Here is a 120,808-nt window from a genome sequence, read left to right as displayed (position 1 = left end):
CTATAGTAAACGAAGGAAATTAACAACATTGAAAATTAAGTATGCAACAGACTCACAACTGCCACTGTCAGAAACCAGCGCTCCAATATAATGCTCCGATACAGACATATGAAGCTACCGACACACACCATCAGACACAGCCACCACCACGGAAATAGGAGTGCACTGCAAGGTAGTAACAGACGAATTATTATCTGCAGCAACAGACTAATAAATGTAATTATGTAGCATAAAGTGCATGAACGTTAGAATATCAATGTTTTAAAATAAAAATGTGAGAATAATACTTATCTTTCTGGGAGCAGCAAATGTAGGCTTTGTTGACGTTTGCGGGTCTTTAAATATGTTCTGTTGGTGCGATGAAGATTCTTCAACTGTCAGTTTCTGCATAGTTGTTTCTGTGCTGCTATTGGTAGTAAAAAAGGAAGTTATAGCATGATATGAACCCTCCTGTCTTGTGATAAAATTTGTACATATTACTACAGAACAGTCAATTTATTTTATTTGGTACTGTGCATTGTCTGGTCTTTCCCACTAGATGGCAGGCTTTAGCTTCATTTATGATGCTGTACCATGGGCGAAACATTCATTTCACGCAAAAATATTTTCAACCCAGGAGATCAATGCATGCTATTAAAATGGCAGACAGAGTGATTTGCGTTTTATATAAGCAATATACAATACTATGATATTTAAAACACACTATCATATGCCATTTTGACAATGCAGGTTTCAGTCAAAGGATACTGTTTTACCTATATTATCTGTGTCTGTAAGTGTGTGTAGGCATATTATTGTGTAAAATAGGAAAAGCAAGTGTAAAAAGAACCCTCTGAATCACATGTATATAAATAGATTAAAATTTTCACTATGTGAACTGGACTAAAGATATGTTTGTATACATACACCGATTAGCCATAACATTATGACCACTGACAGGTGAAGTGAATAACACTGCAATCCCTTGTTCCTGTCTTTTTTTTTCGGGTTCAAAATAGTTTAGAAAGAGACCTGGATTGGTGTGGGGTCTGTGAATAGTTAAATGAGTCAGTATGTATATGTGACAGATTGCAATACAGGTGTGTGGGGTCAATTACAGAGGCTGTGGAGACAATACAGGGGCTATGAGAAAATATTTCATGGGAATGGGGTAGGAATATGGGACTGAAGAAAAAGTGCAAGGTATCTGAGAGCTAGCTGGGGATTTTACAGGGAACTGGCTATACGACAGGAACAACATATGTGACAGGATGCTGGGGCAAGGGATATGATAGGTGGCAAGAAATCTGACAAAATGGGAATATGACATGAGGAAGATGTAATAGTGAGGTATAAAACAGGGCGGAGATGTAATGGTGGGGGTTAAATTGAGACAAGGTAGAGGGGTAGTTTAATGAAACAAAGGAGAGAGAGAGACAAAAAGGAGAGGAATAATAAAAAAAACAGACAAAGGGAGTAGTAAAGAAAGCTTAATGAAAAAAAAAAGAAATGAAGAAAAAGTAAATTTGGAAGGGCTATAAGAGAAGTAATGGAGAGGGTTAATCAAAAAGATATGGGGAGACATTAAAGAGGGGATTACTAAATATAGGGAAAGGAGTAACAAATGGGGAACAGATTTGAACATTCAAAACCAAGGACAAAATAGCTGAGTTGGACAATTTATCTGTTATTCCAACTGGGCTATTTTGGCTTATTTTGCAATTCTCTTGCACGTCCCTTCACCTTCTTACCAATTCTTTGTTTGGTGAATAGACCGTATACTATTTATGTTGCCAAGTATGTGACTGTTAATATTTGCTAAAAATAAATAAATTTATAGTTTTATTAATTTATTGATTTATTTAATACGTTTATTTATTTATAATTTTTTAGGTATGCTGCAGAAAGCAAAGAAAGAAGCGCTTGTTGGTGGCACCCATGGCTAGCTCTATTTATGTTTTTGGCACCAAGCACCTCATTACATTATATCGTATACAGAGAACCCTTGTATGTTACTTTGTCTTGTCCTATTCCGTTCTTCGGTAGGCGTTGCAGTATGATTTTATCCTTTTAATTATATTATAATTGATATTATCCCCTTAAAATGATTATGCAGCAATACTTCACTGCCTGCATTGGTTCTCATGAACTTGTTTTCCCAGACTAACTCCTAAGTGTGCTGCAGTAGAACTGTAATCTATATTTTTTCACAAACATGCTCATCATAAATATTTATTGTTACAAATTGCTATAACTGTAGGAGAAGCATTAGACATTAGTCTTTTAAAGTACCCTCTTACATAATGTCAAAATCAATTGTATCTCAGTTTTTTATTAACTGTAAATGACCTCATAGCTGCTTAAAGGGATATCACACTCAGCACGAAAGTAGGGCTGAGAGAGGGAGGTGGGAGAGAGAAAGACCTCCACACAGGCCCGGAATGTCATGGTCCGGGCCTGCATGAGTGCTGCCGACACTGGGGAGCTACAGTTCATTGAAGGAACCATGAATGCCAACACGTACTGTGACATACTGAAGCAGAGCATGATCCCCTTCTTTCGGAGACTGGGCCGCAGGCATGGGCGTAGGAACCCCTAAAAATCGGGTTTCCCCCATCAGATCCCCACTTTCTCCCCATCTCTCACACTATCTACCCCCTCTCCCCCCTCTCATACTTTCTTACTATCTACCCCCTCCCTACCCTCCCTTCTCACACTATCTACCCCCTCCCTACCCTCCCTTCTCACACTATCTACCCTCTCCCTACCCCCCTTCTCACTAGCTACCCTCTCCTTATCGCCCCCTTCTCACTAGCTACCCTCTCCCTACGGCTCCCTTCTCACTAGCTGCCCTCTCCCTACCCCCATCTCACCAGCTACCTTCTCCCTACCCCCCCTTCTCACTAGCTACCCTCTCCCTACCCCCCTTCTCACTAGCTACCCTCTCCCTACCCCTCTTCTCACTAGCTACCCTCTCTCTACCCCCCTTCTCACTGTATACCCCAGGGGTGTCCAAGTTTTTTCTGCAGTGGGCCACTTCATCAGAATTGTATACGTGCGCGGGCCGCACTCATTTTTCACTGTGAGAAAATATGGCCTTTAATAAAATATGCAGATTAAAATAAAGTAAATGACACAAAACCTTTACTTTTCCTCTCACTGATTTCTGGGCCTAGAAAGTTTTGTGACTACAAATTCAGGACTCAGGATAATTAAAAATGAAATAGTTCTATTTATTCTAGGGATGCACCAAAATGAAAATTCTGGACCAAAACATTCACGGTTCACTTAGCCAAAACCAAAAATGACCCCCCACCTTTAAAAATAATAATAAAAACTCACATTTTTTATAAAAGTAGGTAACACACCACAATTGGACAAAAAAAATTAGCAATATGACTTGGCATGATATGAGTGTGATTGCTAACAGCAATCACACTCCTATCATACCCATGCAGCCAGTACATGCTGGTACAGGGTGGCTGTAAGTGATGTGCAGACCCCATATTGCTGGCAGCATCAAGGGGGGCAGCTAGCTAGGTTTCAGCATGTACTGGCTGACTTGGCATGATAGGAGTGTGATTGCTAACAGCAATCACAGTCCCATCATGCCTAGGTTCCAGCACTTACACATCCATGCTATCACACACACACACTCATTCATTCATATACTCATTCATATTCCCTCAATCACGCATACTAATTCGAAGACCCTCCCCACCCCCTTACCTGCACTGCAGCTCCTCGATGCCGCTCATAGACTTCAGCAGGGGGCGCGGCCTCTCTCTGCGTTCTCTGGTACTGCACAGAGGAAGCAGGATGTGATGTCACGTGAACTCTGCTGGGTTCTGCTTCCTCTGTGCAGTACAGAAGACCCTCCCACAGGTAAGTAGCAGGGCTCTTGTTGTAGCAGGGCTCGAGGTGCGGACCGCGTAAGATCGGTTGCCCTGGCTGCCGATCTTACGCGGACCGCACCTCGAGGTCTCGCGGGCCGCATTTGCGGCATTTCTATTGAGGGGGGTTCCTACGGCCCTGGGGGGATTTCTTCATTATCGGTCCCCCCCGCATGAGTTACTGGGGGGGATCTGTCCCCCCCGTTTCCTACGCCCATGGCCGCAGGGCAGTATTCTGACATGATAATGACCCCAAACACAACTCCAAGACGACAACTGCCTTGCTAAAGAAGCCGAGGGTAAAGGAGATGGACTGGACAAGCATGTCTCCAGACCTAAACCCTATTGAGTATCTGTGGGGCATCCTCAAACGGAAGGTGGGGGAGCACAAGGTCTCTAATATCCACCAGCTCCGTGATGTCGTCATGAAGGAGTGGACGAAGACTCCAATGGCAACCTGTGAAGCTCTGGTGAACTCCATGCCCAAGAGAGTTAAGACAGTGCTGGAAAATAATGGTGGCCACACAAAATATGGACATTTTGGGCCCAATTTGGACATTTCCACTTAGTGTGCTCACCTTTGTTGCCAAGGTTTAGACATTAATGGGTGTGTGTTGAGTTATTTTGATGGGAAAACCAAATTTACACTATTATACATGTTGTACATTCACTACTGTACATTGTAGCAGAGTGTCATTTCCTCAGTGTTGTCACATGAAAAGATATAAAATAAGATTTACGGAACTGTGAAGAGTGTACTCACTTTTGTGAGATACTGTATGTGTATGTGTGTATATATACAGTACAGTTTATTATCAAAATGTACAGGCTTTCATCTATTTGCAATGAACAAATCAAACAAAAGCAATTAAAATAGCTCAAAACAATGAATGACGCAAATGGTTTCGTCAAATTCAACTGAAAATGCAACTGTGCAACAATGGAGGTTGAATAATTTTGATTGCCACTGTATGTATGTATATGTATTAATATATATATTAATAGAATGCTGTGATCTTTTAATACGTTCTAGGAATGCAGGGAACAGCATCCTTGTGTGTAGACCTCAAAAACATTCCCACCTCCCACTTGTACATCTCTCAGTAGGACACTCACTCCCGCAGAGGAAATGCACAATTCTAAACAATTAATGGAGGCTCGTGTATGGTCTGATAAACAATGCAAGTGGAATTCAGGAAGTGGGCTACAACTGCCAACAGGGGTAGACAGTATGATCAAAATGCAGTATTTTTTCTTATGTATAGGAAATGCGAGAAAATATGTGAAGTGGCGATGCCTTTGGTGGAGGTCAAAGTAGGACAATATAGAACTCAATATCTTAAAATAGAACATGAAAACAGATTGTGGCAGAATGCCTCACAGCCTTGCTCCAACATCACCGAAGAGCATATCAGTGTGTTAACTCTTTGTTCCCCCCAGCTGTTCCCCCTTACACCAAGATTATCAGCCTCTCTTAGACTCTTAACAGGTCCCGGTGAGAGAGCACTCCAAATAACCACCGAATAAAGGTTAAGCCCGGCTGGTTGGCCACTCTCCCTGTACTAGACAGCGGCAGGTAGGTGGATATTGGTTGCTCACAGGTAGGCGTTGCCCTGAGTGGTCATCAGAAACCAGCCTTCAGAACACCATGTAGAACAGAGAAGTAGCTCTCGCTCCCATTGGTCGCTACTCCTGCCAGCCTGTATGTCCTTACATGGTGCGGCTTGTCTGCACTTCTCTCATTGGCTGGTGAGTTTAAGGGATTAGCGTCCATCTGCTTGTGATTGGTCAGCAGGCCCTCTGGCGCCAGAATCAAACTAGTTGAAGAGCCCAGTAAAGGGATCAAAGAACTATTCCTCTCATGTCCCATTGTTCTTCTGTTTTACTTTCTGTTCAGAGATGTGATAACAATATGCATAAATGTGGTAACCTCTGTAAAATAAAGTGTTCTTCTGGCTGTTCATGAACTTTTTATGACATCAACGCGGGGATCCACGATAGCTTGTCTCCTGATTGAATAAGGAGCATTCTGCAGGCTGTCCATACATACAACAACCTGCTACACAGATAATAATAACAAAAGCAATATATGCATTTTGGTACTGCATTGAATTCTAGAGCAATTTTTTTCCAGCTAATGCTTCTCTGAGTCACACCAATGTAACCCACATGTATGTCTTTAAAGGACTGAATGTGATTGGGAGTACTGATAGGAGTATTAATGAGCCTATCATGTATCATGTATTGGGACTGAAGTGGTGGTGGTCGCCATTCTGCTTGAAGTAGGTAGTATGATTCCTTAACACCTCCATGACTTGATGTTTTTCTATCCTAGTAAATAAAGTTTTTTTAAAAAAATATGTGTTTAATTGTGATTATCCTTTTTTATATTTAAGTGTACGCACAATGTAAATTTAGTTTTTTTAAGGCAACATATTCTTTTTTAAACTTTATTTTTTAGTGACACGTAAGAGTACACGGTGGCATAAAAAAAGTGTACGTACCATAAATGCTTGAAACTGTCCTATGTCACCATTAATTTAAGAACATTGTGCCAGTGTATTCAGTTACATAAGTTGGTACACAAACAGGAAACCAAAAAGGACATGAATTATAAGAAAAGAGAAACCTTCTCCAGCCCAGGCCAGCCACCCCAGAGTCCACCCCACAGGCAAATCTCAGCTTTATATAAAGTCCAGACCTTTATATAAAGTCCACGTGAATCCTTAATTTAAGCAGACATTTCTCCATCTATGCTATTGAACACTTTTTTCCACATCCTTGCAAGTTGTGTTACCAAAAATATGAATATGGTACATCTGAGTAACATCTTCTGGTAACATATCCAAAAGAGACACCTCTGTAGCAAAGGGCAGAGGAAAGCCCAGTAAATCCAACACCAGGTAAGGGCCATGTGCGCTAAATGTGCCATGGTACTCAGTTGACCACGATTCCTCTAGCAAAGACCAGACATTGAAGGGAAGATACTCTGTAATCTAGTTTGCACCAAGTACCATCAAAACATATTTTTCAGATTTAATTCCAGGGGATTAACAAGTCTGGATAGCACTTGCTCTTCAAAGAAGGTCCTCTCAAATTTGAGTCTGGTACATTTCCAGTGCAGTCTTCCCTTCTTCTGACCCTTGCTTGAGTCTGCGTGAGACACCCTCCCACCACATGTGCATGACAAGGGAGGAGCACAATACCATTCTGATCTCATGGCATATGTGTGGTGCCAGTTTGGTGAGCGAACCAAAAGGGACATAGGAGTCGTGATCAGGGTGTGGATTTAAAGGTTCAGATGCCCTGTGCAGGCAAATCCCATGGCAAACCCCATGGTGCACCCTCCCCTATTATCACCCTTTGTCATCTACTTCATTGTTTTCCTCCCTCATGTGGTTCAGGTATAGATCAAATAAGAACATGGAAACACAGCACTGCAGGTGAACAGCAACTGACAAATCATATCTAAACTCAGATTGCAGCTACAGGACCTGCCTAGCACCCAGAATGGGCACATAGGACTTTCCATTTTTGTCCCAAAACAGCTTGTCTGTGCCATCTCTGCCCCAAACAGCCTGCATGTGCAATATTTGTCCACAAAGCCTGCCTGTGCTGTATTTTCCCCACTTACACATCCATGCTAACACACACTTACACTGTCAGGCCCCTAGCCATCTATGCCGCCACCACATGGGTCCCTTACCTTGTACCAGGCCCTCCAGACCCTTGGTTCGCCGCCAGAACGTCGTGCTAGGCCACGCTAGGCTGCATCCCCAGACTTGTGAGAGTCATGCGGCCCATTTTCAAGGCAGTTGGCTTCAGTGCAGGTAATCCCCCAGGGTACAGGGATGTCCGCCCAAGGACCTGCGTACCCCCGCAGACATGGTAGAATAGCCCCCCTAGAGTCCAGACTGTTTCCTCATAAACACATGCTCTCCTGGAGCATTTAGAGGGTGATAAATCCTGGCTCCGCAAGAGCCTACAAATAACGCAAAAAAGTTCCTTGACGAGGATAGCCCCTAGGCTAGGGTAGGGAAGGAACAAATGCTGTGGATGGAGGAGGGAGAGGCAAATATAACATGAAAATAGAGCCGGGTTGGCAGCGATGTATTCTGGCTTAGGCTGACTAGGACTATGGAGGGAGGGCCAGGGGGGCCCGAATGCCGCAAAACTGGAAAGCACATGACCTTTTTGAATGCCACCATGGACATCTATAAATCCTGCAATGTTTTTTTCTGTAGGAAAGGGAAGACAGCTGGACCAATGTATGGTATGGATGTAACAAAATTGCAAAATGAGAAACTCTTTTGTCATATTAACATTTTCAACAGCAATCTTAGCGCCTCCAATAATGGTACGAATCAGGTTCTACATGGCACATTCAAAAGGTTTTAGTGTTTTTTAATTGCAATTCGAATGACATTGTTGAAGACATTTTTAGTGTCTAAATAAAACAGTTTATTGAAAAACAAAATTAAATTAATTTATTACTATTCAGGAGATTACGTTTCCCCCCCCCCAGCTTTTTGTATCGTAATACAAATCATTTCTTCTAAAATTACCTATGGCCTTATGTACAAGAACTGTGGAGCATATATGTTCCTACACTCTATTTCCATATTATGCAAACTGCTGATATCTAATGGCAGTTAATGGCGTCATACCTCATCTAATAGATATCAAAGTGCACTTTCTTTGGTTTGCACTATACATGACCTGATCATTTATGGATCAAGTAAATAATGGCAATAATAAATAATAACTTACAGCCACCCAGTTGTTACTAATCACAACCCCCAAGATGCTCGGCTATCAATTAGTTATAAAAGTATCACGGGAGGTACATCTTTACAGAGGCTAGAAGTCATTTTTTGTCTATGGCTTGGTTAAAAGCTGCAGTGACAAATGCTGTATCAGATTTATTTTCCACTTTGGGAAGGTCACTAAAACCTTTCAATCAGAACAAAGTTTTAAAATGACTCAGACTAAGAAAAATGTACTTATTTATTGCAACATCACTTTCCATTTTTCTAACTTCACTTGGATGTTGGCAATACTACTTAATGATTGCTTTAAAAACTAAGCACTGGAAAATATTGTGAAAAGTTCTGATTTACTGGTTATTTTGGCTTTTAGCACAAGTTCTTGTGTTTGCTCCATCCTCTACGGTTTTTATGCCAAAAAGGACTGGGATGGGTAAAAAATGCAACAAATAAACATGCAGCACTCCATAACCCATACATATTACATTAAAATGAATTTGCATGGGTTCTATAAAAACAATATATAACAATTTTACAAACCCAGTATCCACAATACTAAGGCTCAAAGCCATACATATAAAAAGCTGGAAAACGAATACTTTTATGACTACATCTTACCATAGGTTTGCGGGAAATCTACTCACGCATTAAATTACCTAAAAAGTAATCTTTTTTTTTTAGTAACATATTTAAAGAATACACAGTAACAGTGAGAAAGTCCCATAAAAAAGAGAAAGAATTTTAAGAAAATTTGAACGTTTGCACCTCTTGCTTCTGTATGTATTTTGAAGGGTCACCTAATGGTGTATCTCCTGTGGTTAAGCCTGCGCAGGTCTTGCTTAATGGATAGTTAAGTCAATGGGATTAGTCAACCTCCATCCCATTAACTATAAATTATGCACAGCCAACTCAGGCTTTATTGCAGCAGAACCTAGTTTGTAAAAGTGTAGCTGAAATTAGCGGCAGCACAATTACGGAAGAAAGAAAAAAATATTAAAGTAGCATATCTTGCTAAAGAGACCGGGAGGCTCGTACTGGACTCTTTTCACATCTCAGCGTAAATGCAAGGTCCTCTTCCTGTCCATTCTAGTTTGTCCTAAAATGTTCTGGTATTGTCCATTTTGTATGTTGTCAATTTAAATGTTGTTTTAGTTTCCACGTCACTTTGGAAACTGTGCTACGGAATCTGCTGATACTTTATAATAAAAGGTAATATAATGGACTTAACCCTTCATAATCCATAGTGGCTGAAATGTTTGAACTTCCTGAAAACACCTGGTTTAGCGAATATAGCAATAGGAACTAAACCTACTCTCTGCACCAAGTGGCTCCATGCTAATGTCCTTGTATAAGGAGCCAAGTGAGGTCTCTATGAAAAAGTTTTTTTAATCTAAAAGAAGCGGTATGATATCATGGCATATGACCCACAATAGGGTGCCCCTGCAATCTAGAAGGCTGTGATAACAATATCATTTCTAAAGGTCAGATATTTCACATCGGAGTGGGCATTGTCTGTAGGTGCTACGTGACTAGCCCTACAATTAAGAACAAAAGCTGCACTCTTAAAACAGATGCAAAGTCAAACACCACATTCTTCAGCACTGTAGCCATTAAAGAGACTGTTACACTAAGACAAAACAAAATGACTCCCTTTAATACATTAAGGGATTATACTCCACAAGATCCGCCATTTTCTTTTCTCTGAAGATTAAATGATGTGATGACAAACTTTTAAAAGATTGTTCTAGTTTCTATGGTAACAACCTATCAATGCCAGCTTTTGCATCACATGACAATTAAGCGTTCCTTGCAAAAAAAAATCTAAACAAAGCAACAGCTTATGTGAATAAAAACATATTTTGGGCATTCAACGAAGCAAACAATGATGTCTATAATCCGTTTAGACACAGAAGTGTTAAATCCAAAAGCTAGAACAGCACCTTTAAAGTATTTATGCACAAATCTGTTGCAAAAATAATGGTATTTTATAGCTACGTGGGTGATCATACGCAATGTAGTGAACCGACAACAAAGATGGATAAAGATGTCAGGTTAGAATCATCAGCTAGTCATAATTTTTTACTATAAATGGGATGTTACACCAGCTAAAGTTAACTTTGAGTGTAAACATCCTTTTAATTGAACTAGTCTATAGCCTTTTTATAACATCACTTAATTTCTAATTTTTTTTTCTATAATTTTTATTTTTTTATTTCACAGTTCAGGTACATGCATATTATATCATTGCAAAGAAATATATATATATATTCATAAAAACTCAAGAATCACAAGATTGAGCAAGTTATGGGGAAACCTTATGAAGCCTTCCATTAGATTTATCCTTATTTCAGCGTATGAAACTTCCAATGCAATGCAACATAGTAGTATCCACAGTTTTATGCCAATGGTGGAAGCTGAAGCATTACTATACACATTTGGGTAGGTTTTATACAGTCCAACAAACTGGAGCATTGCTATGTTATAACTTCAGTCTTGCTTCTGAAGTTATCTCACATTACATTTCACTTACTGTATAGTTATAGTATAATACTCTACACCATTGAGGAACCTCTGGGGGGGTTTGTGAATAATACTCATGATTTACTGCAGGGATTGCTTTTCAAGTTCCATGGACTGGCACAGAAGTACACCAGCTACTTGCCAGTCAATAAACCTGCCCCACCGTTTTAAAACAGGCAGCATCACAGTATAGTGACCCACCACAAAATCTATAGGATATAATGGTCATTCTCTAAAGCTGTATTTGAACTAGATATTCTAGAAGCCTCCATCAGCTACCCAGTGTCCACAGTTGGCAGATTTGTATTTGTGATGTAGCACAATAAAGGCTGGATGGCCATAACTACCTTAGGCAGTTTGACAGGAACAAGTGGGATAGCCAACAGCTGTCAAATTGTCCTGAATTGGCCAGTATAGTCCCCAAAAAATGGCATTTGTACCAACTGGAGCTGTCCTGGCAAGTGGAACAGAGATGGCCTGTTCTGTAGCTGAAATGCCATATGATGTCACAATGCTACCAATGTGTTGTGGGCAGAGCAAGAAAAAATGGATTAGCCATGTGTAACAATTACTATAAACACCACATTAAAACATAATAAAGACATTTTAGACTGTATAACATGTACATTTTAATGACATGGTGGAAAACTGCTGTTTTCCCTTAACTATAACAAAATTTCCAATAACATAAACATGAAATATTTACATCCCCTTATAAACTTTGCTTTTCACAAAATAGCTTAACTAATTGGTTCCCCGCTATTACAAATCCCACAGCAATAATCACCTGTAGTACATATTGCATAAATTAAAAAAGTACCATTTTATTATGTGAAAAGGATATATTCTGTACAATATCATTGCTGAGCCAAGACAAACATATGCATGCATTTTGGTCTCACAATGTTTGCTGGAAAATTCTATAGATCAAATCCAATGACCATGATTCATTCGCAGATTTCATGCCCACATCTAGGAGTTAATTGAACATTGCTTCATCACAAACGTAATTGGTGCAATAGAAACCTAAAGACAGGGCCCCCCTGCCACATCTCACTCCATGCTCCTCCCACCGCCTTGCCCCATACTCTAGATAAAGGCTACCTGGCCCCCATTCCCAGAAAAGGCTATCTGGGTTCCAAAGCCCGCAAGGGCCCAGACACAGATAGCAGGCCATGACAATTCAGTCCTGGGTGACAGGCCACAGGGGCCCATTCCCATGTAGTGGGTCCATGACAGATAAAGGTGGCCAGTTGCACCTGCTAGCCCACTACCCATAAATGAGCACTGGTTGTACCCCCTCTGATGGTGGCCCTGAACTCATCAGCCAGTGGAATGTTTGTTTCTATAACATTAGAATTAAAGGCTGCATGGGATATGTATCTTATGTTTATTGTCTATTAGGACAATTACATTTCTGCCAGTTAAAAACATTAAATAACACATCTTGTTATTCAAATATTGCTATTTAAATAAGAAATAATATAAACATCAAGTAACAAATGCACACTACTAATATCCTTCTTAGAAATGTTGCCTTCAAAATATTTGCAGATACATTGGCTTCCCCGGGCCACTGAAAAAATAATGCCAATGCCAAGCCGTTTGGGAGAATGGAAGAATGCCATCATCATAGTACAATATTAATTCAAAACAGGCACAGAAATGTTATTGTATTGTTATCTCCTAAACTAGATAAAATAAAGGCTGGTCCTATGGTCTTTATTTATAATTTTGTAGGTATAAAAAAGTGAATGAATAATGACCACTATCTCATTAACCACTGCATTTAGTAGATTTAGAAAAAAAATATTTGTAGTAGGACATCAACTAATCAGCACTACGGTCTGCTTCAAGACTGGCACACATTTTATGGAAATCCCTTAGCCCAAGTTTGTAGATATAACAGTTGAAGGGCATCACTGCACTTCTGAGAACACGATGACGGACCATGGTGTACATTAGTTATGTCACAATGTCATGCATTATGCAGTAAACTAAGGCGTGCACAATTCTGAGATATGACAAAGATATATGATGGGACACGCACAAGTCACGACTATGTAATACAGCTGCTAACACAATGTGAGGGGGAGAGTTCTATGGGGCAACAACAATAGAGTAGTGTCATAGGCCACAGTAGGAAAATAAGACAGCACATTAGGAAGCTCTGAAATCATTACATGCAACAACCTCAACAGATCAGGTCCTAATAATAATAATAAAATATTTTAAAATAAAATGTTATATATATATTTGGTATGAACCTTGTACTAGTCCATGTAGTAGCTGGAAGTGGGGGAAGTGTCAAACTCTGGAGTTGAGTGGGACAGGTGTGATTAGAGATGGAAAAGGAAGTAGAAAAAAAGCATGGACTAAGCAAAATGATCATACATGGGAACTGTAAAATAATTGATTATCTCATGAACGGGCAAATTCTTAGGAACACTTTGTCTGGAGGGCACTCCTAACTCTTCTCTGTATTAGTAGAATCTGAGTATACCAGCTGGTGTGTTCTCAATGTCGTATCTTAGTTTAATTTGCAAGGGCAGTCCCAACAACCCGGTCATATGTTCTGGCTTTCCTGACAAATGTATTGTTAATGCTTGAGCACCGTTAAAGGTATAGAACAGTAACAGATGGGGTGTTCTAAGGATGGGATACTTGGGGAAATCACTGGCGGTGATACATGATGTTAACATTGTTACGTTACGCACATACCCATGTCTCAGTGTGGAATACTGTAAGGTTACTAAGTAGGCAGTGGCAATTATTAAATGTCTCAAAATAAAGACCACAAAATTCAGGCTAATTTTGAACTGAAAAAAGTATGAAGCAAAATTTAAGAACATTATGTGCCAAGGTTGATTGCTTGACATTATTAGTTGTGTTTTTTTCCTGCCCTTGGAAATAATTGTTTAACTAGTTATATAATTGTGTTATCAAATCAAAAAGAAGTGTCTCGGTGTCTGGGACCTAGATAACAATAAATAATAACAACCAGATGAGGAAAATAACTGACACAAAAAAAACATATTGGAAACCAATGCACAAAGGCGATTACCTACATTCATACTAGGCTGGGGTGGCAAATACATTAAATCTCAATGAAACTCCCAAGATTCTCAGCCAATTAAAAGAGAAATCACTAAAGATCAGGGCAACTGTAATTGAATAACAGCTGGGCATTTCTTGTCAGCTACCTCTGACTTATTGTAAGCGCACAGTAGATGGTAAATCAAAAAGCTATGGCTTTGCAACAAAACTTCACTGTTATTGTTTGGAATTGTTATGGAATTGAAATTGAAATAAATATGTATTAAAAAAAACTATACATTTTTCAAAAAGTAAAAATGGTCAAATATCATCAATGTACAGATATCTAAAAACTAAATACACTAAAAAATGAGTGTTGATTTAGTTGTCTGTTTACCCTGTGCCTACAATATTTACTGTTACTCACATGTGTGAGTAACAGTAAATGGATACATTATCTTCCAGGGCCCTCTCTACTAATGTATCAGTACCATACAATGTATGTATTGTAAGAAGGACTGCAGACATTGTTGGCAATATAAAAAATAAACCATTATAATAAATAATGTAAGGGAGAGGTCAGCGAAATGCATATATATATATATATATATATATATATATATATATACACACACACATATACACACACAGTTAGCTTTCGAAATATTTGGACTCTGACACAAGTTTTGTTATTTTGTAATAATGAATATGTAGCCCTCTCTTTTTCAAGGGACCAAAAGTAATTGGACAATTTACTCAAAAGCTGTTTCATGGACAGGTGTGAGCTATTCCTTCATTATTTCTTCAATAATTAATCAATTAAGCAGGTAAAAGGCCTGTAGATTTGAGACATGGCATTCACATTTGGAAGCTGTTGCTGTGAACCCACATGAGGTCAAAGAAGCTCTCAATAAAGAAACAGGGCATCCTTAGGCTGCAAATAAAGAAAAAAAAATCCATCAGAGAGATACCAGGAACATTAGGATAGGCCAAATCAACAGTTTGGTGCATTCTGAGAAAAAATACGCACTGGTGAGCACTGAAACACAAAAAGGCCTTTGAAGACAACAACGGTGGATAATCGTAGGATCCTTTCCATGGTAAAGAAAAACCCCTTCACAATATCCAGCCACGTGAAGAACACTCTCCTGGAGGTCATTATCCTATCATACCAGACCATACCAGACTACCATAAAAAGAAGACTTCACAAGAGCAAATAGAGAGGGTTCACCACAAGATGCAAACCATTCATACACCTGAAGACTAGAAAGGCCAGATTAGACTTTGCCAAAAAAAAACATCTAAAAATCAGGCCAGTTCTGGAACAGCATTCTTTGAAACTTGGATCAACCTCTATCCGATGGGAAGTAAAAAGTACAGAGAAGGCTCGAAACTGCTCATGGTCTGAAGCATACCACATCATCTGTAGAACATGGTGGAGGCAGTGTGATGGCATGCATGGCTTCAAATGGCACTGGGGCTCTAGTGTTTGTTGGTGATGTGACAGAAGACAGAAGAAGCCGGATGAATTCTGAAGTGTATAGGGATATATTGTCCGCTCAGATTCAGCCTAATTCCAGGAAGTTTGTTGGATAAGGCAAAGAAGTGGAATATTTTGCAATGGTCAAGTCAATCACCTGATCTCAACCCCATTGAGTATACATTTCACTTACTAAAGACAAAACTAAAGACAGAAAGACCCACAAACAAACAACAACTGAAGGCAGCTACAGTAAAGGCCTGGCAAAGGATCACAAGGAAGGAAACCCAACATTTGGTGATGTCCATGTCTTCCAGTCTTCAAGGAGTCATTGCCTGCAAAGGATTCTCGACAAATAATTAAAAATGAACATTTTATTTATAATTGTGTTGATTTGCCAAATTATATTTGAGCCCCTGAAATAAGGGTCTGTGTATAAAAATGGTTGCAATTCCTAAATGTTTCGTACAATGTATGGCATACAGAGACAAAATTATGAAAATTGTGTCAGTGTCCAAATATTTTCAGACCTATCTGTATATATTTATATAGGGACAAGAGGCAGGACATATAACTCAAGACCATATAAAAGTATTTTAACAATTACTTTATAGTTGCAGAACATTAATGCCACAAATAGGTAGTTTTACTAATCTGCTGAATCGAAGTGATTGCTTAAAATGTATTTTTGGTAGCCTCTAAATATCTCACTGGCCTGCAGGACCATATTTCCCCCCTTTTATTTTTCTTGAGAAAGTATTTCCTGCGCAACACTGAAAGGGTTAAAATCATGTTGGTCGATTTATTCAAGTAAACAAAATAGGTATGGACATCTTAGTGATATGGGCTCTACCCTAAGGACACATGGTTGTCCCAAAAGCTGTAAACATCATAGCATGCATCGTGCATATACACCTACTGGTTCACTTTCATTTAGTAAGTATCTAAAGGTATGAGCAACGGACAACCATCTGCTGAACGAATGGTTAATAGAGAAAGGCTGTGGTCATTATCATTTCCTATTTCCATGGACCAACCTGTGACATTTGAACAGTTACAAAGGGCTAGCCCCTAGCGAGTGTCTGCTGGAAGATAGGCTGTCCCTGTGCAATGGATAGTTGAGATGATATACCAGAACTCCCCACATTAACAATGTATTATGTAAGGCAAACCTGGCTTCTATTGTAGCAGTTCACCGGGGTTGGCCATTAATAACACAGTGGTATCAGGGAAATAAAATGTTCAGCTTTCCTGTAAACTCCTGGTGAGTACTCTCAACAGCTGCTTTTTCTGTTCGGTTCTCTCACGTTCAGGCAAACACTTGGTACCAAATTAGCGTCCCCATCTTAAGGTCTTACCTCTGTAAGTGTGAGACCCATTTTGCTATAGGCCCTACACTTCCCCAATCACCCACGAGCTGATTTTCCAGATATTTTACGAATAAGTTAATGGTTGTACAAAAAAACTGTACTACGGTTTAAACTACTTCAGCCACTCCTGAGTTGGGTCCTGCATTTACGTCATCGTTCCTGATGCAGGCACATTGATTTTTCTTTTTTTTAAATTATTTTTTGTGTGTATGTATCTCTTTCTCCCTAGATCTAAGGATATAGATACACAGATTAGTTAGTTAGACAGAGATAACCACACACACACATATATATATATATATCTATATATCATTCTGTTAATTAAAAAAGCAAAATAAGAAACTTGGAACAGTAAAGATTTCTGTTCTTGACATCCATATGCAAAATGCCAATGTTCTGTGAACAGAACACAGTGCTTAAAAGGTGCATTTATGCTCTTTTTTTTCAATGAATACAAAACTATACAAAGCTAGAAAGCTTAAAGATTTCTTTTTACAACATAAAGTCCCACAGAGCAGGCTCTACCTAGCATGATGACATACCATTGTCACTGCTACTGCATGGACAAGCTGCACAAAAAATGATAATAATTGGTTTCCCATAAAAAAATATTAAGGAAGGGTAAGTGCTGGTTTCAGATCACATATTTTCACCAATGTGACTGGAACAGACAAAGGTTACGGAATTTAAGAAAAATGGAGGTTCACCAAACTTGATAATGTCTAAAAACAAAGAAGGTTGGGCAGACTACATGGGCCGAATGGTTCTCATCTGCCTTCACTTTCTACGTTTCTATATTTTAACACCATCAGAGTCTTGAAGAGCCCACTCGTGCACTTTTTACTTGGTTCCAAACGTGCACTGTTTGTGCCAAGTCTTTGTTTCATACAACTGGAGCATCTGGTGTTCTTTGATGTCAGCTGATTGTCCATTTAGTACCTGTGGGACTGATGGTACTGTGAGCTCTGTTGAGTTGTTGTGGAATAGCCCATGGTATTCTGAGGCTGAGAAGTTCCCTGAACATTGCTTTGGTAACCCAGACGAGAAGTAGAGTGCTTAAAGAAACAGAAAAAAATACATATTAGAGGTTTACAGTTTTCAGAGCTTCTGATACTCTTTCACGTATACATATTGCATATGTGTTAGTATAGATCAAGGTACACAGATCCAAAATTATTCTACTATTGGCTCTATCCTGAAAGAAAAAAAAAGGTTCTGCAAACACTCTGCTTAAACTGGTTGAAATTAGCCTATAGTTGGAGCATACAACACAGACGGTATACAGATAAAGATGCGCATCTTCTTTCAGATCCGACCGATGTGTTATGCAATATGGATGAATCCAGCAAGCTATAAAAAATGTATTTCCCATGTCACTGCAATTATGTTACATTGGCAATTGCGTTTTCCTTTAAAATACATTCATACTATTCCTGTGTCAATTATAATCGTGCATAAATACAGATATAACACTGGAGAATATTACTAATACAATATACATGGAATAGCCCACTGGTTTCATGAAATAAGCATAATATGTTAAACTGACAGTAGCTAGTTTTACCAGGTTCAGTACATTACTATATACTGCAGACTTTACTACTAATTGCTTCATGCTTCATCACAACCCTCTCATTTGGTATTGAACAGCCAGGTCAGCAGATTAAGCTGCATTTTATTCATTTAGACAGGCTTGCTGCGTACTGCAGAACATATTCTCATGGGATGTCAGCAAAGTACCTTTTCCAATCAACCTATCGTCATAAATTTTATTCATGATAATTATGATCATCAATGTATATATTACTCAATTTATTTCTCAGCTTAAAGCCAATGTACTTTTACGATCATTAATTCATTAATTAAACAACAACAACAATATGATAAACAATACAATACGTTTCCAATGACAATTTGGAAAGAAATTGAAGTGTATGCATGATCATTCATCCACTGTGTCATACAATAGCTGGTTAAAATGTAGGAATACATATAGCTGTAGTGGCTTTGACCTTAACAGTGTTACACCCTGCAATCCAATTTGAATCTCAAGTTACATCTGTACAATTACAAGGAACATGATAAGGTTACTTTATTCTGCTGCAAGCATGTATGCAGGAAGGTTTACTGTTACGTGGAAGGATATTAAAAATGAAAAGGGGAGTTAAAGTATTCATGTACAAGGACAATATGCGTGATTTACTAGACATCTTCTAGTACACTATGATTTACTTAGTGTCTTCCTTTTCTTTTTAGATTTTAACACAGGTTCACAGTTTAGATTACATATGTGCCTAGGTATAAAAAAAAAAATCACTTGGATTTTTTTTTTTAAACGTGGTGAGAAAATAGGGAATTATGGGTACTACTGTAGCAAAGACATGTATCATATTTCTTCTAAAGAACTATTGTTTCAACTTGTATTTAGTACTTTTCCATTAAAGATAATGGTGTGTACTAGCAATAATAATAACAATAAAAAGAAAATGAGATGGCGTGTGATGCTAAATTGGTGTTCTTGTATAATAAAAAAGGAGGGCTGTTAATTGCAGCCAATAGAGAGTGAGGCTTTATATATGGGATGAACAGAGGGAATGCCTCAATTTATTTCCTCTGACAAAGCTGTAGTGAGCATTGTATGCTCATTTTGGTGTACCTTATCTATATATAAGACCTCTAAGTCTTAGCAACATAAAAAAAAAAACTCAGTTTGCAGACCACCAAATGAGGTATTAGGTACTGAGTTTCTGCTCAATAGACATTTGGAGGAGAACCCACATCTTGCCCAAAAAGAAAATACTAACCCCCCCCACGTGTACAATCATCGGTTCTAGTGACTTTTTGCAATTGTTTCTTGATCCAGCTTGTTTTTTGGCCTTGTCTCCTGCTTCACTGATTTGGCATGAAGATATTAGATCTGGTTTTGATCTGGCTCGCATCTTCACTTGCCCTTCTGTGTTGTGATTTGGTGATTTGTTACTTTTTCGCTCACCTTACGCTAGTCTCCTCTGGCATTGCCTGCCTGTCTCAGAACCAAGGTGTCCACCTACCTACCAGTTACTGTACATTCGCTTACCCTCTCTCCCCTCACCTTGCTTTAACCCCTTACGGGCCAGGCTGTTTTTTATTTTTTGTACCCTTTGTGACCAAGGATGTTTTAACACTTTTGCTGTGCTCGTATTTAGTTGTAATTTTCTTTTCTTCCATTTAGAGTACCCATACAAATTATATACATTGTTTTAGGTGAAGGGATTTCTTCAGGTACTATTTTTTTGGTCATATCATCTAATTTCATATATATAAAAAAATAAAATATGATGAAAAATTTACCCCCCCCTCACTTTTTCTCACTGTTATTTGAAAAACTGCTAAAGAGATTCCACTATTTGTCCTGAGTTTAGAAATACCCAATGTCTTTGTTTTTAGTTTTTTTTGCTTTTTTTCTGCAATTTATAGGACAATAAGTGCAAGTAATATTTTGCTATTTCAAACCCATTTTTTCCAAATCTGGTCATTCTGCCCCATGTGCTATTTTGAGTATCTTAAGCCGGCCAATGCAATTTACCCAATCAAACCATATATCTTTGGAAACTAGACACCCCAAAGTGCTAATATTTGAACCATTTCCATGCTCTATTCTACTACCACCCTTTGTCAAACTTTTTGGTAGTAATTTATTTTGTGGTTTTTTTATCACACAAATTGGTATGGATGTACAGCTCCTGGTATATGTCACTGTCACACAACATCCCAATATGTGTTCAGCAACATCTCTCAAGTACAGTGATACCCCATGCATGAGTTTGTCAGGTTATTTGGGAGGTAAAATGACACTTGTGGTAACTGCGCATTTGAACTTTGACATCTGGTCCTACTGCCTCATGTCCTAATTGGGCCACCTTTGAAGCTGGTTAATTCAATTTGTCCCTTCAAACCACATATTTTTGAAAACTAGACACCACAAGTTATTTCAAATGCTGGTATTTTAACCCTTTCCATGCATGAGATTCTACAAGCAGCCTTTGCCAAAGTTTGTGGTAGCAATTCTGTTTTTATTTGTCTCACACAAATCACACTTCAGGTATGAATTTATAGCTCCTGATATACGTCACTATCAAACAGCACCCCAATATATGTTCAGCAACATCTCCCGAGTACAATGATAACACCCATGCATAGGTTTGTCGGGTTGTTTGGAAGGTAAAACACCACATTTGGGAAGTGAACATTTTTTAACTTGGAGCTTTGACATATGGTCCTTCTGCCACCATGTCATTCTTTGAAGCTGGTCACTTCAATTTACCCCATCAAATCATATATGACTAGACAACCCAGGATATTTCAAACGACTGTATTTTAACCCTTTCCAGCACTAATTTTACCACCAGCCTTTGTCAAAATTTGTGGTGCTATTTTTTGTGTGTGTGTTTTTTTTCGCCACACACATTGTGGTTTATGTCAAACAACACCCTAATGTTTGTTCAGCAACATCTCAAGTACAGCGATACCACCCATGCATGGGTTTGTCTGGTTGTTTGAGGGCTTAATCTTAAAAATAATTTCACAAAAATCTGTAACATGTAGTAGTCACTTACATGGTGTTGTTGAGTTCATTCAAAACATACAAAATATAAATTCTTACATTATTGGCAGGTAACTAATTGTGCGATCTAAGAAAATATAAGCACCTGATAATCAGAATTCATGAGGGAAGGTCCACCCGAATTATTGGCTGAAGGCCCCATGCGTGGTTTTTTGTTCGGAGGTCCCGGGTTATGTCCGGAGTCTTGGCTGTGTTGCAGTGTTGTTCCAGTAGCTCCACCGGTTCCACTTGTGCCATTAGTCTGGCTGCTGTTCTGCTGTTGGACTTGCTGGTTTGTCGTCTGCTGTTGCTGGTTAGCTGCTTGCTGTTGATGCTGATTCTGTGCCTGTTGATTCTAAAAAATAAAATAAATATATTTCTAGCATATTGTATTACCATGTAACTTATGTATTTGAATTTGAAGTTCATAAGTGTTTTGCAGAATAGCAGATACATGGTCTGAAGCGTGAATTATATTTTCACGAAGATGAAAACGAAGAGCTACAAACATTAAGATATCCCCTTCAAATCTTCCTATCTTAAAATGCCCCAGTGGGACATGTTGATTCTCATATAGCAATGGCTGTCATGTGAAAAAGAAAGTTCAGTCATGTCCGCAAAACAAAATGCCCGCAAACCTCAATAAACTTAAGAAATGTTGTAAAGAAGAGTTGGCCAGAATTCCTCCACAACAATATGGGAGACTGATAAATTCTTACAGAAAACTACTGATTCAAGTTATTGCTTCTAATGGCGGTTCTACAAGCTATTTAATCATAAGGTGTACTTAGTTTTTCACACATGGCTTCTCCATTTTGGCTTTACTTTTGTTGAATAAATCAAGACACCTTTTAGAACTGCTGAGGAACCGATGATTGTTATGTCTGGATATGTAAAACCATAGAATTCAAAGAGGGTGCACTTTTTTTTAAACAACTGTATACTTCCTGCTTATGTCTCCTGGTTTTAATACAGTGTGAAAATGAAGGAAAGGAATTTAGTCATGCACTGGATAGACATTATGTTACATAAAACAAGGGCATGACATTTTACAGCAGGCAGGAAAATGGTCAGGCTATACGTATTAATTGCTCTTACATGGTTATCAAATTCAATGCTTCTGGACTGCGTCCTGTATTTTGATAATGCTGACAAATGTGAACAGTGATCAAATAATTTACATTTCCTTGGTTACTTAATTAATGTAACTTTTACAGTCATCATTTATTTTTCCTATAATAATGGCTAGTGCTACTTACAGTTGTACAACCAGTGGCTGAATAATGCAGCCCATGCTATTTAGGAGGGTAATTTTCCCAGAGAACAAAATACTAGGCAATAGAGTAAAAGGCTTTAAAGAAAACATGGTATCCTCCCACAGCAACATTATTTTATGGAGGGCAAGTTAAATGACCTTAAGGCAATTGAATGTCGAGCGTGTGCACAAATAAAACTTTTATGTAGAGTGTAAGTGCATTGAGTTTAAACTGTGTAAAAGATTCTAATACATTTTCTAACCTCAATTAAGAAATGGACCATATATAATTATTGGTATAGGCAATAGTCAAAGATATGTAATCATTGTTCATAAATAAATGATTATTAAGATATATTAATATGTTTCAATAATAGGCTTCAAGGTTTCCTTGACCTTAAATATAGAATGAAGGATTTGCTGAACAGGCATTCTATAGATAGGATAGTAGCTTGCTAATGCATGGTATAGTTGTAACTCTAAAAGGGCATTACAATACACGTACAGTGACCACCTAAAATAGGGTTTCGACGTGTAAAGATCTTAGTGAGCATGTTTACCCAATTAGGTGAAGACCAATACACTGACATCACTATCCAATCCACATATAAGCTAGGCTTTTGTAAGACATGGAGAGGCATGGGTCGAGAGAAGATGTATTTGCCATCCACGGACTCTTCACGTCCCAACACTCCCTCCCTCCATCAGGAATGCATAGGACAGATGTCATGAACTAAATTCCTCTTGAAGGTTTTGTAAGACTTGTTTCGTATTTTTGTTACCTACTTTTTATATTCGTCTATTTTTGTTCGCATTAAACGTTTCACCTTTGTTTGCATCTAAGTGACTCTGCCTATTTTTGACGCACATACATATTTATGTGTTGTTCCTGATACGAAGTTTGTGTTTGGCCCTATATATTTTCTTACAAACTGAACATCTTCTTTATAGGAGTAGGAGTAGACAGATCTGAAAAAAAGTGAAGATGTAACTACGCCCCCCCCTAAACACCTAGACAGCAAGGAGAGGGACAACAGTTCTTGCAGCAGTAGCAAGAAGAGCCACACCTTGGTCATATGTCACAAAGGTTACATCTTCCATTTATGCTTTTTGTAGTTTTGCATATGTGATTTTTTTCTTAGATAAGGCAAACATGAATTCTAGTTCCCTGCACGGCTCGTATCATTTTTAAAGTCCAATAAAACCAACGGACTACTTGGTTACTACACACAATACAAAATGCATTATTAATCTACTGTTATATGTACATTTCTGATTTGAAAAAGGAAGATTAACCTTGAGATGAGCATATTGTTACATTGTAATCTGCACTACAAGTCCTTTTGTGTCAGAGATGGATGCTTACCCTGTGCTAATCTTTAACAGAATGACCTTGAGTCAGAGAAATCTCCCACTTCCTAGATATATTTAACTTTATAGCTATGAAAATTAAATGTATGAACTTAATGGAGTGGGTTAAAAGCCCAAAGTTCACTCAGCTTCAAACAGTAGCACAAGATATGAGACATTCTCATAATCTATCCAACCGATTGTCTTCCTTTTGACATTAAGTTGTACTGTCTGTGCTAAATACTGCAAATGCTACCAGTTCTGCCATGTACTTGTATCTGAGAGATGTGTTAAGAGAAGAGATCCCAAGGCCGCCTTTCTAGATAGGTAATTGTAGAATATTAGACTGGATCTCTTTTCTAGCATTTTAAAGCAGATCATTTAAGTTTGAGATGTTTTAAGTAGGGAAGAGCGCAGGTGGAGCTAAAAATTCCAAATCAGTACAACATTTCTGTAATACTGTTATTTTAGCTGCTACTATCCCCTCTAACCAGGGTATCTCAAATGATGCCTAAGTATGCCATCCTGTTTTAATCACTCACCATTGGTGATGAAAATGACATTTAGAAGCCTAGTCTAAAATGTAAGCAGCTTAAAACTAAATACTTGTTTTAAAGCCTCTTCCATTTCTGATGAAAGTTCCAATGCCAGACCTTGGGATTTAGTAACATTAATATTATGGTGTGATACTAAATCAGGACAGACTTAAGGAATCTGCAGTAAAGCATATCAAGTGCCTTTTCTGATGTCTAAACAGAAGCACTAGTGATGCCATCTTCTATGATTGTACATACGTATCATGCTAGAAATGTATTTGTATTGCGTGAGGGCTCTTTCCTCAAGATAAATTCTAACTGATTGTTCTGCCTGGTGATACTTTTTCCAATGTATTAAGCATATTTTCCAGAAATAGAAGCTGATTAGACATTGGTGCATAGATAATTACTCTATTTATTTAGAGAATTGGGATTTGTATTAGCAGTTTGCAAAGTAGTACATTTCAGTGGTATACCAAATGTTTTACCCTAAAAAGGAGCAGATGGTATTGGATAAAGCAGCAGTGTGTAGGCCACATTGTTCGAAACAAGGAGGAGGCCTTGGCTTTGTAGATATAATTAGAAGTCTACTGTACAATAGATGTGAAAAAGGAAAAATAACACAGAAATCAAAATGAACCATATAACCAGATTCATTTATGTATCCACAACAAGAGGTATTTTTATTTTGGGAATGATCTCTTCTTCAATCTGCTATCTTCATCCGCATCTCCATGGACATAACCCGACGGGAACTTCCTCCAAAATGGTGGCGATTGTGGTGATGCCCTCTCCCTGATCCTTCAAATGGGGGACAGGACATCACTGCATCACTGCGTTGCTTGCAGTGACATCCTCTCCCCCATTGAAGGATCAGGAAGATGACATCATCGCAAGCGCTGCCATTTTGGCGGCCATTCACGCTGGATTATGTCCACGCAGATGCGGACAAAGATAGAACATAGCAGATAGCTTTTGAAGATAGAAAAAAGAAGAGAGAAGATACAAGATAGAAAATATAAGATGAAGAAGATGCGGAAGTGGTGCTCCTCTGGGGAAAAATAATCTCCATAAGAACGGGACCTTCAGTGAAGACACTACACAGTCAGTGCCTTTATGGGACTTATTAGCTGTCCATGAGTGGTGATCTGGCCTTTGCACCCCTGACGGGCTTTGTTTAAAGGCTGTCTAGTATAGCAGACATTTATTCCAAGGGGTCCAAGTGGATGCTTTATAAATGGACAGATAATAATTAGACTGGACTATCCAGACATCCATCCTTGGTCTTCATGCTTTCATCCAACTTTTCACCTGCAATCTGTATTACTGTATTTGTTTGAATATAAGACAAGGTTTTTATATTCATATATTAGAGGTCACCTTATCATAAGACCTCAAATACTTCTGGCGGAGCTTCTGTGACGGTGCGCAAGTCTGACATGACCTTCGGGTGCTCCACCATAGAAGCCCCATCAGAAGTACCATGCAGCAGCGGAGGTCATGTCATGCTGGCATAGAAGCCCCGGCAGAAGTGCCAGGCAGTAACGGAGGTTGTCTGCGCACATCGTGCAGACGTTCACCAGCTGCCAGAGAGGAGGATACCCTGCAGCGCTTCAGGGGACCTGGATCCTCCTCTCTGGCAGCCAGTGAACGTCTGCACGATGTGCGCAGACAACCTCCGTTACTGCCTGGCACTTCTGCCGGGGCTTCTATGCCAGCATGACATGACCTTCCGGTGCTCATTCATAGAAGCCCCGGTGGAGATGCCAGGTAGCAGCATCGCGCGGACGTTCACCCGCTGCCCCCACTTGACACCAAGGAGTCTGAAGCATGAGGGACAAGCCTGGGGATGCATTGGTATGTCTGGCATATATGGGGGTATAAGACATATCAGGGAGGCAGAATGGCACATAGGGGGTATAAGGCATACCTGGGGAGCAGAGTGGCATATCAGGGAGGCAGAGTGGCATATAGGGAAGTATAAAGCATATCTGGGGGGCAGAGTAGCAAGCCTTTGGGTCAGATGTGCATAACTGGGGACAGGTTGGCAAATATAAGGAAATAAAAACAAGAAATGCATTTTTTCAATCATAGCTTTTATTAAATATGAAAAAAATAGTTTACATGAATTAATATTTACTAGTAAAACTTTTTTCCTATAGGGTAGTCTTATATTCAGGCGTTTTCTAAATTAATATTCAAATTTTGTGGGGTCATCTTATAATCGAGCAAATACGGTAATTTCAATGATCTCCCTCTCTTACAGGTATAATTATGTCATTGCATCTGATCCACCCCTGAACCCTTCATCTCCTGCTGTAACCCCTTGTTTATACCTGGTATGTCTCTATCCTGCCTGTCTCCATCCTCTTTGCTGATTTCAAAGGGTTAACTTTGGTGCCCTAGCTAAATGTCTGCTAACTTAAACCTACTTATAACAGAGCATGTTCTTATTCAATCGTCAGCTAGGCCACAGAGCATACTGCTTATATTGCTGTTATATTGTTTGATATTCTGTATAGCATAAGATGACAAAGATGTGGCCCATGCAGAGGCGTATATAGGGTATGGCCGCAATGGCACGTGCCATGGGCGCCATCTCAAGGGGGGCATTATTTTTTTTTATTTTTTTGATGCGGAGGAGAGGGGCGCCTAGCAACCGCTCAGCGCCCCTCGTTCTCCCCCGCATCAAAAAAAGAAGACAGCGTTTAAAAGCCGCTCGCTGGTGCCCGCTGCTTCACTGCTGGGCGCCGAAATATGACGTCATATTACGGCGCTCAGCAGTGAAGCAGCGGGCACCAGCGAGCGGTGCAGGAAGACAGCAGCATCGTGCTCCCGTCGCTGGACTTCAAGGTGAGAGAGGGGGGGGGGGTTTAGAAAGTGATAAAGGAGGGAGGGGGTTAGAAAGTGATAAGGGAGGGAGGGAGGGGGTTAGAAAGTTATAAGGGAGGGAGGGAGGGGGTTAGAAAGTGATAAGGGAGGGAGGGGGTTAGAAAGTGATAAGGGAGGGAGGGAGGGGGTTAGAAAGTGATAAGGGAGGGAGGGAGGGGGTTAGAAAGTGATAAGGGAGGGAGGGGGTTAGAAAGTGATAAGGGAGAGAGGGAGGGGATTAAAAAGTGATAGGGGAGGGAGAGGGGGGTAGAAAGTGATAAGGAAGGAAGGGAGGGAGGGAGGGGGTTGAAAAGTGATAGGGGAGGGAGAGGGGTAGATATAAGTAAAGAATGTGCATTAATGTGTGGATGCATTGAGTGAATGAGAGAGAGCATGAGTTAATGTGTGGATGAGTTGTCTGAATGAGGGAGAGCATGAGTTAATATGTGAATGTATTGTCTGAATGAGGGAGAGCATGAGTTAATGTGTGGATGAATTGTCTGAATGAGGGAGATCATGAGTTAATGTGTTGATGTGTGGATGAATTGTCTGAATGAGGGAGAGCATGAGTTAATGTGTGGATGAATTGTCTGAATGAGGGAGAGCATGAGTTAATGTGTGGATGCATTGAGAGCATATATATATATATATATATATATATATATGGGAAGCAGGGGCTAGTAAATGGGTTTTAGATATTTGGACAGGGGCGCAATTTCAGTGCTTGCCATAGGCGCTATTTTCAGTAGATACGCCTCTGGGCCCATGAAAGGTAAATTACGTACTGGTGAAATATTGATCTAAATTCTTGGCTTCATACCTTGTCCGCTTTTTCCTCTGGCTCATCTTCATTCAGAAACTCTCGTTTTGGATATGGTATCTGGCACCCTGCAAAAACACTGAGAAAAAACAATTAGTAAACATAAAAGGTTGCACGATTAACATATATTATCTTTAACTAAGTAAACCTACCAACAAAAATGCATTTTGATGGTAATTATCAGAGCTTAAAATAACTGCCTAAATATTGTCAACATTTTTTCGCACACCATACAGGCATTTTTGAATATTGGTAATAAAATAATTCTGTTACTTGTTATGAAACCCATTACAGTCTTGGACATTTTGGGCATACATCTAAACCAGTTTCAGCTAAAAAGCTTTAAGAAGGTATATTTCATGCTTTCCTGATTATTTTTAGGTGACGATATGCTATACTGTATGGTTCTTTAATCTTATATTACATTATCAAAACATTAATTTAAGAGGATTGCTTAAGAAATTCTAAAGTGCTAAATTATTGTGGACTGTCTGACTTTAATTATGTAAGACGGCTGGGAGCTGTGCAAGAGCTCACATAAACAAAGTTAACGCACATTGAACATAATTTGCAAGCAAAGTGGTCTTATGAATTGTGTGTGACACCCACAACCACATAGGCTAAAATAAATGCTTATGTATGCCGCTTGCATTTTTGTAAAATGAAACCTCTGACAAAAAAAATCCTTGCTAAAACTGTTTTTTTTTTTAAGTTAAAAAATATGCAATGGTTTTACATTGTCAACTTTGTATGCCACAAATACAGATACTTGTAAAGCTGTTTTTAGTGCATACATTTTATGTTAGCATTTAAATTACATTATTTGTGTCCATGCATGGTATACAAAAATAATGAGCTGATTCGGTTAAGTGTCAACATTTTCAGCTGCATGCTGCTTTCAATGACATTTTAAATAATTCTATACATCACAACCAATGTTCCATCTAATTTTTCTTAGTTTGCGTGCGCACAAAATTTCTCTTGTGCAAAAATTTTCACAGAGCAAAAATTTCGTGCGCACAATATCCGCGCCACATAAAGTTTAAAAAAAAATATTATTTTTTTCTTTTTTTGGGAAAAACTGTTGTGCGCACAATTTTTGGACGTGTGCGCTCTCTAAAAAAGCTATGTGCGCGCGCACAAGCTTAGAGGGAACACTGATTATCAATTTGCCTGTGATTCACTCATGCACAGGGCCATCTAAACAGCATTGTAAGCCCTAGGTAAAGCAATTCATTGGGGGCCCTGCCCCCCAAAACATGATGTGAGGCGAGGGTTAATAAACAGAAGTATATATGTGTGTACATGTAAGGGAGAGCAAGTGAGGGCTACCTGCTTAAAGCCGGCGAGCAAGGATATGATGTCATGCAGTGCATGCCAACACACCCATACACTGCCCTTACACACATATGCTCTACCCATATACACTGCCCTTACAACCACCTGCCCATATACACATACAATAGTACAAGAAAAAGTAGCGTATATTTTTTATTTAAAGTGCACTGCTTATAAATAACCCCAAGGAAAGGTGGTCGATGTGATGTGTAATAGGAGCTATACATATTTTAAAGGTGTAATAGGTCAGAATTATAGAGCTGATTTGTAATAGCATTGCAGAATCTGCTTGTGATCTGTAAATGTAACATACTGTTACATACTGCCAAATCTCAAGACCACACTGCACTGAAAATGGGTGCTGTCTATTTATTGAGTTCACATTTCAATATACACCAACAAATAAATAATTCAACATCATTCATGTTAATTATGAGAGATAAGGATACAGTTAAAGTAGATGAAATGATTAATTTTATGGAAAATAAACTGTGCTTCTCACAATATATGTACAACACCTATAATATATGATTAAAGTAGTATGGATTAATGTTAACTTAAAATATAATACTAATTGGGGCTAAATCATAAATACATTGAATATGCTGTAACAGAGTAAACTTTGGGCATTAAAACAGAGTTCCTGTAACGGCTTAACATGTGAACTAAAACTACTGTTCCTTACTGAATACAATTTAAAAAAAAAAAAAAAGACACTGGCATGGTGCCCTGTTATTTTATTCTGTACCAGTACTCCAACGCTTTTCCCTTACGCATGAATTGTGCACACACAAAATGGTTCAATGTCACTCGCAATGTCAATGACATTGTGCTGTGAATTCCAAGCCAAATGACGTGGCAGCAAAGCTGTCAGGCGCTGTGAGAAGCGGCAACATGCAGGAATACAGGATACAGAGTCAGTTATGAGGCTACATACTTAACAAATACTATTCAACTTATACTTACTTGTAGAACACATATTACTGTGAGAACTAATAAATGATCCTTCTATAATGCTTAAAGAAGTGGAGGTACATAAGGATTCAGAACACAATATGCAAGAAAACTAAAATGTGAAAAATGTAAAAATACATACTCTGATGTTGGCAACGGATCCTCTTGAAAATAGAGATCTTGTAGCGCCTGTTCTGAGGTTATTCTTTTTGTTGGGTCCATAGTAAGAAGTTTCTGAAGCTGCCAAAAATAAAAGTAGAAAATATCCTCTACAATGTTCTCTATGTTGGAATTCTAAAATTGATAGAATGGCATGAACATAGAATAGTCTACTGAAGTAACCATTTTTATACAAAACTAGGATAGGTCACATAGGACATAAAGAGGAAACTCTCATAGAGCACAACTTTGTTCTATTGCTACTGCTTTTAGAAAGTTTTTTAAGAGAGTACCTAGGTACATAAAAGGTGCTGTACCACATATATTACATAACAATCTGACCTCCTACTACCACTCGCAGTCCCTTTTAAACTAATAGACCTTCAAGCAAACGCACCTTTTTGATGTAAGAAACGAGCAGGCAGTTGGTTACAGAACAGTGCAGAGACAGCAAATTAAGAGGCATTGAAAAGTTTTAACCAAGAAACTACAGAAAAATGGTGCATTATTTTAAAACAGGACTACGTTTATTTGACATGTATACATGAGTAGTACATAATCAATGTAAATAAACAAAGGGGAACAAAAGGAGAAAAACTTCTAGGTGGAACAGCACCTTCAAATCCGAAGCTGTCCACCGCCACTCTCGTTTGTTTGCGTCCTGCGTGTATGTGTATGAATGTAGGGTATTATGAAGATTTATATATGCCTCATTACTGTTTAAGGATATTAATGTAGTTTATTTGAAGTGGACCTGAGTAGCTCATTTTATTCCTTAATTATAATGGGTTTGTATCAGTAAGAGTTGTAACTCTAGTTTACTAACGAATTGTTGTGTATATTCTTCATATACTGTGTATGTTTTTTTATATGTGTTTTATATATTTGAAAAATCCAATAAATTATATTAAAAAAAAAAAAAAAAAAAAGCTGTCCGATTAAAGAAGCGATCTCTGATCCTGATAATCAATAACTGCTCTAAGTGTCCCTGTTAATGTTAGAACTATGAATTATTGTACTCCTATTAATGACTACAGCAGTATTACTTTGCAATAATATGACTTTTTAGTTGTGCACTCTTTTCAACAGAGTATCAGTCAATAGTAACATACGGTCATTAATGTATTAGAAATATTCTATTATGCGATGACTGTGATATTTTGTTACAGTGTTCTGAGAATAAACATTATTTCTGGGTACATAGCAGGAAAAAGATATCCAGTGAAGACATTTTTCCTATAACTGATTTGATACATATAAGCTACCGTAGTATATTTCTAAGCAACAAAATACATGTTGTAATTGTAAGTGCTTCAAGGTGCTGAGACAGCAATGCCCCTTAATATATATTGATATTTCATCATAAGACACCATAGTTTGAATAACCATAACATAAGTGATAAAATAGCTTATATATATATATACCCCCCACATATATATATATGTGTGTGTGTGGGGGGGGTCATTTATGTGAATTATATTGGTTGTTTTGCTTCAGAGCAGTTTGTTCTGTGCCTTTAAGGTATGCTTCATTTAGTGAAGTGCCTAAAACACTATAATGGAGGCTTTGTAAACCAAAAAGGTAATCACTTCAATCCATATATTGTACTATTATGTATTTATGTATTTTACTCTAAGCACATTTCCCTAATATAAACAACAATATTAATATGGAATCTTTAGTCACATAAGATGGAATCTTATTAAGTCCAGAAGTCCCATGTATCTCTGCATTGTCTTCTATGTTCGCCCAATGAGAGTTTGACTAAAGACTCAATGTTCTTATGGACCAATACTGCTACAGGTATTATACATCTTTATCCATAGAAATAAATGAATAAACTTACCAGAAGGAAAACTTTGCTGTCGGGCTTCACTTTGTGCTTCTCCATGTACTTTATCAGACTGCTGTTAGCATACCTAGGAGACAATGAACAGGTATTTTGATGGATATGTTTTATTTATTAGCAGCACCTGTATGCTACTTAGCATCTTAATTCCTCTAGAAGCAGTAAGTGTCTACTTAGTTTTTCACACAAGGTTTCTCCATTTTGACTTTATTTCTGTTGAATAAATCATGACACGGTTCAATATGTCATGTGTTGTTCGTCTGAGGTTGTATTTACCTATCTTTTAATCCTCTTAAGGAACATTTGATTGTTATGTCTAACCATATAATTCAAAGAGGGTGTACTTTCTTTTTCATAAGACAGTATGTTCTGGAATCCAATACACTGCATAATGTTACTTCCCTCTTTAAGAAGTCAGCTAGCAATTATGTACTATACTGCCATTCCTTCATAACCAACACCTCAAACTCAACAGATCATCCTCCATTGAAATATTGTTTATGACACTCACAGGCAGCAGAGAGCCGGTGGGAATACTATGCATGCTTACCAACCACTAGTACTATGTCTTAAGAGAAAATGCGAACATCCTCTGACTGGTCACAACTGCAGGAAATAGATTAATGTAAGTAAACCTTTTCCTACAAGCAGACACTCTTTTATGCTTAGCCATTCCTAGCGATAGTTATTATTTATTGATTTATATAGCGTCCATATTCTACAGTGCCGATATAACAAGTAGCGTATCACATAACAATGTTGATTTCCAGAAATAAAATGGATAAAGAAAATAAGGTACACCATGTTTTTGACCAAAGCTCCATATTTTTAGGGGACCTGTAGGTAATAAATAGCATCCATTCCTGTCTTTACCAGTTTCAGTTTTTTCAGCCCTTTAATGGTTTTGATATTTTGCAGGAGATTGGTGGATAACAAATTGCAGAGGGAATTAGGATATAAATCTTGCTTTAAACACACAAGAATGCATTGACTACACTAGAAGCAAGAGGTGAGGGAGTACTTTAGAGTTAACATAATTGGAACATAAACATGATAGCTCTGGAGACCTTGAGGTTCCTCAGACAGAATTAGTTGCCAAGGACCCTGTCATACAACAATTCTTCTATTAACCCATGCACAGCATCTTACGTTGTTCTCCTGAAGTCTTTTTGCAGTGTAGGATATTCTGGCATCTTTCGGATATCTTCCCAGTCCTTATCTAAAATAAAAAAGGAAAATTATTAGAAATGAATACTACAGACTGACTCAAAAATGAAAATAACTGAATAAAGGCAAAAATAAAAAATAGTTTTACCATTCATGTTTGCCTGGATGTCCTGCACAAGAAGTGCCCAAGTCAGGGATTAAGGAAGGTGTCCTCAAGGATGGCATGGGGAATAAAGGAATGATATGGTAGCCCTGGCACTGTCATGGGTACTAGGAATTTAAATGCATAGTAAGGATGCATAATTACACTATCAGAGAGCGCTTTGACCACTTAAGGGTCATTGTTATTTTACAAAGTTTTCCAAAAACAACCAGAGCAATATTCTCGTTTTTATGTCTTTAAGACTTCCCACTAACTCATTTAGCGTACTCCCACAAATGAAATATATTTTTATCAGGACAAGTAAGCCTTTCGTTTGGAAAAAAAAAAAAAAATTATACAATTAAGAAAAAAAAATCATGGTTTCACCCATAAAACCTATACATAGCCAGTGCAAGTAAAAATAAAAAAAGACAAAATGTATTGAGGTATTTGTCCTGATTTTGCCTGACATTTTCCTCTATTTTGGTTGTTACAAGGCTAAACATGAATGACGCACATCACTGCTCCCAAACTAGATTTTTATTAAAATGTGATACACTGGGAAATTGGTTCCACTATGCAGCTAGAAAAAGCAGAAATGATAAACAAAAGTATATATTTTTTGACAATTACAACAGATAGAATTTTACTAGATGCATTTTAACACTTGTTATGTAACCATTATAGTGCTAATATGTTCCAAACATTGCAGTAAAGTTTATTTCCCAGGGTATGTGAGGCAGAGAATAAACTAATGATTTGTATTCAGCAACACCACCCCAGGTACAGCAATATGCATAGGTAGGGCATGTTTTTTTGAAATTGCAGTTTTGTAAGCAACAAGTTTAGGCCACTGATAGTAATAAGGCAGAAATAATAATATAATAAACAATATAATAAAAATACTAATTTTGTATTAATTTTTTTGAGTATTTTTTTAACCAGCAAGTTCCTGTTTTAATGATCAGATCACTCCTATTGGTCAGGAGTGATCAGATCATCATCAGCCCACTCTTTATTATAGTAGAGCCTTAACTGACTGACCTGAAGTTAAGCCTCAATGTAGGAGAGATCAGAGGCTCGGAGGGCTGTGCCCCTGCGATCACCACAATAGCGGCAGCATGGGAGCATTTTTTTTAGAAAGACGTACCAGGTACGTCATTGGTCCTCTGGGGACATTTTCTGATGACGAACCTGATACGTCTTCTGCCGTGAAAGGGTTAATCATCTGAAGCTGGTTAGTGGACCTGGCAGGGTCTCTTTTCTGGTGGTACAAAATCTGAATATGACGTTTAACTTAAATATAAACAGCTATATACATGAGGTAATATATATTAATACATAGATTATTTATTTATCGGCATCATATCTACAGGGCTGTACAATACCAGCTGCTCTTTAATGACTTGTTCATCAATGAAATGATGTGCAAAAGACAAAAGGTCAGCTACTTATACTTGAAGAACGGAATGTTCACTTTAAGCAGTGAAAAGGGTGTTTTTATTAATAGCAATAACAATAAATATACAGGGATATAATTGTTTATAAGGATAGTATTAGTTATAGCCTGATGATTAAATGAGAAAGCAGATTACCATTTTGGAGTCAAAAAGTATTTTTTTTAAATGTTGAGGCACAGTTGGAAATCGCTTGAATGTTTTGTGTGTGTGGGGGGGTTACTGCATCACATAAGAATTCGACTTACAAAAACAAATGTCAAGGAGGACCCTGCTCACACAAGCTTACAGTTTAGAAGTCACTCCAGTATTGTTTTAGAAAAGTTTGGTAAACGTCATTGCTATGTTGTTGGAGGATGCCTTTGCACAATCAAAGGAAGAATTATTGTTTTTCCCATACAATTACAAGTACTGTATTCAGATCCAACTAATATTATTTGTAACTCTGGGTATGAGTAAGCAAAATACGCATTCTTTATACACTGTGCCATGCAATAGGTAAAAACCAGCTACCTGCAGGAAATCCCATTACACTGAATATGCGATCCAGCTGGTCATGGTGAAACGGGTTGCTTGTTTTAATATCTTCTTGGCGACAATGAAAGATGGGTTCAGATGTCAACAGTTCAGCAAAAATGCAGCCAATCGCCCAAATATCTGTTGAGCAAAAAAGATGAATCATGTAGCATTTGGAAGAGTATATGGATTCTCTCTCCAACACTGCTAAACAATGAGAGGGAAAGCAGCAACCATAACCAAAAAAAAGTTTAGTTTAGGGACACAAGCAATTACATACTGTATATTATATGTTACCAACTAAAAAAAAATAAGGTGGACAAATGTTAAAAAGGTGACACATGAGTAGTTAACCGCAATTTCTAGCTTTTAATTATAAGACCCTCTTCTTTTTTACAAAGGGAAAAAGTATTAAAAAGTCGTTTACAGCTATTATCTGATTAGTACTTGTTATTGTCTCCTTCCATCCTATAATGTGATGTAATTATGTATATTATTTGTTGTCTGGCTATCGCTACCGTTTTTCTTTTCCAAAAACACATTCAACTGTTAAATGAATATCATGAAAAATAGAAAATCAAATATGAGTTAATCTGAGAATAGGATGCAACCTCAGTCATCGACCCAGGCTCCAAAGATCCTTAGCTAGGACTCTGTCCCATGTCATAATGGAAAATAAATGTTCAGAATTTTCACAAGACTCCTGGAATGGACAATTTGGGTCAGACAAGAACTGCACCCTGGGCTTATCACATCCTTTATATGCAATGATTTAAAATGACAAACACATGAGTGGGTTTCTGCAGTCACTAAACGATAGGAAGGAAATGCACTTTGGCACCTGAATGTGAGCCATGCATTCCAAGAATGATATCTTACATTGGTAGAAATATTTATGAACTGTTAACCAAACAGAGACGTGTGTATAAATAAACATAACCTTGAGGTGCACTACATCTCAACAAGTTGCAAATACTACTTTTTGAAGACAATGCACTTTTAGTTCAACTGGCAACCAGTGTATTTTACTAGCAGGCCAATACAATTTAACCTAAAACCCACATTTTTGGTTTTATAATATGCAACAATTTTCCACATCAGCATTAATTTCAACAACAAAGGAGTTCTCTTTTTGTAAAAATGGTCAATGGCTTTTTGTATACGTCTCCATGTGAGTCAAAGTAGGTCCCTGGGCTACATCCAAAATAAACGAATAAACATAATTTCCAATGGCAATTAAGAAATGCTTACTAAACCTATTACAATACACACTGAACTATACTGTATGTTTTGTGTTTCATTGTATTTTAGAAATATATTTTACAAGGTATTGCCTGTGCTTGCATTTTAACTTACAAAGCACGAAAGTGTTTCAGAGTCGATCAGCAAATAAATAAACACAAATATAACTAGATAAATGATGGAAGGATTGTTTTTAGACATGTTTATCCCCTTCAGGACCGGGATTTTGATACTAACGTGTCGCTAAAGGACCGGAGCCGTTTTTGTGTTTTTGCCATGTCTTTCTTCAACTGTAATTTCTCTCTTATTAATTGGTGCACCCACACAAATCATATATTGTTTTTTTTAGGACAAGTAGGGCTTTCATTTGAAACCATATTAAGCTGGGTAGTACATTGTTTTGTTTGAAATAAACTGGAAAAAGTGGTGAAAAAATGAAAAAAACGCATTTTTTTACAGTTTTGTATACATACAAATTGTACACACATTGAACCAATGGGAAAAAATTATCCCAAATATATTCATTGAGTTGTCCTGATTTGGAAACCACCCAACATGGCCAGGATTTTCATCTATTTTGACCAGTATAGGGCAAATATTGCAAGGCATGCATCGTGTTTTTGAAATGTAATTTTTTGCAAATTTGGCATGGTAGTCTAATAACTGCAATAGTTGTCACAGATACTGATTATCCCCCCAAAATTATATGTTTATGAAAAGTAGATAAGTCAAGGTGTACAACTAGGGTCATTTTGACACTTTTCAAACAGGGATTTTATCGCCAGTTGCTGCCAAATTTTGAGGTATTTTTATATTTTTTTGGTTTTTTTTGCATATGTTGCAATGTTGCTTTAGATTTTATATTATATTTTGTATAGAATTTGTGCAACTGCAGAAAAAAACACCAAATTGTGTTCACCAACATCCCCCGGTTCCAACAAGGCCTCACATGCATGGTTCATGCATTTTTTGAGGAAGCTATGAGGGCAAAACTGGAACATGCGCATTTTCGTTTTCACATTTGGAATTTTCAGAAATTGGTTTCCTGGGCCCATATCCCATTTGGGACATTTTGGAAGCCCCCCGCTGTAAATTACCCCATAAAAGTATATATTTATGAACAGTAGACAAGTCAAGGTGTTCAACTAGGGTAGTTTTGACAGTTTTCAGCTAGCCATTTCTTCACTCGTTTCTGCCAAACTTCACAGGGAAATTATTTTATTGCGTTTTTAACGCATACATTTCAATGTTGCACTGAATTTCTTGCACACCATAAGTGCAACAGTGGAAGAAAACACCACATTTTGTTCACCAAGATCCCCTGATTCCAACAAGACCTCACATGCATGGTTCATGCATTTTTTGAGGAAGCTATGAGGGCAAAACTGGAACATGTGCATTTACATTTTTTTAAATATTTTTTTTATCAGATTGCTTGTAAGTGACAGGTTTAGGCCGCTGACATCAATCAGGGAGACCGATCAATAATCAGCGACTTAAAATGTCACCGACAAGTGATCAGGTAATAATTATGATTATTTCATTTATTAATAATTTGTGTTTTTTCATAATTACCCTAGATGACCCCTCTCTCTTTGTAGAGCAGGGTCATCCGTGGGCTGCCATAATGATCCGATCACTCCTATTGGCCAGGAGCGATCTGATCAGCCCAGCATTTGACCTGGAAGCACCCTGGACTTTCAGGTCAGTGCTGGTATTTTTTTTATTATTATTTTTATTATTTTTTTATTATTTTTTTATTTATTATTTTATTAGTATTTTTTTAAAAAAAATTATTATTTTTTTTTTAACTCTTTCAATGCTGATGCTCCATTGAAGCACAGCATTGATTGATATTTAGTCCCCACAAGCTTGTGGGGACTAATTAACCCCTGCAATGCTGCGATGGGGGTCATAAACAATCGCAGCATTGAAGGGGTTAATTGAGGAAGAGGGGGGGTAGGGGTTAACTATGGGGGGTGGGGGTGGGGGGGCTGGTCTCCACACTAATGTGGAGACCAAAGAGCCCTGTCTCCCTGTCCCTGAAGCTGCCTCTGGCAGCTGGGACACAATCTCCAGTGGACTGGAGATTGTGGGAGAGGAGTCTCTCTGATCAGCCCTACAGGGCTGATCAGAGGACTTCTGGGGGTTCGTTTTTGCTGCTGGAGGTCTGCCTGGGCTTCCAGGCAGACCACCAGTAGCAGAACCCCCTAAAAAACGGGAATTAACCCCTTCAATGCCGCGATCGCGGCATTGAATGCAGCGATCGCGGCATTGAAGGGGTTAACGCTGCACTGATGCTCTCATGGAGCGATCAGGCAGCAGGGGGGTGTTGGATCAGGCCCCCACACTTGTGTGGGGACCCATTCAACACCCCCACCCCTTCCCTGAAGCTGCCTGTGGCAGCTGAAACAGCGATTGCAGATTTTTCTGCAATCGCTGTTTCTGCCTAGAGAATCACTCCGTGGGAGTGATCGTAGGCTTGGGGGAGGGCTTAGACAGGCTGTGCTGTCTGCCCAGGACTCCTGGGCAGACGGCAGCAGCAGCGCCCCCGCGATCACCGCGATTGTGGTGATGTGGGGGCGTTTTTTGGAGGAGACGTACCTGGTACGTCCCGGTCTACCGGTGACTGTTAACCAGGAAGTACCAGGTACGTCCCGGTACGGAAGGGGTTATATTGGCATAAGTGCATTTTTTGCTGGATATAGTCAATAATAATTAACTTTAATTGCTTCTGATTACAGTTGGAACAACTAATTGAAACACGCTGGCGTTCTAAATATAGTTAATAAAGCAGAGATAAACTGTTGTTGATGTAGGTTCAGAATAAAATAGTAACTAACCTTTTAATGGTTATGAAGCATTGTAATCACATATGTATTAAGCAAGCTGCACCTGATTAAACTCCACATTCCTCTGATAAAAGTTAAACACGTGTTCATCACTCAGGAATGACATTGTCTGGCCAAAACCCCTTTTCATAGCACTTAGGACTCTTTGAACTGTCACATGCAAGAATGTCCACCACCAGTAAGTGGTACAGCTGCTATCTAGCACTGGGCTAGTTCTTCTGTGTTGTGTTAATAGCGAATGGTACAAGATAATTGTGCTACTAATGCCTAAACATACTTTTGATGATGCCTTCAATGGCAGGAATGTGGAATATCTGTTTTTGGATCACATTAATTCTGCACTGTCTCATTAATACTAAGGACCATTCAAGAGAAAAAGCATAATCCAGTTAACCATCCTTTTGGGGTAAATATATTTGTAATACCTTTCATTATGGTTGTAACGACTCTGAAAACAAAAGGTAATACAAGGAAGCATTTTCTGATGATTTTGTCTACTCTAACAGGCCACATACAAGTGCCAAGTGCTGGCGATTTCACACATGGTGCCTAAAATAGAAATGTCCATTTAAAAAACAAAATAACTAGATTATCCCTTTAACCAGTAATCCACATAAAAATGCATACTCCAGGACTGTACTAAATGCAACTCTAACCCACATTGTTTATGTGTCCCTTGTTAAAAAGGCCATCTGGTCACCTCAATGAAAATGATATAGAAAGATGTGATGCTACTTTGCACGACCACTTGCCACCAGGAAAAACATATAACAATGTGTTAGGAATGCGAGGAATACAGTATTGCCAAAAGGGAAACAGCTGTGCAATGCTCAATAATGGGCTATCGCTAAAGCTTTTGTGTCTTATGGCTATCAAACCAAACAATCATCAGATAAAACTACGTTCCACTACACACACACCACCTGCTCTGATAAAAACAAGTTAATCCATGCTTGGCACTAAATGCTGCTGGTTTTCAAGTTAACGGCGCGCATAATTTTCCTGATGCTCAATGTGATATTTCCTGTTGTTCCCAATCATTCACACTACTAAATAACACTATATTGGCTTATCATGATAAACTGCTTTACCCATGATCAATAAGAAGGATTAAATCAGTAGCAGCAATACCAATATTAACCCTTTCAGTGATGGGACACATTTTTCCCCTGGAAGGCATAGTCTATTGCAGGGGTGTCCAACCTGAGGCCCTCCAGCTGCTGTAGGACTACATCTCCAATACTCCTCAGCCAGCCCCTTAGCTGAAAGAGCATTATGGGAGATGTAGTCCTGCAGCAGCCAGAGGGCCGCAGGTTGGACACCCCTGGTCTATTGTAAGAGGTTTGTTAGTGTTACATTTAGGTGACAGCCTTATTGACAGTTTACAATTTAACTGGGGAAATCTACATTTACGACAAGTTAAGCTATTCATAGGTATTCATTTTTGTCACATTATTTCCCCATAAGTTTGAAACCAAATAGTAAAAGTAACTAAAACTAAACCACTAAATCACAGAAAACAGTTTTTTAAGCAATCTCTAAAGACAGATTATGTAGGAGATACGTAGCCAGCCTCCTGAGCCCACTTCACCTGCTACATACCTCCTACACAGTTGGCTTTCAAGTGGTTGAAGGCGCTGTTCCTCCTACCCTCATGAAAATAACACGTTTGTAACCAAATGTAACAGCAGAAATATTTTCCATATCCTTCCCTGAGATAATTTTTTAATCATGGAAATCATTCAGAAAAATAATCACTTATAGGTTGTTACCTAAGAGCAGGGGAAGACTGGCACCATCTGACCCATGGGCCAGGTACAGCCAAGTGACCCCATTTCCCTAATGTCCCCCGTAAATAACATATGCACAGGCACACATAATAACACAAACATTTTCACACTCATGCTAACACATACAGTTATGTGAAGAAGAACGATGTGTGTTAACACAATGCCACAATGTTGCTGCACATCAATCTGGAAAGGGTTATAGGACCATTTCCAAACAAGTTAAGGTCCATCATTCTACAGTGAGAGAGATTATTCAAAAGTGGAAAATATTTAAGACAGTTGCCAATCGTTCCAGCAAATTAACATCAAGGTCAGACCATGCAATGCTCAGAGAAATTGCAAAAAGCCCAAGAGTTACATCTCAGACAGTTCATGACAGTACAATTAGAAAGAGACTGAACAAGTATCATTTGATTGTAAGGGTTGCCAAGAGAAAGCCTCTTCTCTCGAAAAAAAGGGCAGCGTGAATTAACCTTGCAGTCATTGAGTCAACCATTAACTCCTCTTTATACCAAGAGTCAAATGTGAGGCCATCTGTAAAACAGCTAAAGCTTGGCTGAAATTGGGACACGCAAAAGGACAATGATCCCAAGGACACCAGCAAATCTTCAACAGAATGGCTGAATCAAGGTGTTGCTGCTGCCCAGTCAAAGTTCAGACTTCAACCCAATTGAAATGCTGTGGCGGGACCTTTAGAGAGATGTGCATAAACAAACACCCACAAACCTCAATGAACTGAAGCAATATTGTAAAGAAGAAAAAATTCCTCCACAATGATGTGAGAGACTGATTTAGACATACAGAAAATGATTACTTATTGCAGCTAAACATAGTTCTACAAGCTATTGAATCATAAGGTGTACTTAGTTTTTCGAATATGGTTTCTCCATTTTGGCTTTATTGTTGTTGAATAAATCATGACACTGTGTAATATGTCATGAGCTATTGTTCACCCTAAATTGCATTTACCTAATTTTTTGATAATCTGGAAACAATTTTTTAATGTTTCCACTAAAAAATCAATGAGAGGCTTGGAGAGAAAGAAGTCAAAGTGTACACTTACCTATGGCCTTAGTATAATGTCTTGCTCCAAGCAACAATTCTGGTGCTCTGTACCAGAATGTGACTACCACTGGGTCCAAATCTGCTAGTGGCTTCAGCGGGGAGTTGAAGAGTCTGGCAAAACCCATATCAGCTAAAGAAAAGAACACACAGAAAAAAGGAAAATAACACATAATATCAGAAGTCATTTTAGAGGACGATGCCTTTCTTCTACTGGATTTATGCATAACTTGTGCCTTGTTATAAATGTGTATCATATCCTATTGTACACCATTATAGCTATTTTACACATGATATACCATTCATGAAAATATTATTTGATCATAGTTACTGCTCACAAGATTATCTAGTAAATGTTTTAGATGCTGTACATATTGGAATCACTGATCCAATACCTAAACAAATTGCACTATTTTAGGTTCTGAAAGAGACAAGAACATTTTAAAGTGACTCTGTCACCTAAATTAACTAGATATTATTCAGTAGAGCATAAATTATACCCACTGAATATTTTAAACACACCATGTAGTGGTTTTTAGGATATCTGTGATAAATAATATCACTTATATGTCCAGTTTCTACTTCCTAGAGGAAGATACAGTATATCCGAGCATGCGTCTGTTTCTTGACTGGTGCAGAAAACAGGAAAAATTTTAAAAAAACTCTGGACACCTTTTCCATTTTCATGGCGTATTAAAGAAAATACACACAGTATTTATTCTTTAACCAGATTGCTGCCATTCATTATCAACTGATGGCTTTCAGCGGTTCTACCACTAATGAATTTACAACTGGACATTATCCATTAGATAACAAATAATTATTACAGGGAAAAAAATAGTTATTTCTAAGTAGGTTGTACTTAATTCTGGGTAAAAATGAAACATTTAGTTACAGTGATATAATCAGTCATGCAATAGTGCTTTAGGTATAATTCTGAGATGTTCCAAGGCTGCAAAGGCAGAGCTTTAGAGTTAAATAATTTACTAATTTCACACTACCATGTAAACAGCTAACTCTGTAAATAGCCCCTTTCTCTTTCCAAAAATCTTCATGCTGTGGTAATATCCATTTCAGATGTGTAAACATGCATTGCAATTGTTTAGTGAATGTTTTCACCAAGAAAAGACCTCTGAGGTCCTGAAAGCATTAGTAACCCTAAGGTCTGATGATTCCATCTGAAGAAAAGATCTTTGATGTCCAAAAATGGTATGCAGTTCTATATCTTTCTCTATGTTGCCCAATAAAAGCAGATAATGATTAAATGGATATAAATTGCTTTTAGTTATAAATGCCAATAATATTTTTGAATGATTATTGTAAATACCTAAGTACCTCATATACATAGAAGCAATATTCATTCATTTCCCATGTGTCCCAGAACAATATAACAGTAAACGTAAATAAACATCCATCCCATTTAAGCTACCTATCTTAGTGCTTCAATTGAAAATGTTAAGATTCCACTAATTATATGGTACTAGGGATACTAGGCTACGATTTAATCTCAAATCGTGTGTATTATGGAGAGTTTTTTTGGTTTTTTTTTTTACCTATCTTGACTCTTCCTCTCTCATGGCCTTCCCCCATTACCAGGATGTTTGCTGGTTTCTGCAAAACATAAAATTAACTTTAATTAAACTTCTTTATATCCCTTGTTTACATTGTCTTTGTTTTGGAACTAGATGGTAGTATTTACATTAGGTTTACAACATATTTTAGTAACTTTTTAATTCCTTTATTTAGCAGGAAATGCACCGGAGGCAGAGAAATACAATATGTCAATGATACCTCTCTTCATCATAGACATTACATTAAATTACCAGAATAGTAGTGATGGAACACACACAGGTGACAACGACAGGTGTATTGGATATGTTATAATGGAACTTTATATCCATCAAAATACCACATATTGGAAGTGGTCTAACAGTATGTTTACTGGTAACCTATAGCTCCTACCCAGTGGATCCATCAGTGACATTATCAAATACAAAATATTTCATTCCTGGAAATCTTCAGATTGGTAAGCACAAACACAGGTAGTATATGTATGGTATAGTCAATTAAGCCCTCTTTATTATAAAATTATCGGAGCAAAGTTTTTTACGACTTGGGCACCTTGTATACCACCATAATTCTGTTTGTCTGGCGCAACTTGCAGTATTCCTTTGCCTTCACCCTTCCTCATTCCCCATTTCCCTTCCCGTATTATAATAAATTTAGTATGAACAACACTAAGAAAAAGGGAAAGAAACACATCTGTGTTTTACCCAAAATATTAGAGTGTTCAGTGAGGCCTGATCATAAAAAACTTAAACTCACAAAGTGGATGGTAAGTCATAAATGTCATATACCATAAATTGGTGATTAGTGTTCTAGGCTAATTAGGCCTTCAAGAGTTGACCCCAGCTGATTCACCAAAGCTCCATTCAGCAGCACATTTGTAACCTGCCACAGGGTTTCCCAGAGTTGGCTATGGAACTTTTTGAATGTAAAAGGAGATAATGAGATGGAATTTCTCTCAAATATATTAGAATAAATAAATAAGGATACATATTGGGCCTTAATGAAATCAAATTATATTGCCATATGCACACTGTTCATAGTTCCTAGTGGTGGGGTGCATATCTTTGTGTCCTCGTGCACCTAGGAGGACCTGTGCATCCAATGTCCATGTATTTTACCAGCAGATGACCTGTAATGTATGTTATAATGATTTTGTCATACATGTGTGCCATTGTTAATGTCATTATTTTCTTTGTACACATACTTCTGAAAGAATCAAGTTGACCCTGTGAACTGATGAGCCGCTGATGAACCCTGATGCCCCAACACAGTTAGCGTGAGTGCAAAATATTACCTGTATCCAAATTAATATTATTGGTATACAAGACATTAAGGCTCTTACAACTGCATATTGACATTACTAGTAGGAAAAACATCACAAGAGGAATAAGACACAAAAGTGCAAAAACAATTATGATTATTAATGTTATCAGTATTTGCATTTATAGCTATTATGGAATAGCTGTTTCTAATTAAAACACAGGATGCTTTCTCTTGCTTGAAAAATCAGTCAAGAATAGAGAGCAAAACTTCAATACCTAGGCCGCACGGGGTGGGTTGTCATGGGAACCAAAGCAGCTATTCTCATGAATGAGTTATCATTAAAAACATGTCAGGCAGCTGCAAAATGGGGGGAAAAAACTTTCATTTCCAAATTCACTATAACCTCGTGGAGAATAATCGCAGGGTAGGCTGTGCAGTGCGTTCAAGGCCTCCTAGAGCAGCCAGTCGCGCCATTTCAACAGTATGAGAAACAAGTCAATAAATAAAAAACAATATCTGAAGTACTAATCATTTTAACCCCTAAGGGACAGGAACTTTTTTGCTATTTAAGCAGTATTTAATCTTTGTTCACCCATGAGTCCCCTTTTCCATGTTTAGTGTAGCCACACAAATGATATATTGCCTTTTCAAGGACAGAATGGGCTTTCTCTTTATACCACTTTTATTTGTGTATAGTCTTTCACTTAGGATGAATTAAATGTAAAAATACAGCAACGTTATGTCCCACAAAATCAATGAATACAGTATGAGTAGAATATATATCCACTTGGATAGGTTTTTTATTTTATAAGGGAGCAACATGTTCTCTTATATACTACATTATCCTTTATTATTTTTGAACTGTGTATTGGGGGCAAAATAATTGATTTATTTTTTAAAGAAATTGTTTTAAGGCATATATGTAGAGGGAGGTGCACAAGGTTTTTGGACACTTTCATTTTTTCAATGTTGTTTATTATTATTATTATTATTATTATATTTTTAAACTCTTTTTGTTTTACTGGAGATCCCTCAGGGATTTCTCTTGGAACTGGGTGATACCCCTTATGTTGTGTATGGTGACATCACTGGAGTCTGTTTAATTATTATTTTTTAATTTTATTTTATATTTTAATATTTTGTAACCATTTTGTAAAATAGTTAGATTTTTTAATTATTTTTGAAGAGGGAGAGTTTTCCCTCTTTCACTTTGATCCCCACTTCCGCTAATCACAGATTGGTCAGCAGTGTGATCAGCCTGCATGGAGAACTCATCAGAGGTTTTAGGGGCGCCTGGACAGACCATCTGGGAACCTTTATATATATATATTTGGGAACATTTTATATTGCTTCTAGTGGTGTCAGGACTGTTGTTGTTAATATTCCACCACCAATTACATTGTGCAATGTCGATAAACACTTACCTTAGCAGTTTTGTATGCAGAAGTACCACAGCTGACTAGCCTCTGGGTACAATGGGTTAATCTCATAGACATATGGCCTCCTTAAAAAAGTTGTTTTAGTGTGCCCCTTATTGCTAGTTTTACGTTAAAATATTGCTCTGTGTTTTATTTTTATACTTTCGATTGGAGGCAAATTACAAAATAAGACATGACAATATTTTTTTATCATCATATAATCATTTTTTATTTACAGAGTGCTTCAATACAAAGTGGATCTTATGTTTCAATGTGAATAATCCTGTTTAACATTACAAACAATACCTACAACGTATGTTTGAATATTGTGTTAAATATGTGTTCGGCATTCCACTGTGTTAATATGCTACCTTGCCGTTTCTAAAAAATAGTTTTTAAAAATATATATATTTTATACTAACTTTGGACCCTTTAAGTGGTTAGAGATATCTATCTATCTTTTGTAGTAGTGCTTTAGCCAAGGTACATACAACTGAGCATCAACTGGGGACCTGGTTAAAATATGTGACATTTGCACAGGCACTCGTGTTACCTACTTAACGGGTATTGGTTTACTTCCCAATATTGTAGCCCAAGAGAAGCCCCTCAGATGCTTACCAGGCTTTTTTAGGACTATAGAACAAGAAGTCATAGCAATGTGATTTGTGCCTTCTATTTTAGCTCCTCATTTTACCCTTATTCGTTAAGTGCATTGGTACAATAAAAATCCTTTAGAGGTACATTGAAATAAATTCCAATAGCACATGAAACTCAAGTTCTCTCCTGACAAGCAAGTATTTGAGTGTTTGGAAACAATGATGTACAAAGCCTACATTTTAGAAGAATACATTTTACCTTCAAGTTTTAAGGATATATATATGACACAATGTACACACATTGGATACAGAATTAAAATTAAAGTGCACTTCCTTGTAATCATTCTTTTAGCCATAGTATTATTATTTAAACAATGAAATTGTATCTTTGTTATGAGTTGTTTAGTACAAACCAAATCCCTTACATAGAGCATCAAAGTATGAGAATAGTTTGAAGGGAACAGTCTTCAAACTTCATTCCCGTGGGAACAAATCTCTACAGGCTTCTTGTCTTCCTTAGTTAATTTTTCATTGTTATACCTCACAGACAGATGACTGCACTGTGATATCATGCTACAACTAGCCTAAACTAAGTTATATTTTTATGCATTCAATTATGCCCTCTTCCGTGGAAACACTATGGTATTATATTTTTAGCGAAAAGGCAAAAACAGCCACATATAATGGAAATCTCTGGACCCAGAAAGACACTGTTTTGAATATAATATACAAACATGTATCCTAACAAAATGTCTAGGTCCTCTGGCAAAAAAACAGCCCCAAAACATTAAAGAGCCATCATGAAATTTAATCCTGGGCATGAGGTACTTTTTCATATGGCTACCTCACTGTGTGCGCCAGACCCAACTCTTGTGGTTATTGGCAAAAAGCTCTATTTTGGTTTCATCTGACCATAGAACGCGATCCCATTTGAAGACCCATGAATGTCTGGCAAACTGAGGAAAGTTGAGTTTGTATTTGGTTGAGAGTAGAGGCTTTTTTTTCTTGAAAACCTTTCAAGTAACTGTAGGTGACATCAGAATGTAGTTGTGGAGACATTCTGACCCCAAGATGCAACCAACTTTTTCAATTCTACAGCTGTGATCCTTTGAGACTTTTTGGCCACTTTAACCATCCTCTTCACAGTGTGTTGAGACAATATAGAGACAAGGCTTCTTCCAGGTTGATTCATAACATTTTCAGTTGACTGGAACTTCTTAATTATTGCCCTAATGGTAGAAATGGGCATTTTCAATGCTTTTGCTATTTTCTTATAGCCACTTTTTATTTTGTGAAGCTCAACAACCTTTTGCACATTTCAGCTATATTCCTTGGTCGTACCCATTGTGATGAATTACTAAGGGAATTTAACCTGTGTTACTTACTATTTATACCCCTTTGAAACAGGAAGTCATAGTTAAACAATTTCCTGTTCCTAGTCACCCAGGTATACTAAAAAATATAAAATATCAATGGGAATGTATTTCAAATATATTTTCTCATATGAATTCATAGGAGTGCCAATAATTGTGCCACACATATATTTCACATGATTCTTTGCTCATATTTACCAAGAGAGCCAATATTAGTGAAGGGCACTCTGTATATATGTCATGTGAAAAAGAAAGTACGCCCTCTTTGAATTGTATGGTTTTACATATCAGGACACAACAACAATCGATTATCAGCAAGTGTGACCACCTCTAAAAAAACAGACATTTCAGCAGTTTGCTGATCGGGAGCATCCAGGTGTGTGTTAACACAATGCCAAGGAGGAAAGACATCCGCAGTGATCCTAGAGAAGCAATTGTTGTTGCCCATCAATCTGGAAAGGGTAATAAGGCCATTCCAAACAATTTAAAGTCCATTATTCTACAGTAAGAAAGATTATTCAAAAGTCGAAAACATCCGACGTGCCAATCTTCAAAGGAGTAGAAGTCCCAGCAAATGGTCAGACCATGCAATGCTCAGAGAAATTGCAAAAAAAAAAACAGGAGTTACATCTCATACTCTACAGGATCAAGTTAGCATGTCAAATGTTAAAATTCATGACAGTATAATTAGAAAAAAAAATGAATAAGTATGGTTTGTTTGGAAGGGTTGCCAAGAGAAAGCTTCTTCTTTCTAAAAAGAAAATGGCAGTACAGCTAGGTTTGCAAAGTTGCATCTAAACAAACCACAGGACTTCTGGAACAATGTTCTTTTGGACAGACGAGACTAAAGTGTATATGTTTGGCCATAATGCACAGTGCCAGATTTGGCAAAACCAAAACACAGCATATCAGCACAAACACCGCATACCAACTGAAAAACACGGTGGTGGAAAGGTGATGAGTTTAGGCTTGTTTTGCAGCCACAAGAACTGGGAACCTTGCAGTCATTGAGTCAAACATGAACTCTTCAGTACCAAAGTATTTTAGAGTCAAACGTTAGGCCAACACTCAACTTACTTAAGCAACATTGTAAAGAAGAGTGGGCCAAAAATCTTCCACAACAATGTGAGAGACAGTAAACCATTTGTAAAGTTATTGCTGCTAATGGTTCTACAAGCTACTAAATCATGAGATGCACCTATTCACACATAGCTTCTCCATTTTAGTTTTATTTTATGTTGAATAAATAATAACACGATGTAATATGTCATGTGTTGTTGTTCATCTTAGGTTGCATTAACCTAATTTTTAGACCTGCTTAGGAAAAGATGATTGTTATTATGTCCTGTGCACATTGTCCAACATCATACATTAACAGTCATTCTAACACCATACACTTACACATACATACACACAATCTCTCCCTTTCCCATTAGTTAGACACCTCGCATTACTCTCCTACCCTCTTAACTTGCGCATAGCTCTGTCTTCAGTGCAGGTCACAATCTTCAAGATGACATGCCCTACTGTGGGGTGAAGTATCATGCATTACATGTCGGGTGTCTGGGTGTCATGCACCCACCTTAACCCACACATGGTCTAGCTAGCCTCAGCAAGTTAACCCAACTGCCAACTCAGCTCAACTTTATGTAAAGCTATGTCTTAATATCATTAAATATAGTGACCACAGAGAGGATTACATACTAGATGGTGTCATTATGAAAAATAATAAGTGATTTCTCTTCCTGGACAGCTTGCTTCAAGATCAAAAAACAGTACACTGGCAATGAAAACCTCTCTGCTTTATATCACACCGGTAAAGGGGATGTAAGTGATTTGGAAAAAAAAAGTTTTCTATTTCAAGCAGGTTTGAAGCATGTACACATGTGACAGTTCACAGTCAGACTTGTTTGTTTTGTAGAATGTCCAGACACAGAATGTCTTTGACTCCCTGGAATCTCAAAATCTCCTTTGCTGACACTGGCATTGTCGACTGTCTAGCAGCTATGGATTTACTGGAAACATGTTTCCCTCTTTGGCCATTGGAAATGATGGAATTTATGCATCAGTTAAAAGAAATGGTTTGGGTTAAGCAAATATAAAGACAATTCTTGTTTTTGTGATATTGCATAAAAAGTGAGTGTTTGCACAAATTATATTACTCCGTATCTCCTTTCAGCTCTGCAGAACCTCAAGGAAAAAAGTAAATTTCTCACCATGAAAACAACTTTGGTAAATCATATTAATCACACCATACGCCTGTCTTAAGGATATTCCTTATTAATGATTTGCACTCACGTTTCCATCATCTGTGGCTCATAGTTGATGATCCTAGTATGCCACTGACCTCCACTTTCCCGATTTGTTATTGCTAATGTAGAAACAGGATTTAACAAAACAGCCACTTTGCCCAAAAGGAAACTGTGCTTTACAACATCATAACAGCCACAAAGACAATAAAACTGTTTTTATATAGGCATCTGTTCCATAGTTGATTAGTGTTGCCAGTTACTGATTATCCAAATACGTGCCACTAAACCCTTTATATACTACTGGGATATTTAATACCAACAAAGTATATTAACAGTGCAATAGCTCAAAAATAATATAGCATCTAGGAAACTGTGGAGGGGAACAAGATCATTCTGTGCAGATGTTTTAATGATTCAACCTTTCCTTCCTAGGATACAAGCTCAGGTGATGGAAAATAAAACATGTTTACTCAGTAGTACTGTTATAAATCAATCAGCCAATCCTGATCTGCTCTGTATTAGAACAATAAAAAAGTAAACATATTGTGTCCCATTATGACAATAGGTTAAATCAATACAGTACAACTCATTTATGTAGCTAGCAACATTCCCTCTAATTGAGTTATCCCAGATGTCAGTTGTCAGCACAACTGTGTTGTCTATTGAGACAAGTCCTAAATTCAAGCACCCTACCTATCCTTCCTATTTTTGATCCAAAAGGCTGCAAAAAAGCAAAATTTTGCTATTTTTCCAGATTTTGCCAGGGGAAAAATCTTTGATTTCAAAAGGTGATCAGAATATTGTATCTTCTGTAGGTTCTGCTTTTCTAAATAAAAAATACCCAGACCCCTTTTGAAGGCATCCATTGTATTTGATAGCACCACGTCCTTTGGCAGTGAATTCCATATCTTATTGCCCTTACTGTAAATAATTGCTTCCTTTGTTGTGTATGAAATCTTTGCTTTTCTAGCCTCAGAGGATGACCTCTTGTTCTTTGTACATTTCTGTTAATAAACAGGTCACTGGAGAGCTCTTAATATTGTCCCTGCACTTATTTACACAATGCAGAAATTTGGGTTCTGAGAAGAGGTTATGATCAGCTCATACATCTCCATGAAATGACCTGTCTCAATATATTAGCTAATAAGACAGTCTTGAGTCAGCTTGAGCTTAACTGAAATGCCTGGCTCAGCTTCACTTTTTATGTCTCTTTGCAAGCCAGCTAAAACACTTTTAAGGTTTTTTGGCGATTGTCCACATTTGTTTTGAAGGGTGGGCTGCCCCTCTTGCAGACACTCACGGCTCGTACTGCACAACTCCACCTCTACTATATATATATGTTTCATTATATATATATATATATATATATATATATATATATATATATATAAAATAATTATTATATTTCTGGGTGAAGGCATTTATTTTCATATAATAAAAGTTTTTTGTAACTTTCTTACAACAAAGATCAATATATTTTGCATATAATAAAAATAATAGGGTACTGTATATTCAATAACTACCTTATTAACTATAATATACTGGATAGGCGAAAAATATATCACAAATCCCTTGGTAACAATCTTGACATATGCTGCAAAGGAAAAACCGAGACAAAAATATACCCTTTATCTCAGTTAATGAACCTGACCAGTATATCTCTGTTTCTATTTCTCATTTTGCATCAAAGTCTATGCTATTTAATTACTTGCGACATATTTTTCTCCATATTTAAATCCAGCCCAATATGTTTGCCAAACATTTTTTTTTAATTTTCAAATACAGTGAAATAAGAATTTGATCCCCTATCAGTCAGCAAGATGTCTGGCTCTCAGGTGTCTTTTATACAGGGAACAAGCTGAGATTAGGAGCACTCTCTTAAAAGTAGTATTCCTAATCTCAGTTTGCTACTTGTATAAAAGACACCTGTCCACAGAAGCAATCAATCAAATTCCAAATTCTCTACCATGGCCAAGACAAAAGAGCTGTCCAAGGATGTCAGGGACAAGATCAGTTCTGCTAAGGGGACAGGAAAACTTCACCGCATCAAAGGGACGATGGATTGGGTCATGTAGCATCAATTCTTGGTCGAGAACGTCCTTCCCTCAGCCAGGACATTGAAAATGGGTCGTGGGTGGTCGTGAAGTGATGTTTTGCAAAGGGGTCAAATACTTATTTCACTTACTTTCAACTTATTTGAAATGTGTTATTCTGGATTTTTTGTTGTTATTCTGTCTCTCACTAGCATTAAAATTATAGACTGATCATGTCTTTGTCAGTGGGGAAGCATACAAAATCAGCAGGGGATCAAATATTTTTTTCCTTCACTGTACATACTGGGTACATGGGTTTCCTCTGAATGACCAAAAAATATTCATATTTTATTGTACTGCAATATACTGTACAGTATTCTGTTGTTTGGTTTTAATGTTGCAAGGTATATATTCTGATCTCTAGCTAGATATTTCATATTTCATCTCTAGCTGTATTAGAAGTTATTTTACTAAAAGTAGCAAAAAATGTATTGGCACTCATCATTAGCCATGGTGTCACGCACCCGACTCATCTATTTGCCACATTGTTTAGATTATGCATTCACACTCCAGTAGTGCAGAGATTTACTATATTCTGAGACGTTTTGCACTTCTAAGGGATTATCTACACATTTTTCAAAGTTGCTCATCAGCATTGAAGATGTTAACTACATACATATTCCAGTTTTGACTCCAGAGGATAACCACACATGCTCTTGAAGTTTTGCACTTTAGCATCAGAGGTTAACTACACATAGGAACAGACTGAAAAGGCAGAGGTTAGTATTTAGATGTGCTGAAAACCTTAGTTACTTTTTTGCTTTTTCATGATCTGTTATATTGCGTCTGTCAGTAAGGAGGCAGCTATACTTCTATGCATGCTGGAGGCCAGTCTCCGTAACCAACCAGCAACCAGATTGATTTTTTATATAAAATTTTAGTCAAATACTGGCCACTTGGCAACCATATGAAAAGGTATGAGGCATGTAAGGTTTTTCTACAAGTTTAGCTCACATTTAATATCTGCCTTGTACTATACCTAAAATCTTATGGTTCCCCACCCAAAATAATTTTCCTTTAAAACCCGAAGATTATTTTGACTTTTTGCAAGCATCACAACATGCCTTTAACAGAAAATATTTGTGAATTCTGATTATGTGGCAGTGAGCATTCTTAGTTCTTTGGAGAAATCAGGGAAACTACACTGGCGCCAAAGAGTGTTTTTGAGGACTTTCACTTGGAGAATTGTAGTCTAATAAATGAGCTCTACAGTGCTTCTACTTCTGAAAATAGAAACTTATTTTGAACTAGTTTTATTTTTAAAGTCTATTCCTCTTCGACAACAATGCCAGGAAAGCTGTTAGCATTGATATATACAAATGACCTACAGAAAACCTTCAGATGAAATTAGCATTGCATACCAGGTCTCGATGAAGCACCCAGTTTGCGTGCAGATAATGGATTCCATCCAGGATCTGATAGAGCAGTGATTTGACCATTGATCTTGGCAGCTGCATGGGCTTTTTATTTGCTTTTGAGGCACGATGAAACTTGATAATATGCTAGAACAGAGGAGGAAAAAAGAGCATTAACCTGGTTTGAATCATAAGATGGCAAATACAGATAACACCTGAGCCACAGCAAGGTGCAAGTAAAATCAGGACGATCAACTAGGTCCAAGGCACCATGAAACAGTCCAGTAACACCATGACTGGTTTTCATTACCAAGCAGACGAATGGAGCCAAAATTTTGCCCATGTACCTTTTAATATCAAAGTCGTACATATTATACAAAATATAAAGAGATTAAGTTGTTCAAAAGTGTATCCATGATCTGTGTCACAGCAAAACATTTCGGTTTCATTGTGACTTTAAAGAGAGAACAAGTGTTTGGTAGATTTGTGCATTGGGTTCGTACATTTGAATTACATTTTAACAAAATCTGCCAATTCTGTTAATTTGTACGAATGTCCAAATCAGATCAGGGATAACAGATTTTAAGATTCAGCTTTTGGGGATGCTAATATTCCCCCCTTAAAAGTACAAATCACGTCAAACAATACGACATAAAAACGAGGCTTCCACACTAAATGTATTTGGAAGGACCATGGGTCAGGTTTAACAGTCCCTTGTTGGATCCAGACTCCTGCAGAAAGATCATGCTGGATATGCGGTGAAACGTTGCTGAAGGAAATTGAAATGGATGTGCTCTCACAGCAGATGTTTCCTTAGATTCATAGACAGTGCTGTCAATAAATTGACTTGCCAGTCACTATGACAGCTGTGTAGCGCTCTCTGATGCTGTGTGACAGGTTGTGTTCTCCATATGGAATAATGAGACTAATTTCTAAATATAAATCTTAAGGTCATTCTCTGATTTTCCAGCAGAGGGACTGTCATATCAGAAATAATAGTGCAGCAGGCTAAGCACATATTCTCCATGCAGTTTTAAGCATTTGTGAGCTGGATAACTCTGCTTGTATTATATGTATTGTTTCATTAATAATTAGAATCGAAATTCTATGATATTCAACACAAAGAACAAATACCGTATATAGTGACCACAATACCGATACTTACATGAAATGAACCTTAGAATTAAAAAGTAATATTATTCATATATAATTAATAATTTTACTGACATTATTATTATCTTTTATTTATATAGCGCCAACAATTTACGCAGCACTTAATACAATACATATATTCAAGGGGTATGACCAGACTGGAATTGACAGACTAAGACAACCCGATACATTAGGTGGAGAGAGCCCTGCTCGCAAGCCGACATAATTTCCTTAGCACTAAAGGTCAGATCAGGAACAGCTCAACGATTTTGGCCCTTGATTTACAGTTTAATCACTCTAAGACATGCACTATACAGAGCCATTCCAGACCAGCCAAAGCTCAACAGGTTGATTTTTCATATTGCATAGTGGTGTTGTGAGCTAAGGTGTTTTGGGTCATCACAACTCACCTACAAACTCAGTTTAGTGAAAATAATTATTTAGTGTATCCATAGAGAGCACAGACCACATCTTAGAAACAGGGGATCCTTACCCACAAGTCATGTTCAGCATAATCAAACAGCAACCAAACTTTTCTATCGCTGTGAGACAGGAACACTTTCTGTAACGCAATTACATTTGGATGCTTCAATTCACGCAAGAGCTGAAAAAACCACAAAGAATGTTATGTTATATATAACAGCTGTAAACAATGATAAGAACAAATTGAAGGACACACTGAAACCATGAATGATACACATTAAAATTAACATCATTTTATGTTTACCTGGTTAATTCTCCCTCAAACAGGCATTTACTTTAATAAGATAATGAAGAAATAGTAAAGGCAGAGCATTATTCTCTATTACAAATCAACATGCTCTAGAAAACATGTTTTATACTTTTATCACTTGCGTCAGTTACAGATATGTCATCAAGAATGAGATGAAGAGAATACATAGGTTTTTTTAGCCACTATCCTTTTGATGAAAGCAGCTGCAGCTTTTTCCGACGTGCACAAAGGATGAAACAAAAACAAAGAGTATCATTATCACAAAACAAAAAGGTAGCAACAGGATTCTTTTTGATCTCTATGAAAACAATTGTTCCAAGGGTACTTAAAGGGTACCACTCGATTTCACACAGATAACCAATGTCCTCTATAGAGCTTGTTATTAAGAGTAATGGACACATTAATAGAGCGTAATTAGTGTATGTATATACATATATATATATATATACATATATATATATATATATATATATATATATATACACATATATATATATATATATATATATATATATATATATATATATATATAAAAATACTGCTATACACTGCTACTGATCACCAAGATAAGTGTAGGGATTTACTCTATACTACGAATAAATGCATAATTAAACAAAGCCCTCTTATGCATAGGAAAGCACTCTCCATTTAATCAACCCTAGTATATTTTCAGTTAAATTATATTTGTCATTATGAATAAGAAATGCTCTTAATTTTAGACAAGTTTGTGCCATTTACCACATCTATGAATTCAAATGCTTAAGCTGCAGGGCCCTACAGTGAACGGTTATTAAACTTGGAGTTTACAGATTCAAAATGTCCACTCTTCAATTATCTTTGCATTACGAAGGGCTTCTGCAAGCAGCAATGTGTTGACACTGTAAAATGTACAGTTGTATTTCAGCCCCACAAAAAAGGATGCATTTTAATGTAAACTGTATATGCATTCTTCAAAATCAAACAACATACAATAGCACTCACCTAAGAAAGAAGCTGCAGCTGCCCTACTCTTTTATGGTCAGATGATCTTTGCCGCTGTCTGGCTGCTTGAGGCAGCCATCGAGAGTCAGGAAAGAATTCCCATTGAACTCAATGGGAGCGCTTTCTACACAGGGGTCTGAACAACCACAGCATACGTTGAGCCATCACTGAAGCTTAACCGGCGTCATAATAACTCACAGATTTCCTACACACAAGGGGCCACTCGGCTATCATATGGACTAAAGAGCATAGGATGGCTGGAGTGTTCCTTTAAAGTAATGCAATCTCATCGCGGATTTAATCAGCTCATCCTTTCTTGCAGGACAAGCTTATTGCCCTTTTATTTCAAAACTTTGTTCTGCTATACAACCGTGGCAATATTGTTTTACACTATTACTTTAAAATCATTCTGGCAACCACAACTGTACCACATTAGGAAGTAGTTGATGCCTGAAACATCTTCATAAGGGACAGAGACCTTGGCAGCTGCATGGCTGGCTCTCTTCTCTACTTACATTGTTTGGGCATTGTGTGCTACCACTGGAGCTTATATGCTCTGCTTTTGGCATACTATAAGCATGCTGGCAGCCAGTACTTAGAACCATTTATTTTGCTACTAGACAAATGGGCAACAATCCCCACAGAAACACGCTGAAATCTTGTGGAAAGCCCTACCAGAAGAGTGAAAGCTGTTATAGCAGCAAAGGGGGGGGCAACTCCATATTAATGTCTATATATTTAAAATGCATAAAAGTCCCTGTTGGTGTAATGGCCAGGTGTCCCAATACTTTTGTCCATATAGTGTATGTTCTCTAAGACATCTTATCTACTACTTGTTTTTAGAACTGTGTTCTACTTTTGGGAATGAAAAAAAATGCATATCCTAGCAGACTATGCTCTTGTGAGTGACGCAAATTAGTTTTATTTAATACTCCACTGTCATCTCTTTTATCCCTCCTGAACCCTCTTGCAAGTCAGAAAATTTTACACATTTTGAGATAAGTTCTATTTAATTTTACATAAACGCTAAGTGCGAAGTCCAGAGATGTTTCTGAGCTTTTCACAGGGGAAAGAGGGGTAATCTCAAATCACTAATTACATAAGGCACATAAACACAATACTTATCTGATCGGGAAACAAATATGCATAGAGGATCTCTTTTTTTCTCCAATAGATTTTTCTAAGCAGCTTTGTAGAATATTTGGCAACACGTGTGCTATGATTATATAACTGAACAGCTGGGCATTTAAAAAAACATAATGTCCAGTCATGCAGAAGTATTCAATAGGTAAAGTGAATGTACAAAGCATTCTATGTCAGTGTATTTGTAATGGCATCTGCTTGCTGCCCAGGTCCTGTAATCACAGAATGTACGTTTCAAAAACATGTTTACCCACATCTATGAGACGTGCGGTAGACGAGTAAGTTCAAAAAAAATAAATTAAAAAAAGCATATTCCTTAATAAGTGAAATCTGAAGACTAACCATAACAAAATATTATCTTGGAGTCTCTTCAGTGGCTAGATCTTACTGACCTCATACCAAGTGAGCAGGGTATTTTGGAGGTAGGCTAGAAAACCTTAGCTTAGAGGCAAGTTAAACAAGAAGACCAAGCATTATGGCTGCGTAAAAGTGTATTCAGAAGTGATCCCAACACTAACACTCATTAAGAGACATGCATGGAGAGTATTAGAGGACTGCATTGGGAGGCGGGTCCCGCGGGAAATTGCGGGCGGTCTTACTGGGGTTGGGGGCGGGAGCGGGTGCTCAGGCACTGTACCCGCAGGTCCCGGTAATCCTGCGCAGTCCCGCAAGGCTGGCTTCTCGTTGCTCCCTTACAGTGTCTCCTCTCTTGCTCCGCCCAGGAACAAAACGGAGTCATGTGATGTGACGTCACTTCCCGTGACTCCGCCTTGTTCCTGGGTGCAGCAAGAGAAGAGACGCTGTGAGGGAGCAACTCGAGGGCAGCCTTTAGGGTTTGCGTAGGAAAACTGCAGTTCAAGTAAGGAGGTGGGCTTGATTGTGGCGGGAGCGGGCGGGATTGGCCATAAAGGCAATGAATCCTTTATCTGACTTCCTCAAAAATTAGTTGCTTTTAGTTTATGGTCGGCAATGGATAATCATACATAAAACATTAAAATCTTTTGTCCAGGAATTTTGCCATTTGTTTCACTAAAAAGGTTTCTGTGTTCATATAGGTTCCCAGATATGATTGTACTTCTTTGGTCTTCCAGGTACATGTTTTCATGATGTATCTGATACCTCATTGGTCACAAAGCTGAATTGAGTACTCTGTTGGGTCACTAGAGCTCACTGCACAAAGTAGAGGTTACACTCACTGCATTAACTACCCCTCCCACTCTTTAAATCGGTCACTTATTTGTTCAAGGTTTACCAATACCTCATAAATTTGGACACCTAAAATGTTATCTACTGAACTGCAAAATATGTTGGGAGTAGAAACAAACAAAAATCCCTAAAATAAATAAACAGTGACCTACAAATAAAGATTCAATGAATATATGTAAATAATGCTGTCATAAATTATTTTGGAAAGTACAAAAATGCACTTATACAGCTATAATTAAAGATATGACTTCCAAATCCCACTCCCTTTATTCTGCAGTTACTCCTGCCAATGGTACAATTATACTGCCATGATAATGAATGGTTTATACAGCAGTGACTAGCCCAAGAAAACATGGGAAAGATGCAAAATATGACCGTAAATTCCTTTTATTCTATATATAGGTCAATTCCGGAGACTCAGTGGCTAGTGGCATTTTAATAAATCACTTTATCAAATAACAAACATCAGTGTCAACAGATATCCTCCATAATTATGTTCTGCAACAATCATTAGATACACAAATAATAAGATATTACAGAGTCAACATGTAGAAATATACATAAAATTACAGAACTCACACACAAACATGAGTCTACATGTCTTGTGCACCGATGATTCAATACAAAAGCAAGGAACATGCCTGAAAATCGTTACCACCAATTAAAAGAAAAAAATAGTGTCAATGTCTTCTGTCAATATTCTGTGTAATGGGACATTTACTTCAGAGCAGAATGTTTAATTTTCATTTAAGGGAATCATTTTAACAAAAATAACTGTTCTTAAACCATGGATGCGTGAAGGTAGGTGTCACTGATACACCTTAACCGAGGCGCCCACCGGGATCACGTAACCTCAGTATTACAGCTCTGTAACACAAAAGCTACGGAAAAGCTGTCCTAACAGAACGCTCGTTATAGACTTACTAATTAAAACTGCAATAAAAAAAGTAAACTTTGCTCCTCTTTCACACATATTTTGTATTATAATTGTTGATTCAAGCCACACATGTGTTTATGTGGAAAGTAATTTATCGGACGCATTGTAGATGTTAATCGGCTGATGCCCAGTGTTGCTAGCCAACCAAGCCAATATAATAAAATTATATTATAGCAAGACAGCCCTCGTCTGTATAGCAACAGAAAGTGGCTATATATATCCATACACATACAGTATCTATACATAATTTTGTGTTTTAATAATTTAAGTGCTAATCTCCTCAAGTGATAAAAGAGTTAATCCCACAGCCAATATTCTCAGAGGTCTTCTAAAGGTTTCATATTATAATGATTTATAACGCATCAGGATCAGCTCCGATTCGAAGACTTAATAGACAACCTTTTAAGCATCTCAGAACAAGTATCCTTTAAAGAAAATGTTGTTCTGTCATTTTTTTGGTAGCATATTTTTGCATGTATGTGCTGTTGGCAGCCCTTGCTGAAAGCACTGCATTTCTTGCTTTCTCAGTCTGCTGAACAGATTAGCAGTTCTCTTGTCTATTTTTAGATTTTCATCACTTTGCCTTTTTACCCATCTCCCCTTAGGCTATTAATTTTCCCTTGATTCTTTGTGGCTAATGCACAATGACTGCAATATCCCTACAGTATGTGGCAAATGCAGCAGCTACATCCACAAGAGAGAACATTCTGTTATTTCAATGACAATAGAACACTTAAAAATACAAATATTTCGCCCCCGCACGTATTACAGGGCTTGCCATCTGTTGCGTGTTCTGGCATGGGTGCATAGCTCGCGGCAGAAGCAATGGATAGAGGTGGAGAGTGGCCTTCTGGGCATACCTGCTGGGTCGTTGCCCTGGCTCGCTATGGGTATGGCCAGGAATCGGGCGTCGGCTCATCCTTTCATTAAGGCTACGCTACAGACCTGGCATTCGCTGCTACGGGGTACTACATTGTCTACTATACCTTCTCCACTCACCCCAGTGAAGGATAATCCTGATTTCCTCCCAGGTTTGGGTGCTGACCTTTTCCTTGTTGCTTCTGCTGGGGAGGGGGGGGGGGGCTGGGGATTCACGCCTTCTTAACTACAGATAGCCTTAGGCCATTGGAGAGCCTGGTGGCTTGTGGTACCCTCAAGCTGATCAATCGATTCCGATACGCTCAGCTGGGCAATTTCTTGCGATCTTTGGGGCGACGGCACCATGTCCTAAGAGACCACACCGCGTTCGAGACACTATGCGCCTCCACCTCACCCCTGGCCCATGGTATTTCCCAGATCTACAACCTGCTGTTGTCCATCTTGAGCCCAGTCCCCCCCGACTTTTATGAGTCAATGGGAGTTGTCGTTGCAGGACGTCCTCACGGAGAAGGTATGTGTTCTTACCCATCGTTGCTCTCTGAGCAATAGGGATCAGGAAATGTCGTATAAGCTGCTGGCTCTTTGGTATCAGCCCCTGGCAATGGCGACGGGTTATAACCCTGCTATTGCAGACGCATGTTGGAGGTGTGGAGTCTCTCCTGGCTCCTTACTACACCTGTGGTGGCATTGCCCGCGAATTGCCCTGTATTGGAAAGCCATCCATGAGCGGGTAGGGGCCCTCACGGACAAGCCAATCCCATTTACACTGGAATTTTTTCTTCTCCAACATATGCCTTTTCCGAATTCATGGTATAAGTCTTCTGTTGTGCGTTACCTGGTCACTTGCATTGCATTGGGGTGATCCGGGTCCTTCATTGGGGGAGTGGGTCTGGAAGGTGGAACGAAAGCGGATTCTGGGGGAACTAGTACACTTGGCCACTGACGCGGTAGACCGACATCACAGAACCAGGTTCCACTGGCTGGAGTCTCCCGATCTGAACCCTTGTCGGAGCAGAGTGGGCGGTGATTTCGAGGCTTTCCCCTGCTTGCCCAGCGTTCCCCCCTCTCTCTTTCTTCTTCTCTCCCTCCCCCCTTTTTTTCTTCCCCTCATGCGACCCGTCAATCCCCCCACTTTTTTCCCGATCCCTCCCTCCCCCTCTCCATCTTGATCATGATTTTGAGACACATATTTGCTATACAAAAGTATTGAATAAATAAATTATTTCACAGATAAACAAAAATGTGACCAATTAAAGCCAAAGCCATGCCATTTTACATATACCGTATTGGCTCGGATATAGGCCGCCCCCGTATATAGGCCGCACCCTAAAAGTTTGGTGCTTTTTTAAAGAAAAAGTTTTTTTCTTTAAAAAAGCACCAAAAAAAACATGCTGCCACTCTGCCCCCCCCCCCGAGATATGCTGCCACTGTCCGCACGATGCGCTTAGACAACCTCCCGTGCCGGCAACACCCCCCCCCCGTGGGAAGTGCTGGCAGGGGAGGCTGTCTGAGCATATCGGGGAGAAGGATGCAGGTCCCCTGCACCGCTGCGGGGGATCTGTATCCTAACCCCGCTGCCTGCCCGGCGCCCGGGATTGCATGTCCCGGGCGTCGGGCGCTAGACACCGAATATAGGCCGCACCCCCACTTTAAAGACTTAAAGTGGGGGAAAAAAGTGCGGCCTATATTCGAGCCAATACGGTATATATAATGTGTGTGTGTAAAATGTGCAATAAAACAGACCCCTTGGCATAACACACCTGGGCATTTAGTGGATGGTTTATTCAAATTAGCAGACCAAGCAAGCAGTATCTTGTAAATATTATAAATCTTCAACCTAATGGCTAACCATAGCTATAATTTCATTTATTTTGGTCATCTGAAAAAAAAAATTCTACTATTTACAAATATGACTTATCTTCACGTGTGCTCACCTTTGTCTTATGTACTCAACCTCTAGTATTATGGCCTTGAACGAATCAATAAGTCATGAACTTACTACGCATCATAAGCTAAATGCAGAATCATTAATGGGTTTTAAGAGGTTTTCATTTTATTTTTAGAAATATAAGTGACCATGGTTATAAAACACATCAATGACCATGTAGTAGAGAGGAGAGGATGGAAGCTTTGGAAAAGGGCTGTAGACAGAAACGGAACTGGCTACAGAAAGGGATTAAAAGGGCATCCACTGGGGCAACACATTGTGGGAGTTATGTTGCTCCAAGTGGCAATATAGGCGATTCAGGAGGGACCGAGGATCTTCAAAAGACAATGCTTGTAACATCAACACGCAAAAAATATCATTCGCAAATATGCCCTGTATATATCAGTGGTAGATCTTTGTTGCAGATCATTATTACTGACAAGACACTGATAAAACATTCACTATGTGAGTCAATCACATCATCTCAGTATTACCGTATTTGCTCGATTATAAGACGAGGTTTTTTCAGAGCAAATGCTCTGAAAAATACCCCTTGTCTTGTAATCGGGGTCGTCTTCTAATCAGACCTCAAACAGAGGTCTGACTATGAGACTAAAATCCAGATTCCCTGCAGCGCTGCAGGGAATCTGGATCCTTCGGTCTGGTAACCTCAGCTGCTACCGGGCGTCTAGCAGCGAGCGGCGTGAAAGCGCGGGCAGCAGCGTACCTTTATCTGCATAATGTGCTCTCAGCATGGGGGACGCCTCCTCCGCGCCGCGATAACCGGCCCACTGCCGGGGAGCAGAGCCGGTTGAGGGAAATCATTGATCTTGGCACGGCACTCCAGAAGCAAGACCACGTGGGACCTGGGCGGCACTGTGCCGTCCCAAAGTCAAAGGCGGATCCGGTAGATTTACCGATTTAATTCTCTGGAGGAGGCGGGGCCTAGCGGGGTCACAGCGCGTCATGCCGTAATGCCGTGGGAGCCGCAGTATACTAAGCGCCTGCTGAGCCATCGCGGTGAGTGAAGTGCTTTAGTTACTTGAGTGCGTGTCTTGGTTTGGAAGTGTGTCTGAGTGGGTATATCAGTGTCTGGGTATGTGTGTCACAGTGGGTATGTAAGTGTCTTGGTATGTAAGTGGGTAAATTAGTGTCTGGGTGTGTAAGTGTCCCCCTATATGCCACTCTGCCTCTAGAAATGCCTTATACCCCCTATATGCCAATCTGTCCCATGATATGCCTTTTAACCCCCCAGAGTGGCATATAGGGGGTTAAAAGGCATATCATGGGCAGAGTGGCATATAGGAGGGTAAAAAGCATATCAGGGAGGCAGAGTGGCATATAGGGGGTATAAGGCATTTCTGGGGGCAGATGTGCATAACTGGGGGGCAGATTGGCAAATTAAAGGACATGAAACAAAAAATATTTTTCTCAATAGCTTTTATTAAATATGAAAAAATAGTTTACATGAATTAATATTTACTAGTAAAACTTTTTTTCCCATAGGGTCGTCTTATAATCAGGCTTTTTATTTTTTTCCTAAATTAATATTCAGATTTTGGGGGGTCGTCTTATAATCAGGGTCGTCTTATAATCGAGCAAATACGGTACTTATTTGTTGCTATAGAAACCATAATTTAATTTCGATAATGTTATAATTTCCCAGAGACTTAGGAACAGCAGCAACTCAGCCACGAAATGGAAGACCACATATAAAGTCACAGAGGGTCAAGTTCTGAGGCGCATGATGAGTAAAAGTCACCAATGCTCTGCTGTTTTTATAGCTGAAGAGTTCCAAACATCCACTGGCATTGATTTCAGCAGAAAAACTGCGGCTGGAGCTTCATGAAATGGGTTTGTTTTTGCATGATTGAACAGCTGCATGCAAGCCTCACATCACAAAGTACAACGCCAAGCATCATATTGAGTGGCCTAAAGCACTAGACTCTTAAGCAGTGGAAACATGTTCTGTGGAGTGAGGAATCATGTTTCTCTGTTTGGCAGTCTAGGTTTGGCTGATGCCAAGAAAATGTTACCTGCCTGACTGCATTGTACCAACTGTAAAGTTTGGTGGAGAAGGGGTAATGGTATGGGGCTGTTTTCCAAGGGTTTGGCGAGGCCTCTTGCTTCAGCATACCAAGACAATTCTATGTGTCCAGCTTTGTGGGAGGACCTTTTCTATTCCAACATGACTGTGCCCCTAAAAATCCTTATTTATGCAGGTATTATTTATTATAAAAGTGTCCTTAGGGGTACTATAGCACTCACATACTGCAGAAAATGTGAGATGTAGGACAGCTGCAACAACACAAAGATTTACCACAAACACCAAAAAACAAAGCAAAAATTAAAATTAGGAAGGTGTGATGTGTCCAAATTTAAAAATGCACTTAAAACTGACTAACACACATATGTATACTTAATATTTTATCCTTAGTGGGCTTCAGTGGATAGACTTTCAGACCATTTAGCATGTAAAGGAAATGCGCAACAAATATATAGAGTAATATGTTTTATACAGGTGATAGATGTGAGAGTATTATAATCTGACACACTTCTTCCAGAGTACAAGCCTGGAAGAAGCTTGGATACAGTGCACCTTCCTAATTTTTGTTTTTTTTCATGACTTATTATAGCATATTAAAGGTTTAACCAAATGGTTAATCTTTTCTCCCCCCACAGATGTAGTTTTAGACCTGCTAACGGAACAGATGATTGTTATTGTGCCCTGAAATGTAAAATCATAGAGGGTGTACTTTCTTTTTCACACAACTGTACTGCATTTATCCAGGACTTTTAGTGACACTAACAGGTGTGTGGTATAACACACTTGCTGTAGCTAAGTGTTTCCACACAATAAAGTAACGGTGTGCAGGAATCAGTGGTATGCAGCAATCTAATTTGTTCTAGGAAATGTAACAGCTGCATAGCAGCAGCACACGGCCATGTGTATCTGTTCATGCTGTTTTCCTGATAGTTGCCAGGCTGCTGTCATTTTTTGGCTTCAGCTATCCATCTCTGACAGATGCCTTGTTCTTTTGTTATTTGGTTTTCCATAACAGTACTGCTGATTATCTTTCTTTATCAGAAGACAATGATCATACAAGTCAAATCAACAGTACATGTTCTATTTAGGATGACCATCACCCCTTAAACAGTTTTTGGAGCCTTTCTGATAAGCCACTAATGCAAGCTATTCTTTAATTGTGGGTTTACACTAATAGTATCTTGTCAGGTATCATCAGGTATCATCCCATAGGTCATAATTACATAGCACCATGACAAGATGCAGTCAATGTCATATATGAAACAATTTACAGGACCCACTGCCCGAGCCTGGGGCAGCACATTCAGAGCGGAACAGCCACTGGGCCACTTCACTAGGAGTCAATTGCCCTAATGGTGGTTGGCCTCACTAGTGCTCCATAGCTTGGCCAGCTGGGGTGATCAAATATATCCACTGAAACCAGCCACGTTATACTGGGGAGGCCTGCATAGACCTTTGTACTAGCTCCCCACCACCACCTAATGATGGTGCACCAGAATAGGACCTTATACCCCAAAGCTCTCCATGAAGAAAAGGGGAAGAAGAAGACGAAACAGACCCTTTCACCTTGGTAGGCTTGTGGGGCAGCTGGGGTGCTGTTCTAAGTCCTTGTTCATATTTTCAGTGATTAAGGGGGGAGTGGTAGATAATTATCTATAAGGTTTTAATATACAGAACAATCCTCAAACACCAAAAAATGTTAACCATTTAACATGCACTAACATACACAATGAAAATGATCCGCTTTCTATTCATTCCCACTTACTGCAATCTCTCTGCAGGCCGACATGGATATTCCTGTACCTTCAATTTGCTTTAGTGCATACTCTTTTTCATCCTTGCTGCAAAGACAAAAAAATTACTTATTAATATTTCGTGACAAGTTAGGTTCCACTATGGTGTATGATATTTCATCCTGTAGTTTCCCTCACCATGCCTCCATTTGCCCTGAGAAATATATTGGCTTCAATCTTTTTTGTAGGAGATTTTGGTTTTGTTGGCTGATAAACATTTAAAGTTGAAAAAAAATAGAAAATATGAATTAGGGTATAAAAACATGTATCTATTAAAACTCATATGAGAATAACTTCAAGCAGTATGCAGTATGGACAATTTCACATAGCATTACTGAGCTAAAGAAAATGAGTCTATGTATGTCTATAGGGGCAGTCTAAATATGGCTTGAAACCAAATTCTTGTGCCCATTACCCAAGCATTACATACATTTTAAGTGACATTTTAGTTGCTCATTTTGCCAGCCAAAGTGTTTGCAAACGTACAATTCTGCATTCTATTGTGCAATGGATTCTGGGTACACACAAACACTCCATGACCTGTATGCACATTGATTTACAGATTTCTTGGGAACGTGGCTGGCACAATGTATAGACATTACTCTGTACTTAATGGAACACTGAAATAACATGCTTGGATGGTGCTGCTCTTTAATGAATGTATTTGAAGTAACAAATCTCTGCAACAAAAGTACTGTATAAAATTAGAATGTCCCACTTAAATCACATTGTAACATATGGAGCGAGATAAACATATGGTATATCAAGTATTGAATAATAACTACATGTATTTATTACCAGGTACAGCTAGAATACGTTATGGAAATCATTTCTGTCAAGACGGTGACCATACATGAGAAGTAACGCTAGACTATCTGGTTCACCAAACATTAAAATACATTTTACTGCTAGAAAGTTAAAAATGTACAGATGGCTGTATTTTAACTGACATCTATAAATACAGAACAGGATATGAGTCAATGATATTTACAGTAGTGCTTACCCAAATACTTTGTTACATGAATCAACATGAACACATATTAATAACTCAGAGATCCCGTGGTTTGGTGTAGACTGTGATGCAGCTTCACCTGCATTTTATGTCTGTCAAACCTAATAGGTAATCAACAACAAAAGAAAAAATACTAAAGGCAAAAAGATAAATGCATGGCCTACAGGATGTCTGCTCCTAGGCAGATCTCCAAGCCTTCTCCACAAGGCCAGTGGCCTCAGAGGTTTATGGCTGGCTATGTGGTCACGTAACTTAAACTTGTTTGCAATGCTGCACTCTAGTAAGTGGCTTGAGGAAGAGGGGGAGTATCTATTTAATGATGGAATACAAAATTAATTTAGAATCATAGGACTACAAGCTCATATGATGTTGATCTATCTTTTATGGTCTAGGAAAGGGAAACATTCAAGGCAACATTCAAGTTTCTCCAGTTTGGTAGCTCATGCCTAGCTGAAGAGACCCCGTTTCTGCTCCTCAACTACAACTCAATCATAACAGACAGAGCATGATGGATGCTGTAGTGAAACAACAGAAATTCACAAATAATGTTTCATCAACGTTGGCATATAACAGAAGTAAGAAAATAGAGCTTTTATTTGTACTATGTAAGTATTATGTTTATGCCAATGGTGCAAATCCACTAATAACACAAAGTAGGCGTTTCAAGCCAATGTGTGATATAATGCTGCTTTAATACTTTATTTTTATGGACATATTTCTATATGTATTGTCTCTGAGTCTCTTTAAATATTAATTCTTTAATGGCCCATCATGAAGATTCTATGTAGTGACTCATCAAATACATCAACTGAATTGCTATTTTAAAAACTTTTAAAGATACACTTAATTGAGTCACCTGAATTCAAGAAAGAGTATTATTGAACACAGATTGGGAGTCATATACTGTATGTATATATATATATATATATATATATATATATATATATATATATATATATATATATATATATATATATATATATATATAGTGAGGCTGTAAACCCCAGGGAGATGATTAGCATAGCATTTGGGTACAGGTGCAATGCAGATCATACATATAGGTCCCTGGGGTGGAGCAATTGGAGAGCAGGGTGGGCCAATGCTCCGTTCCCTCATTTAGTGGAAAATCCATGCCGGCTTTTCCAAGAGGTTAGAGGTCTGCAGGATCCTGTCCGGGATTACTATGGGACTAGGCACAGATGCTGGGCATTAAAAACCCCTGGAGTTGGATGAGCAGAGAGACTGTTGGGGGAAGAGGAAGTTTCATTCCATTCTATGGCAAGGAGCCAACTCCACACTTGGTGACACTGAGATTCTGCCTCTTTACCATAAACCCAGACACTAAAGGTCAAAGAGGGTCAAAGAATTCCCTGGAATGGTTTTTTCAGAAGGTGACCTATATTTAGATTTCAAATAGAAATACTTATAAACGTAATTATAATAAATATATTACAGCACTACAGGACGACACAAAATGTAATAAGTTGTAGTGAGAATATAAGAATAAAGTATTTGGCAAATGATACACTGAAACAGAACTTGCAAAAAGCTTGATTTTTGAGAAACAACACACATATATACAGCAAATATTATTTTTTTCCACCAGACACCAGCTGTGTTCACAATAAAACAATCTATCATACGCAGGTGCATCTCTCAGCCAAAACAAACATATTAGTTAGTAAAAAAGGAATAAACTGCACACAACTGCCTGTCAGGTGATATGCTGCAACTGCCGGGAAGAAAAACCTGTGCCAGAAATATTTTTTTACATGTTTGAATAATAATAATTTGATAGCCTGGAAGTTCATTTCAGGAAGAAAACAGATGTTTTGTTACTGAATGGGAACCAGTCCTATAAATCTTCCAGTCATCTCCTTATTTCATTTTTTTTAATCAGAAAAAATGATTTCATCCTATTTTAATATACTACATAAGCTCACATTTTCTGCCCGAAGCTATTTCTCCTGCAGTATGGACAGAACATTATCATCACGGTTCAAAATGGAGAGATAGCTGAATGGGCAACACTAAAACTTCAGTAGGTCATGCAATATTAATACATCTTATATGGATGAATGTACTATTTACAGCCTGTACAAGGACATGTGAACTAGATTGAAATGAATTATTCAGGAAGCTGCAGAAGCAAGCCTTTACCAAGAAGACAATCTACCTAATTAGGGAGACAAATATAGTAGCATGTCCGTCAGTGTGGGGCCTGCTGCATTGTACCCATATAGAAGGAAACCAGTTCTCTGACATCCTTGTGCGCATTTCAGTAAACTAAGTTTGCTTACATCATAAGCGCTAATAATATCCGCACGGTGTAAAAGAAGAAACACTAGCAAGAGAAAACGATGGACTAGGTCCACTAACAATGAAACTTCCAGCACAAACGTAACATGGAAATACATTGTATGTTTAACACCTTCAACGCGCCAGAACCAAGGATCAATGTGTGTTTTCGCCTTCTTCATTGTGCTTGCATTTTAAGCAACCACCGAATCCAAATATTTACTAGAATAATACAGCATGTCCTGTGAAATATATCATTCATTCTAAATCACTACTTATTTTGTGGTCGCATTAGAATGTTTATTAGAGCCATTTTTGAAATAAAAAATGTGTACTTTTTATTTAATCCCCAAATCTAGATATAGATATAGATATATATATATATATATATATATATATATATATACATACATACACACACATACATTCAGGTGTTTCAATCTGACCCAATGAAATCAAGCACCTAGCCATACAGTCTTCATTTACAAACATTTGTGAAAAAATGGATTGTTCTGAAGAGCTCTGTGAATTCTGGCACAGTATTGTGATAGGACGCCACCTTTGCAATAAGTCAGTTCATGAAATTTCACCTGCTTGAAAAATGGATGGTAGAGAAAAATAACCAACTAACTAGCAAATAAGCTTAGACACCAATGCCAGTTTTTCTTGCTATATCACTCATACACTAAGTGATATTCCATACATTATATTTAAGACAGGTCCTAAAAAAAAAAAAAGAGCAAAGCACTAACCTTTGCAAATGTTCCACAACAGCGCATGTACTACCGACTAAAAATAGCAGTGTAATTTGAATCAACCTCCATGCGACAGGCAACCATGAAATGATCTGCAGTTAGGCTTTAAAAAACTGACAAAGCACATTGTGCCTTTGAACAGGAAAGTGTGATTATGCCGATAGCACTGGGTAGTAGATATGAATGCATTTTAAACAATAGGAAAGGGACCTGCAAAGCTAACACTGAATTACAGTTACAAATTTCTAAAACTGTTTCGGTCGTATGTTGATTTTCATATAGCTTTTATTTTTGTAAATGTATTTCCATTCAATCAACTCCACATCTCTGATGTCAAATAACCAAAAATGGGCATTTGGCTCAGTGGCCTGGCTTTACTAAAACAATTTATGTTCATTTGCACCAGATGTCAAGGGTTAACAAGGCATCTTGCATGAAGAAGAAAGTTCATCCTAAATGTTTTCTGGAGTCCTAGCCAGACCACATCATAAAATCAGTGGGACAGGAAGAGCACCCAAGCAGAAGATCTTCAACAGATACCAGATGTCCTATCCTGGGTGTTATGATTTGAGAAATATGGTTACGTTTCCATAGTAGAATCATAACATGAAGATGTTCCATTAAATAATAGTTTAAAGGGGAAAGCTATGCTAAAATGTGCTTTGCTATCCCCTCCATCCTGCTGACTACATCAGTGCTGTAGCGGCTGCTTTAGCAAATATTGCTCATTCTTCTAATTTAGAATAGGTTTTTTAGTTTACAGTTGAAATGTAATCACCGTGATTATGTCAAAGTAGGCAAATTAGACAATGGGAACTGTGTAAATGCGGGATTAACGTGGGTGTGAAATAGTTAATAGAAAGGGGACTTGCATTGTAAGTGACTCAGTAAATTGCTGGAGGAAGTGGGTGGGTCTACATGAACCAGCATCAGGTCTTATAAACAGAAGACGGAACACCCAGAGATAATGGATGTGGGTGAGGCGTGGAGGAAGAGCCGACACAGCCCTAAGTTAATGTTCGCCAAAATCCAAGCATGAGAGTGCCTGTTCAAGTCCCTGGCAAACCAGGAAAGTGGGTCACGGCTATAACTGGAAATTAAAAAAAATACAAATACATTCATAGTGACTCATGTTTGGCACACATTAGTCAGCTTCACCAGCCTTTCGCTTCAAATAAAATTAAAGTTACAGTAAACATTTTTTTATTTTAGAATGAGAAGACTGCCTATATAGTTTTAAAGAAAACTCTGCCGGTAACATGCAAGTACATGTTGTTCTGGTACACAAAACAGTGAGAAACAAAAATATGAACTGACCTCAAACATATGATTCTTTGTTCAAATAAACATACTAGTCCATAAAACTTGAAAATGGGTATTCCGATAAATATTTTAACACTTAAGAGAACACTCCACTGAACGTATATAGCCATGGCAAAGTAAACAAAGGAAAAAGTATGTAGCTTTTGCATAAACTCTGGCTTCAGAGCTGCAGAATACTGTCTTCTCTGTGGCCCACATTGGGTTGCTTAAAGTCCATCAACTGAATGATTTTAATAGGAGCACTTTCTGCGCAACAGATCAGCTAGTTGGCATTTGAATCCCCCCAAAGCGCTTGTTACCATGGTTAGCCATATTCAGCTGCTTGCTCCATGGATGTACCACTACCTGAAGGCAGCAGTCAGAACTTAGTTTTACTTTCTTTCACGTATTTAGATAAGCTGCTGATGAGTCCATGATCGATGTGCTGAATTATCTTTAGTTCAGAAGGAAGCAAGTTTGTATGAGTAGTATGGTGTATATTGCTCTCTCATAGTGCTGCATTGTTCTGTATATACAAGTTATGAAGTTCTTATTAACAGAAGCAATGTTACATCATTATGTTTTCACAAACACTAGAAATGTAATGCAGCATAAAAAAACCCTAATTTCTAGTACCATTGAATGAGTAATCACATATCCCAATAATTAATTAATGTAAAGTTAATTCATTTTTTTGCTGGGAACACTTGATTCTCAACAGACACAAAAGCAGGATGTTTTCAATTCCTGAAAACACAGCACTTCATAAAAGTTATTCCGACCACTCAATAAATCCTCTAAAGCACTGAACAATCAAGAATATCCTGCTACGGCAAAGCAATCTTTTTCACTACAACGCATCATACACCTCACAAGTTCACTGCTTTCCTCTTTGACATACAATAAAACACCACATGGCTCTCAACACATACTTCAGTGCTCCTTGGTATACCATTGCTCGTCTCTCTAAAAATATATTTAAGATCATTTCACATTTTTCCCCTCTTGGATCTTAGAGCTATTTTCTCCTTGTGTATCAGTTCTCAGCAGAACTTCAGATTGTAAACCCCAACAAATACTACTCTCTCATACGCTTTTAATAAACCACAGAGTACCCATTACACATCTCTGTGGAATCCTTGATACATCATGACTACATCATAATAATATGTTGGTCGAGACAAGGCAGTTTGTTAGGTCATGTTTGCCCAGTTCCTTGCAGGTGTAGACAACAAAGTTTCTATCCTTTAGGCACTGAGGTCTGTATTAGATAGAACAATTATTTATTTTCTCATTTGTTTAATATGTCCCAAATAAAAAAAAAAAACACCCGCTATTAGTGTTTGACAGATGAAACATGACATCACTGACACATGTAACGGAAGGGATATAAAGTCTATACTCTAGTGTTAACTAGTTGTTAACTTAGTCTCATGGAGACAAGGATAGTAACTTAAGTCAAACCACATTCCTTGACAGCAATGAATGCAATGAATTAAGCTTTTAGAAATGTGAATATGAAAAAACAAATGCATCATCATGAGAGCAGAAAATATATAATGCTGGTTTTGCGCTTTATAAAGAGATTCATTTTTTGATGTATACGTTTTAAAAAGCAAATGTATACATCTCGAGATTTTAGGCAACAAAAATAATTTAAATAAATGAGATGCCTATAGCTATGACGATGGGGCCGTCATGAATCGGACCATCAGAGGCGAGGTGGTACTGTAGCACTGTAATGACTGTGGGGTTTATTAGCTAAGGCTGTTGTTTGCTGGATGGTTGCAGTGTCAACTCACAAACCGTATTATGCATTATGACCTCATGAAGCTTCTCTAGTGATTTAAAAAATAGTCATATAAATAGTCGGTATGTGTCTTGTGATGAACTATCTGAAAATTAAATATGGAGTAGAGGACTGCATTGGGAGGACTGCATTTTTTGAAACTTGCGGGCGGTCTTGCTGGTGCTGTGGACGGGAGCGGGCGGTCAGACACTATACCTGCGGGTCCCGGTAATCTTGCGCAGTCCCGCAAGGCTGCCTTCGCGCTGCCCCCTCACAGCGTCTCTTCTCTCTTCTTCCGCCCAGGAACACAAAACAGTCACGTGATGTGACATCACTTCCCATGACTCCGCTCTGTTCCTGGGCGGAGCAAGAGAAGAGACACTGTGAGGGAGCAACACGAAGTCCCATTGCGGGACTGTCCCGGGCTCAGCGCCCCTCACTCTCCTCCACAAGGCCTCTGTATTGGTCAGGGTCCTGGCAATTCATGCTGAGCGCCGGAATATAACATCATAGAGAGAGCAGGGGTAATATAAATATATCTCGGCAGCGGAACTCATATTAAAGAATGAAAACTAACTGCCAGTTCAGCTGTTATTTCAATCACAGTCTTTGCTTCAAAGAGATAAGTACCCAGATTGCACACAGGACTTGCCCAGATTGCATTCGCAGAATTTACCCAGAACCCAGATTGTACACACAGTGGTCTCCTCTTAGAGTCTCAGGAATTCTCTCAGTCTGGCTCACATGCAGGGCCGGCCTTAGGGGTGTGCGACATGGCGACAGGGTGCCATGGCGACAGGGTGCCATGGCAACAGGGGTGCTTGCCCGGGACTTAAATTAAAACATCTTTTTTTTCGTTTTTTTTTTACTTTATTTAACATGGAAGATGTTAAATAAAGTTAAAACAACAAAAAAACAATGTTTTAATTTAAGTCCCGGGCAGGCACCCCTGTTGCCATGGCGCCCTGTCGCACACCCCTAAGGCAGAGGTGGTAGATAGTGAGGAGGGGCAGAGGGGGGAAGATAGTGATAAAGGGGGAGAGGGGATAGATAGTGAGAAAGGGGAGTTTTGTGAAAAGATTTTTTTCCTTTCTTTTTTTGGGATGGGGGGCCGCCAGAGGAGTAGTCCGCACAGGGAGCCAGAACACCTAAGGCCAGCTCTGCTCACATGCACCCTTTATTCATTCCACGCTTCCTTGCCCTTAGACATACTTGCTCTAACATGCACTCTTAAAACATAAACACAGTCTCTCTCCTTTCTCATTATCTCTCTCATGTCTCTTTACCTCAGCTCTATCTATCTTTTTATCTCTCCACCTCCCTTCTCGTTATTGCTCCCCTTTTTCTTTATTCTACCTTCTCATTATCTCACCTCCTCTCTTTTTTATCTCCCGACCCTTTCTCTTTACCTCATTATTTTTCCCTATTTCTCCCCTTTCTGTTTATCTCCTATTTTTCTCTCTCTAATCTCTTCCTTTTATCTTTATCGCTCATCCCTTTTCTTTATCTTTCCTCCTTTATCTGTCCCCTTTCTCATTATCGCTCCTCCTTCTCCGACACCCTTCTCAATAGCTCTCCTCCACTTTTTCTTATCTTTCTGTATATTTTTCTTTGTTCTCCTTAGCTTACTACCTTTTCTCCTTTTCTCTCCTTGTTGTTCTCTCTCCCATCTCTTTATCTCTCCATTTTTTCCTCTTTGTCTTTATCTCTCTACCTCACCTTTTTCACGTTATCTCCACTTTCTGTATATCTTCCCTCTTTATATCTCCTCTTTTTTCTTTAATGCCCCCCTTTTCTTCAATCCACCATTACCATTATCTTTCCTCTTTTTCTTTATCTCATATCTCCTCTCTCTCTCTCCCTTTTCTTGTTACCTTCCCCACTACTCACTATTTCTCTTTCTCCTTTCTGTATCTCTCCCCTGTGTCCTCATCACTTCTCCCTCTCATTATCTCTCCCCTTTCTCACAATCTCTCCTCCTATTTATCTCTCCACTTTTTCCCAATCTCACATTTGAGCGCAAGGTGTATTTGTACAGGCCACTGTCTCCCTGCGCATGGTTCAGTACTGACGTCATATCCTGGCGTTTGGCATTAATAGCCAGCATGTTTTAGGAGTGAGCAGGGAGAGAGGTCTGTATAAACACATCATGTGCTCCCTTTATCTCAGGTCGGTTAGTGGGATATCTATGATCTCCCCAACCATCCCCTCAACTGAAACACTGCTGCAGGAAAAATCAGTCACATTTTCAGCACTACTGACCTTGTTTCTCTTGAAATCATTAATTTAAAAGTTGGATTTAAAGGGATACTCACTCCAGCTATTATGTGCACTTCCTTTTTATAGCATACGACAGCTTCATTACATTTTCATGGTCACTTGCAAATACATAGTGGGGGTCAGCAGAATCCCCCCCCATGTACATTTGCCCCTTCCTCCGCCCAGCTATTCTGTGTGCAGGAAGACATCTCCTTGCATGTTATATATTTATTGTCAGTTTGTTGGATTCTGTTCAGACACCTGTGGACATCAGTGGTAAGAAATGTGGGACCAAAGAGGAAGAGGGCAGCTAAGTATTAAAGTACCCACACTTATTCTTCTTGAATGGAAGTGTCAAGGACATTAAACTGTCCCTTTAAGTGAAAACAAAATAAGTAAATTAATTAATACAAATAATAATTCTTGTTATTAGTGCTGCAGCTTTAAGAGAATGAAACCCATCAAAAGAAGAAGTAATATGTTTCTAGAGAAGCAAATGGAGAGGAGGAGGATGGAGGAGGAGGAGGATGATGATGAGGGATGGAGATGGAGGAGGAGGATGAGGGATGGAGATGGAGGAGGAGGATGAGGGATGGAGATGGAGGAGGAGGAGGATGAGAGGAGGAGGAGGGTGAAGGATGGAGGAGGAGGGACCACAAGGCTGTCCTACCCCAACATAAACATTTGTAGCGCACTCTCACCCCCTCCCCCATCACAACTTCAGCATCTCGGGCGTGTGCAGAGGAGGAGGGAGCTACAGATACACAGTAACAACACACACAACTAGCACACCATCCCCATCAGTAACCTGCAGTCTTGACAGCATCAGTAGCCTCCGACCAGGACAGGTCCTTAGTCACACACTTTGCATGTAACACACCGCAACTGCGCTCTCCTGACTGGTACACAAAGAGCACTGCGATGCTGCACAATGTCAGATGACATGAAGAGTGTAGCGGTGAACACGTGTGTGTGTGTGTGTGTATGTGTGTAGCGAGAGAGATGTTGCTGCATGTACACAGCACAGGTCACCCTACGTGTATCTATAGTACACACATGTTTACACACGGTGGTGGCAATGCCTGCAGGTCAAGTTGCAAGTGATGCACACACAGGTATGCAAAGTGACCCGACGTACACAATCACACACACACACACCTCTCTTACCCATCTTTCCTCTTTGCTTTGTAAACATGCCCATAGGTTCCTCGACCCACTTTGCAACCTTCATATTCAAAGAGGTCCTCCACTCTCTCCCGCTCGGCTGACAGCTTGCTCTTAAACTCGTAATCCATGCTCCTGGGGCCGGAGTTTGTTTAACCCATCAAGACCCCGCTTCCTGCCGCTGCCAGCGGTCGTTACATGGAATAAGCGGCAGGCTCTCCCTCCACCATTTCCTTGTTTTCCTCCTTCTTCTTCTTCGCACATAGACGCAAGCCATGTACATTAGCGGCACAGCGCCCTCTATCGGCACTTTCAGTTTCACGGCAGCGCCGGCTGGCATTAACGTGTTCAGTGCTGGACACAAATTTGTCTTCCTGGGGTAAAGCAATACAATGCTGTATACAGTTATGTAGCTTAGCACTGCCCCAAAAACTAGTATTATATCATGTTTCAATAAACGTCCTTTATCTGCCATTGTTGCCAGTCTTGTAATATTTTGAATGAATAATAAAGTCTGTTCCTCCATAGACTTTCATTACTCTGAGGTCAGGCTGGATGATTGAAACAGAGCCATTCTATTGTTTACCACGGGCAGAAGGATAAGAGGTCAGGACGCCTGTCTAGTAGATCAGGCTGATATACAAATAGCTAATATATCCTTTGAATACATGTATTGTAAATAGCGCTGTGTAAAATGTTGATGCTATTTCAATAAAAAATAATAATAAATAAATAATATGAGGCTGCCTGAAAACATTACGTTGTGCAAAATCTACAACTTAACAATAACAGCAAGTAGTTTTTTTAGCTGATACTATTAATTAAAAAAAATGTTGGATTTCCCTTTTACATGCTGCCGAGTATTGCTACTTAAAATGTATCTGCTTTATTTGAGTTGGAATTACAGCCCTGCGCGGGACTGTTTTCTTAATCCTGCTCCCACTGAATTTATGACCATTACCACCTGCTCCCGCAACATATGTGTCCAATCCCGGGGCTCCCGCAAACATCATTCACAAACATTAATTCACTCATTCACAGATACTCATTCATTCCCTCATTCACAGATACTAATCATTCACATATATACTCATTCATTCCCTCAATCACGAATACTCGTTTATACAAACTCCCCCACCCCCTTACCTGAACTGCAGATTTCCTGCACACTCCCACAAGGCTGCCTTTGCGTTGCTCGCATACAGCTTCTCTTCTCTTGTCCCGTCCAGGGGAAGCAGGAACAGGGCAGAGTCATATGACGTGACGTAAATTCACGTGACTCCGCTGGGTTCCTGGGCGAAGGCAGCCTTGCAGAAGTGCGCAGGATTACTGGGACTAGCAGGTACATTGTCTGACCGCCCTCTCCCGCCGCAACACCCGAAAAACTGCCCGCACCTGCAGGTTTTTTGATCCCAATGCAGTCCTCTAGTTGAAATTATAGCCTGTAATGCAGATTCAAAGATAATAATACTAAAATGTAACAATTTAGCAAACAAGAATTGAATCACAATTTATTGACAGTAGTTAATTACAGCCGAGTATGTCTGCCGGTTTCAAGATAAAGACTTGTCCTCTATCCCCAAGGCAGCAATTTTCAATAGTAATAGGTGCTGCAGGCAGCAAATGGAAGGGGCTTGATGGTGGTCCTATATACAACCACCTCTATAAAAGGATGAAGGGTGGCAGTTTTAGAAAACAGTGGCTGGGGGAGAGGCCATCCTGTAGCGTTGATCCAAGCTGACTGTCCTCAGAAGCCGTAGGCACAGCACAGATGGTTTCCTGACAATATCTCAATTTGCGATTTTGTTATGTTGAATGACTTTCGTGTTGTTTAACAACTTTCATGTTACAGAGATTTGTCTGCTTGGGCGCCACTACGTGTCAGTAGCGGAAATAACAATGGCTGGCCCAAGACGTTGTGCTACCTGGGACCAAGAATAAAATGCTGCCACATCACCCAAAAAAATCCCACTAAAAACATTTCCGAACCCCGAGAACCCAACCACTCCAACCTATTATGTTACAGTACATTGATTTTTCCCAAACTGGTGCTCGGTAATTTACCAAGTGTTACTTACTGCTCGATGATAATCCTTTGCAGAGTTAATGCAGATGGTTTGATAAGTGGTAGCCCTAAATGTAGCAACCCTGGATTTCCTGCGAGCCTCGGAAATCTTAAAAACTCCAAGATTGTCACATTACATTGTTAATTTAATTGGGTTCTGTACATTTTTATTATGGATATGCTAAATAATGGTATTTTCTGAATTATACTGTACATTTTTGTATATATGTTACACATTTTAGACTGCAACTGCTAAAAAATAATGCTACTTTGAAAACTACTTAGCAGTTCAAGATGGTGTGCAGACTATTAGCACAAGTTAAGAATGTGCACTATGTACTAAGTTTGTAGTTAGTTAATATGAATTTTTCAACCTGTAAAACTTGGACCTCATGTGGATGTACTACAGTATATATGAAAAATTTACATTAACTATTGTAAGTAGCTGAACCTCTCCCTTTTTTTTTCTCTTTTTCTGTATTCCTATCTTAAAAGTTATACTTATATGTTATTTGAAAAACCTTTCAATAAAAATTAATTGGAAAAAATAAATAGAAAAAAAAAAACAAAAAACCAAGCCTAAAAGCAAATAATGCAAGTTATTGTTTAATCTTATCATTCAGGAAGAAAGCCATCATAATAACTGTATGAATCATGAAATAATTACTGCACACACTACATAAAACAATGATAGTCCATTGTTTTATGATGCCATGACTAAAGAGTTACCAATTACAGGTCAGCTGTAAACCATAATCTCAACTTGCATTTGCAGTTTTTCCCGTTACAAGGTGGATAACAATATAATATGTCACAACACACTTTAGGGATTTCGGACCTCTCAGGGTTTGCATCTTGGAACAAGGTCATGTATTTATTATTATTGTTAGCAGTAAAATAATAAAGGCAGTGCTATTTATTTATTTATTTATTTACAGGGTAACCTTTTTCAGGGATATAAATGGAAAGAAGAAATGTTGCCTGAAAAAAATATCTTGTATGTGTCTTGCACCATAGAACGGCCAAATAGATGCTGGACAATATTAGGACGAAACCTAGGAACCAGATCAACTGTATCCACTGGAACTGTTACAAGTTTATGATCAATCCATAGTCTTAAAGGAAATACAGAACCCTAAACAGGTGCTTTTGCAACAGATCTTGAGTCAAGCCAATTATTGGATAGTGCATATTAACTTCTTGGTTGAGAAGAGCTGACAGACTTACTACAACTTTGGTGAACACTCTTGGATGACCTGAAGTGTCAAAACGCAAGGCCTGAAACTGAGGATGGCTTAATGATTTCCCATTTGCAGAGAAATCATCTGGTATTCCCTATGGCTGTAATGGACACGCGAGGTATGTATCTTTGAAGTCCACCAATTCTGATATAACCACTGTGTTTAAAGATCACCACTGTGGTAAGGTTGGGCCCGGATGTTTTATTAAAATGACTGTTTTAAAACGAGTGACATTTATTTTCACCACTAGGCAGTGATTGGAGTAGAAACCCTCCGTCACCTGAGGTGGACAAACTTCTTCTGAAAACGTTTTTCCCTGCCATTAAGTAACCACGTCTACTGGATATTTCCTATTCTGCTGGATTTTGAAAACCTTTTGTGACTAAGAAGACTGGGGTGGGTGACCCACACATCTTCAGTAGTGGTTTGCCATTATCTAAGTGTGCTCCAATCCAAATGTAGAAATACATGTATGCACTTTGAATAAACATGAGGCTTAAGTACTGTATTGCAGCCAAAGCACATCAAGGCAACATAAGAGAGGTGATTCCTAACTAAAATACAGTGTTACTTAACTAAGACAATGGTTGGGCTTTCAAAGCATGTATCTGCAAAGAGAAAGAGGTTCTTCTTCAACCTAAATGTCAGTACACCTTTTTTCTAAAACAAAAAAATATTTTGTGAGCTATAAAATAGGTTGGTGGCTGCTAAAATAGAATAAAATCACAGACCAGCTACATGTTCTTGGATGCCACTACAGCCTTCCAAGCTTTCTGCTAGAAGGCCTGTCTGTCTACAGTTGTCAAGCCAGTATTTCTGGAATTAAGAAAAACTCCTTGCCATCTTAATATAATCAATATATTGTGAATGAGCTCTCTGTTGTCTTCATCATGTTACAGTGCCTCAAGATGACCAATCCAGTTGACATATATGCATTTGCACCTCACAGCTAAAAAGCACCTAAACCTGTACAATCTATAGGATCCTTATGAGCAAATGTTACAGATGGCTACTGCTAAATAAATGTTAGGAGATGATTTCCGAAACGTCTCAAGTTTTTGTTTTAGTGCAAAAAAAAAAGTCTCTAAATATCTATGGACGCCTCTCTGGAAATTTTCACTCTTGTCCCTTCAATGTCGGAAACGCAGTTTGAACTGGAAAGCATTTCCCTTTCCTTAAACGAAGGGTTAGATTTTTTCCCATTTATCCTGAATATCAGCCACCTGCTTAACTGCTTTGACCAGATTACGCATGCTATCCACTGTAAATCTGGTTCCACTTCAGCATCTGAAAATGTCCGATATAATTCTCTTACACATCATAACAACTGATCTCTGATATCACAAGATGTTTTAAGCTAGACTGTTGGCGCAACACCAAATCCTTAGCCTTGCTCAAAGCATACAATACACTTACGGTAACATTTGTTCACAAGAAAGACATTGCAGGTCTTTATTTATGGTCAGTGTTGTGTAGTATTTTTCATATTAGTCTCATCTCTCTGTATCTCTTTATAAGATTGTAAGTGCACAAGAGCAGGACCCTCTTTTCCTTTTATATGTCCTAACGTTTGTAAATGGTGTATTGGTGTGTTGGTGTCTTTTTCACTCTCCCCACTTGTAATAGATCTATGGAATCTGTCAGCTCTATATAAATAAATGTAATGTCTGTAGAGTAGCAGACATCCTGTAACTTATAGAAACACTAAATAAATAACTCCCAGAACTATACATCACAGTAGTGATTTCGTCTACACACGAGCAAGTTACATTCTGACACAAAAATGGTGAGAAAAATCCTCCACCTGCACTACATATACACGACAAAATGCTTCCCATTCATAAATAAAAGAAACCAGTATAATCTGCCTTGTATCCATAATCAGTACAGCAAACATTCTTCCTGGAAACTACCAGTTCCACTCCTTTCAATCACTTGTTGCTCATGATATCATATGCTTGATGCTTAGAAATTGCACCCATGACTCTTAAAACAGATCTGTGTGATACTTGGGGCCCTGGCTATGCGGACTGCTACAAGGGGCTTTGACGGAAGCCATCACTATCACCTTTCATTGATGCTGATAAGTCAAGTATGTCCAAAGGCTTCCCTGCCTCCTCCAGCCAGGACTTCTAACACATATAATGTATCCTTCTTCCTTCAAGACACTTAAAAACATCTAAACATAGAATTCAATATAAGAATGATTCTGCCCATCAGGTCTGCCCATGTTTTCCCGCAGTAAAACCCCAAACCGTTTTGTGGTACTGTTTTTTGTTCTTATTCAAACCTCATGCATGTTTAAATTCACCCAGTGCATCATCCTCTACCTCTTTCTACGAAACATTGTTGCACTCCCCCAGTGAAGTAACATTCCCTTACATCTAAGCATCTGTTGCTCCAGTTTTAGTCTACTGCCTCTCGTTCTTTCATTTCTTCTCCTTTGAATTATGCTCCCGTTTTGCAGTCAGTTGAATCCCTTCCTGCATTTAGAACCTTGTCAATCTACACCTACTAGTTAGGACAGAGCATGAAAAAAGATTGGATTCCTGTAGATGGAGGGAACCATGGGTGGATCCGGTTGGGGTGCAATGGGGCATCCTGGGTATGTATTTTAGTGTCTGTCTGTCTGGGTATGTATGTTGGTAAATGTATATGTGCATGTATATGTGTCTGGGAGTGTCAGTGTGTCACTGCCTAGGTATGTCTGTCAGTGTGTGCCTGCCTGAGTATGCATGTGCGTGTGTTTGGGTGTGTGTGTGTCTGCTTTGGTATTAGTGTGTCTGGGTATGTTAGTGTGTGTCTGCCTGAGTATGTTAGAATGGGTGTCTGGGTATGTTAGTAAGTGAATATGTGTCTTTGGGTATGTTAGAATGGGTGTCTGGGTATGTTAGCATGTATATCTGGGCATGTTAGAGTATAAACATGTGCCTTTGGGTATGTTAGTAAAACTGTGTCTAGGTGTGTTAGTACATGTGTAGGTGGGTATTTTAGAGTGTGAACATGTGTCTGTCTAGATACCTTAGTGTGTGTGTGTATGTGGGTATTTAGTGTGTGAAAATGTGTCTATGTCTGGGTATGTTAGTATGTGCGTCTGAGTATGTTTGTGAGTGTGTGTATGTGGGGGTGAACATGTGTCTGGTGATCTTAGTATGTGAACATGTGTCTTTGGGTATGTTAGTATTTGTGTGACTGGTTGTGTTATTGTTGAGTACTGGGTATGTTTGTGTGGGTGTCTGGGGGTGTATGTTAGTGTCAAGTGTCTATCTGTTTTGGTGCTGAGTGCCTAGTTGTGTTGGTGCGAGTGTCTGGGTGCGTGCGTTAGTGCGAGTGTCTGGGTGTGTGTTTGTGTGAGTGCCCCTCCCTGGGTCAGGTCTAACCAGGGTGGCTGCCGCATTGATGCTAAGAATGTTTAGTCACTAGTTGCTGCAGGGAGCAGGGCACAAGATTAACAGAAAGACCAGTAGAAACAAATCTATAAAGATGCATAAAATCTAATAATAAAACACAGAACTCTTCAGAGTTATGAGTCACTCAACTTAACATTTCTACATTTCCTGAAGACACTTTAGTGTTCTTTCCTTAAAGACTTTTGATGGAGTTAATGATTATTGCTATATGACTATTACATTAAGTCATATAGTTTTTAAGTTTTATCAGACACTATACTTAAAGTGCCAGGGCTGATTTTGATCTGGTCCTGGACTTGGCCTACTCGCTGCCTAGCTTCACCCACTACAGTCCAATTTTCTCATACCACAACCAAAATTACAATCTACCCATTTATTTACCCAGCCAGAAACTGTATTTTTGGTTTTTTTTTACCAACAACATAAAACTGATTATGATTGGGCAGGGATTTGTTCTCCATAAAAAAGTTATTCATATATGAATCCTTTTGCGTTTTGCTTAAATGTGTGTTTTCCATTCTGGCTTGTAGTTACATGCTGCTCACAAGAAGAAATATACCTAACTGTAACCAAAAGGGTTCTGAACTTACTAATTGTGTAAATTAAATACAATAGGTTGCCCCCGATGTTAAACAGGTAACAAGAAATGCAGTATGAAGAGATAAACATGACAATGTTGATGGAAACCAATCATGGATTCATGGATATAGTAGAACCGTGTTAGAGATACAATCCAGTTTGTTAAATAGAAATCAGGATGGGTTTTCTTTGACACTTTCAAGACATACGTAATACCACCATGTCACAAAACGACTTACAAGACTCACCAGATGTAGGAAGGTAAATTCATCACATATTTAGTATATGTTTTAGAAATCCATTGTAACCCTTTTAAATGGGTAAACTAGTAAACTACCATTTATTTATAAAGCATTGGGCAGTCCATCTGGCACACCGGGCAAATGCCAGATTGGTGGCTGACATACCTGGGAACTCTCCGGGTTTGACCCGCACTCATGTCATTAGTGCCAGGGCCGCCTCATTATCCCCAGTCCGGCCCCGCATAAGGGTCTGTTCCCTGACTTGGCCCTAAACGGTTATTTGCTACTTTAGACCCAATCTTTGTTTTTTCTTTAATGTGTTGATAGACTGTGCTAATGGGTCCTAACATCAACCTTATGCAGGCATGTTACCAGACATACTTTGCATGTGTGCATAGAGCTTCCCCCTATTCCTTAGCTCCATCGTCTCCCACGCGTTAAGGAAACTGCCTCGGGAACGCTTTAATTAACAGCTTCATTGTGTTCTTTCGGACTGAAAGTTGTGTTCGGTTTAATGTGCACTGAGAAGCTGAGCTCCCTACAGAGCTAATGTAGCACATTGACATGTACAGGTTCACTATTGATAAATCACAGCTAATGCATGCCACCCTCCCCTTATTTTCCCTTTGTCGCAGTTTTAATGTTCCTTTTTACTACGTGTTATTGTGTTTTTTATTAACCCACACTGATTTTACAGACCATTTATGAGGAAATAATGCTTTAAAATGCAGAGTATGATACAGATAGCCCAGTGCAAGTTGCATGAATCTGCAAGGATTTTGGTGCTGGACAGCACACTTTTTGGGAACCAGTTAAACTGGAGTAGATTTTTGCCTGGCCTCAGATATTAATCCCTTCCAGATCATAAAATCACCCTAAAGTAATGCAATCCTTAATTAGCAGATAGCCGCTTTTCACCCAAGTATTGAATATATATTCTCTGCCAAAAGAACAACGCTGTATTTGTATTTGGCAGAATGATATTTAATTTATGCATTCCCCAAAAAGTAACCCCCTCCTCCACATTTCTACAAAGTATTATATATCACCAGCATAATTGCAGGCTTTATTTCATGCTTTCAAATCCTAAATCTACACACCCCATGATTTAGTCTACTACCACCTAAGGGAAGATACATAAGCATAACCTTATCACCATCAGGCTGACATTAGTATTAACCCACTATCTTCTCTACTCATACTCATATATATACAAAAAAGGACAAAAACACTAAAAAGGGGGTCAACGACAAAGCAGTTTGGAAAATACTTTTTTTGTTTATTATTGTTGTAGCTTAGCCCATCTGGTGGGTGTCAGAGCCTGTCCTGGTGTGTGTGTCTGGGTGTCAGTGTGACATGACCTGTCCTGGTGTACGTGTGTCTGTCTGTCAGTGTGTGCGTGTGTTTGGGTGTCGGTCTGCGTGTGTCTGTCAGTGTGTGCGTGTGTTTGGGTGTCGGTGTGGCAGAACCTGTCCTGGTGTGTGTGTTTGGGTGTCGGTGTGGCAGAGCCTGTCCTGGTGTGTGTGTGTTTGGGTGTCGATGTGGCAGAGCCTGTCCTGGTATGTGAGTTTGGCTGTTGGTGTGGCAGAGCCTGTCCTGGTGTTTGTGTTTGGGTGTCAGTGTGACAGAGCCTGTCCTGGTATGTGAGTTTGGCCGTCGGTGTGGCAGAGCCTGTCCTGGTGTGTGTGTTTGGCTGTCAGTGTGGCAGAGCCTGTCCTGGTATGTGTGTTTGGGTGTCAGTGTGACAGAGCCTGTCCTGGTATGTGAGTTTGGCCGTCGGTGTGGCAGAGCCTGTCCTGGTGTGTGTGTTTGGGTGTCGATGTGGCAGAGCCTGTCCTGGTGTGTGTTTGGGTGTCGGTGTGGCAGAGCCTGTCCTGGTGTGTGTGTGTGTTTGGGTGTGGCAGAGCCTGTCCTGGTGTGTGTCTTTGGCTGTCGGTGTGGCAGAGCCTGTCCTGGCGTGTGTGTTTGGGTGTCAGTGTGGCAGAGCCGGTCCTGGTGTGTGTGTTTGGGTGTCGGTGTGGAAGAGCCTGTCCTGGTGTGTGTGTCTGGGTGTCACTGTGACAGGACCTGTCCTGGTGTGCGTGTGTCTGTCTGTCAGTGTGTGCTTTTGTTTGGATGTTGGTGTGGCAGAGCCTGTCCTGGCGTGTGTGTTTGGGTGTCGGTGTGGCAGAGCCTGTCCTGGTGTGTGTGTGTTTGGCTGTTGGTGTGGCAGAGCCTGTCCTGGTGTTTGTGTTTGGCTGTCAGTGTGGCAGAGCCTGTCCTGGTGTGTGTGTTTGGGTGTCGGTGAGGCAGAGCCTGTCCTGGTGTGTGTGTTTGGCTGTCAGTGTGGCAGAGCCTGTCCTGGTGGGTGTGTTTGGGTGTCAGTGTGGCAGAGCCTGTCCTGGTATGTGAGTTTTGCTGTTGGTGTGTGTGTCTGGGTGTCAGTGTGACAGGACCTGTCCTGGTGTGCGTGTGTCTGTCTGTCAGTGTGTGCGTGTGTTTGGGTGTCGGACTGCGTGTGTCTGTCAGTGTGTGCGTGTGTTTGGGTGTCGGTGTGGCAGAGCCTGTCCTGGTGTGTGTGTTTGGGTGTCAGTGTGGCAGAGCCTGTCCTGGTGTGTGTGTTTGGGTGTCGGTGTGGCAGAGCCTGTCCTGGTGTGTATTTGATCATCTGTTTCCTGGCACTTTACTTTCTGTAGGTATAAATTGAACTATAGTCACTATGAATGACAAAAGTTTCTAGGCCCCGAAATCAGTTAGCAGAAAAGTGAAGGTTTTGTGTTATTTAATCTTTTTCAATCTGCATATTTTATTAAAAAGGATTAGTCGTGTTAAATTGTGGCTTCAGGCGTCCCGTGTACCGATGAACTCCCAATCACATTACATCAACATGTGTTAGAAAATCAGGAAAAGATGGGCATGGGTGGTGGGCTGATTCGGTGGCACAATGGGCCACTTGACTAGACTTGCCCCCCAGGCCGTAGGCACCCAGCCCCTCCCCTGGTGCCTATCACCTTGAATTTCAATTCTTTCTTTTTCTGGATTTGTTATCATGAATCCTACCTTTTTAACTTCCCAAAATGTACTGACTTACCAAATAACAACAAAGTACTGGCCTGAATCTTCAGGTTTTTAGAAGATGACCTGAGAACTTCATGGATAAGTGGCTGCCTTGCTAAAATGGACTTCAATAATAGCAAAAGCAAAAGCTACTTCTCAATAATTGAGCACTAGGTCTCTGGTAGATCTGCAATTTTACTCAGGCTCTATATTTTATTGTTCAGAACACTAAAAAAAAAGTAATGACAGTAAGGAATGTATAAGTGTTAAAATCAAAAAAGAAAAAAAAATGGGAGCAACAATCTTAAGTGTTTATGTGCAATAATCTTTGGGATGGTTCATAAAAAAAGTTCCTCCCTTTTTTAAAGTAGTATTTCCAGTTCTCTCATAATTCTTTTTAAAACGTGTGTTTTAGAAACAAGATCATAAAATGAATATATATATGTGTAGGATTTCAGTAAAAGAAAAATGGTATGCACAGAATAAAATCTAAGCTTTTTCAAGTTAAAACATTTTATCTACACCAGGGCTTTTTTGAGTATATGACTCGCCCTTTTGGAAAAAAGCCCAAGTACAATTACTATAATGTCATTAACTATGCTGCATAGCTGGGAATATATTTTAATAGTGGGATAAGCAGAGTTTAACATTATTTTCATCCTCTCTTGTATATATCTAATTACATCATCATGTAATTCAATTATATTTGCCACTGAACAATGAATGTGTAGGAAAATACTTTGACTAAAAATGAAAAGAAATTAATAAAATACAGCCTCAACTAGCAGGACTATGAAGGAAGCGGAAACCTCAGAGAAATGACAAAGATAAAGTTTAAGCTTCTGTCCGGTGAGTGCTAAACTTTATCACTTTCATTATGGTTAACATCTGTTAACATCTATTTTATTAATGTAAAGAGTGCAAGGGATAAATTTATAAGGCAGAGTAGTCTAACTTTGTTGCAACTCAGTCAGCTGAGTATATAAATATAATATAAATAAAGAACTCACTCTACATGGATGACCTTACCATCTTCTATGCAGATCACCAGTAGGTGAGAGCACTTGTCTGATTTCGGATCTCGTATTTCTCACAGTTGACCGTTGTACATCTGGACATCTCCCGACCCTGTGCCTTTCACCATCGCTGCAGACTTCATAAAAATCCTAGGGGTCTGGTTAGCTGGAGATGGCATGGCCCTGAAAAGCTGGGAAGGGAGACAGAACAAGGTCAAACCAAAAATTGCACTATGGAAACTCAGAGACCTTTTCATTGAGAGGAAAGTTCTGTTTCTGTGCAATGAGATTCTTCCCATGCTGCAGCCTTTGGCCCGGGCCATTTTCACCTTCATCTTGGGGTCAAACATTGAGAGAATAAACCACATGTACAAGAACCCTTCCGAGGGTGGCAAAGGAGTGCCCGATTTATCAACTTTGCTGAGAACCTCCTTTCTGTGCATAGAACTCTGACACTGCTAAAGGTTATGTGAGAAACGTTTTTGCTTGCTCCCTCTCCAGAGGAGCCTGAAATGGGACAAGTGGGAGAACTATGTCCCTTACAACTGGTACACACCTTGGTATTACCTAGATGCTATCAAGTTTGTGAGAGAACACTAACTGGAGGGAGTTAATTCGGACTTGTGGTCCCATAGGGTGAGCTATGAGCTCATCAGGGCCAAGGACATAATAAACAGATTCCAGAGCTCCCTGGTGTCACAGTAGTGACATTTTGGACTAAAGTGGCATTTACCAGACTGACCAATAGATGTAAGGACAAGGCATGGATGGCCATTAACAGAGGCGTCCCCCAAAGGACATCAATGCATTCTTAGGAACTGTGTAGACGTTTGTTCTGGCCATGTCTTTTTAAACACGTTCTAGGAACCCTGGAAAATTCTCTCCGATTCTCTGTGGAGAGGAAGTTTCTCTTCTACCAATCGAGCTGATGTCCATGCAAAAATACAGGCATAGTTCAATGTTCTATAACATAATGAACATTTAGAATATTGATTAAGACTTTTCATAGTCTTATATAGTGGAAATATATAAATATAAACAGATGAAAAACTAGAACAAAAATTACTAAATGTAAATCAAGAAACTTAATGCTCAACAAAGAACATACACTTACCTATTCCAGCTCTCTGTATAATAGGAAAACATGACATAACTAGTACATATGTTTACAATATAGTCAATATATTTTAATAAAAAATTATGCATTTCATCTAGCACACATAATTGTAAAAACAGCATAAAATAACATAATAATAAAAACCTAAACTATAAATAGTGTGAATCTCTAATAAGCATGTTCATTGCTTGCAGCTCCGTTTTATTGCAGAACATATTGGCAGTTAATAAATTAAGTGATTGTGAGCTCAGCACGTTACTGAAGATTCTGTATCTACTAAACAAAACCATTCAAATCTCTGATTATATTGCAGTATATAGGAAGTGTGATGTACTCAGATGTTGTGCAATGTCAGAGTACATTTTCTAAATTAGAAAAAAAAATCTACAATAACTTAGCATAGCAAAGAGTCTGGTTACATTTTAAATTACATTATTGAGTCATTAATAAGACAAGATATTTGGGGTTGATGGGGCATGTCAGGTTTTTTAAGGTGTGTGCTTATGAAATCACACTCTTTTGCAAGTTGGTGTTGGAATGCACCCAAACTCTTCATACTGGCAATTAATCTAGTCTGCTTATCAAACACTTTCATACATGCGTTTGTATTTAACCTACAATGAAAACTGATGGTTCGGATATGGCTTATGGTTTACAGCTTTGCCACCTGTTCCTCTTGCTTCAAATAGTATTTCCCAAAATATACACATTTACCACCTGCTGGCACAGATCAACACAATGAGCAAGTTTACAATCAGGCACTGTGATTTCTAGGGTCCAGTAAATCAGGTGTAGTGTTCTTGAAGGTGTTCAGAATTAAGGATGTCCAAGGAACCAATATCTTCATTACAGTATGCAGAGTTATTGTGTTTTAGACATGGGGTAGCTATCCCTATTTCTATCTCCATCCAGAAAAAGTGAGATAAAACTACTATAGTCTATTCCAAACAGAAGTGCATTACTAACAGCTCTGGGCAGTCACCGGGAATTTCTAGCAAATGGCTAATAAATTCCCACCGTTAACTGAGGATAGATTAATTTGAGCAAATTTCAAGTGCAGGTAATGGATGCCAGCAAGGGATGTTTTTCAGAGAAAGAGACTTAAATATTGTCCAATCACTGTGAGGAAAATATCCAAGAGAAAAGGTGGTATGAGGAAAAGGAGAGGAAACTCCTCTTGAGTTCAACTAAACCTCACATTTTCTGGGTGTGACGTCTAAGTCTGCCTGCCAAATGTATACTTGTTTCTTTTTGATTTGTATACTTTTTGAGTTGGTGTTTGTTTATTTTTTTTACTACTGTTAAGACTGCTGAACAAGTAAACTGTTATCAGGATCCTGCTCGGTTAACCTGTTGAAATGAAGGTATGCATTATCACTGTACCAAAAATATAACACCTTTTATAAAAAAGGTAGTAGTTGTAGGACAATCAGGGCAAATAGCAGAAAATTTCAAAATGGCAGTGGGGTCTGGTGGATTTAACTAATATTGCTTAGTAATGGCCTATACCTTTATAATTGCATCTTGACCTCTAATAAGTAGCCTGAAGTTGATTCTTGTTGCCTTCCTCAACATATTATGAGTCAATCATGGTAATACAGTCTTTTAACATAGTTGTACATCTTATTTCTGAGGTGCAGTCAATCATTAATTTACATCTTTAGCAGATGGTTTTGTAAATTTAATATTAGCCCAGGAGATCCAATACATTTTTGGATACTAATATCATTTTAATTATGGGGGCAAAAGAGGTAATTGCCAAAGGGCAATTGGCAGCAAGCACCCGCTTGAAAATATCTGACACCACCCAACATGCTGCTTGCTGGCTGTGTGTGTCACAGATAGTTCTGTGAAAATCTTTACCCCTTCCTAATTTCTTCTATATTTGCTTATTTGTCACATTTAAATGTTTAAGGTCATCCAGCTTATTTTAATATAAGACAAGGACAATGTGAGTAAACACAAAATGTAGTTTTATGATCACTTCACTTATTGCCGGTAAATAGTTGATAAAAACCTATATCACTCGCAAGAAAACGTAATTGCCCCCCCAATCGAATAACTGATTGTGCCACCCTTGGTGTTTACGATAACTGGAAATTGGTATTTTGCATTGCTTGGCAGAATTGTTTTAATTCAGCCACATTGGAGGGTTTTTGAGCATGAACTGCCTTTTTAAGGTCATGTCACAGCATCTCAATCTGTCAGGACTTTGACCAGGCCACTCCAAACCCTTCGTGGTTTTTATTTTTGTTTTATTTTAAAGCAGCCCACAACCATCACATGACCACCACCATGTTTGATTGTTCTTATAATGCTCTTATTTTTAAATGATGTGTTAGCTTTACGCCAGATATAACATGACTTCCAAAAAGTCCCAATTTTGACTCCTCGAGTCAAAGAATATTATCCCAAAACCCTTGGGGGTCATGAAGATATTTCTTTTGGGAAATGTGAGACAAACCTTTACGTTCTTTTTGGCCAGCAGTGGAGATTCAATACCAAATAAGGCCCAGTGTATAGACAAATTACATATAAGACCTCATTTGTGTGTAGTAAGTGTAAAATGTTTGCCAAAAGTGATTTATGAGGGTCCATGACCAAAAACAGCATGACAGCTTGAAGTTAAGGATGGTAAATTTGAACTTCTAGTTAGTTTTATTTGGAATCTCAAATTTGGGGAAGCGTATGCCCTGTGCAATATATTAAGAAACATCTCACTATAGGATCTGGAGGCAAGTAATTTAAATGCTGTCTTAGTGGCCTCAATTATTTTTTGACCTTGATATTTGGGAGATCTATATTTTCCAAGAAGTCAGAACCTTATAAGAAATTCCAGGTTCAAAACCAGGCAGATGAAGACGTATATTGTGGCCATTATAACCGTGTGGATTCTGTGCAGAATAGTAAAATTGTCTAAAGGACAAAGCCTCTATGAAAGCAGTGAAAGCACCTTGGCAACAAAACTTGAGATTTACAGATTATGTAAAAGATGGATGGACCGCTAATTGGTCATTGCGTAGGAATTCATTCAGCAGTCTCCCTCCATTAGCACAAAGGCTTCCCATTCTGAAACATTGGATTGCCCAGAAGAGGCATAAATCTTGAAAAATGTGTTCGTAGGCCAAAAGGTTTTTCACTAGTCTCCAAGATTTTCATGTGGGATATGTTAAAAGAGAACTATTGCTCCAACTTGGGCCATGAAAATTGTGGAAGATCCAGGATACAGTCCAATGCCACTCTATAGTAGTGATGTCCAGTTCATGAATGAATTGTTCTTTTGAACAGATTCTTTTCAATGAACCAGATGAATCAGTTCAGTAGACTGAACGATTTATTTGTAACTGCTCAGTCTGTGAATCATTGACTGCACTGGTAATATGATCCTAGAGTGAGTCATCTGCACAGCACACAGACTCAGAGATCAGGTTACAGTTCAAAGAACCGTTCAGCAATGGTTAACTGAGTCATTCATTCAGAGCATATTCAAGTCATCAGTATACAGTAAACAATGTGTTTCTTTATATTTTTTTCTTTTCAGAATAATAGGAAGTGTGCTTACGGGATAAAGCAATTAAGAAATGTAATGTAAAGAACAGGCTTTTCTAGACAATGTATAATGGGACCATTTCTAAAAGGGTATTCCTATCTCTATTTCCATGGGTATTCCCTTTGCAAAAAAAAATCTAGATCTCAAATCCTCAGATCCCTCAAGGTTTTTGTGGATCTTGGGGAGATTGGGAACACTAGGGTGTTCCACAAAACATTTATTGTATCTCTATCTGTTTCTGTTATAATGCCTTTAGAGAAGGCAAAATTAAAAGAAAATCTTAAAATTATTGAATACTTTTGAAGGATTATATACAACACATCCTCCCTTATCTGCTTTGCGTTTGACAATATTTTGATTGTCTTGTTCAAAGGTTAAATTCATGGTGTTGTACTAATTGTTTCTTTTACGCCTCTCCTCCAAGAGTAAAAGTTCCTGTTCTACAATGTTTTAAATAAATTAACACTCTCTGTTCTAGATTGAACTGGGTAAAAATTATACTTTTTTTAAATAAATATTTGGACCTAGAAGCAACTAATTCACTTTAACAGAATGGGCGATGGTCTAATCAAACCCCGAAATCAATACAACAGTCCTTAAACAGCATGGAATTCTGATTCATAACACTTTTTATGTAAAGTATGAGCGCAAGATTATTGCTCAGAAGAGTTCAGCTCTTTGAAAAGGGAGATGTGTGAGCTAGCTAAAATGAATTCTCTTCTGTGCGTGTCTGGGTTGATGAGTTATTAAAAGCAGTCACAGCGAAATACTGGCTCTGGTTACCCTGCACAAGGGCTGTGTCGCCACCCCGTACTTGGTTATAACTTCTTTTTCACCTGGCAATTCTACCCAACATGTACACAGTAGAAAACCTTGTTGCAGTCCACAGCAAAGATAAAAACCAGTTTCAAGCTACAGCTACAAATCTGTGTAACTACTCCCCACTTAAAAAATATTTGTGCACACTCAAGTTTACAAATATTGCCAATGGTCATTCTTTTGTTAGTCTTTTATTCTTTCTATAAATGATCTGCTCATAGAAAGAAGCTCTTCTGCTGTCCAGATGAAGGGGCAGATCAAGATCAGATAAAGGGTCCCTTTCAGCGCTGCAGAATCGGCCAGCGCTTTATAAATAAATGTAATGTAATGTACAGAACAAGTCATTGGCTGCTCAGTAGGATTACTACATTTCCAGGCAGGTAGTGTTGGAGCCATGGGCAGTCTCCTGAGAAACTACTCAGACTTTTTCCTGTTGTATGGGGCCTTGAGTGGGCACCTCTTCATTCTGTTGCAAATGGAAGTGAGCTCCCGTGGGCTGGCTGTACTCTCCTCCACTCCACTATCAGAGGTCTTTCTCGTTCTCACACAGTAGGCCTTATGAAGCGTCTTCACTCACGATGGTGTGCACTGGTGATTATCAGATGCCGTTTTATGGGGAAGTACTGATTCATGGCTGAGAAGCATGTTGGAGATAACTCCAAGGAAACCTCCTCAACATCTAAGCTCTTGGCATGAAGCCCTGAGTGATTCCAAGTCCCAGATCTGCTCTTCTCCTGTTCCAGATAAGCAAAGATGTTGGCAGTGATTTTATTTTTGAATTGATTAAGTGCCAAGCTCCAGAATACTTTTGAACTGTTTAGGGACCCAATTCCTGCTTCTCCAGCCAGTGTCCATAAACTGTATCTCAGCTCTTCTGCCTCTAACCATGAGGGTCCATTTTATGAAGCCTTCTCGTCAGATGAAGAAGGTGTACTCAGACAAGAGACAAACACCCTTTCACAGCTGCCTAGGATTAGTGCTGCTGTGGACAAAACCGCTTCTCTGATCCCATGGACAGGAAGGATGAAGGGGCAGTGAGGAAAGCGTTTAAATCCACTGTGGCTGGATTAATCTTGCAAAAATGTTGTCTTTTATGGACTTTCTTTGGGATGCAGCTATTGAGTCCATTCATATTGCGGCCAGAAATATGGTCGGCTTATTCTGCTTCAAGAATAGACTGTATGGAATTCCTTTCCTCTGTGAGGATGTATTTGTAAAAGCCTTGAAGATTGATTGGACAGTAAGTCAGGTCTGGGAGTCCATCACTATGGATCGTTGGGTATTAGACATTTTGATGGCAGTCTGGAAGACCTGGCTAATATTTAACAAGGAAATATTGATTCCATCAGGGAACAGGCCTGTTGTGGTAAAAGGAGCTTTCCATTGGGACTTCTGGCAGCCCTTATGTTCACATTGGCCAGAAAGCTATCTCTGCACTATGATAGCCGTTCACATCCAGTGTTCCCTAAATATTTAGATGGACTACTTGAGCAGACATCAGATTCGTCTAGAGGAAAGGAGTCTGCATCTATAGGTCCAGGAACCTGTCTTTCTATGCACCACTGAACCTATAGGGCCTGAAGCTCAAGTTGTTTTTTTTTTCTTCACCCTATCCTGGGAAGAAAAACCCCTAGCTCTGGATGCCCTCACTCTGAATTGGTTTGTCCGACCAGGATACATCTTTCCTCAATTCCTGCTTCTTTCCAGAGTAATCAGGGAAATCAGAATGGATCTGGCAGATGTCATTCTCATTGCCCCAGATTGGCCGAGAAGAGTGTGGTATGCAGATCTGATACAGATGTCAATTTGTTTACCTCTTCGACTTCCAGTCCACCCAAGTAGAAAGCTAGCTACAAGGAAGAGATATGCATTGGCCAGACTTAGACCTCCAGCTCAGAACCATGTAACTCCTTGGGATTTCACTCTGGTTTTCATGCATCTGACTATGCCTTCATTCGAGCCAGTTGAATCTTCCTTCCCTTTCTTCCTTACATTAAAGTTGCATTATGCCAGGTGAGTTTGTGAACTACAAGCCCTGTTTCCTTGTCCTCCTTTTCTGCACATTTTGGATGATAGTGTAGTACTGTGCTTATCTCCGGAATTTCTCCCCGACAGGGTTTCCTTTTTCCATGCTACTCGAGCTTTATGCTCAGCACCCAAGAATGCCAAGGAGACAAACCTGTATTCCCTAGAGGTCAAGAGAGGACTTCTGATTTATCTGACCTATCTATCTACACTAACCTATTTGTTTCATTTACTGGTCCATGTAAGGGACTAAAGGTGTCTGAGATCCATCAGCAGGTGGTTAATTAATACAACTCGGGAAGCCCACACTGCAGAAGATTCACCCTGTCAATTCTCCTTTTAGTGAATAACGCTCACTGACATCCATAAATACAGATCCAAGCTCATATCTGTAAAGTACGGTATATTTTTCTGTAGCTGCAGCTTCCTGGTTGGGAGATCCTGAAGGAGTAAGTCTGCAGACAGCCCCGCAGCTTCCACTCTTGCCGACTGTGCCATGTGACTACAGAAGGAGCTTCTTACTAGCTATCCCTGTCACATGACCGGAAATATTAAGATGTGTCATCAGTGGTCATACTCTAGAAATGGGCTCTGTCCTTCTTTCTGTAAATACTCAAGCTGCGGGAGAGTACCAATGTATTTAGTGGACCCCAGTCTGGGCCTCCATACCACCCAGCACAACTAAACGCAAACTCCATCCCCAACCTTCCTCTTGGCTATTCCTACACCTTAATGTTGGAGATAGGTGTATCTGGCCTATACATACTATAACATCCCTCTGGTGTCCTGGAGATTGAATTGCTCGGTAACTGATATGTAGTAAGCCTGGGCATCATGGCAGGTTATTGCACCATAGTCATGTACTTTAACTGTTTTGGTTCCAAGGTTTTTTTTTAGTACCTATGTTTTGCCATTTTTTTTTACCGTGTGTTGGTGCAGTTTCTTGTTTTCTAGGAAAGATAGGGTTTTCATTTGAGACCGTAGACAAAAAGACACACAAAAAATAGTGCTAGTGTGTAAAAACATTTTTTTGGAATTTTGCTTAGAATTTCTTCTACACAGTAGGTGCTACTGATCAAGTTGTTTGGACGCACCATCCCACACATAATACCATATATTTTTTTAATGTATTTTTAATACTCAGGTTAAGAGGGTAGGAAACAGGGTGGACGATTACCTGTAGTGCTAGGGCAATGGCATGTCAGGGCTTCTTTTTATTTTTTACTTTTTACCATTGTGGGGAGAGGGAGAAATGTTGCGTTGCAATCAGCCAGCGGGGGGGGGAATCTCTCCTACACAGAGCTTATGTGTACCAGGGCTCGCATTGTTACACACAATTGTTTAGCAGGAAACCATCAGTGCTGGCTTCTAGCGACAGGGGCGAGTCCAGGCATCAACAGACAGTCTGATCTCCCATGCAAAGGCAGGGAGATGTCCTAAAGATAACCTTGTGACAGCTTTTGTGGACGCACCTGTATGTCTATAGGGTAACGAAGGGGATAGAAGGTTGATCAATACTAGCAAAATACCATGGTCTCTTTTCAAGTGGTTCTTTTACAAATGCATGGAGGCATTCTGCAGGAACTCCATAGCGGACCCAAACTGGCCATCTGGCACACTATGTACTAGTGGCAGAGTGGGTGCTGCAGCATGCGGCCGACGACAGGAAATGCCATCCACATGCTATGTGAGCGTGAAAACGTAACACGTAGCCGCACATATGTCAATAACGTGCTGGGACCGCCTCTATATCTCCATTCCTGCCCGGCTCCATAATCTCCTCCTCCCAGTTTAAAGCACATTATTAATACACATTATTAATAATCTTGCGCTATATTTGTCTAGTATCTTAATGCTGTAACCGTACCGAGCAAATATCTGGCTTGCTTCTGAAAACCTTCCTCCTTGCAAAACTAACATTTTCACCAACTGCAAAATGACTCGTTACATTTATGCCACAAATTGAACAGCACAGTAACAGGGGAAAGCAAATTTACCAGTAACCTTAAAACTGACAATACTATAAAGTAATATTAAAACACACTGGAAGAAAAGGGCCTTGGTTTTCATCTCCAGAGGATATGTATTTATTTTTTTGTCCTCAGAATTCAGGGCACTTACAAAAGGAATAATTTAGTATCTATCCTATTTAAATGTTATTATGGATACTTGACAGACATATTTTTATATTCAGTTGGCGTAGCGTTAGCTTCTCACAAAAAAACGATGTTAAGAATCCTGGTTCACGTGAGCCAAGACTTCGTAACGGGAGAAGGGAACCAATCGGGCGGGAGGGGGCGCAAATAGGCGGGCAGAGACTGTCCAATCGTTTTCAAGACCTCACGTGCGCATGGAACGATTGTGCACTAGAAACGTGACAGGGGGGTTGCAGGGTAAGGGTTGGGGCAGTGAGCATGAAGCCACGCCCCTGTTCTTGCGTTAGCCTGTCTTATAAGCTCGTTGGAAGAATGACGGGCTACATGAGGAGGCGACCCTTCTACCGCGACGGTTACAAGCCAATCCCGTACGGGTTACGTCACCGCTTCTGACGCACCGCATATAAAATGCATGTCTGAGCGCACATTCCTCGCTCTACACAGTATGGCCGGCGATATTAGCTAGCGCTCGCTCAATCTCGTTCTCTGTAACAAGGGAAACGATAAAACGGGAAAACATAAAATAGACTGTACCGGAGAAACTCGTTATCCATCAAATACACGAGGACACCCAAAATTCGTCATTCTGCATAATTTTCCGAAAAATCTTTAAAATTTCTATCCAAAGCGACGGAAATTATTTAAGAAATATTTCCGAGTAGTTAATTTAACAGTTTTTTAAAAAGAAAGTTCTGACCGCCGTGGGAGGAGTAGATTTCTATTTTTTTCCTTTTAAATTTTTTTTGGTTATATAGCTATATATATATAATTTTTTCTGCGTTGTCGGTGAGTGTCCCGCGACCCCGGGAGAAAAGGTAATGGAGAGCTCCGCGCACTTCTTTGAGGGCACCGAGAAGCTGTTGGAGGTCTGGTTCAGCCAACAGGACGAGAGCAAAGGTTCCGGGGATCTCCGAGACATCCCAAGGTGAGAAATTAGGGGCGCCATGGCCGGCGTGTGGGCGGTGGGGAGAGGCGAGAATGAATGGGGGGCCGAGCGGGGGAAAAAAAGTAGATGCGTAGTCATGATTAAGGGACATCAGGGAGCTATGTTAAGAGCTGTACATAGAAATATCGATTCGTTATATCTGTGAACAGCCGGTTAAGGTGGAAAGGGGGTATTTTTTGTGGGAACCGTTGAAATGGGGAGGCTCAAGGTCACGCCTTGCTGCGGATTGTGCTGCTCCCCTTATGGCATGGGGTGTCACTTTAAAGCCATGTGGCTGGGACATGGCGCACACACATCACGCTTAGGCTGGTAAAGGGATGTGTTCAGTAAAGGCCCCTGTAGTCTGCGTGAGGGGGTACGGCTCCTCTGACCGCACGCATTGCTTAGACAGCGGGTTGGGCAGGGCGGACATGCTTGCAGTACCTTTGGCAGCCCGTATGCAGCTGTCTCTGGAGGGGGAGGGGAAGGCAGTTGCCGAGCGCTGACACCCCCTCCTTGGCGGACTCCATGGAGCAGGCTTGGGAGACGGGTCTGTCCGCTTCAGCCCTTCTATGCGTTTCACGTTCTCTGTAGTAGAGTTTTAACGCCCTAACATGCAGTCTCATCCACATCTGCATAGAAAGCTATAACGTCATATAAGCTCTCGAGACATCAGCTCTTCCGATAGATTCTCTATTTCCTTCGGGATTGTTGGTGATTCTCGTCCCTTCCCTGTCATTTTATCGGAATGTATAGTAATTCTCTGTCAACATGCTCTATTAAAGCCGATTGACTTTCCAACAAATCGTGTCTCACGAGGTCCTGAAAAGCTTATTTGCTTTGTGTGTTTCTTTTACACACGCATTTCAATATATCTTTTTTTTTTTGGCAAGCTTTAGCGTCGTGTGATTATATGCTTAAGGCTTTGTTGCCCAAAAATCATTAAGGCGCTCTACTTGCTGGTGTATATCAAATCAAATGATTGCTTTAAAGTAATGCCAGTCATTGTGCGTACAGTACAGATGGCATCAATGAGAGAAAATGCATTAAAATAGTAGTTTGCCATGATCACGCATGGTTTAACGTTTATTTCTATGAACTTAAACATATAACAGGAGATGACGCTATCAGGTGTGAATTGTGATGTGTCCTAAATGTATGTAGAGGGTGGGGCTCACCGCAGTGAATTTGCATGCTCACTCCATGCTTGGTTTGCACACGTTGCCAGATGGCCTCTCAGATTACCCTTATAAGGGGGAGTCCGTTCTTTCCGGATTCTAGAAAGGCTTTTGGATCCTTATCCATTATACTAACCAGGACAACCGATTCCATAGCTTTTGCGTTTCATTCAAATAAATGGGAGGCTTCTGCCCTTTACCCAGTTTGATTTGCGCTTTAAAACCAATATATTCATTATCAATCTGGTAACACTTAAGAAACATCAACATGATAAAGCATCCATGTTTAAGAAAGTGCATCTGTGTACCAGGAGCCTTAGATCTTGCTGCGACGTACATGGGGGTTTCTCCATTTGCTCATATCACAAAGGGATATTTTTTTTTTCCTGTGTCGCAGTGCTCCTGGCGGCAGTCATGAGGATATACTGTCTCTGCAGTAACTACAACATGGCTGGCTGATTTTCCATCCTCTACCTGTGAGATTTTTTTTATGTAGTTTAGATGATCTGTACAAGAGAAGTATTAACTTGTACATTGTAACCATAAGTGCGTAGCGAGGAACTGACATAAGTAAATAGTTACTTCACAGGGCTTTCCTTTTCTACTTAGTGTTTCGCTACCAGTGCTTTCAATCAGCGCAGGCTCACTGGCTCCCTTTAATCTAAGGAATGCGCTTCCTTCAAAACCTTTGCAGGGTTTGCTTAACCCTTTACATTGGGGAGGAGTATTTACTTCCCTGAAAACTCAAGTCTCATTCAGAATATCTGAAAAGTAGAAACTAAATCCATTTCCTCAAGAGTTGAACAACTTGTGCTGATAGCCTTGCCCTTTATAATGCTTGGCGCTGGCTGCATAGTGATGTTAGGCAGATTAATTGTTTACATAATTCGCACGTACCACCTTTACTAAGTAAATGGGTTCATGGTGTGCCAAGCACCGACATCTTGGACTGCACTGTAAATGTACAAAAGCTGGCTTTCCCAAGGAAAACGGTAAAGGTTTTAAATGTGAGTTGTCTCGGTAAGCAAATACGGTAAGTGTTCACATCCTTGTTCTACCACATGATTCCCTGCTTATGATTTGGAAGATTGCCGTGCATACGCCATGAAGCGATTCATTTAAATGTAGGTTGGTGAATGAAGGCTAAGAACGTTAACACGTACTGCTATCTGTGCCGCTCTTCACATCAAGGCGCGAGTGCATATGAACAAAGAGGAATGTTTGATACGCATTTTCTGTGGGGTGCGATATAAGCACCTCATGCTTGTCTGTGGTTCAGGATTGATAAAAAATATGCCACAGATGCTAGCTAGATTTTTAACGAAGGCTAGGTTGTGTAGACAAATGGAATCTTTATGGCAAAATGCCTGTAACTGTCTCTTTAACGTCACAGGAATAAACTTTAATGTAATGCGTTAAAACAAAGTATATTCTATAGGCAGTAAACCTCTGGAAATAGTTTAATATTGGAACAGAAGTCTCCAGATTTGGGTAGCAATGCTTATTTCCTGAGTAAATGTTTGATCTCCTCTAATGCAGACATATATTCTGCCCCTTTGGGACCTATCGGTTAAGCAAAGCATTTCATTTTAAAACACAGCCAGGCTGCTCCCCAACAACCCTGCTCTACTTTGCATTCAGCTGTCGTTTCTGTCTGTAGCTGTCATTTGAAAACCTTTCGTAAGACTCAGTTCTTTATCATTAACTCTTGTGGATGTTTTCTGTTCTATTGCAGGTTTGAGTGGGACAAACTTTTGGAGAATGTGCATTGTTTGATCATCAGCGTAACAAAAACTGACAAGCAGGAAGCTTATGTACTCAGGTAAGATTCCATGTTTGTGTTAAAGCTAAAATAATGCTGATCTTAATTAGAAACTTCTGACACTGTGTGCAATAATCTGCAAGTGCTGATTAATAGTTATTTTCCCCTGTGACCTTCACTTCGCCCAGGCCACTCTATGGATTTGTCAAAATGATTCTGTTCTTGCCACAAAGCTGTTAAAGCCTAGATCATACGGTTAAATATTCTAACCCTCTTAGTTTACTCATAGTGTAAACCGCTGACTAGCTTGGTGCACTTTTGAATGGTAGAGTGCAAATTTAAATGTAATACATTTTAGCAAAGTCGCTGTTTCAAATTTAGATGCTAGAACTACACGGTAGAGTGTCTCCCATGCGCTATAATTAAATCCCGGGCCGGATTAGTAATGTGGAGCGTGTAACAATGGCATCGTATGATAGGAACAGCTTGTTTTCTTCACTATGTTGATGGATTTCTTTGTGTGTTTAATTCTGTGTAATCGCAGAGAGATCCTAGAAAAGGGCTTTATATGTTTAACTGCTACATGGTTATTAAGTAGCCCAGCAGGCTTCTGCTAAAATGTTTCTGAGGAAAACCACCCAGGGGCTAAGACTCCATTCTTATAAGGATTTCCCACTGCCTGGCGATGGGCTGGCATGGTACATGCTAACTCTTCAGCACATCTTCAGATAAGATGTTTGGGGGCATTTCTTTCTTTCTACGCAATGTATGAACGGGAGCAATCAATCATTTCATGCATTTTAGGATTGGAGAGGGCTTCCAGTATAAAGTTCCCTTTTTAAAGAGGGTTTTTTTTTTCCTTTGCGAGATATTAAGGATTTTAACTTTTAGGTTTTCTCATAGGCTATGTTAATAGTAGCATTTATATGCAGTGCCATTGACGCTTGTATTCTTTCCTTCTCCAACAGTGAGAGTAGCATGTTTGTCTCCAAGAGACGTTTCATTTTGAAGACATGCGGCACCACCCTCTTACTGCAAGCACTGGTTCCCCTGTTAGAGCTCGCTAGGGAGTACTGTGGGTTTGATGACATTCAAGTAAGTAATCTTTTAGCGTTGATACATTTCTCCAGATTTATTTTTTTCATTGACTTTCTTTCACTCTTAATCTGTATTTTTGTACCTTATCGCTGAAGCAAATAGTGTGTGCGTCAGTGATTTGTCTTTCCACATAGAAATGCCCTTGATTTACTTTCTTGTAGGCAGCACTGCCTGTCAGAAGACATACATTGTCTGCAGCTTTTGCACAGGCGTCTGGATCCACAATTGAGCAGGGTGGGTTATGTGCCCCGTCCCGGTGAAAGGAGCAAAGTTACACAGCTCTGCATTGTGGTTCCTTTATAAAAGCTTGGCACATGGAGACATCACTGTTGTAATTGTCATGACGCCATTAAAATATACATAAATATTCCTGGAAATTGCCTTGTCTGATATCCTGATAACCCTGATATCCTGGTAACACTAAGTGTAGCAATTAAAGTTAGTGATGTATGTCTTGGTTACTCGGTTAAAAAGAAAATGTTCTTTACTTTGATTAAGTGGAAATTATATATATATATATTTTTTTTTTTTTTTTACCCAAGTAAAAGAGTTTACTCCTTGGAAACTATTCAGTTTTGCTGAAACTTGGCTTATACAACCTGTTTTTCCTGTTTTTTTTTGTTCAGAACTTTTTTTATTCACGAAAAAATTTCATGAAACCAGACCATCAGGAATACCCACACAGAAATTTCCAGGAAGAAGTAGAGTTCCTAAATGAAATTTTCCCAAGTAAGTAATTTTTCTAAATAGCATGGCTTGTAGTTTTTTAATGTTATTTGTCTTTAGGGATTGCGATCCCTGTGCTATACTGGATGGAGAGAACCATGAAATGCGAAGTTTGAATTATTAAAAAGTAACTTTTGTAAGTACAGAATTGTCTCAGTGCATTTAACTATGCACTGTTACACTTTCTCTCCAAACATTACTTGATTTCCTGCATGCTGGAAGAGCCAAAAGTACAATTGATTTACTGTCGTCTCTTTACAGATGGAGCAGCTTATTGCATGGGACGTATGAATTCTGATTGCTGGTGAGTCTTACTGCAGATTTTGTGCATAAGTATATCTGCTTTTCAAGGGAATTTAATGTATAAGTCTTCTTGATTAAAAAAAAAACTGTGAAAGCTGACTGCACGCGGTTATTTACTGATTCTCATGATTACCTAATTTGAGTATCAATTGTTTGATCAAGTTAAAACGGTACAACACAGTCCATATGATAGAAAGTGGGATTAGCTGCAGCTGTTTCACAAACTCTTCTTTTATAGGTACCTATACACTCTGGATGTTCCAGAGGGGTTTTTAATCAATCAACCAGATCAGACACTGGAAATTCTGATGAGTGAGCTTAACCCAGAAGTAATGGACCAGTTCTACATGAAAGACGGTGTTACTGCAAATGATGTCACTCGTGTAAGTTGAATTGCGTCTTAAGGCTTAAATACGCAGAAAGCAAGTGTTGAGACTGCAAAATTGTCAAACTGACTTGTTTTTCGGCTTTTCTTTCAGATGAGTGGAATTTGTGACCTGATACCAGGTTCTGTCATTGATGCTACACTGTTCAGTCCTTGTGGCTATTCAATGAATGGGATGAAATCAGATGTAAGTTAAGCTTCCTAATGAACCTCTATAGAAAGTCCTTGGTCCCCTTTTATGTTTGCATTACAAGGCTTACAAGTCTTTTCTGTCCATCCTGCAGGGCAATTAATTAATTGGGCCTGTTCTGTAGTACAAATTGCTTAAATGATCTCACCTTCAGTGTGCAGTCATGGTGAAAATCATAAAACCCAACACGTAAATCTATGCATGCCTAGATCAGCACTGCTCAGTGTTTTTCACTGCATGGAAAAGCTCAGTTTAAGTGGAGAATAAAAGCCTTGAACACAGCCAGACTACAAATCAGTGCCGTTTTAAACTCTTGGTTTGTCTAACGCATGGCCTTTATTCTCCTTATCGAGCTGTTCCATGGGGTAAAAATCTTAATCTCTTTTGAATCTTATGGAAAGACCAGCATCTTATGCTTACTATAAGGTACTGTCCGTAGTGTTGCAGTGTTTCATTTACCACTTATGTTTCCTGACAAGTCTTGATGATGGAAGAAAGCTTTAGTCATAGAACTGTTTGACGTCCCTGTAAAACTCGATTGTTTTTTTCCCGCCTATTTCTCAGGGAACTTACTGGACTATCCACATCACTCCAGAGCCAGAGTTCTCATATGTTAGTTTTGAAACTAACGTATCTCAGACAAGTTATGATGATCTGATCAGTAAAGTTGTGGAAGTTTTCAAGCCAAGGAAGTTTGTGACAACCCTCTTTGTTAATCAGGTACGGTTTTTACTTTATCCATGTGCTTGCAGCATTTAAGATCTTATAGTGCTGTTAGTGTTAATTATCAAAGTATCCATCCAATTTATCCCTTTTTTTTATTCCAGAGCTCCAAATGTCGTGCAGCTTTCAGCTGTGCTCAGAAGATTGATCGCTTCAGACGTCTTGACCGCCAGTTCGCCCAGTTCAATGATTACAATTTTGTTTTCACCAGTTTTGCCAAGATTGAGTCGCAGCAGAGTTGATTAGGAGAGATGAAGAAAAAGAAGCGCAAAAAGAAATCAGATAAAAGAGGTGGTGGGTGCTTTCTAGCTAATGATACAAGGGGCCATGCTTTCACCATCCATCACCTAGTAGTTTCAAGAAGCCCTAAATATAATCCTAGAATGAGTTTGAATTGTATCCACTATTATATTGAGGAGTTAGGTTACTTGCATGAATGCTGTCTCCTTTGTGTAGGTATTCTATGCCACTCTTGCTGTGAAGTTGAAGTGCATGTAGATAACGTAAATACATACTGTACAAATTTCTTCAACTGTAAAAATGCACATTGTTGTACATGCAACCGAAGTTTTTTACATGTGTCACCAAAAATTCCCCACAGACAAGGTTTCCGCCCTCATTAGTTTTATTAGAGCCACAATAGATAGCATGTTTGGTTTTCATACATGGACCATCTTTTTCATCTTATGGGAACATGCGTGGTTTCTTTTCACAGTTGGACAGTTTTTAATCCTTCGGGGGGGGGGGGCCTGTGGATTGTTTGGCAAGCTTAGTCGCACAACTTTAGTACTTCATGGGATATGTGCGTGAGGACTTCTGATTTATTCAATACTACATCTAGCACTGATATTTCTGAGCTCCTAATTTATTAACAAATGCTTACAGCTTGCCCTGTTTGAATATTCCCCTTTACTTAGCTTAATGCTTGGGATGGGGGGGGGCATATGACAGATGACAAAACCCATGCAGTCAAAGAATAAAAGCTGTTATTTAGAGAATATTCTATGCCTATCCTGCAACAAACTTTTCACAGTGGCCACCATTTCTGATTGTGTGTAAACAATATGGTCCAGTTCTTGCCTCACTCAATTCCAGCAGAATCAATGCCTATTTTATCATGTTACTAGCAGGGAAGCACTGACTGTGTGATTACTATGCTGTTTGACAGTATCGTGGGCCTCATCTGCTCTCCCTTGTGAACTGTTGCACTGGTGATTTATTTCACTATGAATGAATATGTATCGTATAGTTGGGAAGTCTGCACTGGAATCATCCCTTCCTAGAGCAGAGTTAGTCGAGTAATTGTACAGGCTTTATGGAGTTTTCAGCTTTGTTACATTTGGAGCTCTGAAATAACTTGTAAGTTGCCATCCTGAATGGTGTTGATTTTCTGTATCCTTTCTGGATATATTTCCAAAATGTTCCTTTATATATATATATATATATATAAAGGAACACTTTGAAGTGTTAAAGAGAAAATCTGCTTGATTTAAATATCAAGGGGTTTGAAGCATGTGGTAAGCATGTTAATTGGATGTTTCAGTCTTGAAGCATGCAGTTAATAAAATTTGCTTCTGTATGGCAACAAGCACCTGTCCGGTTTCTGTTGCTATATTTTAGGACCAAGTATTTAGTATTAAATGCCCTTAGACTAAATTATCAAGCCCCTCAAAACTAAAATTATCCCTGGTATATTTAATGCCAAAGCTAGCCAGTGAAATATTTAATATATCCACAGATATAGTGCTAAAAAATTTGAATAGAGCAGATTGTGCCACTAGGTTACCTTGGTCAGGGGAAGAGGGAGAATTTTTGGTGTCTCTCAAATCTTTGATCAATCAAAATGTACTGAAAATATCTGTACCACAGGCCTAGCGCTTCAATAAAAAATGGTTAATTATCAAGCTGTTTGTCCTTTTTGAATGTCCACCTCATAAGAATCACCTACATAGCTCACTATAGAAGGATCTCGCTGCGGAAGGATGACAGAACTACATGTCCATGTACTGTGCGGGTAGCTTTACAGAACGTTACTGGTGCTCTTGGTACCTGCACCTGTGAGCCCAAGGATGTTACGGCCTCGTAGTCTTAGAACGCTCGTCAGTCTTCCATTGAAAGAAGTGAAGTCGACCAACCGCAAAGTTAAAAAAAAAAAAACTGTGCAGGGAGCTTGATGTCTGGCAAGGGAAGGAAGCTAATGAAGTGCAGAACTTTCTAGGGGAAAAGGGTCTACAGGTATACCGGAGGGATTTTTAAGCAGAGAAATGACTGAACTAAGTGGGGATCCTTCCTGATAAGGTCTCCATTCTCGGCAGCTTAGTACAACATAAATAAGTTAACAGGGAGGCATAATGCAGATGCTTTCGAACCAGAACATGAGATACCAAATTAGGTTGGAAGAGTTCAATTTTAACAAAAAACTGGTTTTTGTCAGATTGGAATCACAGAAATTGGCTACACTAATGTAAATAGCTGTTTCCCTTGCGATTTATGTAGCTATTTCCACAGCATTTATGTATGGTTCCTCTGGTTGAACCGTTATTTTCAAATTACTGAGATTTTTCTAAATCCATAAGGATATGATTTAATTCCTGATTATCTCACCCCTCGCTTACATGTTGGTAGCAGGATGGGCAAGTGTTGTGATGACTTGATTCTCCATTCCTTGCTAATGCTAGGTAACTATTGTCTCCATAGCTTGGAAGAAACAAGATTAGAGAGAATCGTCCCTATTAAGTCGATGCTGCAGTCGATGTTTCTTGTGCCACAATTCTTGTATGAGCAGCAGCACCAGCATTCAGGCTTCTTGGAGGCTGACTGTAGAGCTGGTTTATGGTGACATTATAGGATATAATTCCTAGTATACAATACTATCTTGGTCTGTGAGCCTAATTTTGATTGTAGATTAATAGATTGTTTACCTAGTGGTTTGAGGAATTAGACTTAGTGTTCGATTTCTAAGCGCTCAGATAGAATTTGCATGTCATTGTGACATTACATTGTAATATGCTAGTGAAGGAGGTAGTTATTGCCCCGTGTGTGTGCCCTGCTAGCGAAGGGCCATACTCCCAGCTGCTGCATGTCCTATCCTGATGCTCACCACTGAAGCTACGCCCAATGCTCTTTTACGTCTGGACCAGAACACAGAGCAAAGTAGGCATTGTGAGCGGGGGGGAAAGCATTAGTAAACTTGAGTGTTTTTGGACTGAAGGAATGGGTCCCCAAGGGTGTGATTTCAGCTCAGAGTGAGGGGCCCTTAAGGTGGAGTCTGGGATGGCAGCTCTTTCAATGCCTCTGACTCACCCCAGACAGTCAAGGCTAAAGGGAAGGGTGCCCAATGTGCCCTCAAAGGGGTCATCCCATAAAATGCCTTGTGAGCCCTTGTGGCTCTCCATGAGGTGTCTGGGATGAAGTTATCCAACTGAAATGTCATCAGTGGTAGTTAATATATTTACTGTGGTGAAGGGATACATTCTTTTAGGGGGAAGGGGCAGAGATAAAAATCACCTTTAGTGGTGTGGATGCAGGGGTCTGGAATGTCAGCACCCTGCCTTTGAGGACCGCTCCATGTACCTATAGACATTCATCCTATTGAGGACAATTCAGCTCATTTACCCTGTGAACTCATTCTTTGCTGCTTCTGGAAGTTGAAGGGCAAAACATTAGCCAGACCAATACAGTGTTCTTCTCTTGTAAGTTTTAGAGTAAACATCCGTGTTTATAATGAATTCATACTTGGTAAAACATTTCTATTTAAGACCTATTTTGTGTCAAACTCTTAAAATGCTTTCAATGAGCATTTATGCTGACGGTAATAGTTTAAATTATCATTTACAGGGATAGTAAATAGGTTTATATTTTCCAGATTGTATTTATGTATTTAAGAGTACATGTTCTGTATATTGTATTTTTTTATTGCTGCCTTATTAAATATATATTTAATAAGAATTCTAGTTTTGTGAAGTTATGTGAAAACCACAAATTATTTTTTTTTTAGACTTTAAAAGTTATGTTTATTATCACAAATAGTAAAAAAAAAAAAAATATATCTGGCAATGTAACCACAAGGAAGGGGCTTGTTCATGACAGAGAGTGGCTAATGGAGGACTATCATCATGGGGAAAAAACATTTTTTTCTAATGTTTTTTCCCCCTTTGAAATAAACTCCCCTCCTGTTTTTTTGTTAAATCCCTTTAAGTTATTAAAAGTCTTGTATGGTACCAAACCATTTTATCTGTCTCTTTATTTGGGCAACATGTATTTGTTTTTTTTATTCTATTGTTTAAAACTGGGTACAGTTGAAATCATCTATTTAAGAAGGCCTTCTTGCAGTAATCCAGTCTTGAATTCAGTGATATAGATTATTTTGACTCCATCCTGTTTATTTTTACTGTGTTCTTGACTAAATGGTGGCCTTCATCCCATCCTTAGACTAAATAAGTAGATAAAATATATTTTCTTGTGTTACATTATTTTGCTCAAACCACCAGACGAGACTTTATTCAGGGCTCCGCTCTGGAGAGATGGACAACTCACAGCAGGGTCCATCTTCAAAGCAGATTTGTTACATTTCTAAATCTTAATGTTACGGTATTATATACACTACATAAACCCATGTACTTTTGGTTAAAATGCAGTGTCTAAGGACTACATGAAGGACTACATGAAGGACTAATGTAAGAAAGTAACATGCACTTCTTCTGTACCACCAAAGACAAAAGATGCATCTTAGTTGTGCGGTTCTGGAGAGGAAGCCGCAATTAGAGTGCACTTTTCTCTGAGATGTTCTGGGCGAATCTGAATTATACTAATATGTATTTTTGTCTTTATCCAATCACTACAGTCTTCCTCTCCAGACTGATGAATTGATGTCTGTTGCCCTGGCTGTTGATAACGAAATTCCCTGGGAAGAGCAATGTATTTTGGCCCAGTGCGGCAGGTCCAGGAGGGGCAGCAGTTTACTTGATGCGTTTGCATCCATTACACATTACAGGTGTATGAAATCAAGTACATAGACAGCCATCTCCGAAGACAGACATTAGCATGTTACCTTTTACTTTTAGTCAGTATTAAGTTCTTCCCTGCTAGATCTGCCCGGTCCAGTATTAGTGCTATTATTGTGAAGTGGAAGCATCTAGAACATGGGGTCCCAAGTTTTTTCTGCAGAGGGTCACTTCATCAGAAATGTATGTGTGCGTGGCATTTTAGCTTTATAATGCATATTAATACAGGGTTAATTTGGCAATAATGAAAAAAGCAGTGGAAAAGTTTTTTGATCAACTTTTATATGTCATTCTATCAATAGTAAATTACTAAAACAGTAAAGCAAAGCCAGTGCACACACCATTTAAAACAAGTGTAGCCAAATAAAACTGCACAAGGCTGGAGCACACTGTGGGTACAAGATGGATTTAAGCTGGTTGATGCTGGAGGCAGGTCTGTATTAAGAGCATCATGGGCCTGGATCTGAGGATTTTGGTGGCCATTTTATGAAAATAAATAAAATAGAATCTTAACTCCTCGGCATCCATGTGTACTGGATAAAGATGACATCAGCGCTCTTATGTGATGGGACTGGGAGTAATCAGTACACTAAAAAAGTCATCATATGCGGGACGCCTGAAGCCACAATTTAGTGCCACTAATCATTTTTAATAATGTATGCAGAAACTGTAAATAACACAAAACCCTTACTTTTCCTTTCACTGATTTGTGGGCCAAGAAAGTTTTGTCCTCTGAAGTGACTACAAACTCAGCATGGTGTTTTATCTCTGGATAAGTAAAAATTAATAGTAGTATTTATTTCTACAGTAAGAAAAGTGCCAGGAAACAGACAACCAAATACACACAGGACAGGATTTGCCACACCAACCCCCAAACACATGCACCAGGACAGGATCTGCCACACCGACCCCCAAACACACACCAGGACAGGCTCGGCCACACGGACCCCCAAACACACACACCAAGACAGGCTCTGCCACACCGACCCCCAAACACACACACCAGGACAGGCTCTGCCTCACCGACACCCAAACACACACCAGGACAGGCTCTGCCACACCGGCACCCAGACATACACAGCAAGACAAGATCTGCCACACCGACACCCAAACACACACACCAGGACAGGATCTGCCACACTGACACCTAAACACACACACCAGGATAGGCTCTTCCACACCGACACCCAAACACACACAGGCTCTGCCATACCCAGACACACATACCAGGACAGGCTCTGCCACACTGAAGCATACAAAATGTATTTTCTACACTGCTTTGTCATTAACTGCCCCTTTTGTATTTTTGCTCCTTGTGTATTGATGCCCCAGCCAGGCCCCCTTTACTATTGATTAATGTTTGTCCCCCACAACCTTGTATATTGCCCTCCTTTGTGCATTTATGCCCCCACACCCTTGTGTATTGATTTATGTGATGCCCCAGCCAACCCCCTGCCTTGTGTATTGATGCCCCCACTGCCACACATAGAGCAAAACAGACAACTGGGAGAAGTTAACTTTATAGTGTTACTCTAAAAACTACCTCATTGACATATATTTACTAAGCTGCATAGTGAACCCTTAGGAGTTTATTCACTAAAGGAAGCATTTGCAGGAGGGTTGTAGTTTTTAACTCCCTCATTTTACCACTCATTACAAAGGACCAACACTAGCAGATGTCTCCAGAGTGAACGTAATTCATTGTGTATAAGGAGACTTTTGATGAACTATCACTGATTTATTAATGCATTACACAGGGGCAGCCAAGCTCTTCATGCAGCAGAGATTCAGTGGGGTTGGGTCATCATAATGGGTGGTGAAAGTGAAAAAATGCTACGATACAATTCTGCAAACTTTCCTATTAACTTTTCCTTTAGTGAGTAAGCCGTTTAGATGTTTCTTTTGAACTTATACAGAATCTTGCGTTAAAGGATTATAAACACAATTGGAATCCCCACCTATAGTTTACAGACTTTCAAATTTGTTTTTAGGTATTTACTAGAAGGATCATACAATTCTAGGGTTATCAATCTGATGGTGGAGTTTGACAAATGATTTACTAATGTAACAAAACAAAGGCTCCATTATACTGGCATAACAAAGGCCTAGAGGCTAATCATTATTACACACACTGGGTAGCAAAGGGTGCAGCATAGATTTTTAACCCCATATCCCAGTGGTCTAATGTTGAGATCTATTATTCTAAAGACAAATCTCTTTTTTAATTTCTCTTGAGTTATTTACAAGAAAGCGAAGACACCAATATATGGCTGAGACTGACGTCATTTTAGACACTTACTTGATCAATACTATAGTTGGCACAGTTCTTCTGCTGAGCGGAAAGATGTCCAGGATTAATACCCTCTATGCATATCCACTTTATGTACAAAGATTTGTAGTTCAGGCTGTAATAGTAAAAAAATGGTTATGATGTTCTACACACCTCATTTCAGAAAAAAGAAACAGGTTTGTGATGTGGATATCATCCTTGAAGTGCTTATTAAAATTTACAAATGCGATGTGATTTATTCTCATTATGTTTTATGACCACTAATAAAGTAAAGCTTACCTGACTCCTCCAGACCCTCGTGCGCATGTGGAAAGTGCTGCCAATTATTTCAGTGTTAGCACTTTCTTGTCACTGATTGACAGCTTTAAGCAACCAATTAGTGGCAAGAATAGCTGGACCCAAAGTGCTGTTGCTGCTGCAGAACAGCCTCTTCTGTGTTGTTGTGGAGGAACGTTTCTTTACAGGGAGTGTCAGGGAAAGTAACCTGCAGCTTGCGCGTTTTAACAAATTTGAATTACATTACATTCAGATATTTATTTTTCAAGGTTACATATTCAAATCCTATATTTAAAAGCAGTAGAAGTGGTTGGCCCTGCTTGCTAGATCATACAAGTACTACATACTAGTAAGAACCAGTTGAAATGAAAGCATCATTGCCAACAGTCCCAGCCAAATTTCTATGTATTAGGTCTGCATGAACCGTGCCCACATTGATCGCTTTGCATGGTCAAAAATGAAAAGGGAAGCTGAACAAGCACAGATTTTAATCTCAGCCCCCATGTGGCCCCGGAAGCTGTATGCTAAGGTATGCCATAATGTCCTGAAGTCCTGCTTCACTACATCACAAAGGCTTGTCCTAAACTGGCACTCCTCTAGCATTACCACCATGAAGGTGTCCCTCTTGAACTCAAATTCTGGGAGGTACGCAGCTGACGCATCTGAAAGTTCGAGTTCATTTACAGGCATTAAGATTTTGATAACGTCTGATGCCCGGAAAGAAAGTTTAAGAACAACGAAGGAACAGGAATTTATCACGCGCTTATGTAAAAACCTGATTTAACCTTCAGTGCTTCGAACTTTATATTTTTGTGAAGTTTTATATAGGGTTTATAGTATTATAGAATTAACATAATGTGCTTCCCCATTTCTATCACTACATTGAGAGAGAGAAAACCCTGTACTTTTACAGTAACCATTAGGAGCAAGCATTAGCTTTTCATGTGAACTTTATTCTGTGCAGGAGCAGAGATAATTTAATTTGCATTAGAGACACATTGAAAAATAAACAGTTTACAAATACATACTAGACAAAATAAACACACATGCTCTTTTGTATTTGTTTATTCAAGTAAATATTGTGCAATTAAAATGTTCTTTAAATGTTGTAATGACCTGTGAAGGTTGGAAATGTGTATCTGTTGTATTCAGATGATCAAATCTCACATTTAATAGATGATACATATTTTAGGTATGTAATCAGAACCATTGCGTTTTGAAATACCGTATGTTATAATAGTCTAGCTGTCTCAGATGATAGCCCATCATAAACACACAATAGTTGTTCTATTCCCAAGGAAGTCTACCTGGAGCTCTCCCTCTTCTGACGGAGTGGCTTTGTGAAGTGGCAGGGCTAGCCCCAGAAGGGCTCCTAGCTAGCCCTGTTTGCCTCCTATAAGGAGCAGTAGAGGAAGAGCTCCTGGGGCCAGCCCTGGTGAATTCCCAGATAAACTAATAAATAGATGGAGCAAAGTTATTTTGAAAACAGCTTCAAGTACCGGACCTGACCAAACACTACATTGACATTGGTTCTAGCATGATTTCTAAACACAGCTCACATGGTTACAGAAAATATACAGGACCTAATGCTTCCCTTATATTGTATATATATATATATATACAATATATATATTGACAGCTCTCCTTTTATTAGCTTTACTTGCTTGAGAACTTATCAGTAGAGCACTTAGCTGATTTAAATACATACCTTTCACGGTATGACATTATCATGCAGGTATATCATGTTTGTTCTCCATCCCCCTGTTTAAAAATGGAACATCTTATGCTAGGATTAGAGCTTAGAATATCACAATAACCTAGAAGAGGTCAATAGAGTTTTTTAAGGAAAGAGCCAAGCTATTTAGTCTAATTTAGCATTCAAACTACTTTGCGGCAAATTACTTGAAAGAATACATTATTATGCCTCTTGCATGTGTAAGTGACATTATCATAGTGTCTCACTTGCTGAAGAAAGCAACATGAGCCACATTCACAGTGTGTAAGAGATTCATTACAGATCTACTGTAGTTTCATTCTCAAGAAAACATCCTTTGCCTTTTCTAAATGTATGCACATGGTTTATCTCGTAGTAAAAGCGAGTAGATTAGTATTGGAAGAAATGTCTGAAGTTACGTATTGTATACAGAACACAAGCAGCTTAATGAAAAATATAGAAATGTATAGCATTTGTGTCCAGACAATAACTGAAAAAAATACACCTGACAGAAACAGTCAATCATGCATTGACATGAAACAAAATACAAAGAAGCAACATAATTCATGGTGCACAGAAAAATCATCAAACATGTCCAGGGCGTCAGAATAAATATATTGCAGGAGGAGTAGCACCTCAGGATGTGGATAGGTGGAAAGGGCTAAGGGGACCAGGACAGTAAGGACTGTGGATTAATCCTCCTCAAGGTTTTCAATGAAGGGGTAGTAAGTTACCTACTTGTTACCTACTCAGGATCAGGTGGTTCCTGCAAACTACAATGTGCCCTTAACACACATGAGGTGCCAAGCTTCTCCAGTGGCACATTCGATATGAGTTCCTGGATACGAGTCCATGCTGAATTGAATAAAATCACAGGAAATTACTCTCCACAGAGTCTTTGAATTAGTTTTCCAGGAATCCATACAAAGTCTGTGAAAAATTACTATATCTATAACAATTGTGAAAGCCAGCAGGTTGGAACAGGTTCCTAATGTGTGAAGGGAATGGTCTATGATTTCTACAGTTCACCTTTGCATCAGAAGCATTGCCAAAGTCCTCGCATATCTGGATGATATGGTATCTTCTGGCATCTCGCAGAAGATGGTCATGTCAACCATGCAGACAAAATGTAAAAGTGGAAACAGTTGTTAACCAACACCATGCTGTAAATGTCTTGGTGCTGTGGGTCAACATATGAGTAAAACAGGTTTCCCAACCAAACCTCTGCAGAGTTTTACTCATAAGGGCTAGGCTGTCTGCTATCCTGTGACCAGGTATGGCCTGTTCAGGGTGGACAATCTGTCCAATGACTGATTGCAACCTTCTAGCTAGTACCTTAGCTAGGATCTTGTAATTACATTAGAGAGATACCAACCGCAACCTACTGACCATGTGAATGTCTTGTGTTGTTGGGTCTCTCATACAGAGGAAATTTGCTTTAGAATTTGGTTCTGGACTGCCATTGGAGATGGGATTATAATAATCATAATCTGATATTTTTCTTCTGTAAGCACGTTTAAATTCTAGACTCTACTGAGTAGAGGTGTACCATAGGGCAGACTATTAGATCCTGCCTCTTTTGTACACATTTTCCAAAAAATCCCTTTCGGTTCTCCTCAAAAGTAATGCTTTGTGATGACTTGCCTTAAGGGATACCAAACTACATTTTAGTGATAAACCTGCAACCTATGTCTGTTACTGTTGGTTGCCTTGTGCAAGGGAAATTTGGCTTAGAGTTTAGTTCTAGATTGCCCCTGTGGGTAGGATATGACCTCCAAGTAGATATGCACCATATGCCAGGCTCCCCTTTGTAGGATCCCCTTTGGGGATCTCCTTTGGTTCTCCCCAAGTGTAATACAGACCTGGAGCTCTGTTCACTTGTGCCTAGAGGGATACCAACCGCACCTGAATGATGGGGCTCACTTAACAAGTGAAAATAAAGATTCACATGATATCTTGGTCATAAGTATACTCCAAAACTGGTAACGTTCTCCATATACTCTTCAATAAGTGAAAGCAAGCTCCAGATTTCCAATAACCCTTTTGCCTCTGTTGGCAATGCCAATTAAGTATAGGTAGAATCCCAAGGTATTACGATGTAGGTATAGGTTCATGTTCAAATTCCTATCCACAGGTTTTTCTTTTTTTACAATTTGCTTCAAACTTAAGTGCTTTATTTACTATGGTATTCACTGTTCAATCGTGTGATGACCGGGAGCCTCTGTGATTTAAGGATCAAATGCTTGTAACAAAGCCCCCCCACTATTTGAGAAGTCTATGACCTGTTATTCCAGTTAAGGGTAAGCCAAACTGACCCTCCTACAGCTGACAGGACAGGAAACACTACCCAGGTTATAAATAGAAGCTGTTCTCCTACTGCAGCAATATTTCCTTCTGTCTTTAGTGGATATAATTTCAGTTTGTAGGGGTATGGTTGTACTTTAGCTCTTGCCTAGAAGTGACTGGTACAATTCAGTATGGGAAAGACTCACTCTCTCCCTACTGCTATTTTGTTTAATGCCCCAACATAAACTCCCTGTTAGGCTTATAAAGATGGCTTTATAGCTATACAAGTGGAGATTTTGGGTTGACCCTCAGAGACCTGGCCCAGCAGCAGCTGCTATGGGACCTACTACAAGCCGAAACATTTGTAGGAGAAATATAAACACTATCCTGTCAAGTAGGTTCTGTGCCAAGCTTATTCTAACAAGGCTAACATAGCAGTGTACATAGAACATAGGTGGCGTATTAATCTGGCACTGGTTTAGCTAGTCTCCTTCTGTATTCTTGATGAAAAGGATGAAAGTTTTGACTCTAGTCTTCTTTTTCTGCAATCAATGTATGGTGTTGTGGTTTCTTTGTCAGTGGAATGGTTAAAGGGCAAGGATGCCAGCTGGGCACAAAACAAGGCATATCCTAGTCACCAGTACCAAACTTCAGCCAGGGCTGGACTGGAATTAAAACAAGCCCTGGAAATAATTGAATACCAGACCCATATTTCATAACGCCATTTTTGGGCACACTGCACATATTGGGTTCTGGCACCCAGATTTTTGTTTAGAAATGGGACAAACTGTGCATTTTAAAGTATATTTGAAAAACACATTAGTCTTAAATAAAATACATATGAAAACACATAGTTCCTAATATAACTGTGGCTCATGACATCATGTAATGGGCTGGGACCAGCTAAGAGCGCACACAGCACAGATGAAGAGACACACATCACTCCTATGTGTAAGTGGTGCAGGCAGGGGCACCGGGAGGCTGTTTGGGGGGCAAAGATGATACCGACAAGCTGTTTGGGGGCAGTAACAAGCTGTTTGAGAGGAAAGATGGAACAGACAAGCTGTTTGGGGGCAAAGCTGGCACTCTGGGACATATTGCTTTGCGAAGTCATGGGGTTCCGGGGCAATTTTATTATCATATGATATTCTGTTTTGAGGTTTGCAAACCTTACGCAGGAATACAGAACAGGATTTATTGTGTCAACACTAACCAGTTTAGACTGGAGTAGCAATGCTTCCTCCTGGCAACCTATTTTGCTGTAAATCACATGGAAGCTACCCTGGAGCACCCCTCCACATTTATTTGATTTCACATCTCAAATATATCTTACAAGCTGATATTTGAGAACGCTTTACAAAATGTGTTAAATGTCCTGTTCTACTTCGACATGTATCGCATTCGCTAGAATACTAAGGAGACCTGTCATTTTATTATTTCAGAAGGTTTACTCATAAAAACAACACAAGAAAAACTGAACAGACTTCGATGTAGCAGTGCAGGCTTTTTTTGCACATGCTCCTGGCCAAAATATGAATGAGCCAAATTTTACTCGGTTTAAATAGTTATTTCTGGGAAGGGGTAGTACTAGACATGATGTTGCATTTAGTTGCATTCAGCAGAGTACATGGAAGGGCACAGTTAAGTAGAGAGGATTGTGAAAGTAAATCTAGGCAATCTTACATTGTCATTTAATGCCTCCTAGTGTTCAGATGGAATTAGCGTTACATTCGTATGACTTGCAGCAATGGACCCAATCACTAAGATTACCATTTCAAATATTATTTAATGAAACAAACCAAAAAATGCATACAAAAATGCATTCATAAGCTTGCGAGCAGGGCTCTCTTTACCTAATGTATCGGTCTGTCAATCCTAGTTTTGTCATATTGAGTATCTGAATTGTAAATTGTTGGAAATAAATACAAATAATAGTAATAAAAATAATAATAATACGGTACAGAAGCATAGCCTCTTTAAATCAAAAAGTGCATACTACTTTTATCCAAATTATTAATCGGTAAAGATATTCTGTATTCATGTAGGTAAACAGCATTAAAATGAAAGAACAATATGAAGATATCAGCTACATACTGGGACCACAGAGGTCTCGTCACACTCAAACGTAACATGTATTACCGGTAATATAAGGGAGTCATTTTTGAGTAAATCATAAGTCCTGTATTTTCCTATCTCCGGAGACAACACAATTTTACTTGTACATGTTTTGTATTTTCAATATGCTATGTCATGTCATGAATATGTTATAAAGCGAGTTAAAAAGACTGACAGGTTTCAACAAATAAATCTAATAAATGTTAATAATAAGTGTTAATACACAAAAAGCCGTTTTCATGTTAGAACCGGTATATAACCGAAGCTGATACGCATCTAAAACGTGGCCCACAT

General features: G+C 39.1%; 2 protein-coding genes across 2 annotated transcripts; one reads left to right on the top strand and one right to left on the bottom strand.

Annotated features, from left to right (window-relative positions):
* Positions 1 to 16,960: 16,960 nt before the first annotated feature.
* On the bottom strand, positions 16,961 to 78,645 carry CDK19 (cyclin dependent kinase 19). Its single transcript, XM_053460052.1, has 13 exons — positions 78,288 to 78,645; positions 67,678 to 67,753; positions 56,553 to 56,663; positions 54,914 to 55,054; positions 44,542 to 44,599; positions 42,990 to 43,121; positions 36,040 to 36,183; positions 33,910 to 33,979; positions 32,758 to 32,830; positions 30,894 to 30,991; positions 28,460 to 28,538; positions 21,734 to 21,982; positions 16,961 to 18,100 (listed from the first exon to the last, which is right to left on the bottom strand). Exons 1-13 carry the CDS (start codon positions 78,413 to 78,415, stop codon positions 17,978 to 17,980), a joined length of 1,482 nt encoding a protein of 493 aa, XP_053316027.1. The 5' UTR covers positions 78,416 to 78,645; the 3' UTR covers positions 16,961 to 17,977.
* Positions 78,646 to 99,965: 21,320 nt separating this feature from the next.
* Positions 99,966 to 107,078, top strand: AMD1 (adenosylmethionine decarboxylase 1). The gene is made up of 9 exons (XM_053460057.1): positions 99,966 to 100,465; positions 103,379 to 103,465; positions 104,374 to 104,500; positions 105,130 to 105,232; positions 105,491 to 105,533; positions 105,771 to 105,915; positions 106,012 to 106,104; positions 106,672 to 106,827; positions 106,935 to 107,078. The coding sequence occupies exons 1-9, from the start codon at positions 100,359 to 100,361 to the stop codon at positions 107,070 to 107,072; spliced, it is 999 nt and encodes a 332-aa protein (XP_053316032.1). The 5' UTR covers positions 99,966 to 100,358; the 3' UTR covers positions 107,073 to 107,078.
* Positions 107,079 to 120,808: the final 13,730 nt, after the last annotated feature.

The sequence above is a fragment of the Spea bombifrons genome, chromosome 3, assembly GCF_027358695.1.
Source record: "Spea bombifrons isolate aSpeBom1 chromosome 3, aSpeBom1.2.pri, whole genome shotgun sequence".
Taxonomy (NCBI): Eukaryota; Metazoa; Chordata; class Amphibia; order Anura; family Pelobatidae; genus Spea; species Spea bombifrons.
This window is presented reverse-complemented; position numbering and strand designations above follow the sequence as displayed.

Coding starts and splice junctions, on each gene's coding strand:
- CDK19 (XM_053460052.1), bottom strand. CDS start 78,415: ATGGATTACGAGTTTAAGAGCAAGCTGTCAGCCGAGCGGGAGAGAGTG. Junction 67,754..78,287: donor AAAGCAAAGAGGAAAGATGG/GTAAGAGAGGTG, acceptor TTGTCTTTGCAG/CAAGGATGAAAAAGAGTATG. Junction 33,980..36,039: donor TGTAATGGGATTTCCTGCAG/GTAGCTGGTTTT, acceptor TTTTTATTTTAG/ATAAGGACTGGGAAGATATC.
- AMD1 (XM_053460057.1), top strand. CDS start 100,359: ATGGAGAGCTCCGCGCACTTCTTTGAGGGCACCGAGAAGCTGTTGGAG. Junction 103,466..104,373: donor CAGGAAGCTTATGTACTCAG/GTAAGATTCCAT, acceptor CTTCTCCAACAG/TGAGAGTAGCATGTTTGTCT. Junction 104,501..105,129: donor GTGGGTTTGATGACATTCAA/GTAAGTAATCTT, acceptor TTTTTTGTTCAG/AACTTTTTTTATTCACGAAA.